The sequence below is a fragment of the Phalacrocorax carbo genome, chromosome 13 (genome assembly GCF_963921805.1).
Source record: "Phalacrocorax carbo chromosome 13, bPhaCar2.1, whole genome shotgun sequence".
In the NCBI taxonomy this organism is placed as follows: domain Eukaryota; kingdom Metazoa; phylum Chordata; class Aves; order Suliformes; family Phalacrocoracidae; genus Phalacrocorax; species Phalacrocorax carbo.
The window spans coordinates 13,498,841-13,623,476 of NC_087525.1; the positions used below are offsets into that span (position 1 = coordinate 13,498,841).

Below are 124,636 nucleotides of genomic sequence, written 5' to 3' on the forward strand. Positions count from 1 at the left end.
TCTTATCCTTCAGCTGTTACACAGGATGCATTTAATAGAGACGTGTGTTCCCTGCCCTGGTAATACAGTACATTTTCAGAAAATCAGAGCCAGGAGAAGGCCAGATGATGATTTCAGCAAGAGAAAACAAGAATGAGTCATTTTCTTTCTCAATCCAAAATTACTTTGTGGAACTCATCGTCACTCTTGTGTTCTGGAAGCTAAATTACAAACAAGTTCAAAATAAATACTTTCATGAGTTTAAGTGCAATTAAACAAGATGAAACTTCCAGCAAAGAAAATCCCTAAGGAGTCGATTACTAAAAGTTGAGGAAGTATACCAGGGAAAGGATACATGCTGGCTTCTTTTACTGTTCTTTAATCATCTGTTACCAGAGACATTACACCGACCTAAATGTACCTCTGCTGTAAACAATTACCACATCTTTATGTTCTGGGAAAATACATAAACTTATTTTCCAGCTTTGAATAATAACAAACATCAAAGTCCACGGAAGAATCTTCTAAAGTATGCTAAAGGTAAGTGGCAGAAGAATAAGTTTAATATGTGAAATTACTGAAGGAAGAGGCAGCAGTACAGTAGACACACAAGGCTAGGCATTCAACTGGAGTAAGTTGTCTCAAACCCTCAGACAAATTGGATCATACTGACTTCACACTGCTCAGTAGCATTTGGTATTGTTGCAAGACCAGGTCTATATTTCCTCTAGAAAAGAAAGAGAAGATAGTTTCTACGCATGTGAAAGGGTATAAAACGAGGAAAAAGGATCAGATAAGGCATTGTCATTTTATGGGGGGCATAATCAGTCACTGAAAAATATACAGATGTGTGGGATTCCTTCTTTCTCACTCCCCAAGGACTTTACAGGTCGAAACTTGTGCTGGGAATTAACACGGCAATGGTCCAAGGGACCCGAAAAGCTCACACTTCATGGCTCCTTCCCCACTGCAGAAGCCAGATGAAATCTCCGTGGCACAGCATGTTTTCCGCATTATTGTTTCTGCCCTCATTAGGATGATCAAAAACCAACTCCCACAGCAAAAGTCTGCTTCCTATGCCTCTACTCAGTAGCTTATGCATAGATTTATGCATGAATTAATAATCTAGTCCTTCAGCTCAGGAAAAAAGCCTTTTGTACTTCAATCTCCAGAGATTTCTAAATTCAGACCCTCCAGGTAACCAGTGAGAAAGTAAAATTAGAGCTTTCCAGACCAAAGCCCAGGCCCATTTCCCTACTTCTACAGTGAATTTTAAAGCCAATCAACCATATTCTAATAAAAACGCTGAATCAAGAGAATGAAAAATATTCCTTGAGAACATGTTTATTCTGCTAAAACCCTCCCCAGAAGCCTGGCAGGCAGGCACTCCCCGCCGCCCGACCAGCTGGCTCGCCTGGCTGGCTTCTTTCCAGCTTGCCTACCAGGCAGCAGGCCAGTGCGCCAGGCAGCCCCCGGCTGGGGAAGAACCACATTTGCAACAGAAACTGAAACAAATTGTTCTGTTTTGCCTGAAGTTTCACCACGTCAACATTCTGTTCCGACATGGGATGAAACAAAATGTCAACAACCCAGAATTTTCCACAAAACAGAAATACCCTTTTCTGGCCAATTTTATGTCACAATCTGTATGTGTGTTGTTATTATTGCCTCTCCACAAAGATAACTGTGCCTTGCAGTGTCTACTTCAATTCCACTTCAGAAGCATGGACTTCAAGACAATGACTATTGAGGAATCAGTCCTGTGTTGATTAAATTAATCAAATGTTTATAAATAACATACAACATAATAAAATTCTGAGTATTTGGAAAAAGGGTTCAGTATTTTAAGACTGTTACGCTTAAATATTGCCTTCTGCAAGACTTTTACAACAACAGCTCTTTAGCCGGCTACTTGGTTGATTCTGCTGCTCGTAGTACTAATTTCACAACACTACAGACTGCAACCAGAGGAATATTTTTCAAGGACTTTGTCATCATGCATATGGAGTTATTCTACTATCTATCCTCTGGAGAAATAACAAAGCACCTGGATCTCTAATTACCACTGTAACAACCTAACGAGTGACCACTAATGTAGAACGTTCCCTGCTATTTGTAAAACAACCTCCTCCAACTTGAGAGATCCAGTCACCTTTTCATCTTTCTATATATCTTAACTGTATTAGAAATGTAGCTGTGAATATCACTATTGCTCTAATTAGAGGATAGATTACTAGAAATTAAATGCATTATGTCATGCGAACACTTTTTGGATCTTGACAAGAATGAAGTCATAGAGTGCAGTAGATAGATAATTCATTCTCACAGGCTGCTAATTTATTTCATGTTGCTCTACCAGCAGTTGTAGCCTTCTGCCTACTCCCACTAGATCTAGTTTAAGATCAAACCTGATTCAGTTGTCAGGCTGCTTAGATGATATTTTTTTTTGGTAAGAAAATTGCATTCTACATGCACTTCATTTATGCAAAATCATTTATTCAGCAAATCATGGCAGAACTGGACAAAAATGGAAATCAGTGATTAATGTGAATTTTTTAAAGCAGGTCAAAGGAAGTCATCCTTGTTGTACATCCACCTATTCCTGCAGTTTTCAGTCTGCTTTCATTAATAAAAAAGGCAACAAATTTGAAGTAATCTATTCTTTTTAAAAAAAATCAATCTCCTATCAATCTTATGCTTGTGTTGCCCTTAGCACATGATTTTGAAGAGGCCAAAGACAAACACAGTTATTTTCAACTACAAAGGCTTTCCAAGAGACTTCAAGACAGCTTTAGTTTCTTACTCATAATAAAAAATATTGAGGTTTCCCTATATGGATTTAACCTGATGAATCCAGCCATTTTTCCAAAGATGGCATCTTGTTTAAAGCACAAAACCCAACTTGTCAATGTTCTTAAATAACTGCGTTTTATTTTTTTTTTAAACCAAAGAATTTTTCTTCTTAAAGGACAGTAACAGCCTTTAATGATGTTCTACTTCCTCTCCCTTTAATTCATCCTCTCTCCAAAAGAGCTCAAGACACTTCTGGTTCCTCTGAAGTCAATTGCTTTATGCATTAAATTCATGCATTCTAATTTAAAAAAAAAAACCTCACATTAACTAATGGACACATTAAGGAAAGAGAAGATAGTGAATCCATCAAACAACAAAAATAAACTATGAATAATTAATCCTGGGCTGAAGAATTTCTAGGGCAAGACTCATAATTCTTCTTTTTCAGTGAAATAGTATGTGAAGTAGAAATTCCATTTTACTACAATTTTGTTAACACCTTACATTATATTCTACTATAAGTTAACTACTTCAGCCATCGGTTTTCCAGCATTATTTCTTACACTTATTTCAACCACTTAAGGTCTTTTTGTTTTCAGGAAGTAGACGGATGAACCTTCAGATTGAAAGGGCAGAAGATTGATTTAGAACAAATCAATAAAATAAATGATAACCAATTGTCAGGACTGGATGTTATTCCCCAGAGTTTATAAGGAATTAAAACAATGAATCACCAGATCACTAACTGACATGCAGAATGCCATTTAAATCAACTATGGGATTAATAGCATGGAAGGCGGTGAGAGTGGCATGAGTTTACAAAAACAGTTGCAAGGAATGCAGGAAATCAAAGTACAGAAATCTGATCTCTGCATAGATAAATTGTAGCATTATAATAAAGCACAGAATTACTAAACACAGATAGGATTACAGAAAGGAAACAGTCTGAGACTTCTGTGGAGGCAAGCAACGCTAGCCTCTCTCTAAACATGTTTTTAAGGAGCTGGCAAGAAGGTGAATAAAGGAGATACTGTTAACAATGCATTTTGATTTCTATAAACTTTTCAATAAGGTTTATTATCTAGGCTATCTTGGGATATGTGAGGAGGTTATCTGATGAAGTCTGAAGGGCAGAATAAGGACTGCTTTCACAATAGACAGCCATAATTATTAGAGGTAACCTTTGCTAGAACCAGCGTCATTCAATATATTCATAAATGATCTAGAAATAGCAGAACAGTAAAGTGGATTTTAATTATTTGGAGTACTCAAAATTAAAACTGACTGTAGAGAGTTGCAGAAAAATCTTATCATCCTGTATGGCTTGGGATAAAGAGGCACATCAGGTTCAGTGTCTGTAAATGCAGAACACCACACACAGGGAAATGATGGCCTAATTACGAATAATGGTAGGGTCTAAATAAACTCCCTCTGCCCAGAAGAGATCGAGTCATTTTGAATAGCTGCACAAAACACATTCTCTAATAGACAAAGGATTAAAAGAGTAGAAAACAAAACATTACAATTTTTATCTTAGTCCCAGCTCCACCTATATCTTGAAAACACTTTCAAATGCTAGCTCCTCACTTGAAAAAAAAAGAATAAAAGTGAGCTGGAAAAAGATTGAGGCAAATTATCAAAGCTTCTGTAGAGGAAATATTAAATGAATTGACAGAAGAATTACAAAGGAGGGATATCATAAAAATCCAGCTAATCATGACAAGCATAGGAAAGGCAAATAGTGAAGGATTATTCTTTTCTCCTATTACAGAAACCCAAAGGCCATTAGCTTTGAGCTTTTTGGTAGATGTTTTAAAATGAAGGGAAGTACCTTCCTCTTACAACAATGAAACTGTGGAACAATGTCACAGTGTGCTGTGGAGATGAAGAGTATGAGTTATCTTAAATAAGTAATTAAACAAATTCATGGAATAAAAGTCCATCAAAACGTGTTAAATATATCAATGTAAATACTAGGTATGTTTGTAAAGGCCAAAGTTGCCAGAAACTAAGGTTTTATTACTGTATTAACAGACATTACTGTATCTGTTTCATTCTTGCATTCTTTCAGTGCCTGCTACTGGCCACTATCAGAGTGCCTATACAGCTAGTTGAACTGCAAGTACTATCGTTATGATAAGGAGGTATTTAGAAATGACAGGCTTGATCTGGGTTCTCTACATATTCCTCTCTCCTCCCAAACTCAAACTCTGCCACAGTTATTATATGTTAATTTCTTTTTCCAGATAGAATTTATGTCTGCATATTTATGCCTGCACAAGAGCTATGTGCTGTCTGGGAAGTGGACTAAGCCTTTGCCCTCATGCTCTTGGATTAAATGAGTTATTTAATGAACATATTTAGATCTGGACCCTTCAGGAGATGATCTTATGGTCAGCCATTGTCACTGAAAGGAAATACCAGAAAGAACTCAAACATTTCCCATACTGGCTCACCAAAGTTTTCCATCCCATTCTGTTTAGAAGCCCTGAGTCAGCACCTGGAGTACCTTGGGGTCTGTGGAGACGACACAGAAGCTGAAGATCAGATCCTTGAAAGTCTGAATGGGATTCTCCTGGCTCTTACTGAAGATAGCTAAGTATCACTCCAGATCACTGTTTAACCATTTGCACAATCCAAAAGCATTCACTGGAGGCTTTTGTCTATTGTGATAATCTGTATTATAAGAAGTGATTGCTGCTGGAACTATAACTGTCCTCAGCCCGTTTTGTTGTTTTCCTTTCTCCTTGTATACTCGCCAATCCACCTGTGACGAGATAAAGCTACTGCTCACTAAAACACCTGAAGCTACAGAGAAATTCCAGATTTAATATTCTATTTACTACAAAAGAAACTCCTTGGATTAAATTGGGGTGACCCTATCAGGTCGGGAATTTAAAGGGTAGTTCCTAGTCTCCTTATAAGAAAGTCTTTAAGGTCTCTGCACATTCTCCTGAATGGCATAACCCTGCATTTATCTGAATCTCCTGACAGATGGTGACTTACTACCTTAAGGACAATTAGTCATTTTTTTGACAAAAAAGAAAAAAAAAAAAAAAAGGCTAATGGAATTGACTGTTCTAACTGGCAGCTAAATACAAGATGTTGTGCCTACCTACAGAATTAATTGCTAGGCCAAACCTCAGGAATAGAACCTTAATCCTTGACTTCCCATGTCTTATGCAAGCATCCTTTTATAGTCAGAGAAGATGAGACCGCTTTCCTCTTTGCTTTGCCACCTGTGCTTCAGTTCAACATGAAGCAGAGTTATCAGCTGGAACTACACTCGCTGCAATTCAAGCAGATGAATGTTCCTATATATTTAAGCTGAGACAGCCTTTAAGCACCTTGTTAAATCAGAATCCTTGGATCTCAGATATCCACTCAGAACTCCAGGAAACAAAGCAACATGTAAATAAACAGTTGCAAGCCTACTGCACGTATTGTTAATGCTCTTATCATTACAGAGCAGAGATCCTTCAGCCTACTCAGAGACAGTGGGATCTTCCTAACTTTGGCAAAAATCCTGAAGGGCAATCCACGGTGTGCCGTGAAGGCGGCCCAGGTGCTTTCAGAGATAGCCAGGAATGGTATGTTGTACTAAAGTGTTACTACAAGGTATATTACAGCACATTAGCTGTGTGTTTCCACTCTTGAGTTTTGTTTCATGGCTACCAGCTATTGGTCTTGCAGTTGCCATTGTTTTATTTCAACATGGCAAAAAACCACAAGTCCCTCTCCTTTACCTACACAGAAGAAATGAAGAAGCCGTGCATAGAAGCAGATTTGGTTCTAACTTTGATACCTTTGCTGGAGAGCACAGACCAAGAAATGTTGCTCCATGCTGGGAGGGCTATTGGCCGTATCTGTTATGATAACCGTAAGTATCAACTTGAGAGAATCCTATTTTCCCTAGCTGCAAGGCATTATTTTATGAAGCATTGTAACCTGTAACTCATAATAATTTTTTTATGTGACCTGAGCACACAATGCACTTCAGCCTCCAGTTAGATATACAATTCACACAGCTCAAGACACCAGGCTGAATGCATCCCAAACACCTCCTAAACTCTGAATTTCCCCCTACGTTTTTGACTCCAAGGTGACACATCTTTGCCAGAACTGCTCTGCAGCTACAAGAGTAGCAGAGCCCCATGCATATCTTAATTTTGTAGAACTGCCTTGGGCCCAAATACTGAATAGCTTTGTCTTCTTCCAAAGTAATAACAGCACCTATAAGCAAAGCATTTATTTTAAAAACCGTGTCAATAAAAAAACATACTCTAAAAATACAAAAAATACGGAGATATCTATGCAAGGAATGGTCTTCTCTGAGGACCAATCCTTGCATACAGGAGATCTTTGTGCTCCAGATTTTTCCATAAAGCCAGTATGCTAGCTTGCCTGCTGGTCTCATGAATTAAACTCTCTTCATTTACTTGCCCCAACAGTTTAAGATTTTTCTTTTACCTTTAATTCCCAGACTGACCAAAAACATTTGTTGCATACTGGAGGCAATATGGAACCCAGTGTCTTCCACCCATTTCCCTCTGCCTTCAACTTACCTTATCTTTCCAATATGGACCTGTATAGCTTTATCTAGAAAGCTATGGGTTTGCCTCCCTGCATTGTTCCTATGAAATCCAAGCATGATAGGTACCTGGTATATATTCTACTAGCCCCCTGAAAATCAGATGTTATTTACGAAGGAATGCCACATAGTAGTTTGAAAAAACACTTCCCCATATGCAACTCATGCAACTATTGTACACCAGCGTTACTACAGCGTATGGCCATACTGCAAATCTGCTTCACTTGCATCACAACACAGGCCTAGCATAGATTTGACAAGATGACTCTTGACTATACGATACATGCTTTAATAATTTCTAAAACAGCAATAGATACATCATAGAAATATTAACTTCACTGATTCCCTGAACGAATTACAACTGTATATGCTACAAGAGCACCCAGGTGATTTCTGGTGTCTGCCATGCATGCCGCAATCCAAGGTGCAGTCTAGCTCTCAGCAAGACACTGCTGCAAAAGCAGTGTCGTTGTACTGTTAAGCAACCATCCCTTGTGTTTCATACTTCTTGGCATTCTCAAAATCATTTTAAATATTAAGATTTCACTCATTACATGGAAAACTACAAAACAAACAGTTACCAGTGTTTTCCTCAGCAATTCTGCATGTGGTTGAAGACAACTGTAATTAGTATACTAGAGCCAGGACCTAATTAATTTTTAATTACTGTACTTTGTTGACTTCCCTTAAGTCCCTGTTTGAGAACCTTACTCAGCCTATAAAAATTCCAAAGACAGTTTGAATTCAAGCACTCCAGCTCTCCCTACATGCTGAGCAACTAACACTCAAAAATGTGGAAGAGGCTGATTCCCGTAGACGAACTTCAAAGCAGGCTGTCTCTCAGTGGTATCTTATAATAGCCCAGGTATTGGTAAAGTGCCTTGTTTTACCAGAAGTTATTTAAGAAACAAAAAAAGAATCATTATTCTAACATGCAAAAAGCAGGTATGTGGGCATTTGCTATGAGTCAGAACACTGTTGATCCCTGAAAGCAGAGTCATCACCACACTGCTTTATCTTGGGTTTCTAGTCCCTTACATCTCCCTGCCCTTCAGAACAAAAGAAGCCATAGGATAATAAGGCTGAGATTCCCATTCCCTGAGAGAAAGAAATAAGCCAACTGTCTGCTCCTCACTCCATTTCCAGGTACATACCAAGAGATACAGTCCATCAGAACCTGCTTTAGAAGCTGCACTAGTAGTAGAGATGCTCATGCAATTACCCTTATATATTTGCACAGTGCTTAATTCCTCAAGTCAAAGTTGATCCAGGTTTAGCAAAACCCTGACCTGAACCTGTATTTCCCAAACACCCACATTAGCCTGAACCCACAGCCTAAGAGCTGTACAAATTCTAACAGTGTGAGAAAGAACCAGATTATCTTGCTGTAAAGCATCTCAGTTGGATGCTTTTTATTGATCTAATTGGTCCTTATTTAATCACCTTTAACCTCTATGCTTACTATTTCAGGGGATCTTCAGGAAGAGCTGGTGAAGGTAGGAGTAATCACATCGCTAGTCCGAATACTAACCGATTATGCAGAGAGTGAACCACTTGTCCATGTTGATCTATTGGCCTTATGCAATCTTGCCGACCTTGGTAAGTAAATGTTTTGGTATCTTGGAGCAAAATATCATCGTCACACTGTCACTGCCTTCCCATGTACATGCAGCATGCCCACAGGTTTGTGGGGGTTGTTTTGTTTTGGGTTTTGTGGGGGATTGGTTTTGTTGGGTTATTTTGGGTGGTTGGCTTGTTTGGGTTTTGGGGTTTTTTTTTGGTTTGTGGGTTTTTTGTTTGTTTTTTTGTTTTTTTAAACACTACTGATACCTAATCAGGGACTGGCAACAGTATCTGTACTGGAGAAATAACTACTCTTTCCTGGAGTACCAGCAACTGCTGGTACTACATGAAAACAATTAAGACTTAATACAGCTTTTTAGCCAGAAAAAAAAGCATAGGGGGCATAACTTCTTGTGGTAAATTGACAGTTTCAACTACTTCAGATATTGTATATTAAATACTCATTTATGAAAAATTTATTTCTATTTAATAATTAAGTTCACATACCTTCATGGAACAGCTTCCCTTTTCATTTACACAGTTCTCAAACCAAAGGCATCTCAACTGATTTAAAATACGTCTGCCCTACTTTACACAAGTTGTAAGTAGCGATGGAAGAAAGAGACCAATTAGGAAAATGTTACCACACTTTGTATATGGTCTGACTACAATTTGATCTACTGGTTCCTGCATCTAGGGGGAGAGGCAGGGAGGAGGGTATGCTATCAGCCTGTCACATCATCCTCTAGTGAGGTCTGGCCTTTATACATCTCTTATATTACTTAATACCATATTCCATTCAAATGTGTTCTATGTCAGACAGCAGCAGGCTTTTAAAAAAAAAAAGATCTTTTCTTTAACATAAATCTTGTAGATATTTAGGATCCCAGCAAGACTAGAACCATCTAATCAAGGCAGAAAACATACTACTACAACAAACTGGCATGTGCCAATTTGACATATTAAATAATCATAGTATAGATGAATTTATAAGAGTCAGTGGAATTAAGCCTGGCTTAATTTGGCAAATATTGTAAGGTCATGGCTACAGGAATTACACAAAAATAGTGTTAAAGAAAGAGGTGGAGAGAAGAAGGGGTGGAATGTAGTTTTGCTGTCTCAGTGCTGTCCAAAGGAACAGAAGCGTCTATATAAAAAGAAAAGCATTCAAAACCAAAGTAGTGTCTAATTACTTCCAATTATAGGGAGATATGCTTAATATTTAATCAGATAAAGGAGCATTCAAAATCCTGTCTTTATCATATACACAGATACAGCCAAGGAAGCTCTAAGCAAGACAAAGGTTGCTGAACAGCTGGTGAAACAACTGAGAAGAGCAGAGAACCATGAGAGGTTAGAAATTGTCTTTGAGGTCCTGCAAGCACTTGCAGAAAATGGTAAGGCTCCTTTCAGCTTGGAGGAATGAGGGCAGACAGGGTACTGGTACTTGGCTTACGATCTGGGTTCTGAGTTTGCCATGGGATGCTACTAATGGAACTAGCAATCCCTTCAGTGGAAATAAGCCACAAGAACATATGAAAACCTGGCCTGAGCAAGACTTTGAAGCTTAATAGGCGAGGCAACAAAGAAAGGAGGGAGAGAGTAGTATTCCACTATTTCAGTGGATCCATAAGATATCAGATTCAAATATATTCTCCATGGTGTGTAACAGGAAATCAGACTAGACAGATTGTTTTTTATAGAAAATGACAACCAAGTATCATAGAAGATGTCTTTTCTAAGCAGTGGTGTACCTGATACAGATTTTAAAGAAATGAAAACTCATGACTGGCAATATGAGAAATGTCAAAGATCAACGCAGAAGCTTTGCTCACTCTGCCTTGGTGTCATCCTAGCAGCAAACTGTTACAAACAAAGCCAAAAAAGTGGCTGCACCTGAAAATAGACTGGCTAAAATTCAAGGATTTAGCTTCCTAGTTTGAAACACTTCAAAGACCCAACAAGCTTTTAGTGTGCTTTTACTGTGGTCTCTGCAGATGCTCTGAAAGTGCAGTTGGTGGAGGCAGGCGTGCAAGAGGTGCTGTCCGAGATCCTGCTGAGGCTCCAGGGTAGTTCACAAGCTGAAGATACATGCACTGTGAAGGCTGCATCAGATCTCATTGTCTCTCTGCTTCTTGGAGGTAAAAAAAAGGGAATATTGACAGTCTAGATACACAGAGAAACAATATCAAAAAGCCCCTTTAGCAGAGGAGTTGCCATCTGCTCTCTTGCTTTCATTTCCTTAATAGGGACACATCTAACCTGTTTCATAATACTTAGGGGAATTCTTCTCAGACACCACACTTTTTCACTTTTTATAGGAGCCTAGTGCTCACATTGCCATGCTTCCCTTCAAGCATATACTTACGTTGCCTCAGGTCATCTAATACCACTGTGACTGCTCCTGTGCAGAATGCAGCCGCAAGCACAACAACTTCAGGCCACAGTAGCTGTACCCGTGGCTGTCAGGTCACATCCTGCTTCTACAACTTTACTTTCAAAGCTGGCTTAAGAGCCAGTTTTAATCTGATGATTAGCTTTGCATTTAAGTTTACATAGTATTGAACTACTCATGTTTCCTCATTCACTATTCCAGATCTGTGTACCTACTTTGAACATTTGGATTAACAAATGAAATGTAAGAACTTTCTTGTAATGCAAGTTCTGCATCTATTAGGAACAGACTACACATATTGCTGACCTATATTTTTGACTAAGTCTTTAAGCTGATTTTAGGAACATCAAAAAATGCTAACGACCTAACAGCAACTTAGTGTAGGGGGCCCTGCTATGATATATTTTGGGCAATACAGATTAAAGAATAAAACATCAAGAACTGAACAGTTATACTGCATCCCACCACCCCCAATCCCAAAGCAACCAACAATTTCAAGGTCTTAAATTGTTAACTATAACAACAGCCTTCAAGTCATCATTGATTCAAACCTCCCCAAAGATGGACAGAACAGTTCACTTGGGGGCTAACTGTAAACAGACATGAGATGTTCTCTACTTGTCATGCTACGGATAAGTATATGCAGAAGTTTTTTGCTAAGGGATGTGGCATCATCCCCAGAACGTTTGAACTTGCATCACATCCAAACACATGCAGCTACAGAGACAGGAGCAACACCTATTGCTAGTTTTACAAAAAATGGTAAGGTTGGTTATTCTCTGCCCTTCAAAGATGGAAAGCCATTGTTTGTGAGTGGAGAGAAAAGCAACGCTATTAGATTTCATTGCTCCCTAGCTCTGAAACAATAACACCCTTGCTCTCCTGCAGACTGGAGGCTTGCATACCTTTAAGTCACAGATGGTAATGATACTGAAGTAGTTTGAGGGGCACAACTGTGAAAAGTGTGGTGGTCAGGTATGGAAGGTTTTACACTTTTTTTTTGCCTAAATCACATGTTATTAGAGGGGAGGCTCTGGAAATGTTTCATGGCAAATACATTCGTTAGCAATATTAAAAATATAGAATTATTGACGATTTATGTTTTAAGTCACTTTTAGGAAGTTACTCAGACACATTGGGGGGAAAAATAAATCTCAGGAAAAGCCCTTTTATCTTTCACGCTGTCCTATTATAGAAAGCAATGAGCCTTTATACTATGCGGAGAGAAACATGGAGAGACTCTTATAAGCAGACTCCTGGAAGGCATGCTGGGCTGAATCAGTCAGCAGAAGATACCCCATCATGTTTTTTCTCCTTTCTCACTGATAGGTACTGTACTGGGTTCAAGAAGGAGCTTTTTTTGACATTGGTCAACTTTCTGCATTAATATGTGCTTAATTATCACAAAAGATTCCCTCACATCTGTCTGAGTGTTTAGCTCATCAGTCTCATCTGGGTTTGTTTTTTTTAAAGCAAGCTATCATACACACATCTCTCCACCTCCCCCTCAAATCCTTTCCAGATTCCCTTTCTTCCTTGTCCTATACCTCGTTCTGAATCAGCCATTGTGCATCATGATTCTACAAAGGCCACAGAAATGCCCTCAGTGCCTTTAAACTGGCTATCTTCAATTTATTCAGCTGAATGGCTTGCTTTGTCACTCACTCTTCTCCCTCCATCTCCCCCACAACCCCATTAGGATGTTTCATGTAGAAAAAGTGAATAATCCCTTTCAGGACCCAGTATGTGCCACTGATGTATGCACAGCCTTTAATCTAAGGGAGAAAAAAATCCTATGGAAATCTGATCTCAGCAAATGACTTCTGAGGCAGTGAAAAGATGACAAACAGCTTTTGCAGCTATGAAAGTGCCTGTTCCTATTAGACTTTAACTATAAGCCATTAAATTGAAGGTTATGCTGCTATCCAAGCAAAAATCCATAGGAGAACCAATTTAGAGCTCTGTGACAATCAAAGCAAGGCAACCACTAATGGGTTCTGCCTTTACTACAAGAGAAAAAATGCTCTGCCATTCTTTGGTTTCAAAGGTGGGAGCAGGAGAGAAATTAAGTTCAATTAAGGTCAGTCTATATGAAGATCAAAGTATTTTGCCTGTAGAATTTTGTCAGACCAGAAGAGATGGTCTGTTCCTAGAGAACCTGTTCCTAAAGAGGACTGGGCAATTTTCCTCATGTACTCTGATCTCCAAAGATTAGGACCAGCCAAGAGAACATCTGAAGAATCACAAGCAGAAAACATCAGCTTTAGAGAACGTATGCATGAACTGATATAAAAAATTTTTGCATGGATAGAATTCAAACTATTGCACAGACTGACTGACAGTTCTCTTATGAAAATATGCACTTCCATTTCATAAGCATTTGACAAATTCTTATTTAACATATGTAGTAACACAGGGGGAAAAGTATTCTACTAACTGAAATCCTAAGAGATTAAAGGAATGGTAGGCAGTGGTTCAAAAGACAACAGAGAGGAGTTTTTACTACTTTGGGGTGGAAATAACATTCAAACCAGCAAAGGTATTAAAATTACTGGAGCCATTTTTAAGTGGTAAACACACAAAACTTAGAAGTCTGTACATTTTAGGCATGCAGTTAGCACCATGAAGCACCTAACGCTATATTTGGCCAGGTTCTGTGTTTGTACGATATTTGTATCGTTCCATGGATAATCGTTTACCCCAGGTGAAGAAGTGGTCTTCCTATATAGCATTCACACTGTTTTGCCACGTCGTAACAAACGGCATTCACATGGTAACAGCACAGCTATACAGAAATGTTGACCAGTGTCGGGAATATGCTTCTCTTGAGGTACAATAAACTGCATAAAATACAGAAAAATGTTTGCCAAATGGCATCTTCAGAACACTTCCTTCAGGAAGGATGCAGACCATAATACGCAGGGTTTCCTTTTGTTCTTTAGGATAACACTTTCTCATTTCCTATCAAGGTGAGCTAAGTAGTTTCTCATCACAAAAGGGCTGTCACCTTTGCAGAGCAAGTTCTCAGAGAGAGGGAGACATACAGACATGCACTGACAAAATATCGTAGAGCACGTTCCGGGCAAAATGGTGGTTCTTTGGAATGTACAAATGTGCTCTTTCACCAGCATCAAACAGATCAGAACTCTCCAGGTTGACTCATTTTCCTAGCTTCATATGAGTGCAACACAATCAGACTTCTAATTTCAGAAAGCGGGTTTCTCAAAACATGCAAGAAAAAACTAGGCCTGATTCTTTCAATGATTAGTTAATGACAAATTATTTGACTGAATACAAGCAGTAACAGAGGTACAAAACTAGTAATCAGACTCACCGCTGCTGGATAAGATCCCTGGTCTCACAATAGTCTCTTAAACCAGTAGAATAGCAAAATTGCAGTATTAAAGCTACCCTGTGGAGAAATGGAAAATGCCACCAGTATTCCACTACGTATATCGTGGAAAATAAAGCAGTTTTGAGGAAGAAATTGACTGGAGAACCTATGGGTTTGAATTTGACAGTGACTGTCCCTAGAAAGCTCTCTCAAGTAAGCTTTAGTAGAGGGTGTCTCAGCATCAGTTCACAGGTGGCTGATGCCCATTTACCTCTAGAGAGTTGAAGGTTGAAACTGCATTGTTTTTTACAATGCACAGTCTCAATCTTATCAAGACATGAAAACAGCCAAAGACTCCCTGAATTCTCAATTTGCATCATTAATTTCTATCATTGTGTTTCTTATCTCCCTCACCTGCTTGGCTTTGCCTCTTTCCTCAGACGGCAACTGTGTACGAATGGTACAGTTAGGAGTTATACATCAGCTTCTGGATCTTTTGGAGAAACACGTAGAGAGTGGGGATGTCTCTGTTCAACATGCTGCGCTCAGTGCCCTTCGAAACCTTGCTATACCAGGTACAGAGTTTGAAGACAACTGACTTATTGTGATTCTTTGCAAAGATGAGTCATTTAATGGAGATCCATGCAGCACTGTCCAAGTCACCAGTTCCAGTCCCTGTATTTTGAGGGGCAATTGACCCTCTTTTCCCCCTGCAGAGACATATATATTTGAATAATTCATCAGGACTTCTCATCTACATAAAGGGTCTAAATATAACAGTGTGATCTCATTGCCAGCTGCTGAAATGGTTTCATATTAACAGCATACAGCAGTTCAAGACAAAAATACAGAACAGGGTTTATAGCTTAAAATACAGAGTATGGGGTAGAGCTATCACATCACCGTTGGTAGGGATTTGATAATCTGTTCCTTTTCCATAAAGCCAATAATCGTTGAAAATTTGGCCTCTGTAGCACACTTTAAAACAATTCTTAAAAGGGGCATATAAGAAAGATGGGGACAAGGTTTTTATTAGGTCCTGTTGCGATGAAACAAGGGGTAATGGTTTTAAACTAAAAGAGGGCAGATTTAGACTAAATATAAGAAAGAGATTTTTTTATGATGGGGGTGGTGAAACCCTGGCTCAGAGTTGCCCAGAGAGGTGGTAGATGCTCCATCCCTGGAAATATTCAAGGTCAGGCTGGACGGGGCTCTGAGCAACCTGATCCAGTTGAAGATGTCCCTGCTCACTGCGGGCGGGTTGGACTGGGTGGTCTCTGAAGGTCCCTTCCAGCCCAAACCATTCCAGGATTCTAAACTTGTGATCTTTTGTTAATACACATCAGAAAATTGTGCTGCTTCTCATCTCAGATTTACTGCTTCCATGTGAAAGTGCAATTCAGGCCAAGTGTTTTGCTAGAGACTTAACAGTACAGAACCCTGCGACGCAGTCCTTTTGCTGCTATACAGTACTGCACAGAAGAGCATGACACCAGCGCTATTTTCTGAAAACAAAAAACTTGAAGTTGTCTGCCAGTTTTAGTATGTAAGTCAGCCAGCATGCTTGGTTTAACAGTTTTATACATAATCATTGCTTTGAACAATTGAGAGCCCCAGAATATACTAGTTGCTACCTTGCCTCCACTACTTCCTCTTAAAGCCTGATACACCCTCATTTCTTCCTGCAGACAGCTCTCTTCAGAACTTCACCTATTTCTTTCAACTAATTTTTGATATGCTCTCAAGTAATTTATTTAGTTTGGCTTATAGTATTGTCACACTCTGGATCATAACAGCCAGCCATGCCTGCCTATTCAGTATTTTAATAAACATAACATTTCACACCATAAGCCCCTCAGTGCTTCTGTATGTATTTTATTTCTCTGTGAATAGATTTTCTACCACCATTCAGATCAGCAGAGAGAAGCCTGTGCAAATTGCTTTCTGGCGCTAATAGAGCATGCAGTATTTTGACCATGCATGCCAGCTACCTTACACCAGTTACAACTTAACACAGAGCTTGGAAGATAATCATACAATTATGAAAAACCGAGAGAACTATCTAGCTGAAATTAGGAGAGTAATTTAGTAGGCAAAATGTAACTATCTTAATTGGAATGAAAAGATGGGTTTCTTTTCTATAAGCCTAGGTGTGTCCCATGCTTAGTTCTCATTGACTTTGCTCCTGCAATATGTGCAATTGGATTTCACAGCTACAAGCAGCAAAGACACCGATTCACCTCATTTGAAAGACAGCAATTTTGATGCAGTTTCCCTTGACAACAAGCAGAGATGATCACATTCTAACTCACAGCAGAACCTGTTTCTCAACAGATACCAAGGCCCACATTTTGCAGTGCAGTCCCTGGGAGTTCCTTAACAAAGCAATGAACACAGTTGATCTTGCAAAGTTTGTAGGCTCTAAAACTCCAGAAAAATGTGGTTGTAACCAACAACTTCACCCCTATAGCACTGCCTTCTACACACAGTACCAGTAGATCTTAATGTTCTCTGCAGTTGTACTTTAAAAGCCTCAACTCTGAATTATCAAATATCAATGTATCAGCACAGTCTATTTTGGTTATTTGTTCTGTTCTAGTCTATTACTAACCATTTTAGACCTTTCCAAGCGTGTGGGCAATGCACAGCACTTAAAACGCTATTCCTACACTGTGCTTTTCCTCATCAATTTGTAAACATATCAGAATATGGAAGCTGTTAAGACATGCCCTCACAATAATACATTATTTCCAGAAATACACAAACGCTACTGCTTTCAAAAATAGAGTCTGTTACCTCGGAAAAAGAAAAGAACAGAAGCCTGAGTGCAAATCCAAATAAATCATAAAATAAAAATAAAATATGGGCCAACACTTGCAAATGGGCACAGGGGAGGTCTTTAATTCAGGTAGTGATCTTAAAAGAGAACAGGTGCTTATAGAAAAAATTGAAAAAAGTCATTATGTTCTAGTGAATGGAGTCAGTCTGTGCCACTGAAAACTAAGGACATTAACAGCAAGTTGCTTAACGCTGTCTGCTTCTCAATTTGGTCAATGGAAGGAGGAAGGAATAGAACGGTTATCTCCCTAATTTCACTGTCCCGTCACTCCCCCACCCCTCAATAAAAGGCACACAGAGGATGGAAAGAAAACTGCTCTGGAGGAAGCAACTTTTGGTAGCACAGTCAGGCAGCATTAGGACTCTTTCCAGACAAGCTTCTGATTATTACCAGGTATTACGGCACTAACAACAGGAGCAAAGACACAAGAATTAGGAGAAGAAAGCACAGAAACAAAGGCATGAACAACAGCGGATCAGCAAGCTCAAATACAAAAAGAAAATTCATTCACAAGAAATATGGCTATGTAAATCACTTCTGCCACCCAGTTCAGTTAAGATGAGCAAGCACAGGAAAGGCTTGCTCATGTGAGTGGGCGAGTAGACAGATAATCTATTGCAATTAGAAGAAAGAAGAGAAACAGAATGCTGTGTTTATCCTCTTTTATGTACTGCACTCTGGGCAGGGCTTAGATCAAAAGTAACCAAAATATCATAACAGCAGTTCCTAGGAAGTTTTTAGCTCAAAAGAGAATACTAAATCTAAAAGTTCGGGTAGTCCTGACTTAATTTCTGAACACTCTAACAAGTCGGACCTTTTGCTAAGAGCAAAACAGGGTGTGAAATTCAGAACAGCAGTTATGTCATATCTGTATTTTCAGATGCTTGTACAGTTACTGAGCTTCACATCAACATCTTTTTTTCCATTTACTAGTTGTCAACAAGGTTCAAATGCTGGAGGAAGGCGTGGCAGAACGGATTCAGGCACTTCTAAGGTCAGAGATGCCCCCTGTGCAGTTTAAACTTCTTGGAACACTACGGATGTTAGCAGATGGTCAAGGTAGGGAATTGCTAACGTTTACTGATGTCATCTATATACCCCCCTCCTCCCCTCCCCCTGCAAGACAACAGATCTGCAAGGAGTCTGCAGGCTAAGTGTCATGCTAACCTAATTCCACTCAGTTTGGAGAGGTTCCAACAGAGGTGATTGCCTGAGGCTGCGAGCCTTCCCTACTGACCCAGCCAGCCTCAGACCGAGAGGAATCCGCAGTAGTCAGTGAGAAATGGCAAAGCTCTGAAAGGAAGATCTTTTCCACCAGAGATATACCAGCAAGGCACAAGTATGATGGGAAAGAGTCAGGCTAAGGATTTACAGAGCCAAATCACAGGAAAGCAAATCATAGAAGAAGTGGAGAATATAAAAGGATCAAAGGGAGCTGGGGTGGAGAGAGGCAGGAGAAATTAGTTTCAACCAGTCACTCAGTCTCTCTATACACATATTGCCAGGTTTATCTTGCTGGTGTGGTTCAAACGTTGAATTTACTTTGCATGTTGAAATATGGCATTATCTACTTGCACTTCGTTCAGTTTTACACAGAGGCAACAATACTCACTCTGCATATAAAGCTGCATTTTGAGAAACATGCACAATGTCAGAACTGTGTTAAGGTCTACTACAATATCTTAATTTATCCTTAGACTTATCTAGCTTCTTACCAGAGTATAACACAAAAACAAGTGTTGTGGGGTTTGGATATTTAACGATAAGTGCTCTAATTCTTTCATATCACCAGAGCAGCCGCTCTAGAACACTAGTCAGTACGGGCCACCTTGAGGTGCAGGAATAACAAGGAATAGGTCAAAAACAGACGCAGAAAAGTTATGACCATTTTGTGATGGGAACTGACAGCTGGTACGGAACAATTACAATCACTAATTCATCAGTTATATGGAAGGGGAAAAAACCTCACTCTCCTACATTCCATGCTGCCCTCATTTACACCACTGCGGACACCACTTTCATATGGCAGCTACTTGTATCCTTTTTCAAATGACTATGCAAAGTATAAAATTTAGATTTTGCACTCATACTAATTTGCACTGATTCTAATTCAGTAAAAAGCTGCTTTCATTTATATTTCACCATGGTAGGAAATGGACATTGCAAGATGTACAGAAACTTAGCCTCTTCCTCTCAGGCTTTGAAAGAAGTCATTAAAAGGTCATTTCTCCAAAGTTATACCTGAATTGTGACAGGGGAGACCATTTAGCTCTTAAAATTGAGACATCATAATAACACCGATCTAAATTATCAAACACTAAATTATCTTTTTTTATTCAATGCTATTTCCAAGTCCTAGTATGAAGTTGGAATTTAGCAGAAAATGGTACAACTTCTGAATCCAAAACAATGCAGATACCAAACTGCAGAGTAGAAAAAATATGTAGATTAATCAGTGTTTACCCATTCCTGCCTATGAACACACAATTCTCCCACCTTTAATTACTTTCTATTCTGTTTACCATGAGCTGACATTGCCCTTAATTAACTCAGCCTGAAACTCTTATGACTACACATCTACTAAGAAGTCCACACTAAATGAGTTAATTGCATTATCTAGTATAAATTAATTACTCTAACAATCACTGGACATGCCTGCAGACTAGAAGAGGTAGGTTTCTAAGTACAGAAAACTGCAGTCAGGTCTGTCAGCAACATCTCACTAAAGAGATGTTAACATTAACTCCTGGTTTTTCCACTGTTTTGCTTCAGAAGAGGAGAACTTGTGCACTTCAACAGCCAAAGGACTTTCAGTGCAACTGGAAGTTTAGTCATACACACAGTTTATTAAAATTTGGCATTTTGTGAGTTAAAAGGTCCTCCTGTTCCTGTTACGAATAACTAATTGGGTTTTATCTCAAAGAGCTCTATTGCTGGTAGGCATCAGGAAGTGCCTGCCAAACCAGGTCAAGATGCCACCTTTGAACAAACCTCTTAGACTAGTTCCTTTCACCACCCTCTTACCACTTCCAGCTTTCTGTACTAAACTGGATTACCATGATCTCCTCAGGCTAACACGTAACACCTGACCTAGAAACAAAAGCCTTTCTGTTACAGGAGATAATATGCATCTGGCTGTGCAATGGCAAGTAACTCTTATCTCAAAACAAACACGTTCCACTAGGCTAGAAGCTCCCAGATTCCCTGTGGGATTTTGATCTGTGGATTGTTCCTTAGCGTACTGGACAAATAAAAAAAGGAAGTGCTGTCCTCCCTTATCTCTCTCCCCAAAGTAGAGAGAGTATAGGTTAACTTACAGCTTCTGCAGAGTAATCATGGTTTATTGACACTGACCTTCAGTGCACACTCTATTTGACCCTTTCCAGAATATCTCAAAACAAATGCAATGGCAGAAAGGGACAGGTAAAGAAACAGAAGCAGGGTCATGCCCCTCTCAGCCAAACAAATCTCTCCTGTTCCGGACGTTAATGTTGGTTCTGCCTCAAGTCTTTGCTTCAGCAAAGCTCCAAGAGGCAAACTTCACAGCATCTTAAAACTATGCAGACTTTTCCCCACATTTTTCCCCTTTCTGGATTTGTTTCCAAAGGAGCAGGGATCTCCCCGATCAGGCCTGGAACTATATTAAAAGACTAGAAAAGCAGAAAAACCTTGGCAAAAGCTCACAGAGTCTTAACAGCCCTTCTTTGGGAACGTACGCTTCCCATGAAGGCCTTTACCACATCCTTCCTTCTTCAGAGCACAACGCGCATTTCATGTTATCTGCTCTGGTCCACCAGCATCAAGGGGTGGGGGGTGGCCACAGGACATGACTCAAGATGGCCAAAATAGAATCAACAAGAAAAAAACCTTAATTGCAAATAACCAAGAGACTCCTAAAAGTTGAATTAAATCTTATAACCACGGTATATTTTTGCAAATAGAGTAATTCTACACCAAAAGCAAGCATCTGTCCTCTTGCCTCTCAGTTGCTACATCTGATGCCCAGCTGGAAGTGCTGTGCATTTATATCCTCAGTTCAAGATTCATGATCAACCAGAACACATACAAACGTGTTTCCATGTCTCCGTTTGGCAGTTTACAAAACAGCTCCTTTGCACACAAAGCCAAATGGGTGAGCACTCAATTCCTGCAAAAAGGCAGCTTAAGTTGTGCATATTACTACTTTCTTATCTTCCCCCCATCCCCACCCCCACCCCGGTACCCTTTGCTTGGAAGAAAATTCCAGTTGAATCAGGATGTACAATTTCAAAGTCTTAAGTATTGAAGAGAAACAACTAACTGAAATCACTGAAGCAATATTTATGAGGATGTTCTCAGGGCTGCACTCCTGCTTAACATATTCGGTTAAAACAGGGTATTTCACAGTCCTCAGCACCCTTATATCTGCATTTTTTCTTGGAAACCACTTTCCACAAGTCAGTCACTTCTGATCCATAGCACTTTAAAGTTGCATTATTAAGCTGCAAAACAGACTCATGTGGAACCATGTGTAAGACATACAATATTGAGAGAGCACAAGTAAAGTTCCGTTTGCTGCTGAACAACTAAGAGCTTTGGGAGTAGTCCCCTTAGTGGCAACAAGCCTTAAACAACAGCTTATCATTAAGAGTTCCACTTCTTAGAAAATGTCATCTAGTGAGGTTTTTCCCAAACGTCAGTCACACAGGCTAATACTTCTTGAAGTCTTCAGATAGGGTTCCTGAAACACGGGGGAAGGTCAATTAAAAGGCTCCTCCAAACTCTGAAGGAAGTTTTGACGATACCTAATACAGTTCAACACACAGTCTTAAGACATGCAATTACAGACATGTAATTCTGTAATTCTGACTTACATACAATACCAATTCTGTACTCAGACTTGGCTTCCCACATGCTACCAACAGTAATTATCACCATGACTGAGAGCACTAAAACAGCAAGAACCGACCCTGAAGAGCCCATGATTACATTTGTGCAGGGCTCAAAGAGCAAGTGCAAGCAACCAAACAGGAAAGGGACAGCCCTCATGAAGATTTCAGCACAGTAACAGAATATTTGCTTTCAAAGATACAAAGCTGCTCATTTTAAGGCCTTCTTCAGCAGCCTCTTAAAAAGGATAGGTCTATTGGAACAGCTTACTTTGTTCTTTACCTCCAAGAGTTGCCCTAACACAGCTGGCATCCTTCAGGTGAAGATTTCCAAGATCCATTAAAAGCCCAATGCCTTGGTTACAGCTTTTAAAGGATACCAAGGCCTGTGGTCCTGGCTACTTCTGCAGTCACATTTTTGTGACAGAAAGACTGAAAAGTTTGTTTTTGAATGTCTCCTGATGATGCTTTTCTCTTCAGCTGATGCGGCTGAAATCTTGGGCCAAGACCCCATGCTGCTCAACAGACTTGTGCGGTGGTGCAATGCTAACGACCACGCTGGCCTTCATGGAGAAGTGAATCGGCTGCTAGCATCGATCTTGCGTCACAACAGATCCCAAGTATGAGAGCTATTGGTCTGATATGTTTCTACTTTATCTTTCTCAAATAGTTTTTAAAGCTTCTCAATATAGCTAGGGCTTAGGTATTAAACAGCACATACAGCTTTATCATTAAAACCATGAAAGTTCACAGTACAAATCCCCCTAGGCTGCCTCAGTACCAATAAGGAGGTGAGCAGGACAGCACTGCTCTCCATAGCCACAGACACTGCACAGAAACGAGCAACATGGTTACTTACTGTCACTTGTCAACTTTTACCCTGCTTGAGTAGGGCTTGACAAATGGTTAGTAGGTAGAGCTTTTCTATTTCCATAAATATTCGTTTCAAATTTCAAGTTAAAATGGCAAAGATAACCCAGACCTGTCCCAAATCTCAGTCCTCCAGGAGCTCCAAAGAGCCCACTTACCCACCTAGTGATGGATGAATCTGGCTTGATCTGCATCTACTGGCATACTAGAACAGGCTTCTGTTTCTTGTAAATCATGCTATTATACACAAGCATCCTAACCATGCTTTACTTTGAGACAGCGATAAAACTAGATACTATCTGCACGGGCTTCGATAAATTAAAACTAATCTTTGCTAGTTTGAAGGCTTGGAATTAAAAAGTTGGAATAAGGTCAAACTCTTGACACAAAATATATCTATTTTTGTCTTACAGATATGCATATACATAATTGCCAGTATTAACATTGCAAGTAAATTAGACCAGCCGTAAGCAGACATGTATGATCAGTGCCAAAAGAAATGTTATCTCTAGTCTTCAAATATCATCAGTTTGCATTGCAGCAAGCAAATAACTTCCATCTATTCAGAGGCTGAAGAGTGCAATCTCATTTACTCCATTCTCAGGCCAGATTTTCATCTGTGATACTTTCCCTTTGCTTTAACAGGAAGTGGTCAAAGCCATCCAGGAGGCACAAGGAGTGAAACATCTGGTTTCCATGACAACAAGCAAACATGCTGCCATGCAGAATGAGGCGCTGAACGCCTTGGCAATCGCATCTGCAATCGATTTAGGTATTTTTCTCCTATAAGCATTTATCTGTGCAAGATCCCCAATTATTAAGAAACATTGTCATGCTGTTAAGTCTACATAAGATGTAAGAAAAATAATGCCTCTTGTCTAGATTTAGCTCTTCAGCCTGAAATAAATGAGGTCAGCCATCTAGAAAAGCACAAAAGCAACATGCTTCAGGAGTTGCCTGAAGATTATTTTTCGTTTAGGGTAGAGTCAAATGATCAGGTTGTGGGGAGAGGCACCATCTGTTGAGTAGCATGGTATGATGCTGGAAACCTACACAAAAAAAACCCAGAAGGAAAGTAAAGGTGATGAAGACTGGAGGAAAAAAAATGAGGAAGTCTAAATGAAGACAAAATTAAGGACAAATTACGGACTTGAATGGTCAATGAAGAGTATTGATGGAGGAAGTAATCTTCAGAAGACAGACATTTGAATGGAGGAGAGAATAAAGCAGAAGCATACACAAAAGGGCCTTGTAGAAGCTGCGAATGAAACAAGTGAGAAAACTATAAAGGTTTAACTACTTTTACTGAGCTAGTTTTCAGAGAGGGTATTTTTTCAGATTTTTCCTGTATGACTGATCACATTTGAAATGGGTCTCACTTTATTACAATAGAGTCACTACAGATATCTACACACATCAAAAGATAAATGGAAAAGAAATAGTCAACTTGAAATTTGGAAGAGCCCATTTTCCTGCCTGGCCCACCATTAAGGCTCTCAAGCTCTGCTGGGCAACTAATGCGAATCAAGATTTCTATCACTGGTCATTGTAAATTTTAATCTATTATTGTTATTTTATATTATCTATAGCATACAGGTTCTGTTTTCCAGAATGAGGCCAGTGTATAAACACTGTACAGAAAATAATACAGAATTTCTCCAGTACAGAAAACAGATGCCCAGGACATCCCTGTACAGCCAATTTGAAATTAAGCCAGTCAGGAACTTTAATTTTTAAAAAAAGCAAGCATGTTCACTTTCTGGCTCCTTTTCAGGTAACACCTTAGGTCTTAATTTCCTTATTTTTCAGAAACCCTTGAAGAATCTTTTAAGGAATCACAGCTAGTTCAAAGCTTACACAAACTTCTACGAGATGATAATACAAGTCCTGAGGTGAAATATAATTCATTGGGTCTTTTGTGCAGTCTTCTTAATTCAGGTAACTTCATTTTAAGCTGTCTGTGATGAAAGGAGGCATATTTGTGATGAAAACACAAGTGTTTTCTGTTACTGAAATGTGCTGCTTGCAATGTTGCAGTCAGTGAGTAGTAAAGGATATTAGAGAGGTTCATTCTTTACTGATCACCAAAAAACCCAGTCAAGTAGATTCTTTATGAAAAGTTGATGAAGCCATCAGTTGAATAAAAAAAGAAAGGCTTTATTCCAGCAAGTCAGTGGCATAATCAAGTCCTGAAATAGCAAAATTAGAGCCTGGAATAAAGGCATCTTTGTCCAAGTTCACCATGCACAAACATCTGGCAGTCCCAGGTCCGGTATGTACCACAGCATTTTTGTGTTCAAAGAAACGAAGAGTCTGTATCATCTTCCACAGGCAGGAATACATTTGTTCTGCCTGCACTGTAAGCAAACCAGAGGCTGAGATAAACAGCAATTTTAGCAACGCTGCCTTTGCACAGCAACTTTCGGTAGAACATATGAAGGATATGATTTCAGTTTCTCTCACTCCATGGTTAGGGAAGACTTAAAATGCTTCCAGCAAGATCAGACTCATCCTGCATGTGTGGCACTAACTGAAATCACCAAACTGAAAACAGGAGTCCAAAGATCTCGTGCCAGTTACTCACATCTTAATATGTAAATCATGTAAATTAAAAATAATGATTGGGCTCAGGCAAGGATCTGCCACAAGGCGAGCTACCTTTCAAATCCTGGAGCCACCCTGTATTAGCAGGCAAGCTGGACTTTGCAGTATGCTCTATTTTTTCCCTGTAGCCACACATATATTGGAATAGCGATAAGCATTTTCATCCTTCAGTGCTACTACAGAGTACTGACACAACAGATGTGATCTATAAGACTTTTTTCCAGAGGTGTATAACTGTAACACTAAGAGTTGAGTCCTACTAATATGAAAGGCTAACAAAAAGCTTACAGGCAAAAAAAGTGCTGGAACTTGTCCTGTATTAAATTTTCAAAGTGCTTTTTTTTCTGTTCAATTAGTTCTTGGAAGTCAAACAGGAAAAAAAATCTTACCCTGTTCAATACTTTCAATGGCTGAAAGGGTACCTATTGAGATAAATTTAAATTAAAGCAGCTCACTTTAAACAGCAAGTACTCCAAACTTTTATCTCACAACGATTGTTGGGAGCCACTACACCATGTCATGTCACTAAAAGTCAGCATTTCATCTCCCATTCAGGTGATCTGAGACAAGAAATAGAAGAGGACGAGATTAAAGAAACCCTCGAACAACTCTGCAGTCACAGCAATGCAAATGTGGTGAAGGAAGCTGTCACAACATTACAGATTTTGAGAGGAGAGACACCCCACTAGCCCTCCCTCTCCTCCATAGCAACCCTGCACCACTCCCAAGGTAAATGCAATAAAGCACCAGCTTTGCCAACCCTACCTCGCATTTGTCGTGCTGCCGCATAACCAACACTACTAAAGCCCAGGTACAGCTCCTGCTTTTAAAGCTGTACATACCAAAAACTACTCATTTGCTCATCCGTTTGCCCTACAGATACTCGCATCACTGCTGCTCTTCACTGAGCTGCTAACACTGCAGTAGGAATAAGGCCTGTCAAGCAAGTGATCTTAGAAAACATCACATGAGAAGCACTAGGCAATTCACGCCCCTGTAATACATTTTTTAAGCTGCTTGATTTTGTCAAATCAGGATATCAACTGCAGCTTTTTCTTACATCAATGAGACTTTAAAATCATTACAAAAAACCCTCAAGCTTGTATCATGCAACCTGAAACAATGGGGGTTTACATTAGAGCTGTGCCTTAAACAATGCAAAAGGGCTAACTGGCACCAGTTCAACCTCTGCACATTGTGAATCAACCTATGAGCCCAACTGTTAACTGAACACGTTAAAACCACCACAAAACTGCACCTTTAAACCAACTCCCCCTTCAATTTCCAATTTTAAAGCTCTTCTGAGTTTTCACCTGTTAGTGTCACAGGTTATATTCCTAACTATCTGAGGTCACGGGCTTGTCCTAATTTCAGAGTTGCAGTTGTTGTAACCTGAAATGAGACTCAGTAGAAGCAAAGTTTACAAGAAACTGCAGTCAATGTCCATACAGTGCTTGGACAAGATACAAATGAAAGCTAGTTAGAAATTACTAGCTTTCAGTGGGGCATGTGTGAAGATCTGGAGGCAGTTGGCACTTCATTAAATTAACTCCAGTAAGAGAACCTGGGTTTAACTTTAGATAATGAAAAATTATAGTAAAACAAATGTCTCTGGACACTTCTACAGAAACCTTTCGTATTTAATAATGATCACTTGACAAAAAAGGTAAGAGAACAGTATCTATTGCACAATGTGTTCTTATGGGAACTTTTTGCAGCGGTTACAAGTATGTCGCAGTGTCACATTGCCAAGACCTAAGAGATGAAATTCAAAACCCAGTAGTGGTAGATACTGAAGCGCTAGGGAACAGTGACTTTAAGCCAACAGTAAAAGTTACTGAGAAAAAATAGAAAAGTACTAACCTTTAGAAAAGGTTATAAAGAAGGGAACATTTAAAAGTCAGTAGGCCTCCTCAAACAATTATAACTGGCTTGTACCTGTGAACAAACATTATAACTTTGTTCCTGCAAGAGCTTTGTTTACACTAGTTAGCCCCCTGCATCTGCCACCAAATATCACTTTCAGGAGTACTCTTGAGAAAGGGAATCTCATAAAACCACCCCAGAGAAGTCGCTTGGTGGGTAACACATAAGCAGGCTTTGACCACATAGTAGGAGAAAACAAAAACAAGAGCTGAACCACAAGCAGTTTCCTCCAGCTTAAAGCACACAGTGATATAGGCATCCTACATATTTCCAACGTCAAGCTGAGAAATAACGTCGGACAGTCTCAACTTCAGAATAAGATCTAGGGTTGTGCCTAAACCAGGCATTAGTATATGTATCAGTTCTATATATACACACACCAAATAGCCACATTCAAGTCATTCTTACCAGAAACGATCCAGCCTTAACACCCTACAGTATCTTAATTCCAGATATTGTGCTGTTCTAATACAGCTGTTATCTATTGGTTAAATGTTTCTCCGACCTTGTTGACACTAAAATCAGGTTTTAATGCATTAAAGAAACCTTAGAATGGTCAAAGAAGCAGATGCAAACCTATTTCTGCAAGCCTCATCTTCAAACCTGGAGGTTACTTCCCTTCTGCACTCTTAAGAGTAGTTTCAGGAACATTGCTCAGACATGACAAACCATAGACTGTGCAAATCACAAGAGCGATAACTGTGGGTAACAACATTCAAAGTGCAAACAGCAGTTTTAACTTTTTGGGTGTCCAGAGATTTAATTCTTTCTCTACACCATTCTGCAGCTCTTCACTTGGTCATGGCTTTCCATAATGATGGAGAGAAAAGCATCAGTGTTATCTATTATTCAGCAGCCCAGGCTGAAAAAAACATCAAGAATTAGTTTCAGCAAAATATAGACATGAACATCAGCAGACCTTTGCCATTTCTGTAGTTATCCACAAGTTGCAGTTTCAGTAGACAGTCTAAAACTTAGGAAAATACTAGTGACCAGAAGCAACAAATCAAACTCCAGGAGTACAAAACATTAAATTTTATTTAATGAAATTTAAGGCTTCAGGAAAAAAAACCATAGTAAGAGTCAGAATAGGCTATTGGCTAAACAACGTTCAAGTTGCATGATAACCCACAGGCAGCAGGGGGAAGGAAGAGGAAAGGATGGAAGCGGGAGACAAAACCAGAGCAATTCTACATAGGAGACAACTGCCACACCAGCCTCAATGGACTGGAGGCACATGTCTGTCCACGTGGCACTGTAGGAGGGTCACCAAAACTAAAGACTCCTTGAGAAGAAGTATTCAGGTTTTCAGGGGGTGACCAAAGCTTCTTTGGTTGCTGCTCTTTTTTCCAATGCTTGTATTCATCCTCCTCTTCAGGTACAAAGAGACTGTCCAAACGCAGGCATGTTGATATCAACAAAAGGGCAGTTGCACCATGAAACATACAAATAAATACATTACTTCACAGAAATTGTGCTCATTTCTGAGCACAATTCTGAGCATCTCTATTCTAAGAGATAAAAGTGATGACACTGAAAGTTTCCTTCTCTCAGTCTAATTATTCAAGTCTGATCTCATACCTGAGATCTTCATTCAAAACCTTGTTTCCATTGTAGTGTTTGTAGAGTTGTTCCAAACGCAACCATTGCTTTTTTAAAACATAAGCCAAATCTTTAGCCGTGAAGTCACTGCAGGTCCACAGAGAAAGTGCTAAACATAAGTAGAAAATGGTAAGAAAGTTTTCCCATTCCAAATCTGAAATTACACTAGTCCGGTGTATCACCAATGGGGGTGCACTTCAAAACATCTAGGGGTAAACCAGCCTAGAGCCCAAGGTTTTAACAGTGATACTGAGTAAGCACAGAGAAGTTTATCCACAATGAACACAAACCACTCCAAAATTAAAGATCCTCCAAGAGGCTGATCTCTTGAATTCAGTTCCGAATAAATGGAGCACTGATACAAAGCTGATGTTAATATGACCAAAGCCAATAAGAAACTGTAGAAAGACAACAGTTGAATTAAACTCTGTTTTGCCTACAAACAGTACTGCAAAAAGAAACCAAGTATTCATGACTTCAGGCAACTTGGCAAGATCTGCAGGCACTGGAATCCTGATCCATGACACTGGCTCTTCTTGGCAGCTAATTTCAGTGCATGAACTCCGCAGACATCTTTGACACCATGACGATTTTCACCAACTGCTGAAGTTATTTCCCAGCACTAGGAGCTTTCTGTATCAAAAAGTGTCAAAGAGAAACGTCCTGCCTAGATGCAATTTTCAATGCAATGTTTTACAAATAAAAAGTTACAAATAGAAAGCATCCTTCTCCACTTTTACATACATCAGATTGTTACACATAACCTTAACAGAAGAAGTTGTTTCATGAGGTGGTGTAGAGTTTCAAGCACCAGAGTTTAAAGCTAAGGTTGCAGGGCACTACTTTGCTGCTTGCAAAGTAGCAGTGACAGCAACAAATTTTTGCCTGTTCCTGATGGATTCAACAAATAAGTAATACAGATCTCAAATTCAAGGCTCTACAGAAGGAACAGAAAAATGTCTCTTGCTCTCTCCTCAGTGATCTACTGCTATTGTTCCCTTGTTATATATCACATCTGAAAAAAAATAATATCACAGTGCACTTCGAGCGATTTTACTTTCAGGTTTTTCAGATGAGTAATAGCAAACTGTTCTCTGCTACTGTAAGGAAATCAGTCACCCCTTAGACAAGCTTCCTTTTCCTGTTGTGTCTCAATCACTGGCCAGAAAGAGAACTATGAAAGCTGAACCAAAGTACACATGAGAAGTACAGCACTGTCTGAAGTGCTTCACAGATTAAAAACTAGAAGGGTGTCTGAACAATCATTACAGACAAAGATTCTTACTATTGATCAGATTTTGCAAGTGAATTGTTTGTTAATACATGCATAGTATAAAAAACGACATTAGAGAGATATTTAAAAGTCTGGCTTCCTACGAAAGGCATACTTCAGAAATACAAGTATTAAATCCTTGTACATGTAGTAAATCATCATTATAAAAATATATACTTTTCTAAAATTTACACGATGTTAGGCACTGTAGATATATCAGCTCTCTCTGAAAAAACTGGTGTCTCCGGAAGCAATAAACTGTTGGTTATATGGCCCACAGTAAAACTGACAGCTACAGCTACTTCCAAGAACTTTTCAGTCACATACTTTTACCTTAAAGCTAAAATTACTATGCCAAAGTCTTTTAGAGACCACTAGAACTCTTACTGAATAACAGAACCATCTACTGAACCCCCAAGACGGGACAATAGGAAGAAGACAGTTTAGCTTTCTTCTGATAAAAATAAAAAATTGACTTCAGCAGTGTCATGGTTTTAGCTGGGATAGAGTTAATTTTCTTCACTGTAGCTGGCACAGGGCTGTGTTTTGCACTTAGCCTGAGAACAAGCTGATGGTTTAGTTGTTGCGGAGTAGTGCTTGTAGTAGTCAGGGACTTTTCCAGCCCCTCATGCTCTGCCAGGTGCACAAGAAGCCAGGAGGGGAGGGGGCACAGCCAAGAGAGCTGATCCAAAGTGCCCAAAGGGATATTCCATACCATATGACATCATGCCCAGTATATGAACTGGGGGGAGTCGGCCGGGAGAAGCAGCAATCACGGTTCTGGGACCAGTGGCATCGGTTGGCAGGTGGTGAGCAGTTGCATCACTTGTTGTCTGGGTTTTTTCCCTCCTCGCAAGGTTTCATCACTCTCTCTCTCTCTCTCGTTATTTTCTTTTTCACTGTATTACTATTATCATTATTGCTATTACTGTTTTAATTATTAAACTGTTCTTATCTCAACCCATGAGTTTTCTTACTTTGGCCCTTCCAATTCTCTCCCCATCCCACAGGGGTGTGGGGAACGAGCGAGTGGCTCCGTGATGTTGAGTTGCCGACTGGGGCTAAACCACAACAGTCCTTTTTGGCGCCCAGTGTGGGGCACGAAGGGTTTGAGATAATAACAGTTGCTGGTCGCAGCATTGATTCATCTGTTCTTAATATTCGTTTATCCAATCTACACCATGCTGATTTTGAAATACATGTTAAAGACTGGTGCTGGTTTTTGTAGTTTGCTGTGCTCTGCAGTGATTAGAGATGTTTTGCCTGGGAGATCTGTTATTAAAACACTGGTCTTGAGCTTTATCAGTTATTTGGGACTTGCATGGAAGCCCTTACTGTACTTCGGGTACCACCTCATGGAGACAATTAGCAATTATACCTCCTCCTCTGAGAGGTTTTCTACGGAGGAAACACAGAATGGCACCTTAGCTGTGAAAGGGCTGCCAAGGGCCAGTGAGGACCAGCAGTAGCTTGTAGAGATGGCAACTTTGGTGTTGGAGCGATCGTCACACCTTAGCTACCGTCTTCTGTAGTGCCTCCTCCTTCATTACAACTTTTCAGTATCTTGAACATCCTTGGGTAGCTCAGATACATCTGTTGGTATTTCTTTGGCAGACTGTTTCAGTTTTGTCTAAGGTTAATAAGCAATTTAAGAATACCATCCAGAGATCTGCCCCAAGGCCCGATAGCTATGCGTGGCAGGGTATGTGGGATAGTATGGGCAAACGCCTAAGACTGTGGGCACCCCCAGTGTTGTGGGACTTCATCCCTGAACAAGTGCAGAATTTGGAGGATGTTGTCACCCTGGCAATTCCAGAGAGATGCAAATCACTGCAATGTGCTGGGGCCCGGCCCGTGCCTACCAAGCCCTGTTTAACATTATTCCATGTCCCCAAGGGGAAGAGAAGGCCTCTGGATCTAAAAAGACAAAGACAAGAAAAGTGACAAGCACTGTGGCCACTCAAACCCCCTCGATAGATGCTGCGGCTACTCCAACCCTGGTGAAAAGCATTGCAGCTGAATCAGAGGATCAACCCGTGCCACGATCAGTCGCCCCTATACACAAGAAGAAATCAACTTGTTTAGAAAGAGATTATGAAAAAGCAGGGCCATCAAGAGGAAAGGAGGAAGAGGAAGAACTCATAAATGAGACGGAGAGCACCTGATCCCTGTCCTTGAGTGAGCTGCAAGATATGGGAAAAGATTTTGGCCATTGTTCAGGTGAGCACATTGTCACCTGGCTGCTCCGATGCTGTGATAATGGGGCCAGCAGTCTGGAATTAGAGGGGAAGGAAGCGAAACAACTGGGGTCCCTCTCCAGGGAAGGGGGCATTGACAAAGCAACTGGAAAAGGAACATAAGCCCTCAGCCTCTGGAGGCAACTCCTGTCCAGAGTGAGAGAAAGGTCTCCCTTCAAGGAAGATGTTATATATTGCCCAGGAAAATGGATGACCATGGAGAAAGGTATCCAGTACCCGAGGGAACTAGCCGTGCTTGAGGTGGTTTATAGCGGCCTAGACTATCAACAGTCATCCAAAGATCCAAATGAAGCCCAGTACACACAACCCATGTGGCGGAAGTTTGTATGGAGCGCACCATCGACGCATGGGAACTCATTGGCAGTGATGTCCTGGAGAGGGGACGAGGCACCAACAGTGGCGGAGGTGATTGATAAACTCTGGGATTACAAAGCAAATATTTCTTCTTCCCTCATCTCAGCTGTGGAGAAACTGGCCCGGGAGGTCCAGCAACTCAAAGAAGATAGGTCCTACTCCCCACCGGTATGGACCAGTATCTTGGCCATTAGGAGTAAGCGTCCCTCTGCTCAAGAGAAAGGACACACACCATGGGCCACTCTATGGTCTTACCTGCGTGACCACGGAGAGGACATGAAGAAGTGGGATGGAAAACCTACCTTGTCCCTAAACGCATGGGTACGTGAGCTGCAAGGGAAAACAATCACTCTGGGGGGTTCTTCCAGGAAAGTTGCTCCTCCAGGAGTATAAATCCTTAGGAGTATAAATCCTTAGTGGACACTGGCGCACAGTGCACCTTAATGCCATCAAACTATATGGGGCAGAACCCATCAGCATTGCTGGAGTGACAGGGGGATCCCACGAGCTAACTGTATTGGAGGCCGAAGTGAGCCTAACTGGGAATGAGTGGCAAAAGCACCCCATCGTGACTGGCCCAGAGGCTCTGTGCATCCTTGGCATAGACTACCTCCGGAGAGGGTATTTCAAGGACCCAAAAGGGTCCAAGTGGGCTTTTGGTGTAGCTGCCTTGGAGACGGAAAGAATTAAACAGCTGCCTACCTTCCCCAGTCTCTCGGAGGACCTTTTTATTGTGGGGTTGCTGAAGGTCAAAGAACAACAGGTGCCAATCACCACCAAAACAGTGCACCGGCAGCAATATCGCACCAACCAAGACTCCCTGACTCCCATCCATGAGATCATTCGTCGACTGGAGAGCCGAGGAGTCATCAGTAAGATCCACTCACCCTTTAACAGTCCCATATGGCCAGTACAGAAGTCTAATGGAGAGTGGAGGCTAACAGTAGACTATCATAGCCTGAACGAAGGCACTCCACCGCTGAGTGCTGCCGTGCCAGACATGCTAGAACTTCAATACGAACTGGAGTCAAAGGCAACCAAGTGGTATGCCACAACTGATATGGTTAATGCATTCTTCTCAATCCCTCTGGCAGCAGAGTGCAGGCCACAGTTTGCTTTCACTTGGAGGGGTGTCCAGTACACCCTGAATCGACTGCCCCACGGGTGGAAACACAGTCCTAACATTTGCCATGGACTGATTCAGACTGTACTGGAACAGGGAGAAGCTCCAGAATACCTAAAATACATTGATGACATCATCATGTGGGGCAACACAGCAGAATGTTTTTGAGAAATGGAAGAAAATAGTCCAAATCCTTCTGAAGGCTGGTTTTGCCATAAAACAAAGGTGAAGGGACCCATGCAAGAGATCCAGTTCTTAGGAATCAAATGGCAAGATGGACATCGTCAGATTCCAATGGATGTGATCAACAGAATAGCAGCCATGTCTCCACCAACTAGCAAAAAGGAAACACAAGCGTTCTTGGGTGTTGTGGGTTTTTGGAGAATGCATTTACCAAATTACAGTCTGATCGGAAGAAGAATGATTTCAAATGGGGCCCTGAGCAACGACAAGCCTTTGAACAGATTAAACAAGAGATAGTTCATGCAGTAGCCCTTGGGCCAGTCTGGGCAGGACAAGATGTAAAGAACATGCTTTCCACCGCAGCTGGGGAGAATGGCCCTACCTGGAGCCTCTGGCAGAAAGCACCGGGAGAGACCTGAGGCTGACCTCTAGGGTTTTGGAGTTGGGGATACAGAGGGTCCGAAGCCCGCTATACCCCAACTGAAAAAGAGATATTGGCAGCATACGAAGGGGTCCGAGCTGCTTCAGAAGTGGTTGGTACTGAGGCACAGTTGCTCCTGGCACCCCAACTGCCAGTGCTGGGCTGGATGTTCAAAGGAAACGTCCCCCTACACACCATGCAACTGATGCTACGTGGAGTAAATGGGATGATCACCCAGTGGGCTTGAGTAGGAAACCCCAGTCTCCCAGGAATCTTGGAAGTGCTTATGGACTGGCCAGAAGGCAAAGATTTTGGAATATCACCAGAGGAGGAGGTGACACCTGGGCAGAACTAAGGAAGGCTATAAAGCCCTGGGGAAGCAAGTGAAAAATATTGGTGCCCAAGTTATCCTCTCCTCCATATTACCTGTTGGCAAAAACTGGGCAAATAATGCAAATCAACTCCTGGTTATGTGGCTGGTGTTGAAGTGAGGGTTTTGGCTCTTATGACAATGGGGCATTCTTCAACAACCACAGGCTGCTAGGGAGGGGATTTGATTTTGGGTAAAAACAGCCAATGAACTTAATGGTATGCTGTTATTTGCTATATAATGTTGTATGTCATCACTACTATGGTTGCTATATGCCATATCAATGGTATCATAGTGGGAATCTCCCAAATTAATGAAAAAAAGAACTTTCATTGAACCAAGCAAAGTGCAGCAGTGATGGAACAAGGACTGACTACAGCATGCAACTATCCAACACCACACACACCATCTCTCCAGCCCTGAAAGACTCATACAATAGATGGAGCCCAAAGTCACAGACTAAATGAACTGAATGGACATTTTGTGGACCCTCTACAGCCATTTTACAGGGGTGGTCCATAGATTAAGGGGATGATAAATGAGATCTGTGTATTTTATCAAAGGATGGGAAGGGGAGACTTGTGGTTATTGAGGTTGTATTGGATATTATGGGAGCTGAGCATGACAAATGGTATGGAATAAGGGGTGGATACTGTCATGGTTTTAGCTGGGATAGAGTTAATTTTCCTCACTGTAGCTGGCACATATGACATCATGCCCAGTATATTAACTGGGGGGAGTTGGCCAGAGGAAGCAGCAATCGCAGCTCAGGGACCAGCAGAGTCAGTGAGCGGGTGGTGAGCAGTTGCATCACTTGTTGTCCAGGCTTTTTTCACTCCTCCCCAGGTTCCACATCTTTTTTTCATTATATTACTATTATTGCCATTACTGTTTTATTTTAATTATAAAACTGTTCTTATTTGAACACAGAAGTTTTCTTTCTTTGGCCCTTCCAATTCCCTCCCCAGCCCACAGGGGTGGGGGAGTGAGTGAGCAGCTACGTGGTATTCAGTTGCTGACTGGGGTTGAACCACAAGAAGGAATAGTTCAGTTTGAAGCAGAAAATTACTGTGAAGATATTCTGGTTCACCATATTGTGACTGGCATTTGGATGACACATGAGAATATGAGCAGAACTGCTGATGCAACAGCTTTACATAAGATTTAAAAATTCAACAACTTTCACTAAATGTGCATTTCCTCATTAAAAACAGATTTGAGTAGGGATCACCACTGAATTTCAAAATTTTTCATCAGTCCTGATATTATCGACCAGAACCCCCAGGTCCCTCTCTGCAGAGCAGCTTTCCAGCCTCTCATTCCCCAGTCTGGATGTACATCCAGGATTGCCATGCCCCAGGTACAAAAATCCAGCACTTGCCCTTGTTAAACTTCATATGGTTGGTGATTGCCCAGCTCTCTGCAGGGCCTCTCTGCCCTCCAGAGTATCAACAGCTCCTCCCAATTTTGTGTCATTAAACTGCAGTATTCCTTCCAGTCCTGTATCCAAGTCATTTACAAAGAAATTAAAGAGTACCAGCCCCAAGATGGATCCCTGCAGAACCCCACTAGTGACTGGCCACCAGCCCAATGTAAACCCTTTTACTATAACCTTCTGAGCCCAATCCATCAGCCAATTTATTGCTCACCCACTGCATTACATGTTTATCCAGGTGTATGGTGGACATTTTGTCTAGCAGGACACTGAGTGACAGCATTGAAAGCTTTACTGAAATCCTAAAAGATATCATCCACTGGCTTCCCTTGGTCAACCAGGTGCACAAACTTGTCAAAGGAAATCAAAGTTTGTTAGGCAGGACTTTCCCCCCTTGTGAACCCATGGTGGCTGGGACCAATGACTGTTGTCTTTCAGCTGTTTTTCCAATAACTCCCAGAATATTCTGCATAATTTTACCAGGTATAGAAGTGACACTGACAGGCCTGTAGTTACCAGGGTCATCCTTTCAAGACGGGACTGACCTTCTTCAAGACTGCTACAACGTTTTCCAGTTTCCAGGCAACTGGGGCCTCTCCACATTCCCAAGAGCATTGGAAAAAAAAGTCATGGAGAGAGGTCTCACTATGACATTAGCCAGCTCTTTAAGTACCCTTGGATGAATCCCATCAGGCCCCATCGACTTACAGGAATCTAGCTGGAGCAACAAGCCCTGTAGAAGTTCAGCATTGATTAAAAGTTTATTATTCCCACAGTCATGGTTCCTGAGCCCACCAGTGCTGAAGACCAAGGGAAGAAAGCATTACTCTCTCAGCCTTGTCTACATCCCTGTTTGTGAGGTGACCATTCTCATCGAGCAACAGGCCAATGTTATTTCTGGCCTGCCTTTTGCCATCAACATATTTATATAAGCCCTTCTTATTGTCCCTTGGTACTGGCCAGCTTCAACTCTAGTTGAGCTTTGCCTACAGATATTTCCTCCCTGCAGTGGCAAACAGCATCTCTGTAGTCCTCCCATGTCACCTGACCTTGCTTCCACTAGCCATATACTTTCTCCTTATTTCTAGACTACCCCTGCTCAGCCAAGCTGGCCTCTTGCCTTGCCTGCTTGACTTCCTACACTTTGGGGTTGCCTGCTCCTGTGCTTTTAGGAGGTACTACTTAAAAAGTGACCACCAGTGATGGAACCCAGCACCTTCAGAAGTTTTCCCAGGGGACCTTACTAAGCAGTTCTCTCTGCAACCTGAAGTCTGCTCTCCTCATGTCCAGAGTTGAGGTCTTGCTGGCAGCTTTCCTCCTGTCCCCACAGATTTTAAACTTGACTGCTTCATGGTCACTGTGGCCAAGGCAGCCACCAATCTCCACTTCACCCATGAAGCCCTCTGTTAGTAAGCAACAGATTGAGGAAGGCACCTTTCCTGGTTGGTTCCCTTAGTATCTGTACCATGAAGTTGTCCTCCAGGTGGTTTAGGAACCTTCTGGACGTGTTTGTCCCAGCTGCACGGTATTCCCAGTTGAAATCTGGCAAGTTCAAGTCCCCCATAAGGGCAAAGGACAATCTTTTCAGACAGGAAACAGCATGAGGGATTCACACCCCCTTGCCTGAAATGAAGATGTCTAACAATGCTACAGATAGTCAGATTTTTCCCCTCTTGAGAAAAGGCTTGCATTTTCAGAACAGCATGGGTTACTGCAGCTGTGATGCTGAGCACAAGTCCCTGCTCCTACCTACATTATTCCCAAACAGAAATATCCCTATTTCTGCACTACTGAAAATCAATTAAAGAACTAGACAATTTACAACTTTCTTCCTCCAATTTCCAATAGCATGATGATTATCTTTGCTGGGTATCTTGCCAAAAATGACTGCTTGAGTCTACTGGAAAGATTAAACTGATTTCAAGATTCTGAAGAAATCAGCATGCCTTCTGAAGGATTACATTTTGAGATTGACAGCTGGGAGTGAAAACAGAACAATCTTCACAGTAATCCTTCAAGGAAAGAAGTTACAGCAGTTTCACATCTCCTTGCTAATATCTTTAAAATCTGTTCTGCCAATGTCTTGAGAAATTCCATTTCTTCCTCGGAGATCAACGCTGGTGCACTAAGTTGTCGCATTAGAAAAAAGGTAGAGGGGGTTGCATGTGTTTGTTCCGAGATTTTTTTTTTTTGTACCAGCTTTAACAGAAAGCATGAGCAGGATAAAATCCACATCAGGCTTTTAACAACAGGAGTATCTCAGTCTCGTGCATTTCTTCAACCTTGATGTCCGACCAATTATAAAATATACTTTTATGCAACACGAGTCTGCTTTTATATTCAGAAGGCATTACCTGCCTTTACAGCTTCAATATCAGAAATCAATGTCCTTGCTAGGAAAATCCCAAAAATCTAAAAAGAAAAGAGACATTTGTGAGATGAAACACTTGTACAGTACCAGTCTGCAAGTTAGATCCTATTATCTGTAGTCATTATTGCAGAACAGAAACCCACATCTGATGTGTTCCTACTACACTGTACTGATGTCCGTGCAACTACTTTTGCGAATGAAGATAGGCATTCCTCAAGTGTGTGCAGGTTCAGATACCATTTCATAGCCAGGATCATCTGTCAAAGCACGGCTGTTACTAGAAAGAAGTAAAACCCTTAAGATGCTTTCATGTAACACTTCAGGAGCGTTCAAAATAAGCTTCTAGATGCCCTAGAGCTGGAAGAAATCCACTTAGCCAAGCCTGAGTTTTATAACACTCACCTACTGCTAAAGTTACAAATTGGGCATTTTTGTTTATTCCACAACTTTGGATAATCCAGCCAATTTTCTGATCAATTTTTCAAATACAGACAGAATGCACAATTACCAGTACTAAAATGACATTCTTGCCACAAACAATAGAGAGTAAAGTCCCAGATTATTCCAAGACATTTAAATTTGAAGTGTTAACATTTACTAAGATTTCCCCAGAACTTTCCTTTACAAATTGAAGATAAATTCATAACTCAGCACATTTCCAGAAACATTCTCAGAAAAGCAACAAAAGACTGGGGTGAAGTTTTGGAAAAGCCAAAAGGTTTGTTTCAGAAGTAGATGGGTTACATCTAACTAGTCCCACCATGAAATAGTTTAATGCACAAGACAGACCCGATTTGAAAATACAAGCAAGTGTGAAAGTGGTTTTACAGACACTCAGAACATAAGAACAACATCAAGTTATTGTCAGTCTGCACTTCCAGAAGATTAGAAGTCATATCTTGAACATCTTCCTAAATGAAGGCTTTGTTCTCAGGACAGCATCTCTCAAAGCCGTGAAAGCACTATCATTAGATGGTGATAAAACATCAAAAACCAGGCAAAGGGCAGTACTGCCATGGCTGGGACAAGGTACTTTGCCAGCGCTCTGTGCTCAACTACTTTCAGTCAAATGGTAAATCCACTACAGAATGTATTTTCAAGTTTTTTATTTCCCACTGAAGTGAAGCACCACCATAGCAAAGAAGTTTAGGTAAGCGTAAACAAGTGCCACCATGGAAGCAGGATCCACCTTGAAAGAAGTAGTCTGATATGTTTTACCAATAATTTTGGTTCTTTTTCTTTGATGTCCCAAGCATTGATTGAGAAGGTGCAGGAAGAAGTCACAGCAACTCCTTTCATCTGGTTCTGCTAATGTCACATTTGTTCACCAATTTCCCTGCTCTTTTATTCTCAACTTTTTTTTGAGCAGTATGCTACTTGTCACTTACAGCCAGCTGAGTGGTCATCTTAGCACAAATAACAGAATTGTTTTTCAGTGATTTCACATGTGTGATAGAAGGCTGTACTTCAGATTTACTGGAGTAGATGACCAGAGCTCCTCCCTCCCTCATTCCATATTGAAGTGTAAGAAATACGATTATTGTATCACAGTATTATGTAAAACGATCACACATTAGCATATTGCTATATTAACATGTAACACTAGACATCACAATCCTCATATATTGTATGTATTATAATAGTATAGTATTTTTATAGTGACCTTCATTGCTTTGAGGAATATAATTTCAGAGTTAAATTAGTTGATATCAGATATTTTCATTCTAAGTCCCCACCCCTAAATTTTTGTGTCATATATTCATAAGAAAATCCAGTGTCAAAATATTTACTGTACCTCTCTCCATAACTACTTTTACATTCAGCAGACATGTATCTGTAAACTTTAAACATTTTTCAGAGTAGCATAACAAAAGCAACTGACCTGGAGCAGTGAGATTGCTATGAAGACACCTGCAACAATGTAGATATTTCGGGGTAACCAAGCTTCAAGAGCAACGATACATCCTTTGACAAAAATCTGATCTTCCCATTGGCCCTTGCTCTGAACAGAGAGGAAGAACAAGAGTATTACTTTTCTGCTCAAGTTTATTATAAGATCATTCACATGATATAGCTAAACTAATGATTTGTCACTTATACAGTAATGTTTTTAACCAGACTCCGGAACTCATAATTGAAATGCACATTTGAAATGCAAATCCTGCTCCTTTTTGAAACACACCTTTCCTTTTACCTGTTCCATTACTCTTCTCCACCCTCCCACAGTGCAAGTTTACTTTAAACAAAGTAAAACCTCTACCATGTTCTACTTATACTATGATGTAGCACAGTCAATTAGCAGATTAATTCTAAACTGACATCTATCAGCAATTCCACCATTTTTATAGTTTTGCCTATGCAGGCAGAGAATGCAACAGACAGCAAGATCCCAGCACATTACCTTCTTTCTGATGTCATAGCCACACTGTGTATTCACAACTTTTTGCTGCAAATCAAGAGAGATTTAAAATGTATCAGTTGAAGTCTACTCACTTCTGTTCACAAACAAGTCAGGAATGTCAGAGCCAACTGTTCTAAGATGCATTTTTAGTAAAAATGAGCAAAGCACTAGCAGAACACAAGGAAAGTCATGACAAAGCAGAGGTGCATACTAACAGGAAAACATCCTCCACCAGAAATCCCAGCTTATTCTATTGCTTGCCTTTCAACTAGCAAGGACTTTTTAACATGAAGCACAGCAACTGTACTGTCGATGCCTCACCTGTATGCTGGCATTTCCAAGATCAGTTTCATGTTACCTATTTCATATTACACCAACAGTGAGATAACAATAAAGGTACCAGGCCAATTTGTTTACACCTACAGTGAAGAAACATGCCTTGCAACTCCATTGTAGCAAGTTGTATACAACTTGCTACACAAATCAGTTAAAAGTAGTAACAGCTGCAAGCTACTTGAGCCCCCTCAGTCAATAATTCAGTGTCTCACACAACTCGCTCCAAGACAAAACACTCCAGTTGCAGATCCCAAGCAGGAAGACCATAAACACCTTCCAGATCACCACCCCACATGACTCAATGACAGTATTTATCTCCAAAGGTGCAAAGACATTCCTTTGGAGACATTTTGTGTTTGTTTTTTTCCTGTATGAGACTTAAGAAAACACACTTATTGAACAGTTATAGCATAATTTACACAATGCATAGCAAGTTATATTGAGATACTAGGAGTAGAACCTCATATTAGGAAGATTTAAACATACCTATGTCTCCTTAAATACAGCACCAGCAACAGAAAAAGTTGCAGTAGAATAGTACTGCTCCAAATTAAAGTAGAAAATTACTGGGGAATCTGAACATGGAATATTCCCCTGACAGTCTTTCCTTGGCTGATTTCCAAGACAATAAAAGCCTTAGTATAACTTTCTGCTCTGCAGAAGGACTGCTGTACTGACTTTGAGCTGTAGCTATTCCCACTAATATTATGAAGCATGATGTGTTAGTTCCTACGTCCACATTTTGGCTTCCACCAAAAAGGTCAGATTCCTACAGTTTAGTAAACAGATCTAACCAAGAAGCACCTAAATATTGCCAAAAAACCATAGAATTGACTCAAACACTTTAAACTGAGTTTGTGCATGAGCACTTTACTGGTTGCTGATAAACAATCAGCAAGTGGGGTTACTCCTACTTGTCTGGCAGAGGGGTGGTATAACATTAATTCTAATGGGGGCAAACATGCTGCTTTGACAGTGCTCTCAGGTCCTTACAAGCTAGATAACAGAGGCCAGGAATTCAAGGAAACACATTGGGAACAAAAAATATCAGTCACCAATACTTGCAGACTCAAGCCATACAAAAATAGCTTGAATTCCTGGTGACAGTAAGTTTTCAGCTGTATGACAGGTCGCCACATTTGGACTCTAAAAGGATGGAACAGAAACAAAGAAGTTTGTCTGCGCAAGAGTAATTTTTGATCATTTAAAAGACCTTTTAGAGCCCTAGTCACCACACTGTATTCAGGAAGTACTTCCTTTCATAACTCTCCAACAACATCAGAGCAATACAAAGCCAGGAAACAACTTACGGCTGGATCAGGTATACAACAGGAAAAAGGAACTCCGCACTTCTCACGACTTTTGCTTTCACTGCTACAGTTAAAGTATATGTTAAAGTCCCAGTCATCTGGACCTTGGGCACCACAGCAATGGTTCTGCAACAGATAAACAAACACTTCACATTTAGGGGTGTTCCTGAGACAACTGAACGAACTCTGGAATGATATTTGTTCATCTTCACTTTCTCTAAGCCTGTGCAGAATCAATGGCAACATCACAGTAAAAAAATGAGTAATCAATACTGTGGCTCTGAGATCAAAGCAATACATTTGGCATACTGCTCCTGGAAACAGGTGTCATCGTGACAAGCAAAATCAAAAATTATCAGTTTACATTTAATAGCTAGATGCAAGCAGTGTACATCCATAAATGGTACAAAATAAGTTTATACAAAAGCTTTGTACCCCGTTATTTCCAAGTCAACCAAAACCAGAAAAACTATGGGAAACATGTCTTTAAATTTGTGGCTTTATCCTTAAAATCTTCATGAAACAAGTTTTTTTCCCTCCCTGTTTACTGCAAAAAGTGGATCCAAACATTTGTGAATATGCTTCCTTTCTTTTAAACTAGAAGGTTTCCATATCCAAATGAATTAACTGATAAAGTCTCACTAGCTCAGAGGTTAGTCAGCTCCAGAAGTATTTCACCTAAGTTTCTTGACCTAAACAGTGTAATGTAATTACCACAATTGCAGGTTGGGGAAATCCCAGCATTTCAAGGAATGTTCAATTCCTGAAACTAATGAAAGCTAGTTTCTTAAGTTACCTTTGCAGTATACAGGCCTTGATATTTAAAGGCACAAATCTCTAATTTGAGTACTTTTTCAAGTATGTTATAACATTACATAGATTTTCCTGGTACCTCATGAAGTTCCATCCTCTTGGGATACCTCTAGCACATGTAACATCTCTCTTCTCTGCCCACTGCCCATCTTCATAAAACTGGTATTAACCTAACTGTCTGCAAGACCACCAGAACTTGAAGTCAGTAAATGGATTCAGAAGTTATCAAGTTGTGACAGATGCGGATGTGAACAGAGAATTGTTTACAGAGTTTTCACAGGAAACATGACTAAGAGCTGAACAGAATGGTCAGAATAGGAAAAGCACCATGAAAAGATTAAGTCACTAATACATTTACCATGAAAAAAAAAGTTGCATTTTGTCTTTCTTTGCCTTTGTAAAAAGCCAGGCAACCGCTAAACGTGCTAATCTACCTTAGTAAGGTGCGGAGCATGAGCCCGCTTACAGGCCTGAAAGCAATATAATTAGCCAGAGCAAGGAGCTGCCTACAAAAAGATCTCTGCGTCCCAAGGCACACACTGAGAACAGAACAAGTCAGTCTAAGGAGCATGGCTTCTTAGAAGATGGGCTTCAGAGAGGCATTTGAACACATGGCTGCACCTTTTTCAATCCTTGCAGAACTCCACTTGCTCATGCACACTGCATGCTTCCCCTCCTTTCCCAGTACTTTCAGGTATGGATCAATGACAGGCCAGTTCAGAGATTTTTTTCTGGTCTTTCCTTTTTCAGGTTTATTGGCTAGTGAACTCCTTTTAGTAAGCTCAGCCTTTCATTTTCATTAAAAAGTATTCAACTGGCTTTCAGCTGCAAATCAGCTTAGCTTATTAGCCTGGCTGACTGCACTGAAACTAGATAACAGAAAAAGCAACAGAGTGGACAACACTGAGACAATTACTGGTGTTGCTCATGGCCAGGAGGAACCCCACCTTACAGAAAGGTGCCCTTAACAGCAAAAGCTAAAGCAAAGCAGCACTGAAATCCATCCAGGCAGCTTAGAGGATGCTTCCATATCAATGCACACAAGAGTGAACAGGATAGGCAAGCTGCTGGTAACATACAGCTGACCAAACCAGTATCCACTCTAAAACATGCTTTGCTATCAAACTGAGCTGTGAGCACAGTAAACATGATCTTCTAGAAGATGGAAGACAGACAAAACCAACCATCTTTCGTAAGGGGAATACCATATAAAGGAGACAGCCATTTTACCGCTTCATGAAGCACTCACACATGTACTCTGTTTCTCTCCATATTTATCTTTTTAACCATACACAAATAATCAAAAATCAGAAGACTCACCCTCACTGGTTGTTTCCTGAGCATGATTACTAGCACAGACCTTGTCATATCCTGGGTGCACCACTGTCTTATGGTAACTGAACATTCCAGGACCACAGGAGCGTAAAATTGTTTCCAACTTCCTTGGCAACTGCCTGACTAAAGACTAGCCTTTCCCAGTTAACAATAATCCTCTTTTGCTTCAAGATGAGGTGTGTCTCAGAAGAGAAAGGCCCTGTGCAAGACTGCAGTGCCTCCTAAAAGAAGAGTGCAGGCTACAAGTTCCATTGCACAATTTTTTTAGGATAATAAGTTGTTTGGTTGCTCACTTGTCACTTAACTGGTGCAACACTGATAAGAACAGGGGAGCAAGTCAAGAAGGTCAAAAAGTAGAGGATGCTTGGCAGAGCTTCCACATTCACAGTTAGAACAGCACTATCTCAGAATATCTTGCCTGCCTGCTTTCCATGCAGGAAGTACAATACAGCACATCTGTAACATAGCACTATTAGCTACAGAATACGATAAACCTGTAACAAAAAGGAAAAGTCCACATCTACATATTCTCCTAGAGCACATTAAAGAAGTGACAGGATATGAACTCACAATTTTCTGTAGTGAATCAATGAGGTTCTGGAGGTCAATATCATCTCGGTAGGATTTAATGTTATTCTCAAAGAATTCCTTCACCCTGTCCCTCACCCAGTCCTGGAACAGGAAAGCCAGAACTGCCACTGCCATCTCCAGCAGGAATATAAAGACAATTGCTCCACAGAACTGTAAAAAAAGAATCCTAAATTAGAAAATATCCATTCATTTTGAATGCATCCCTACTCCAACTCCACCAGAAACAGACACAGAATTTGGTTAAAATTCTCACTCAATACAGACACTGTGAGAACACAGCCTGTTAAATGAGAATACAATGTAAAGAAACCCCCAAGAGACAGAGTTATCTTTTTGTTTTGGTCAGCTGAGTTCAACAGTAAAATAAGCACCATACCAGAGTCACTGTACACAGCAGTGAAAGTATTAATAAATGAGAATCTGCAAAACACAGGGCTAAAGTAGTCTTGATGTTACTTTCTTGGATTGCTTCCAGTTTTATAGTTTTTTTTGTTAATAGTTCTTTTGTTCAGCTTAACTGTTCTCAGATCTAAAGCAAGGAAGCAGCCTCAGTATAAAAACAACCATTTAAGAGATTTCACATCAAAGTCCCCAAGTTTTGCCCACGAAACGTTTAGAAGACATTAAGTTTAAGGGCTTTTGTTCTCCCAAGCCACTATGACATCTCCTCTCAGTAATTCTCAGTAATTCTTAACTGACTAAATATGTTCCAAAACACCATATTTTGTGATATATGAATACACTCTGGTATACATACTACACCACCACCACTGTATAGCACAATGAATGAAAAAGGAAGACATTTTCCAGAAAGTGTATGTTTGAACCTACACAGCTTTTAGTACCATTACTCAGCAGCTCATCAGGGGAGTAAGTTTACCACATACATTGTGCCAAACCAAATTCTATCAATTTATTATCTGGGTTTGCTACTAGTTCTTCACCCATCATTCCCAGCTTTCACACGCATAATAATCCACTCATGATGATGATGTCACTTACGAACTTCAGAAGGCAGATGTTTTCTCTCAGTGCTCCCACACAACCAGCAAATCCCAAAGTAAACATCACTATTCCCACCATTAAGACAAGCACCACTGGGTCCAGACCATGAAGACCAGTCACCTTCGTCAGATCAGACAATACACCCTGAAAGAGAAAAACATGATAATAAAAGGTGACCACTATAAGCATGTTTTTCATTTAACATTCCTTCTGGATGTCCATGATTTCTACATCATTCCAAATGAACTGGATGCAAACCCTTGAGCTCGCCAACAGCAACCCACATGGAAAAGCCTTGTAAAATGGTTATGACAATACCAATTCTCTTAACCCTATCGGAGGAAGTACGAATGCAAAATTATAGCTATAATTCTTTTAATAAGCAAGTCCAGTGCAGTCAGCTTCTCAGATTACATTCTCCTAGGTCTATCTGCCAAACAAGCTTCCACAAGATGGTGCCAAAAGCTCAATACTATCACTAAATATTCATTTAGTTTCAAGGCAAAAGAATTAATGCTTTTTATTAACTTGAAATGTATCAATCAGAAGGGCACTCAGTTTCAAAGCCTCTTAAAAAAATTAAGAACTTAATTTTTCCAGTCCTAATATTTGATGGCAGAGAGACATTCTAACTACAAAGCAGGTTACGGGTGACATTTTAAGGGAGAGGAACGAGATCTTGGTTTGGTTTTCAAAGGAAGCAAATTCTTCCTCTCAATTTAGTTAGTGCTGAATATATTGTCTCAGGAATGCTCCTCCAAAATCATGCAGAAATACAGAATTATACTCTAAATATTCCCCTTTCACCCCAGATAAAATTCTTACTCCAAAAGAAGTTATCTAGTCTGTCTAAGATACTTGCAATTTACACAATTTAGCACCAATATTTTCTTAACTATCCAGAGACACCACTTATCTTGACAATAATCTTACCTATTAAGCCTGTCTGTCTAGATCTTAGGACAGAATTTTTAAGTCTATGTAAACGTAATACGAATACAGTGAAGCCCTTAACATTTCTAGATTAGGTTTTAAAGAAATTAAGTTTATATACTAGCTACCATCAAAATTCCATCAAATACATATAGCACAAGCTTCTCAATGTGCAAGAACAAGATGAAACATGAAGACAGAATAGACGAACAGCTGAAACAAAGTCAACAAGAATGATTTTTAGGGACATGCAGGTAGCCTTGCAACAGAGTGTTCATCAACTCATCAGCAACATAGAACATTTTAATACAGAAATATTTCTCTGTTTTAAAGGGAAAGTAACAAAAATCAGCACAGTACAACGTCCTATCATTACATGTTTACTACCTTTTGGTTTTTTTTTCTTCAGAAAGTATATTCAAGCTAACTACATTTAGTACAAGAGAAAGATATCAGAGAGACTCAAAACAATGCATAGAAGCAGTCTAATTCTGTCAAGGGAATGTAAATTCTCATCTTGCTACTCAGGTATTTGTGCTAGGGTTAAGTGCAAAGAATATACATCCTAAGAGAGCACCCTGGAAAAATCCGTATCGCTGTAATTAAGTGCTTACTTAACAAAAATAACATCTTCAAAACACAGCATTAGAAGAAGATGTGCACATGGAGAAACTTCATGAGCTGATGAAGACCCTGATTAACTATTCTACAGTGCTACACTGGAGCTCATCTTTCATGTTATGGTCCACACAAGATCTGTTAGAGCTGTTAATTTGGCAACAGCAAGACAGAGTTGTTTTTATCAAAACTTGAAGGGATGAAAAGAAAAAATAATTGAACTGCAGAATTCAGAATTGCCTTGCAATAGGTGGTGACTAACAGCTGAAATAGCCAACGAAAAAGTGGTCACAGTTTATAGCTTTTGCAGCATTCAGAAAGTCTTGGGAAGCAAAGACTCTTCTAGTTTGCATCACCAGTGACATTTCTATTCTTACAGACTGTAAGACCTTACAGCTAACTACCAAACTTGGTCTACTGGGTTAATTATGAGAGTCCCACCTAATCAAACCTTGGCTCAGACCCCACAATCAAGGAAGACATGCCAAGATTAGCTAGGCTAATTCAGTGTCTTTGTAGAACCAATACACTATGAAACCACACACTGTACAACCAGGATGTGGAAACTTTCACAACTATTTCCAGCCATCTCCTTCTCACGCCCAAACTCAAGTTTTTTTCAAGACAATCTCACTTGCTCAAGCAACATCTTTTGGAAGAAAACTTCCTCTGATCAAAGCAAGTTATGAAGAAAAGTTGACAGAAACTGGGCTCTATTATTCACCCTCAGATGTTGCTGGTTCACAACAGTTTCTTCATGTTCACTTTTGATGTTTACAACATTCTCTTTTGAAAAGAAAGTCGAGAGGTTTTTTTGCCTAACAAAATATGTTAAGTGAAAAATCCTGAAGGAAGTAAACAAAATAATTATCTCAGGGGACTACCTCATCCCACTTTACTCATTTGTCTAAGGATGCTTCTGCCTGTGCCATCTGCAGGATGGTAAAGGCTCTTTGAAGCACAGGCTGCCCTTCACAGCAGCACCTATATTTCGTAAAGGTATATAGATATCAAGTCTGATACCTGAAGTCAGCATCAAAAAATCGAAGAATAAACCTCAGCCTTTAAGTTCTCCTTTCAGTCACTTAGAACAGTGACTTCAGAGTTAAACTGTACATGCTTAACTTGTTTTCTACTTTCTTTTGATGTTTGTTGTAAGCATTATGCCACCATCTCAACTGAAGTGTGTTGGCAGAGGGCAAACATGGTTTGTCTCGGAAAAAAACCTCTAATACAGCCCATTAACAAATGCCAAACTAGTTACTGGTTTGATATAACTAGCATGGAAACTACAAAATACACCTGACAAGGGCAAAGTTGATTTCTTATAATGAAGCCCTGTAAACTGGATGTTGATTGTCACAATGTCACACTGTCACTGATGACAACAGAAGTTATACACACATACCTTCAAACGGTTTACATAGCTCTCTGTAGAAACACAAAGATCAGCAGACTAAAGAACAATTACACTTAATCATAGAATAGGTTACGGTTGGAAAAGATCTGCCTGACACAGGGAAGCCCGAAGATGGACATGCTACTCCAGATGCAGACTCAAGGGTGATGAATACTGTCATATGAAGCTCTTCTCAGCCACTGGCAACACTGGTGCTAATATAGCCCAGCACGCTGTTGGCCTTGACACAAGGGCACACCTGATATTCAACTTACCATCAAGGGTTTTCCTTGTTTTCCCCCCTCCCCACAAAGCTGCTTTCTATGCAGTTAACCTGCAGCCCATACTGATGCATGAGGTTACTCTACCTCAGGCACAGGATTTTGCATTTGTCTTTTTTTAAATAAGCTTTCACACGGCTCCAGTCAATTTCTCATGCTCTTGAAGTGCCTCTAAATAAGAGTCTCGCTTTGAAGTAGACTGAGTGCTCCCTCTTCATTTGTTATTAGCCATGAACTTGCTAGAATGAAGTTAGGCTCACTAGTCTCTGGTTTCCCAGATCATCTTTCTTGAAATTATTTTACCAATAAAAATAGTTTTCCTGATGAGAGGGATCAGTGTTATTCACCTTGCTTCTATTAACAATTTATTATAACTCATTTTCTCTTAGTGATTCCTGCAATATCTCTTGGGTGACAGATACTAACATCTGTCCAGTTTTTAATTGTGTAGATGTTTAAGTTTCAATTAAATTTGTTTAATACTTTAATATAAAAAAATTATATTAAACAATTTAATGTTTTTAAATTTTATGCAATTTAACTTTTACATGACTGTTCAGAATAGTAAAACCCAGTCACAAAATCATAAGGACAGGCCAATTAGAATCACAGAATCGTTAAAGGTTGGAAAAGACCCTTAAGATCCTTGAGTCCAACCGCTAACCTATCACTGCCCAGTCTACCACTAAACCATATCCTCAAGCACCATGTCTACCCTTTTTTTAAATACCTCCAGGGTTGGAGACTCAACCACCTCCCTGGGCAGCCTGTGCCAATGCTTGACAACCTTTTGGTGAAGAAGTTTTTTCTAATGTCCAACCTAAACCTCCCCGGCGCAGCTTCAGGCCATTTCCTCTCGTCCTATCACTTGTTACTAGGGAGAAGAGACCAACACCCCACCTTGCTACAACCTCCTTTCAGGTAGTTGTAAAGAGCGATAAGGTCTCCCCTCAGCCTCCTCTTCTCCAGACTAAACCACCCCAGCTCCCTCAGCCACTCCTCATAAGACTCATTCTCCAGACCCTTCACCAACTTTGTTGCCCTTTGAGGTGCTGGAGCGTGTCCAATGTCCTTGTACTGAGAGGCCCAACACTGAACACAGTACTCGAGGTGGGGCCTCACCAGTGCCAAGTACAGCGGCACCATCACCTCCCTGTTCCTGCTCACCACACTATTCTTGATACAAGCCAGGGTGCCATTGGCCTTCTTGGCCACCTCGGCACACTGTTGGTCATGCTCAGCCGGCTGTCAGCCAACAGCCCCAGGGCCTTTTCCTCCAGGCAGCTCTCCAGCCACTCCTCCCTTGCATGGGGTTGTTGTGACCCAAGTGCAGGACCCGGCACTTGGCCTTGTTGAATCTCATACCATTGGCTCTGGCCAAACGACCCAGCCTGTCCAGGTCCCTCTGTAGGGCCTTCCTGCCCTCCAGCAGATCGGCACTTCCACCCAGCTTGGTGCCATCTGCAAACTCACTGAGGGTGCGCTCAATACCCTCATCCAGATCATCAGTGAAGCTACTGAACAGGACCGGCCCCAACACTGAGCCCTGGGGAACACCACTCGTGACCAGCCGCCAACTGGATGTGACTCCATTCACCACCACCCTCTGGGCTCGGCCATCCAGCCAGTTTTTAACCCAGCGCAGAGTGCACTCGTCCAAGCCGTGAGCAGCCAGCTTCTCCAGGAGAATGCTGTGGGAGACAGCGTCAAAGGCCTTACTGAAGTCCAGGTAGGCAATGTCCACAGCCTCCCCCCCATCCACTACACGGGTCACCTTATCATAGAAGGAGACCAGGTTAGTGAGGCAGGACCTCCCTTTCATAAACACATGCTGGCTGAGCCCAGTCCCTGGCTGTCCCACATTTGCCACGTAATGGCATTCAAGATGAACTGCTCCATGATACGTCAGCTAAAGAGACTGGATTTGACTCAAACAGGTAATGCAAATCAGGGTAGGTAACATTTTTACATATAGTATTTTCTACATTTCTCACAAACCAGCATTCTCATTTCTATATATTATCTGCTGTAAAAGATGCACACTATCTATATCCAGGAAAAAAAAAAAACAGACTGCTGAGGAATCTATCTGAAGTGTAGTCCTAGTGGAAAAAGCAAAAGACAAAAACCAGAGAAGTTAAAAAGGACCCAGTGTACTTCATGTTGCATTAATGGACAGGATGTTCAAAACTCTGACCACCTGTAGTTTATATTTGGGTTTAGCACTGCAGCACATCTTCTGGAATGTTTTTCTCCTACTTCCCATCTATTGTTCACCAAGATGTTTACAGATAAACAGATGCATACAAGCACTATGGCTGATGAATGGTGCTAGTATGAAAGACTGTCCACATAGCACAGAACAACAGACATGGAAAATATGTGCAGATTTCATGAGCCATTCAGAAGTTCAAAACCACAGGAAAAGCTTTAAAGCACATATTTGCAAGATAGGACAGACAGCAGAGATAGTTCATGCAAAATTTAAGAAATAAAGGCAGAAAGAGTCTGTCTTTGCCTTTTAGTAACTTCAGTGTACCATAAAGTCCATTTGGCAAATAGAAGCGGTTGTGAGGAAGCAATTTCTGACCACAAAGATCCTATGTGCTTCTTTACAGAACAGAAGATAATGTCTGAACATGAGAGAATACAAATTCAACGCACGTTTACCACCCTCCCTAAGACGTTGGAAAGAAAATCCTTTTTAACAACAGAATAGGAGGTAAATGCATTTATGTGTGGAGACAGGCTGCTTACTATACAGGAATGATACCACTAATCTAGTTCCGAGAACATGTGTACACACACAGGGTGCAGGGAGGAGAATAAATACCTCAGTATTAAGATAATAAAACTTTCACTTCCAAGAAGTAGAGGAATCCCAGAACCTCTGAATGTGGGTAGCTGCTGCGTATAAACACTCTAAGGAAATGTTACACTGTGATGGTAATTAAAGTGTTCCTACTCAGCAGCACAACTGAACAGTGAGGGTACCTGCCCTCCACTGTTAATTAAGATGCAGATCAGTGACCCTGCTAGTAACTGTCACTTTTTCCTACGGCTTGCAGTCATATTAAAGCCATGCTTTTACAGTCATAACAAGGGGGTGAACTATTCATTTCTATACCTATACCAGCTCTTCTGGTATAGGTACAGGAGAACTCTGTAGGTACATGCTTGCACAGACTTCCCCCGACGAATTTGTTCAGCTGAAAGAAACCTTTGCCAAAATAAGTGTGTCATGCAGCTAGCTCATGTTCCCCAATTTTGTTCCTCTACATGTAGACACAATCACTTAAGCAACTCCATAGGGAGTAATGTGAAAGACAACAGATGGCCTTAAGATTGGAATAATACAGAAAGATGCTCCCAAAGAAACATGTTTTGGTTTGTGTGTGGGTTTTTAATATAAAAAGAGATATCTTTACATTCCTCCCAAATGCTTATTGTTTTTAATAAAAAGAGGTGGGTAGATAAGCATATTTTAGAAAACATGCTTTCAAGAGAACCAGTTCATAAAGACCATTGATAAAGATTAGATTCTCCCTAGCATCCTGCTCTTACGAGTTTGCAGAAGAGGCCTAAACATCCAGGGCCACAGCTTTAACAGGCCTAAACATCCAGGGCCACAGCTTTAACAGGCCTAAACATCCAGGGCCACAGCTTAACACCTGATCAGGGACAAGAATGAAACTCCAGCTAAACTCAGTTTAGACCATTTAAATACAGTCCTGAGCTCTCATGCTACATTGACTTTTGCTGCTTCCTGAGGAAGCAGTTTTACTGGGGCAGGATCAGCAGGGGGCAGTCATTTCTACCCTTACCTTTTCACTCCATGCCCACAGACCAGCCGCAAGGAAGGCCACCCCAGCTAGCTAAAACAAAAAGAAAAAAATGAATTAGATATACTAACAAACACATTCTCAAACACTTAGCCAGTAACCCTGTTACTCAAGTAAAACAAATATTGTCTGTAGTCTCAGACAATAGTAATGGGACATCCCTCCCCATAAGTCAATTTCTTGCAAAAAGGATTTAGAGGGCATTTATTCCATAGCATTCTTACTTTCTTAAAGTACTTTATAAAATAGATTTCCAGTTTTGATTTGTTCATTATTTGATTCTTCACCATTACTCAAGAAGCACCCAGTACTAAATTAACAATTCCACACAGTAGTGTGCAAGTGGGACTTATCCTTGTCCCCATGATTTGCTCTAAACCTTTTGCCTGCACACTAATGAAGATTTCAGAATGTTTATTGCATTTTGAGGTTATTCCTTATTTAGTCATTTTGTAGTACCACCCCCAGACAGTAGCCACATTTGACTCTTCACATCTTCTCCATGTCAAGGCTCATTATATTAGCCTCTTCTCTAATTAGATAGTTTGTCTTCTGAATCCTTACCTTGTTTAAGCCCTTTTGAATTAAGCTGAAGTAATGGTCCATCCACTTACTTTCAATTAGTGAATCTAACTGACAACATACAAACCCTACACCAATTCATACGTTCCTAGAAATAAATACTTCTGAATTATATTCATGCAAATGAAGCAGGAGATCCTTGTTCTAGTCTTTCATTCACTTCCTCTATTCTAGGGAAGTCTGTTTTTAATATCCAATTTCAATAATCAAACTAAAAGGTCCTAAATGAGGGCAGCTCCCCCTCACTACTTAAAATGGCATTCTACCCTGCTACATCCATGTAACCTTAAAAGAAAATGAGGTGCTGGAACAAAGAAGGGCAACAAAGCTGGGGCAGGGTCTGGAGCACAAGTCTTATGAGGAGCAGCTGAGGGAACTGGGATTGTTTAGCCTGGAGGAGACTGAGGGGAGACCTGATCCCCCTCTGCAACTGCCTGAAAGGAAGCTGTAGTGAGGGGGGGTTGGTCTCTTCTCCCAAGTAAGATGGGATAGAATGAGAGGAAACGGCCTCAAATTGTGCCAGGGGAGGTTTAGACTGGAGATTAGGAAGTATTTCTCTACCAAAAGGTTTGTCAAGCATTGGAACAGGCTACCCAGGGAAGCAGCTGGGTCACCATTCCTGGCGGTATTTGAAAGACAGCTAGACATGGTGTTTATGAACACGTTTTAATGGTGGGCTTGGCAGTGCTAGGTTTACGGTTGGACTCTATGATCTTAAAAGGTCTCTTCCAACCTAAGTGACTGATTCTATATAAAGAACCAAAGTTGCTTCCCTGCCCCCGCCAAGCCTTACACACATTGGTAAGTAAATCACGACGACTGAAAAAATGCCTTGAAAAGGTGGCCCCTTTCCTCCAGAAAATGCAGCACCTCCCATGAAGTAAACAGGCATTACAGGCAATTCCCCACAGCACAGGCAAGAAGCAAGAACAGGACCCTCTTACAGTCACACAAGAAAATGTATGTGTAGATTTTAAGTACCACTGGGTTCACTGCCTGCTGACCCTAAACTGCACTCAGGGCAAATTAAGCTGTTTTGGGTTTACTCTGCTGGGGGAAATGGGGGAAGGAAAGCCAAAAAGGCCTGCAAAAGCGTCATTCACATAATTCTGTAAAAATTACTCACATGATATTAGACACTTCTGTCCAGACATGAAATATATGCCATATTTTAGGCCTTAAGCACACAGATTAACCAACCAAATCCACTACTAACACACAGAAAGGGTTACAACTGGGCAAAGTGGTGCTAAGTTAGATTTCCAGATGTTGCTTAATAAGCAAAGCACAACTACTCATCTCAACCTCTGAATAAGCATTTGAAGTCATTATTTGGATTAAGGCACAACTTCATTCTGTTTATATCCATGGTTTTTTTAATAGTATTTTTATTGACCCAGATTACCCTTAAATCTTAAACCAGTGATTTTCAGATTTAAAAATAGGGAAAAAAATCAATAAACAAACTTATATGTCATTAAGTTACACAGTGCATGCCATTGATGCATCCTTCACACTCATTCCAAATGCTCCAGGAATGCTGGAAGACAGGTGAAGACCGCTGGTATAATTTGCAGTAATCAGGGTAAATTACACAGTAGAGACAGCTGGATCTTTGGGAGCTTCTAAAGATATGAGGGAAAAAGAAATGGGAAGACACATCTTCTGCCCTGTATACAAACTAATGTTAGTGTTACACTAATACTGTGCTATTGAATATACAAACAGGGTGTCCTCTTCAGACTGGCTGCCTTTCATTATTATTACAACTCAATTAAGATGGTAATTGATTCTTAATTATAGACTCCTATAAGACTCTAGGATCATCAAGTCCAACCACCAACCTAACACCACCAGGCCTCCTAAACCACGCCCTAAAGGGCCACAGCTACATGTTTTTTAAATACCTCCAGGGGTCATGACTCCACCACCTCTGGGCAGCCTGTCTGAAAGTAGATTTTTTTTTTTACTAGGATGTTTCATTCTCACCTCTGAACAAACACTGCACATATTTTTGAAGCATTCAGTTTCACAAAACTACACTTTTTGCAAAGTTATTTCCACAAAATAAGAAATGAGATTTCTTTGCTTTAAATACCATGTGCAAGATATTTTTAAGTATCTCATTGAAAACTACTGTAAAACACACCACGGTGATAAAACCACCTCAGAAGGTGGCATGATTGAGCATATCCAATACAGAGTTCTACACAGAATTAGCATCAGGAAAATACCTTCTCCCTACCACTCTTTCATAGAGGCATGAAGTGACTGCTATAAAGCAGACCAGGGAATTGATCCAGCCTAAACTGAAAGAAGTTTTAACCTTCAACAGCTCACTGAACTAACTGGCCACATGAATGGGAGAACAGGCAGCTGAGAAGCAGCAATGCTGAGTGTTTCCAGAGTGAGAGTAAGCAATCCAGCTACTTCAAGAGACATTTTGAAATTCACCTTTCACCAGAATCTGGTTGACATGTAAGCAAGAACAAACTGGACTATGCAACTCACTTCTGTGCCTCAGTCATTTAAGCCATATAGTGCATGAAAGGTTAGATGGAAACATACACAAAGCAGCTCAACTGTACCCCTTCGAACAGGAAACTAGTAACCAGCATTTGGTCATTTCCTGCTTCAGAATTGAAAAAAATCCACATTAACATACAGCATCAAGCTGTAAGCTCTGCTCGGGAGAGATGCAATACTGACACCAACTCACCTGCACAAGTCCACTTCGCTTAAGCATTATTCGTTCCCAACCACACTTCGAATTCCTTTGACTGTGCTATTAGAATCACCCTACTAACTGAGAAAACAAATCTAATTTGTTTCTCAAATCTAAGTTGAAGCTAAACATAATTCTGCAATACAACCCTCGGACACAAACTGATTTTGGGTCAGCCTGCCTCAAGGTCTGATTAGAAGCAATGGGAATGCATTCCTATTGCGCTCAGTTTTTCTAAGGACAAAATGTTACTGTCAGAGAACCTTTTTTCCACCCCCTGGAGAATCTTATTTTACATTGCAGCTCCACCCATGCTGCAGCAATCAGCAGCCTACAGCCCTTCCTTCCTACCCTTGTCTCTTTCCCAGACTTTTCCTCTCAGGGGCAGGAAACCACCTGGTGGTGGATTCTTTCCTCTTCCTGGCACAGCCTTGCTGTTTTAGATGTTCCTGAAAAACATACACTGCAACAGCCAAGACAATCTTATGCTACCTGGGTCTTCTCTTTTCAAAAATCATCTCAGAACTCTTTTCTAGGGTTTAAGAGAATTTTTGCCCTTCATCACATTCAGGGCAAAAATGCCACATCTCCTATAGCATAAGTGAGAATTTTTTTTTCCTCCAAAAACCCTTAAGAGCAACACAAACCTACCGAGCATTAGAAGATAAATCAAGATGACAGCAGTTAAAAGCTATTTTACCCTCTCCTCTCAATTCATCTGAGAGACAGTGAGCTCACACGCAACCTAAAAGGCTTTGACAGAGCACACATGCAATCCTTCACTTCACTGAAATAGCCATGTCCTGGCTGAGGTACAATTCTTGGACTACCAAAAAAGATTCCTTCAGCTGGAGACAACGCAGCAAGCACTAGAAACAAGTGACTGAGGCACCTCCTTTTATTCCCTGGGCCTTCCCAACTGCAGGCTGGAAGGCATAGAGCAGTGCTGCACCCCAAAACAGGGCACCCCTGCACTCCCCCTGGAGTCAGTTGTCTGCTCCCTGCCTCCTCCCTCCACTTTCACAGGAGGACTCTGTGAATTGCAAAATGACTCAGAACAGAAAGGTGCCAGAACCAAGCTCTTGTGTTACTGCAGTCTTTTAATTTCATTCTGACAAAGAACCTATTTGAAAAAAAAAAAAAACAAAACACTTTGAAACTCAAGAGGAGGTCCAGCCTTGCTGTAACAGGGTAATTTCACTTAAACTTCTGAGCACTCCCTGCAGGTCTATCTTAATGGCTGCAATACTGCCTCATCACTACTCATTAAAAACAAGTGTACTTGGAAAAGTTAAAACTTATTAGCGTGCTTAAAAAACAAGACAAAAATAAATTAATCCCACATTAAAATCATGCATGGGAAGACAGAGCCTTCCTATGACATCCATTGTCTTTCTTACAAGGGAAAGCCAAACACAAAGAATAGAGAAGTGATTTCGCAAACCAGTCGTACACAACTCAAAGCCAGCAGAACAGAACCTTCTACTGCCAAGATGCCCATCTCAAAAAAATTTCTTAAAGAATGAAGATTTACAGATTTCTGAAGGCTGATTAAACTATGAGCTTGCCATTATTAAAAGTCATAAGTCATTTGTCCTCTGAGTTCAATATTTTGTTCCACCCCAATCTATATGAACTGTATGCGAAACATGATGGGAACTGAAAAGTAACCACCCACTGAAAAGTTTAATACTCAGTAAACTACTTGCTAAGCCACCATATGATTTAATTTTAAAGTTTATATAGTCACTGATATTATCTTTAGGGCTATATCAGAGAAGTCAACATGCATCTTTAGTAACCATGACAGAACAAATGCAACTCTGTGCAAATTACCCGCCTTGTGAATAAACGGTGTCATGAGTTGAGACACAGGTGAGGTACCATCATACACCCAGCAACAGCTGAAATGGGCAAAAGGCTGTCTGCACACCTGTCTAAATACATACTGATACCTTTAACAAAAGCTAAAAGCTAGAATGTTGCACTGTGTTTTCTGTGATGGACAGGATGTGCTAAACTTACATCTGGCCAATGCATCAGAATTGTTGCCTCAAACATGTGTACGTATATATATTCTTTTTGGATGAAACAGAATAGCACGGGAGTTATTAGTAATTAAGAATCACAGGAGTAACACCTGAGAATTTTACTAATGCTTGGGCCAGATAGGAGGGTATTAGCAATGAATGCACCATTGACAAGAACCTCCCAAAAGAATACAAACCAGTAGAACTTCAAGGACTAACAGTGGAAACATCCTGCTACAAAGAAGGGTGTGAAGATAAGGGAACACCACAAATCATTCAGCAGTGATAAAAGGGAACAGCTTGGCCCAGAAGGCACCAAACCACAGAAACTGGGGGAAGGTAATTCCAGCAGAGGGAGATTGCGACCACCCACTCAACTGAGGGGCAAAAGGACTACCATCCCCCACTCTTCTTGAGCATGCAGAGTGAATAATAAAAAAAATATCACACTGTAGCTTTAAATATAACCAAAGAAGATACAGACCAATGGAAGAAGATACTCAGATCAATCATTATGTATGACATATGTACACCTGAAAGCTAACACACCATGCCTATCTAAAATGAACTCGAGTAGGTATGCACACCAGGAGGAATTACTGCCTGTGCATCCAGCGCTGTAATAATGCCTGCTTTCTAAAATTCCAAAATTGAGTCTCAAAGAGTTCTTTTAACTGGCCTTTACAGTATCAGTCCCTCATAACCATTATATAGTGGCCACCCTCACAAAACAGGCTCCCACAAGCACCTGTCCTGCAAGCCAAGAAAAGCAAATCAAGATGAACATTCCTTCCTTAAATGCTGCTTTTTCAAGTCATGGTTACATTTCCCTTCTGATTTTGTAGTCCTTCAGTTCTTTTAAGGCACAAAGTAAATTTACTTTGTTCGACACACGATGGATTTGTCCAATTAAAGAGATTGTTAGACTAGTCATCCCAGCCGGATATCATAGGCTCCTGAATCATTGTGTCAGCTAAATGATTCATGCATTGCCTATAGGGGTGTCTACACTCCCACTCAACATTTACATACCTTGTTCAACAACTAAAGGCACTGCACTCTCGGTGCTGCACTCTTATCAAAAGATCTGTAGTTACACGTAATTTACTACATCAGCCTCATAAAAACTTCTCAGCTGAAGCCTCAGACTGTTCATTGAACAAGCTACCAAGACTAATACCTGTTCAGAAAACTAATTCCTCCAGCCAACAGATCAGCCGAAACACACAAGCTGTAGTTCAAATTCAATTTTTCTGCATCTCTTAAAAAAATGATCTTTAAGAAAAATCCTTGAATCTTCATCATTAACTTCAAGAGAATACAGTAAAAAAAAATTGAAAAAAGTGAAACGTAATGACTCGGCAGGGAATAAAGAAAATAGGAAAAGATTAATTCTTGTGAAAAAGCAGAGGCAAATTCTTGATAGTCTTCCCAGTCAAGACTAAAAAAGTTTTAGATTTTCAATGGTTGTTTACCCAAAGCCAGTAACAGACTCCACTTCATGAGACACCCACTAGAAAGAAACCAAAGGTCTAAAACAATCCTAATATATTAACAAGCATAAGAGAGTGTCAGTTTCCCACACCTCCGCCACGCTATCTGCTCAAGAGCATCCACCCAGTTAAAGTGATTTCTCTGAAAACCAGAACAGCTTGACAAATATTACTTCTCTTTGCACCACACTCCACTACAGGTACATAGGAGTTGTACTACACAGAACAAAAATAACTACAGAGCTGGCGGCCTTTGAGCACGTCCTTTTTGACACATGAAGCCGTGATGGGAATCCTCAATCACTAGGGGAAAAAACTCATCGCTAAAGAACATTTGCACTACAGCATTGTGGCCAAGTAACCCTTACTGGAAAAAAGTTTCCACACAAGCCACACACGTTTTCTGTCCTGTTATTCACCCAAGGATAAATTCCCCTGTGGCTTAATGTTACAGTATCACATTAAAACATTGCACTAGTAAACAAGAGGTGGTGACAGTAGCAAAGTGTTCTGTGGTTTTCAACAGCAATACTCAGACATTGCAGTCTTGGTATTACCGGGCCTTCTAACATTTTTATTAGGCTGAAGACAGCAGAAAATTGATGAGCAAGAAGCTCACAAGACTCCCAGCTTTCCTCTTTGATTTCTGTCCCTACAGGTCTTGCTTTCAACAGAAAATTGGGTCAGATGACCTCCAGAATTTCTATCAAACCTAGACTTTTCTATGACTATAAATTAATTCAGAGTTCCGTCCATTAAAAAAGAGCTTATTTTCTACCTTAAGTACTGCAAAAGCAGCCAAGATATGCAGAAACACCAGCCTAGTTTACCAGAAGTTTGTGGGTTAATCAAGCAAAATACCAACTCATTATTGACAAGTACAAACAAGATTCTGTAGCCTGCAGTTTACATTCAGACACTAAACCCCTTTTTTACTGACGTTAAATACAGATTTGGATAATGATTCTGTACATCTTAAATTTTATGTAGTAAAAAGTTGACATGGTTTAAGGAATCATGGTAAACAAGTAGAACACAGTTTTCTCTAGCATGTCTATGGATCTCAGGTCAGGAGAATCCATTTTTACTCTTAACTTTAAAAAGTTATTTCAACCACATACCATACTTTCATTCTTACTATCTGATCCTTTCAGTTTCAAAAATAAATGTCTTTAGAAGCAACTATCCATGCTAAGAAACATTTCAACCCTGAATCAGAATATTAACCCAAGCTGCTCGCACGAGGCAAGTCACTGTCACTGCACTTCTCCATGACTACCCATGCCTTTCCATGACTGCAGTTTCCATGACTTCGGGTGTGAACTCCTGACATTTGACCTGCAAGTGCCAAAAAGAATTACCAAGTTTATCTGAACTGCATCCTTACCTTCACCTCCCCCTCAGACACCTTAACTCTTTCTACTGCATTGCTATGCACTAGCCTTTTGAATCACCTTCTTCCAAAGTAGTTTTGTGCTTCAGTGATCTTGGCCACCATACACATCTAAAAACCACACACCTGTTTTTGCACCCTTTTTGCATTCACAACACTAAACAAACATTATAAGCAGGCTAAACCCTAGCAAAGTATTTCAAGACAGTATCAATTTTGCTGCCCACAGAGTATGACATTTAAGATCTTGACTATGTTGCAATGCCAGCTGTTGCCACATCTCTGGAGCAGTTCCTTTAATCTCTTCTGCATAGTGTATTTACAGCTAAGCCACCACAACACAGAGATCAAAGACGACCTGAAAGGAGATATTATAAGAGGCTTCTCTTAACAGGGGGGCAACTTAACATACCACTTAAGTGCACTTAAGGTAGCTTTAACCTTTGCCCAAAACACAACCAGCATTTAATGGCCTCTGTCAAAGGCCTTGTCAGCAACAGAGACTCTATTTTCTTTTGACAAATCCTTTAAGCAGATCTTTCCTTTCTCCATTAAAAAACACAACAAGAAAGCTAGTTTTATCTGCTTCACTCAGATGGCAAGATAGGAGGAAAGGGAAAGGAGGTGAAAGATTGTGAGGAATCATTATCCATACCACTTTCAGTAATAATTTCTCACATGGGATATGCTTCTTCAATTCTAAAACACTCAGGACCCAGCAATTATCAGCTTCCTGCTTTCAGGTAAATATTTCAGCTTCTTCTCTTGAAGAAATATGCGGGAAGTTAAAAAAATGAGGTATGCCTCAGCTATTTCAGTCTCTGCATTTTGTACTCACCCAGAAGACAATATTGTAGCTGAAGAGCAAGTATTTGTACCAACAGCTGACTTCTGCAGTAGAATATCGGTAATAGTGCATCTTCTATAGCACAGCGTCTGCACAGAAGAGAAAGGATGAGAAGAATTAGGCAGTGAAATATTAAGAAAAGGATTTTTTTCCAGATGTCTTTTGCTCTGTTGAGAGATGACTGTAGTAACCTGCACCACATGCCAAAAAGTCAGCTCAGAAACTTCTGCTGACCCTAAACTCCCTCTAAGTATTTGTTGCTTAATAAACCTTTCTTCTTTAAGCACCCTTATGTGGTAACAGGGAAGGACACCCAAAAATGAAACTAGCTATATAGTTAGCCTAGTAAGATCTGCATCAGCAAGTTGACATTTACCTGCTTTCTCTCCCCTTCAAAACCATTTTACTTGCACAGATGGCTGTGTGGATTTACGCAGAAGTCTAAACACACACCCTGCTGATTGCACATCCAGTAACCCAGCTAGCAAGACATTAGAAGTGGTTACCTGGAAAACCTCGGTGTCTACAGATTGCTAAATACAACAAGGAATTGCATTCTGTCTTTTCCACACTTTAAGGTTTCTTTACCAAATCAGTATCCCATAAGATGTTTTATTATCAAGAACAAATGCCCCACCATTAGAGAGGTGACCTGCTCGGCAGAGTTCAGTTTTTTTTGCTTCCTTACATACACTAGAGATAAGGTTCAACTGCAACTGTTGCTCAAATATTTCAGAGAGCTACAGCTTTTCAGAGCATCATAACTAAACCACCTCTGCAGAAATACCACATATAGGAAAAAACAGAGGACAAGCTGTTAAATCAAGAGCTGGAGCAGGGAAGACAAAGTGCTCACACAGCCCTCACATTCTAGAGAGCTGACCACAGGAGTGCTGCCTGTGACAGACAAGAAGCAGTTCCACATTTCAACCCTCCATTTGCTCGAAGTAAATGTTTTACTCCCACAAGATATCAGTGAAAGGCTTGCAACGGGGAAGCAAGCACAGAGAATTTTCAAACACCTCGTAACTAAAAGACTTGAAGGACTATACTGACCTGGACATTCACAGACAGCATGCAAAAACCAAGCCTACCCGGCAAAGTCTGAAACCAAGCACCATGGAACAGAGGACTGAAGATCTCCACCACATCCACAGCTATGAGAAGGGAAAATAGGTTTGGTGGGGGGGTGGAGGGTTTGGTTTACTTTTCGGCTGTGTTGTTTTTTTTTTTTAACAAAGCAATCTGCACCTGGGTGTAAAAAACAATCCCACTGAAGGAGGGAACAGAACCGAATACCTGTCAGCTTTGAGACTCCTGTTCAATATAATAAACAGCTTGCATTAGCTTTTAAGTGAAATACATGATTTTCTGGGACAGCTATTGAGTGCTACCATCAGTGTCTTATTGGAGGAACTTACTTTTTGAACTCTCAACACAAATATTTCAAACTTTGCACACACAAACAGATCAGTGACACACAACAGACATCTCCAGCCCAAGACACTATGGACAGAGACCCCAAACAGACTTTGATTTTCCTTCCAGAGGTCTCCCAATGCCAGGCTCAGCTTCCATCTGGAAGCAACTGAGAGGGCCTCCCTTGGTACAGACACATCCCTCTTCGACTCAGCCAAGAAGTTTCTTTACTGCCCAATCAAATGGAAATAGTTTTCAGAAACGTAGAGACCATGTAGAAAATCTAAGGAGGGTACATTTTGGTACAATGCTTCATAGCTTTAAGTAGTTATGGAAAAAACAAATGGAAAATTATGTGACCTAGCACACAGAAGTAACATTGCAAGACTAGCAGACAGAATTTCTGCTTTCTTGAAGCTCAGATGCCCTGCGTCTGCATGAGAGGATATTTCAGATCCTACTGAAAGTTAGTAGTTATTACACAAGTCATTCTGATCCACTTAACATGAAGTAGATTGATTTGTGTAACAAAGCCAGACATCACCTCAGTAGCCTCCATGCATATGCAACCTATGCAAGGTTGCTCAGTATACATTACCCACAGCCGACTCTAGATCAGTGCATCTGGACCGACACAGCAGCGACAGAAAAATCATTAAAAGAAGGAATTACTCCTCATTCCATACAAGACAGTAAAACTGAGTTAAACCAGAACACACACGTTATTTCCTCAATAGCCCCAGTAAAGGAACTGAACACAGAATCAACTACTTAGCTGGTTTCAGAGAAATGGCAGAGTCTAGAGAATAATTAAAGGATATATTACACATTCTTACAGAAAAAATACCTGCAAAATTTGTTAGTGTGAATGTTCACCATTGACACCTGAGCTTGATATATCCACAGTTCAGATGGTGATTTCCATACAGTTTTAACCAAACACTGAAAACAAGGGGGTTTTTTGCCTTCTAAAACCTCATCTTAGAACTAGGTTCTAATGCTCACAGTTCATTTATAGAAAAAAACACACTTAACCTTTGTTAAAACAAGAAAAATTGTACTTTATGGTAGTACAGGCAGTGGCTGGAAAGGACTTTCCTAGATGTGATCTAGTCATATACGTAAGCTGAGTTTTGCAATATACGTTCCTAAGACATAGGCAGTTTTGTTTCCTCATGCCCTGGTTCAGCTTTAGATACTGAACTTTTCAACCCATCCACCTTCAGAGACAACATTTAGGAATCTTAGTATTAGGAGACTAAGAAAATTTGTTTAAATGCCACTCTCACGCACTTTTCTAAGCCTGCAGCGGAAAGAATACAAGAGAAGGAACAAACACTTGGTTTTCCCAGCTTCTTCATTTCAGTCTCTAGCTCCAAATGGCAATTCATACTTCAACAATCAATAGTCATACACTTGTCCAAGTCAGCAAGTCTGATGGGTCTGGGGAAGAGGGAAAAGAAGGAACATGAGGAGACAACAGCAGAACCCCATTGATCTGAGCAGAGTCCAAGACTCCATTTGTATCAGTGTAAACCTGTATTACAGGAATATACTGGCTGCCAATGCAAACATTCTCTGGATGCAGGCACACTGAGGCCTCTACCACTGTCCTGCCTCCCTCCCCATGAAAAAAAAAAAAATCAGGATCCTGGCAGAAGACAGGAGCAGCAACTGTAAAATGCACATACTACTATGACACATTGCTTTTACTGCTGCCACCACTCCAAAAGCAGCAGCAACAGGTGGCATTTAGCTAGCACATTAAATACCACAAAAAAATGGGGTTCTACTAGACAGAGAGGCTTAAAATATCTGAGACAGAAAGGCAAGCATAGCATTTCAGCACTTAACATACAAACATAACAAAAAGACTTCAGGCTGAGTTGCCGTCCCTGGCATTGGGACTTACATCCAACTGCTCAAGTCCCAACTTCAGTGAAGCTATTCACAGGAATGAGAACATCAGAAGTACTCTTGCTGATAAGCACCATTCCCCACCTTCTTCAACGTTTTGACCACCAGCTCATAAAACATTTCTCCTCACTTGCCCTTGCAACTGGCAAGACACCCCAGTCAATACCAATCCCAGTATTTTCACAGAATGAAAAAGCAAAAAGCCTTTTTTTAGATACTCTGCTTTTTTTAATGCTCTGACATGACAGGGGGCCTCGTACTTCCAGTACTGGTTCCCTGTTGCAAGCAGCTGTCCTGTAACAGCACACAGCTCCCCAGACAGATGCTGCCTTCTGAAACACCTGCCTATATTAACAGCAGATTTGACTTACTCTCCTTGCTGATCCTCAAGAGTCCTTTGGTTCTTCTTGAGAGATCAAACACCATATGGAGCAGTACAATCACTGCTGGTGTGGCAGTGACACTCTGTAGGGGTGTGACTTTTTCCCCCTAACCCTACAAATAAACATACCAAGCAATCCACTCAAGGCCACACAGCCACCTTCCCTCTGTTTATACTAAAAGCAGTCATGTTTCCTAACATAGGAGGCATCTGTTACCAGTCTAGAAATCTGCTTCATCAGTATTTCATTTAATTTACATAACTACAGGCTACATAACTATGGTTAGGCAATACTACAACACACTTGGAAGATTAAAGTAGTATGTGGGCAGCATAGAGCAGTAACTTTCTCTACTGTGTTTCAGACAAAGCAAGTCACATTATGTCAGCTGATAGTTCTCACCCACTCATGACTCATGTTCAGAGATTTTCTTTGAACCTTCTGAAAATGGAGCAACTAAGAGGCACATACAGACTGCTCTTTCCATATGCCAGAGAGAAGCTGACCACTAAGGGAGTCTTCACATATCAGCACAATATCTGGTGCTGGGCATCAAACCTTCACATGGAAGGACCGAGCTGGTGCAACACCAAGGCAAGAAAGACAGAGCTTTTGCAGGCTAATCTGTTCTGGAAACAGAGATAGCAGCCCTACGGATGATTCAGGAACTCCCTGCAAGCATGTGTCATCTTTAATTTTGTAATTTTGCCTCCAAGGAACTCCAACTGGGGCCTCACAAAGAAAATAGAAGCTTGTCTTAAGGAATACAAGTATAGTGATTTACTTCTGCTGCAGTCCAGAAGAGCAGGGAAGTATTTGCTCCTTCTTAGAGGAAACCTAAGGATTATTCAACAAAAGAGTATTTTTTTTAACCTGAAAGACTCATGATGCAAGACAAGATATTGCTAATAGGTTAATCCTGTCTTACTAGAAAAATGGCAGATAACAGATCTCTCAACTCCATGGAAAACATCAAAGCCAGAGAGTTTTCTCAAGACACCATCTTTTAGGGCTTTTTTGTAGTGCGCCAAAGACCATTCTTCAAATACTTTGAGGACTTCATTTCAAGTACAAGTTGCTCCAATACGAACTCTACAAAAAAATCCCTCAGAGCAGATCCAATCTTCTATACATGGGAAGAGTTTCAGGTTTCAGCGACCAGGCTTTATTCACTACAAATTGCAACTTAGGAAAACTTGTAAGGAAGATACACCAGTGTTCCCAGCCCAAAACAAGGAAGCAATGATTCAGAAGAGCTCCACTCAAGCTCTACAGACAACTCACACTGAAGTTATGCATGTGCTTTTAGCCAAGCCACTACTTTTATGGGGATGAGTTGCATCTGAAATACCATGTAAAAGTACCCTGAACTTAAGGCTAACATTCAGAGATTCAACACCTTAAATTCTGAAAAATCAGCTACATGGGCACCAAGAAGCATCACCTCTTATCCTCTCCTGAACTGCCCACCTGACTAACATCACCAATACTTAGACATAAAAGCTCTACCCTGCACAACTGTAATTTAAGGAGCTATTCGAGCTATCATTCATGGGATATTTTCAGCTCCACTTGACTTAAACTAACTGAAATACACTGAAGGAAGACTTGAAAGAGGCAAGCAGAATTAGGGACCACCCCCACACTAATTAAAAAGCAGCAACAGAGGACAATAGCAGTTGTAACAATTTTACTTTTCACCATTCTTCACACAGAAGCTACCAAAAGATATAGTTCGCTGGCCTTGCTTTCACATGCTGAAGTCTTTATGCTTACTTAGCTATCAAAGCTACTAGTAATATTAAAAAAAATCCACAAAACAAAAGTAGACCCAAAACCTCCATATTTTCATTTATACAAACTGGTCAGAATGAAAACCAACAACACTGCAGAATGCAAGTATTGACCATGTAGATTCAAACTGCAAATGATTTTAGTCATTCACAGCGTACCTCACTGAGGAGAGGTACAACTCTACTCAGCTATCCACCGAATTTTACTAGGTCTATGCTACTTCTGCTCCACTGACCTCAGCTTCACTGAAGTAATAAGTGAACAGACAGACTTTCCGCTCCAACAGTGGCACTTGACAAAGGCACCAACTAAAAGGCATGAATATCTTACGTAGTTCAAGGGAAATTTAGCTCAAAGAGGCTGACTGCAAATCAAGTGTACACTCCATATTCTGACTTAAGCAAGAAATAGCACAGGAAGCAGAAAAGGAAATGGCACAAATAAAACGAGTCTAAAAGCCAACGCTTTTCCAAACATAAGCAAATAAGACAGTAGAAGAGAAAAGGATCTTTGAGCTGTCAGGCTCTTTATTAATATTTAAGAATTGCAGGCAATAGCAGGAGTACAGGATGTAGAGCCTTCACTGACCTTATTCTCAAAAGCACTACGGGGTAACCCATGCTCATGCAAGTTAAAACTGAGATTACACCAGGATAAGGGAACACTAGCACTAGGCACTGTCACTACAATTCAATGGATGGCTCATTAACATCTTGGGAAGATTTGGAAAAAATCTTTCATGTCTATGAAAATCCTCTTTCACAAAGCTATCTACCATTTCCACCTGATTAAGAACTTGCCTGTGTTGTAACTTTAGTATACACAAACAACAAGCTGTGTTTTACTTCACAGAAAGTTCAAGTATTGCAAAGCACACAGAAGCATGTCAGTCATTCTGACCAGGCGCTTACTCACTCCAGGGAACAAAGCCTGTTAGAACAAGTAGCCAGAATAAATCTTAGCTGATCAGAACTCCTCAGCTGCTTTCTACTACCTCTCACGATGGCAGATACATACCCACTCCCTATAACATCAACAGTAGCAAGGCAAAACTCAAGGTCTCAAATTAAAGCAAGCATGTAATTTGACTTCCCACCTCCACCACCCCCCCTTTCCAACAGAAGGTTTTGGGACCCTTACAAAGTAAATATTTTGAGGAGCCAGAACTTCCAGTTTGGGGAACAATTATTTCTATTTAGTGATCCAACAGTAATAGAACCTATTCCATACAGATTGTCTACTCCCTCCCATACACAGACCAAAATGTTTCAAGAACAAAATGGGTCCTCCATTTCCTGTGCCACTTTATATCACAAAAATAACTCACAACTTAGAGGGGAAAAGACAGGAAGCCACCAACTTACTTTGCAGACAAATCCACTCTTTCTTCAGAAACATCCTAAACTTTTAGATATAAGTGGGGCTTTCCTCCATTTTCAGGAATGCCACTTGTTCAAGTCTCCAGTTACAGTTCAGCCAAAAAGGACATCCCTTCATTTTCTTTTTTCACCAGAGTGAGAAACAGGAGGCTAGTTATAGTAATATACACTAAAGAAATTATGAGTATAATTTGGTTTGGGTTTGTTGGCAGCTTTTTTGTGTTTTTTTTTCTTAAAAACATTCCTTGCTTTGGGTATAACATGCAGTCTGTCCACATCCACACCGTATTTCTTAGCCTTTACACTGCATGTTCCTATATAGGTATGATATATAAATAATCTATTTTACTATGCACAAGAGATATCATTTTAACAATTTAAACCAGATCAAGGTATCTAAGTTAAAAAAAAATTCCAGCATTGTCATCTGCTCTCCAGCAATGAGCACGCCAAGAAATGAATGCATGTATCTGTACAATACTAGTTACATTCATCACTTTTTCTAGTTAAACAATGCTGTCTCCATGTCATGCAGACACAATGTAGAGCTGAACCCACAAAAACTCGGGGGTTTTTTTCCTCCCCTCCCATCCCAGGTAACAGGACCCATGCTTTCAAACACCAGAGGAACACTCATTCCAAATGAGACACCCTCCCAGCACCAGGGGATGCTACTTATTGGGGGGGTTGGGTGTTAATGGGTGTTGGGTTTGGGGATGATGCTTACAAAGCTTGCTTTCTTTTGCTGCCCTCTGCATTCACAACACAGCCAGGAGAACCTTATATTATATGCTGACCAGGATGATCACCAGCTCACAGGCCACAAGAGAAAATCGCTCTTTATGGCCACATAGACAGCTTAACCACCGAGTAATTATTCAACCTACCAACTGACTTTCTGGTAAAGAAATGCACTCATGCAACTTTCAAAACCAACTAGCCGGTAAGCCTCTAACACAACACTGGAACACAGAGATATGACAAAATGGTAGTCAAACACCTTAAAATCCTAACCACTGCCAGCTCTTCAGCAAGCCATATGTCTCAGCTCAAAGACACAGAAATAATAAGCTAATGCTTTAGGAGACAGAGCAGGCAGGTTTTCAGAGCACTCTGCGCATGCTACCATAACATAAGGAAAAAGAATAAAAAGACAAATACCAAAGCTGCTCCAGGGCACCAAGCCCACACTTGAACAGCTCCAGGCCTTCCAAGAAGCAGTGTTCAGACAGGTCATAAGAAACCCTGTCTTGCTGGAATACTCTGCATCTGCCCCAGGGGAAGGAGGCAAAACAGGCTTTCTACCTCTTCCGAGCATGCGAAGAGCAACACTGGCACTAAGAGATCAGGGCCGCAAAGGCAGTGAAGTAACACCTGCACTGGAAGGAGTTCTGACAATGTTGTCTCTGCAACAGCTAACAGCAAATGCACCAGCAGAATTAGAAGGTGCAGAGGTTAGATACAAACACTTCCTAATCTGCACCTTTAATAAAAGGGAAAAATACACCTCCAGAGTAGAAGAAAAAGTGAGAACACAGGAAACTGCCATCTTAAGAGGCTAACAGCATGACTGGTTATACAAGCAGCACAGCCCAAAAGAGAGAGCTGAGCACCACCTTCCCTTCTCACTTGTCCCAGACAGATAAGGTCTTTCAGTTGAACTCCCTTCTGCTTTGCAGAAACAGACAACTGCTATGACCATTTTGTCCAAATACCCTTTGCAATTCCAGCATGCTATACACTTTTCAAAGAAGGCCACCTCGTTGTCTTCTAGGAGTCACCTAATTGCATACCCATTAGTTTCAGGTCACACAACTTTTCAGATGAGCCTTCCTCCTCCACAGGCTTGCCGTGCAGACACACTGAAGTAACTGAATACTCAGGGCAGGGTAGAAAGCTTTGCTATTTTGTACCTGTTATTATACATAGCTATACTACTGCATTCATATTCCACACAGCATTAAGTACTTCTGAGCACCAGTTAATGGCAAATTGCTGAGGGGAAAGAAACGTGCATCCAGAGAAACAGCTCCATATTCTGACAGTCAGAAGCCTGCTGTCACATAGAGACCGAAGTCCAACATCTCAGGTGTCTTCCTTCAGATGCAAGCTACTTGAGGCTACTCCCTTTGTTTTTTATTCCAGGAGTCTCTAGATGTCAGTATACATGTTTCAGCTCTGATTTTATACCCCAAAGCAAGAGTAGACAGCTCTTGCCAAGTAGAACAAATCACCCTCTTTTTGAAATATTAAAATTCACAGCATTCAGCTGCCTCTGAATACTGTGCTTCATACTGCTTTCTGTAGCTAAGACTGAGGCAACTGGAAGCTGCCTTGTTACCTTCAAGTCCATCAATTATTAAGTGATAACACCTTTCCAGAGAGGCTCAAGTATCAATTATTTAGTCTTTGAGCAGGAAACAAAAGCCTTTAGAACAGGAAAAAGACTTCTGGAAAGGGCTGTTGGGCCACAGGAACAAATTTTGTTTTGTACACTAGCTACCTGACTGAAATAGAATGAAAAGGCTAAAATAAAACAACACATAAAAAAGCCAAAAGCTCATATGCACACACAAGTTCAGCAAGTGCCTGAGCCTATTAGTGCCAAAGGAAAAGCCTCAACTACATTGGGGCTTTCAGCACAAGTCTTCACAGGGAAGACCTTTATCAAGTTGTTATAAATGCCTGCCCTCTAGAAAAGCTCCTTTGTAATACCAGGGGAGCATTCAACAACACTGCAAAGATCAAGAGGAAGCAAAGCCCTATGTTTATTACACCCTTGCCTTTCACATTCAGGTTCAGATTAAGGATGAAGACTGCCCTAAGATTTTCAGCTTTTGCAGAGACTTCTAAAGACAAGGACACAAATAGAGTTCTCAGAAGAAACACATGCAAGCAGGCACTCTGGATAAGTGTATGAATTTTTGCTCTTAAACACATCATGTACAAGCTTTACTCCAAGCAAAGGGATAAAACACTGTTGCTTTGCTCCCAAAAAGGAAGAGAGACAGGAAACACCAAAGGAAAACAAGTGCTGGTCCTCCCCTTCCAAACAAGGGCTGAGGCACACTTTGAACCAGAGGGGAAAATAAGCTTTAAAATCCTGCTGAGAGCACTGGATTTGGATACAGTTCCTCTTGTGGTCAGCATATTTTATTTTAATTTGTTAAAATTTTATGCATAAGTGATAGCAGAATTCAAGCGTGAATAATTGAGCCGAGTGATACTTTGCTCTCAAAGGGCTTCAATCCCAAGATTTGTTTCAGACTGGTAAAGAAGGTCAGCAAAAGACTGGCCATTTAAGTCAATGGTTTCCACTGCAAACATCACAATCCCTTATCTTGTCAATATTTGAGGATCACCATTTTCTGCAGGTTAAATCCTCTGCTGTAATCCTCACCTGTGACATGCCTAAAATAGAGGCATTTACCAAGCAATGATTTTTCAGCTCACTGACCATACTGAAAACAGCTTTTGTTCAGTCATCCAGAATAGAGAGAAGCTGCTTTACAATGCAAAAAATTCAAATGCAAGACATACAACTATATTTAAGTAATTAAATTGTAGCTGTTTTCAAGATGAAGTCATCATTCAGTTCTACACACACACACTTTTTCTCCCCCCCAATTGCTAGATTAAAAATGAGGTCTTCGCTTTTTTGGGGGGACCAAAACTATTGAACTTCAAAGCCCACAATCTAACCTTGATGAGCTTTTCCCCAATCACCTCCAACATTGTTCTTAACTTTTCCTTTATCAGATGCTTTTGGCTGAGCATGAGCAAAAGGGTCAAGGAGAAGGATCCCATCTCTGCCCGAGCTGCGCTAGGGGTTGGAAGGCTATGTATGTACCCTCACACAAGCTACCAACACTACAGCTCTATAAGAGCCATAGACTTTAGGACTGTAATACTAGTTAGGAAGACACGTGACCATCCTTTGGACATGCAATCAGAAACCACATGGAAAAAGACCATTTCTTAATTCCCCCTTAGCAACAGCCTGCAACATTCACTCCAAAGTAATGAAAAGTCTTGTTTGAGGGTTTGATTTACTTTATCTTAGGTATTTCAATAAAGGTGCTTAAAGCAACATGAAAGCCATAGCATGTTTATGGATTTTGTGAATTGCGGCCTGTTAGCCTTGGAAAGGCACGACAAATACCAAAGTCCAAGAGTCCTTTCTACCAGAAACAGGAAGTTTTGACCCAGGAAGCCACGGTGCAAAGCAGCATGGCACAAAGAGCCCACAGGTAAAAACATTCTTGATTCACATGTGAGTAAAGTTTAAGTGTCTCCTTTGTCTGGTGTCTGAAACATTTTAACACACCCCACCCAAGTGGAACTATTGTTTTTTTTAAAAACAGAAAATTACATAACAGGAGGATCTGTAGAAACAGTTTTGACAACAGCTTGATTAATTCCACTCCCCCCCCCACCTCAATGAGATTTCTAGTCTAATACAGCAAGACTAGAACAAGAGTTTTCATTTATTCATGCTCAGCAGTGCTCAAACTGTGCCATATCTAATACACAATGGGAAACTATATAGATGACTTAATTTTTGGAGTTTGTCAGCAGAAAAATACTACCCTGCCCTCTTTTTTTTTTTCCCCATTCATTTACAGGTAATGACCAACTGGTGGCCACGCACCAAAGCTTCATAAACTAAACAGAACTACTCTAAGAAAAACCAGAGGTCAGCCTCAAGACAAAGCAATCTATGAGGGATCAAAAAGCATGTTCCTCAGTTATGCATTAGAAGTTAGCTTACAGCTTAAACTTCTTCATCCAGATTATCTACACATTTGCATTCAGACATGACCAAATCCATAACACACCATGTCAACAATTTCCTTGTTACATTTAAGAGCAAAAGGTGACATCTTTAACACCAAAGAAAGTGCCCCAATTAGATAGCATTTCAGTGCTCAGAGCAAGGGCTTTTCATGATCCTTTCATTAAATATCAAAATGTCTAAATCTAGCAAAAGATAGCCGCAAACGTACCCTGTTTCAGTCCTGTCAGTTATGTTACATATAGAAAGACTCTTGCACAGACACAGCTCTGAACACAGTGCTCTCAAAAGGTAATACTTTTCTTTTTCTGACTCCCTCCCCTCAAAGGGGGCAGGGAGAAGAGGAAAGAGGCTTTAAACAGGAACACAGCGCAAGATTATTCCACAGCCTACTAAATGTCAGGCAAAGCCTATGCCCAGAGACAACAGTAAGGCTTAATTAAGACTGCAGTAAGGTTTCTTCTGATTTGGTCTTCTTGCCTGAGGACTAGAGATAATGCTTCAACACAAAGGAAGCTAACTGGATCAATTTACGCTAAACAAGTCACACAGAGCACACACCAGACAGAGAAGTGAAACTTTCAGTGATTTTTGATTTAGCTCTAGACCTCACCTTTAGGAAGGCTTTGTTCATCTATGAGCAAGATGAACAAAAATAAAGCAAAAGGCCAACCACATAAATTACTTGCACATTGTTTTTCAACACTGTTATAAATGCACTCCTAAAGTTCTGGGAAGCTGTTTCTAAAAGCTACTGTTTCAGTGGCATTATAATTTTTAAGATTAAAATCTTCTAAGGGCAGGCAACATCACTCTGTTCTTCCCACCCCACAAGTACAGAGCTAAAAGGACATACATTACACCCAAAAAGTAACTTCTTCCAGTCTCATTAGCCAGATGATAAAGAGCACCACTCCAACAACACAGGTGTCCTGGATTGGTTTAAAAATCTACATAGCAGTTTACCCCCACAGCTCATTCCTCCTTCACACGAATAGCTGGACTTGAATTCCCAGCTGACCCCTTCTCTCCTCACACAATTCCTCTGTCAAGCAGACAGTGGTAGGTTCTGAACCATCCACACCAAAGCATTTACAGTTTCACACATTTATTGTAAATATAAAGTAGCTTACAGAGGAGAATTAAGGAGAAAAAAAAAATACCTTTACAATGGAGGGAAAAAACCCTTTCCCCACAGTAACGGTGCATAATGCACGTTACTTCAACTCTCCTCACAGGGTCTGTACGGAGCAGCACCGGTCACAGACCAGAAATAAAACATTCACCTGAAGCTACAAAGACAACCTGGTAGAAGGTGAACGACCAAAAGGGGACTGGTGATGTGTTAATTATCCAGACGCCCACCCCGGGACCCCACAGGAACCGAAACCACCCCGCCGCTGAGCGCGGCGTCACCTCAGGTGTTCCGGCGGGAAGCCGAGAGGGTGTCAGAGAGGTCCCTCGCTAACACGGCTTACACGTAATTAGTGTTTAAACTGCGGGGAAGGGGGGAGTTTAGGCCTCAACCGTCGCACGCAGGGAGCAGCCGCTCCTGCCAACAGCGACGCCGGGGCCGAGGGCAGGGGCTGGCAGCCGCCGGTGCTACGGCGGAGTACGGAGCAGGCGAACGTCGCCCTGCGGCTGCAACACCCCGAAAGACTTTTTTTTTTTTCTAATTATTTTTCTCCCTTGTGGCACCTCACCCAACGAAACAACTTCGCGTGGACTCCCAGAGGAAGCCTCGCCCGGCCTCTCGGGCTTCCTTTAATGGACGAGGACAAAGGCTCGCCACGGCCCCGCGGCTTTGGGAAACAAACTTAGTCGGAGGGCAGCGGGGCAGCCCTTGCTCCCCGCCCGGCTCAATGGCTGCCAGCTCCCAGGGGACGCCGCAGGGGAGAGACGGGTCAAAAGGCCGGTACTTAAGGACGGGGGAAGAGGGAGAAAGTGGCATTCCGCAGGGAGTGGAGGCGGCGCAGCCCCCGGGTCAGACGGCCGGGCCGGGCAGGACTCACCGGGGCAGCAGCCTGCTCGCTAAGTTTCGCCGAGTTGGGAGGACAGTGAGGCGGCGGTCGCCGTACGCAGGGGGTCCCTCCACTGTCTCGACTAGTCCATGGGCACGGCGCGGCGGAGCTCCCGGACCTTCCCCGCCTCAGCCCGGCCGGCCACCAGCGTCCCCTCTCCGCCGAGCCGCCACCGTGCTGCCGCCGGGGGCCGAAACGCACGCCCACCCCCCGGCCACGCCCGCTGCCCCACGCAGCCGTGCTCCACACAAAGGGCCCAGCTCTCCCTCGGAAACCCTCAGGCTTCCGCCGGCCTCCGGGCGGCTCCGCCCGCTGCGACCCCCGCGGGCGACCCCCGGGCTGGCGGGGGAGCCCCGGCGCCCCGCGAAGACTCCTGAGGCCGGACCGGGGCTGCTAGCGCCAGCAGGCCCCCGCCCCGCCGGCGGGCACGGCCGCCCCTCACGCCCCCGCGGCCGAGCCCCCTCAGCTGGAGGGAGCCCGTGAACCCTCCGGCGAGCCTCTCAGTTTTTTTATTTCGGAGTAGTTCTATGGCCGCGTCCCCCCGCCCTGCGGAAGCGGCTCGGGAGGGCGGCGCGCCCCACCCCCGGGGCCGCGCTGAGGCGGCTCCGCCCCGGCCAGGCCGGTCCCTCAGCGGCGCCTCCTCAGCCCTGGGGGCTCTCGGAGCGGGAAGGAGCGCGCCAGGGACAGCGCTCCCGCAGTCGAGCTTTACCTTGGAAAGCCAGAAGCTGAAGGGAAAGAAAAGATAAAAATTAAACGACCGCGAAGAGTATTTTGAGCCTCCAGGGGTTTTAAATCTGTCTTTCGAGGTGCTGGGAAAAAGGGGCTGAGTCGAGGTTTTTAAACCCCTGTGGTGAGCAAGTGATAGCTCACACCTGCGGTAGTCACCGCCTGGCAGGTGGGGAAATGCCCTCCTCTCCCCTCCCCTTCCCTGGCTAGCTTAGCTCCAGCTTCCGTGCCTGGCTGCTGTTCCCTTCTGCTCCGCGCATTATGGTCTCCCGACACAGGGAAGCACTTCTGTCATCTTCATTCTATTCCTCATATATACAGCAAAAACTATTTTCTTCAGTGCCTCACTGTGAGAATACATTTGCGGGCAGGAAGGCAAGGCCCAGGAAGGTGGTTCAAACACCAGAGGCATGATTACAGGCCTAGTATTCCCTACGCTTCCTTCACCTGCTCCAGGGCTTGGACTTTGGAGACTTCCTTACTCCCCCTAGATCAGGAAAAAGCGCTCCTCACAAAGATAGCAGCAATCTTTTGTTTAAAAGATAGCAGCAATTTATTTTTTTTTTTAAAAAGGGGGGTTTTGTTTGTGCCTTCAAAACTCTTGAATGCAAGAGATTTTCTTAGGCACAGGTATTGTGACTGCTGGCTTAAGCCAAAGGCAGGGAAGGCTGAACATTTCAAGGGCCATAGCAAGGCTCAGCTCTCACCCTGGCCCCCCAGACAGCTACCATTTCAGGGCTCCACTCTGGGTCTGGAGACAGGCATCTCTAACTCTGCTGAGACAACTAAAGACTGTTGCGCGATAGCAGCTTCTCTACAGACTCCTCCATTAGCAGGCCTCCCTGAGCTTGCTCAAGGCTTCTTAGAAACCAAACTAAAATTGAATCGACTGGCGAAGCTGAAAGATGATGCTAGAAGAAGAATCACCTAAATTTTATGAAGGCTATAAGCGAGAAAGGGGAGCTAGGAAAGATCATTGGATTATGAGGTGGTAAAAAGAACTAGAAGAGACCCTTTCTCCATCTCAGAAGTACTTCAGTCATCTTACAGAGCACTGAGTCACATCTGCAGTAAAGTCCAGAGCCAAGGCAGGAAGCTTCAGTGTGCTGTGTCTGTAAGGGATTGGAAGACAGGGGATACAACTGTAACTGCTAAGATTCAGCAGGGGAAATGGGAAATTCAGCAGCTTTAGGATGTAAAGACTAGAATTAGAAAGGGCATTCATCAGTAGAATAAGGTTCTCTTGCAATTTAAAATAGGTTTGTCAAATGGTTAGTGTTAGCAGTTTGCAGAGTAGTTGAATTGGCTGTATTCACTGTTAGCATGGAGATAGTTTGAACAACCTTTCTGTGTCCCATTTACTTGCCTTTGACATTATCTCTGTTCTGTGTGCTTCACTGTGTCGCCAAGAAAATTCTCATCCATCACAGAAACATTAACTAAGTGCTAGGGCAAAATGGAAGACTTTTAAAAGACAGCCACCTCACAAGTAAAAGGGTGTAATGGCACTGCAGGAATGAAAATGGAAAATCTGATTTGTTAGTGAACTTGTTGTCATGGTTTAGCGTCAGTCAGCGACTCAGCGCCACGCAGCCGCTCACTCACTCTCCCCCAGTGGAATGGGGAGAGAATCGGAAGAGTAAAAGCGAGAAAACTCGTGGGTAGAGATAAAGACAGTTCACCAGGTAAAGCAAAAGCTGCGTGTGGAAGCAAAGCAAAACAAGGAATTTATTTGCTCCTTCCCATGGGCAGGCGGGTGCTCAGCCATCCCCAGGACAGCAGGGCTCCATCGAGCATAACTGTGACTTGGGAAGACAAACTGAATCATTCTGAAACATCCCCCCCTCCTTCTCCCCCCAGCTCTATATGCTGAGCATGACGCCTTGTGGTGTGGGACATCCCTGGGGTCAGCTGGGGTCACTGTCCCGGCTGAAAAAGTCCTTGACTAGTGTAAGCACTGCTTAGCAACAACTAAAACATCTCTGCGTTATCAACACTGATTTCAGCACAAATCCAAAACACAGCCCCTGTCCTGGCTACTACAAAGAAAATTATCGCAGCTGAAACCAGGACACTTGTGCAAGCCGATGTTCACGTGTGGTTTGTCAATGCTGTTTCCTCTGGCCACTGCAAAGCATTTCCTGAAATTAATGAATGATCCATTATGAGGAGTGGCTGGTGGACAATGGCATGGCCAGACCTGTTCACCAATTCCACTGTATCTGCTCAGTGCTGTCATTATCATCAAACACAACTTTTCAGTGAAAGAAATTTCTATTTATGCAGGGATGTTTCTGGAAATCAGAGTCAAAGTTGCAATTATAATGTGGTTTTGGGAATGATGAGGTTAAGAGAGACTGGGGTGTGCGGGGAAAAAAAGCCCACAGAAGCTACTAAAATATTTTAAACCTCAAATACCGAGAAAGGAGTAGCTGCACCTAAAAGAGAAAGTAGAAATATTTTAGGGAAAACCTTTGTAACGTTTTCGAGATCAGTTAGAAAAAGAATAATTTAGGATGGAACTATTCAGATCTCAAATAACGCTAGCGTGGATTAGGCTGCATCGGTGATCTAACTTCAGTCCTTTCCCCTCAGTGTTTTACGCATCTCCCCGGCTCCCTCTGCTGCTGCCAATGGCTATTGCACCTCTCCGCTCCCGCTCCACTACATCAGCCTCTGGTAGAAGTCTGTGGAATAAAGGAAGCCTCTCACGCACTGGCAGTATCTAAAATTAATATTACTAAAACATAAGACATTAGCAAGGATTACGGTGAGGTCTGTTAATAATTTATTCCCTCCACACTCATTTAGAAATTTCTATATTCCACAGACTGCCTCATTCAAGCCAGCATAACCTTCCTTTAAGTCTCTTTATTTTAAAAAGGAAAACATCCGCACAAGTAAAAAGATCTCAGGAGTAGATGTCATTTCTGAGAGCTTTCTTCTAGCCTAATCGGAATCTACAGCGGCCTGGTCCTGGCATCTTTGTTATGCAAATCTTTTACTGCAGAAAAGAACTGGGGTTTACTGCTGCCCTTCATTTCGGCTGGGGTAGCAGTGACATCCAGCGGTTCAGAGAGAAAAAGAAACTTGCCCATTCTTTCTGCCAAAGCGCATCACAGGAAACGCATCAGAAAATGGCAGGGATTCCTTGGCATTCTCTTCTCTTCGTGGAGATTTACAAATGGCACCAACTGCAGGCAGTCTGACAGCCGTGGGAATGGAAAACCCACCCGGGGAAACTGAAATGCAGAACAGGAAATAGACAGAAAACACCCTCTGAGGCAAGACCGTATTTCTAATGGCTTTAAAAGGACACCACAGATAGGAAATGCAATCGGTATTTTTAAATGTTCAAGTAGAAAGAACCTTCCTATATTACACTTGCCCCCTTGACTTCACAGCATTTTCCTTCTTAAAAATTTTGTTTACCCTGTATTTGTACTGAAAAAAATGAGCAGGCTTACAAAGAAGGGGAAGTTAATGGAAGATAAATTATTACAGGGGAGTTTTGTTTCTCAAGCCTGGAATAAACAAAGGTACAATTATTAGTTTCCAGTAACTAGCTGAGTGTTGAACTGTGATGGGATATTTGATGCCCTGAGAAATTATTTGGATTTTGCATACATATATAATTAAAAAAAAATCGAAACGTTAAATGCACCTAAGGAACTGGGCCAGCAGAGGTAGCTGTTGGTACAACAAAATCAACAACTATGAAAGATAATTCAGAAAAATTCAATTAACATTCCATGTTTAAAGAAGAAAACATTTTTTTAAACCAGATAGTTGGACGTTGCAGCCTCCAGCATTGGAAATTCACTTAGAGTTCATTTGTTCCTCCATTACTATTTTGCTGTCATTTTTATTTCTTCGCCTCATGCCCATTTCTAATTCCTGTTAACTGTTCCTAGCTCCTAGGCACTGCATATTTTCTGTCCTCTCCCTTTGTATTTTGTCCACATGGAATTCAGAAAAGATGAATCAACTCCAAGTAATCCCAAGGTTGGCTTAAAAAAAAGCAACAAACCCAACAGATTTATGAACAATATTTTTTCAGAACATTTTCAATTATCATTTGGACCTTTTGTGACTCCAAATTTTGACTTGATCTCTGAAAGACAGGGTTAGAACACTTTGAAATGTGGGTAAGCTTACGTAACTTTTGAACCAAGAAGTACGCTGTCCCGCGAGCTGTTTACGGGAACTATCACTGCTAAAAGTAGGAAAGGACACTGCCAGACGTAGGTCTGATGTGGTTACCACACATGCGCCTTTGTTGAAGCTGACATAGCGGAGAACTGTCCGTCTCCATGAGTATTTTAATAAACACCCTCAAAAGGACATCACGGGTCTTTCTAAAAATGTTTCTCCACTAAAGGCTCATTTCATTGTTGCGGCGTTAATGAGTCGTACGTTTAGCAGCCATTATACTTCAGCTAAACATTCTAAATGCTGGACATGATGGCTTCCTGCTTCTGCTTCCAAGATCACCAAGCACGGTCCAGTTGGGTGGGCTGCAACCCCGTGGCGTCCTCATCATCGAGGACTTTCTGCAGTCTGACAGAAAGAACCGGGGCCAGCTCTGTCGGAGTGGGTGGAATTCAACTGTGCGTACACAAAACTCTAAGTAGCTGCCCTCCAGTCTTAGCGGGTTCTAAAGGCACTTTATCTTAAATTTCCTGGAATTTGTCTGGCTTCCATCCCGTTCTCCAAGGACTGTTTATGCCTCTCACATTTCATGTTTATGTGAAATGCATAAACAGCCCTTGGAACAAGGGCTAAAATCCAGGTCTAAGATCAGTACCTTCTCTTTGTGCAAGATCTGTCCTCTGCCAGTGGCAAAGCTTTCCAGTTCCCACTGGAGCCATGATCCAGAATTCTCCTGTTGTAAGGCCTTTGTTATTAGCAGCACCTGGCAACTGTAAGAAACAGTCGCTCCCACCCATTTCTTTTAGCATCTCTTTTGTGTTTCCTACCACTTGCACTCCAAAGTAACAATACACCTACTGCAGACAAGTGGCCACTTACAGAGTGCTTTGAACTTTGTAGGTTTGTAGAGGAAGAGTTTTAGGTGCCTTGTGTCAGGCAAGCACTTATACGGTACTTCCTTTCAGTGCTGAAACCCAGGACAAAAAGCCCTCAGTCACAATTCCTTGTGTCACAGAGCAAACTCTTGGCAGCTGTCTGGCTGCCCTGGAGGCCATTCAGAGGAGCCCACCCTCCGGTCAGTCATTTGATGTCAAAAAGCTTTTGGGTGCTCAGAGACACCATCTTATGGGCATACTTACCCAGAAGCTCCCAACATGGACACAGACAACACACGGTTCTCTGCACCAGGCTCTGAATGCTAGGAGAGCCTTTATAAAGTCTGCATCATGTAATCAATTTGCTGTAGACTTTGCTGCCCTGCTCTCCAAACTCCTGTTCCTTCCTCCTTCCTCCGTCTCCCAAAACAAACACAGATTTCTGATGACAGTAGCATACACGAGTCCAATTTCCATTTAGTTTTGAAATGAAACTTCTTGGTGGATGTACGAATCACTCAAAATCCGCACTGCTAGTGTTGTTTCAGAGAAATGTGAAGAACGCTCTGAAGCGCACAAATATTTTTAGTTAAAATTAGTTCTGCCTGGACATAAAAAAACCCCAACCAGAAGTCAGGATTTCATCCATAATGATGTATTTTTAAAGCCTGCATTAACTGATTTAACCCAGACTAAAGCCAGGCCTCACTGTTTCTGAAGGTTTAGACATTTTGGCATATAGGTTTCATACGGTCAGCATCATGTATGACCATTCTTTGCACACAGCTCAACACCACCGGTGGATAGGCGCTGGCACCCAGAGCAAAAATAGCCATATTACTGAAGTTTCAGAGGTGCCAAGTATCCCTGCCCTCAGTACCAACGATAGATACATGAAGGTTTCATTAATTTTAGAGTCAGAAGAAAGCAGAATGACAGTTCAGATTGACCTGCTGCCAGGACAAAAGAATCCTTCCATTTTTGTGCTAGCTTTCTATGTTATAACCCGCACATTTTTTACATACACCAGCTAGTGAAGGATATGCAACACTTGATAATCCTTTCCAAGTGCAACATTAAAATTTGTTTAGACTTTGAAACATCAGCACATTTGGAAAATTCATGCTGTCCTGTTCATACTTCACTCTAGCTACGTATATTTGGCTATGTATGGTACTGGCTCTCAGGGATCATATTGTGCAACACTACATCTATTTTTAGGAGTAACAGCCCAGCCATTCTACTGCAGAACTCAAGCCAGGATGGAAACTCTACCTAATCTGCTGATATTGTTCCTTTTTGTTTTTTTTTTCTTTTTAAGAATCTTAAACACAAGAAGGAACTTGCCCTCCTGCCACAATTATCTTCTAAAGTGAACATCAGATGTCTTCAATCTTCATTGCAGGGAATCACACAAGAAGCTGGAAGATCTAGAGCCAGCAGTTAATTAACAAGAAACTCACTGGCTAGACGTAGTGGCATGTCTTGACCGCAGAATCTCAGAATAATCTAGACTGACTGGACTTAGACCTCTAGAAATACAAATGTGTTTACATGTTAATGAAAAAGCAAAAAACGAAGGCATTTCAATTACATGAAGTTTTATTATCCTTCAACCTCAGCTGGTGCTCCATTACTCCAGCCTTAGTGGACTTTTGCTCCCCTAGGTAGACAGGTTTTCAACTGACTGTCTCTGACTGAAAACATCTAGGCTAGGTCAGATTTTAGACCCAGCCTTTCATTAATACAGTCAGACACAAAAGAGCAGTTGAAATCCTGACCACCTGAACGCTGCAAAACAATAAAAAAAAGATCCAGGAGGATTTTCATCATTTTCTATGTTTGAGTAGAGAAGCTTTCCTCTGTGTTGATCACTAAATAGTTAAGAAGCAATTAGACTGCACGTTCAAGGAACAGATTCACTCTACGTTTCAAGCTGTGATCAGAATCACGTGCAACTATTTTTCTGCTTATGAAGGTTGCGGTTTTATCTTCTCAGCAGCTTCAAGGACAGATGGTAGGCTTACTTTGTCTCCAAATTCTTTCTCCCGATGCTCCAGCAAAACACCCTAGTCAAAGACACAAGAGAGAAATTCATACACTAGTCTCCCCACGGGAGATCCACTGACCAGCAACTGAACAATTCCAGAAAATAAACTTTTCATTTTACAGGAGACACAGAAGCCTCCGAGATGACCTGCAGTACCTGTCTTCCTGCCCCAATCACATATACTCCTCCCAGGGTGAATCCTTCTCCTTCCAGGTTACCACTATACCCACTTTTCCAAGCACGGAAGAAATTTTGCCAGACTCCAATGCGGAAGAAGCCCGACATCATCATTTTTCGTCTGCGTGGACCATAGAAGCCTTTCTGCAGGGAAACAGAAAATATCTCAGCAAACAGTGAAAAGGACTTTTCCTCCCAAATGACATTCAGGAAACCAGCCAACCCTGTATCCGAGAAGGGTCAAAACACACAAAAGCTAACCAGGCAGAGCTAAAAAGAAATTGCACCTGAACTAACCTCTTTAACACATCACCTGACCACCTACGTCCACACAGCCAACCAGAGGTACCGCCACCATTCCTGTGGATTTTAAGGGGATCTACAGGCATTTAAGCCCCATGTGCATCTACATCCCTACTGCCGACAACAAGGGTGTTTTGTGATAAACATCATCTTATTTTTGAAGTATGGCAATAAAACTGCTGGTAAAGAGATGGCAGTGGTGCCTAGTCCTGAAACTTTATCAAAGGGAAAACAAAGGTATCTTCTAGTTGATTTTGAGTATTACATACCCTTTTTCCATCAGAAGCCAAATGACTTCTAAATGCCTCTTCTGGGTTAAGGAGTAAGGAGGGCTGTGGTTTTGTAGGACATGACACTGGCAATAGAGCATGTGCCAGTGCACTGGGACAAGCTACATCACTGCAATTTAGCCTGTACGTCATAAATTAATTATGTCTGTCACCTTCAGACCTTGATTCACACATCATAAACATCAGCAAGTCACAGAGCCAGTGTAAGAAAGGAATAAATATTAATAGGCCATATTGTTTACCTGTTAAAGGAGAGAGGGGGAATAATCCTGCAACAGTGTGTTATCAGTGCATAGCTATAGAGCAGTTTGTAACCTGAGCAGGATATATATATAGAAAAGCAAAGCTAATTAACTTCTTAAATTACAATGCTACTAAAGCCTTTCTCATTCAGGCCACATTCTAACTATATTATTTATAGGATATTTGTGAGCTTGTTTTTAAACAAACGGAGAACACCGACTTCACTGTACCTTTTCATCCAGAAAGATTTCTCCTTTGAAGTAATGCTGAAAATCCTCCACTTCAGTCCCTATCTTCTCTTTCACAACAGCATAGAGAGGGACTCCCAGCTTGGACAGCTGAGGTTTCAGAGAGGAGAGCTCAGAAGCCTCCTAAGAAAGAAAAAAAACCCAAACGTTTCAGAGAGTAGATGGAGGTAGGAAAGCTTCACCTTGAATGTCAAGAGCATCAGAAACGTACATAAATCCTAGCCTGAGGCACAAAACAGAAACAGGCCCGTAAACCAGACATTTAAGCTAGCTCTACTCTTAGGCAGACCTTCATTAGATTTACTAAAATTTTCTTCATTAAACACAGAGGAAGGAGATATTTTGAGCATTTACTGGATAAAACATTAAAATCCTGGATAAATATTTTTAACTCAAAGCTGTAGTTATGCTTTGCCTGTGCTAGGGCTTCAACTATCTTTTAAAGTGTTTACAGAACAGCAAAAAGATAGTGCCCACACATCGCTTAACTTTCCCAGTGAAAATAATCAGGGAATTTCTTCATACACCTTCAGTATCCCAGAAGCAGTACTGTTTTTTCTGGTGTGCAAGAGTGTTGCCACTCATTTGCTGGGTTTTTTGTTCTGCCAAAGGAATCTCGGCTCCCACAGTTTGTACACAGGCTTCCGAGGTTTCCAACAAATGCACACTGCAAATATGTTTCTTCTCATCTCCAATGGAGAAAGGTAATTTTTACTGGACAAAATTCCCACAAAGAACTCCACACTTTAAAAACTAAACACAGTTTACATGAACACCCTCAGCCACCTAACCGAAATGCCTTAACTCAAAGGCTTGCGGGATGTCTGGCATTTACTGTGCATCAAGTAGCAGAAAGATGGAGTAAACAGACAGGAGAAAAGTCATTAGAGAAAGGTGAAAGGTTAAGGGCAGCTGTCCAGTTCACTACTCTCTGTCTTTTTCAGAGGAAATGAAAAAGGATGAATCAGCATCACAAGCAAACACTGAGTGGTGAGTGTGCAAGTTAAAGGATCATAGTGTACACTTGTTAGATCTTTCCCTGCTTTTCTCTTCTTAAAGATCTGGTAATTATTTTCTATATTTCCTCAACAAAATGCCTTATGATCTTTCTGAAAGGGGGGTTAATAGCAATTTTATCTGGGATTTTTTAGATAGTTCAAAACTCTCATAATCATCAAGACAAAAAGTTGTATTGTGACATAACACGTCTGAAAACAGACGTTCCAGACTAGTGCAGCGGGGTCCCCATAAGACCAGAAACTGTTGTTTCTGGAGACATAGTGATACCATCGAACCTTCACTAGCCTTTTGGAGAAAGGCGCTTCAGCAGTTTGGTGGGGTTTATTTTGTATCTCCTTGCTTGGCTTTTGGGAGGGGTAATGTAAAAGCATAGTTAAGTTTTAAAAATCTCAAGAGATTAGACTTCAAACAGTATCTTGGGACTAGACCTGACTTGTTTTTCTTTACTGCTATTTAAAAATGATACAATAAGAGAAAGCAAAGAAGTCTTATTTTTGTGGGAATATTATAGCACACAAGAGCTGCACAGCCTTACCACAGGGCTGTGGCCATTTCATCTAGTCTGTGAAACTGTTTAATGTTTTTGTAAAAAGCAGACAAGCACACCCAAGCAGAACACTTCCTATCTCCACCAAGGCAGAGGCAACCGAAAAGAACAACTCCCATTTCAGTCTGTCCCTCTGATAGTTCAGCTACCTTAGTACTAGGCAGGAGTACTGCTACTTTAGGCTGCTTTGGTTGATACCCACAATATTTAGCGAGTCCATGGTGCTTTGGCAGTGACTGGAGCACTGGATCACTACACGGCCAGATCCAGGCCATGAGATATAGAAGTGTAGTCCTGTTAAACATGGTCTATATTAAATAGCAAAAATGGAATCTGATGATTTAGGATGCAGATGACAAAGATAAAAGACTCCATATTTCTTAAGTCTACAGGCCTCAATTCTGAAGGATCCAAAGACATCACTCCAGTAGGGTTTGTGACATCCTCTGGAGTGGGTAATGGAAGCATGTTCTTACCACCAACATCAGGTTGGTGATCTATGAAGGAGAATGGCCACTTTTCAACCCCACCACTTTGTCCAGGGAAGTATATATTCCTTCTTGGTGCTGTCAACATGGACAAAGTTCAACATCCTTACCAAAGTGTAAGATAGTGGGAAGCCAGTGTATTTTTTCTCTTGTAAAAAAATAAAACCCCACTGCCTGCAGGTTAACATACACGGCAAGTCACTCTATTGAACCGTTCCACCAACTCAGGGTAAATGACAGTGGGGAAAGAAGCAGCTGTCATACTATGGAGAAACATTAATGGACAAAAAAAAGGGCAACTACACTGTTCTTAGGAGGACGGCAAGAGTCAGCTCACAAAAATGCTTTGAGTATTCAACAATCAAAAATAACTTCAAGGTTAGACAATTTAAAAGCTTTTCCATCCACCTCCACAGTTAAAATACAAAACAATTCTTTGCCCTAATTAGCTGATCAGTAGTATGACTGCCTCTGTTAAAAATTTGAAGTTTTGAACCAAAAATAAGAATTAGAAAATTAATTTTCTCTCTCCTCATTTTTTTTTCTTCAAAGAAAAAACCCCACAATTCTCTGAACTGGGCTCTTTATTTGTACTTAGGAAGTTAGCATTAAAAAAATTTTAAAAACCATTAATGAACTCCTGTCTGACTGTACGGGAAAGGCACGGAGTCAGGCACGTAGCGCGTTCCCCTCCTGCCTATGCTACACCTGTTCAAAGAGAAAAGTACTTTAATCTTTAACCTTCCATGACTTCTGCACATACTTAAGCAGTTACTACTGATGGGAACAGATCCTGCAATTAAGTGATTGCGATATTAATTACTCCATGCTATAAAGTAGTGAGTAACAACATAATAGCTATTTTCCCCCATAGCTATGAGAAAAATAATGGCCAAGGTGCAAGTTACGGCTGTTCCCAAGCACACAGTACATTCAAATCGTATTTTAAGTGTCTCCTCCCACCTCCGCCCACAGAGCCTAATGCCAACTTAAGGATCAAATTTTGTTTCCCAACCCACCTTGTTATGGAACAGTAACCCCTTGTCTTCAGGCTCCTTACCTTCCTGCCTCACATTCAGCATCCAGAACAGTGAAGGACTCCCCTTTATGGCCATCTCTTTTTTGCTGATTTTATCTCATGGCTTTCTGCCAGTCCAGTCTTGGGCTGCTTTTGACCAGAGACTACCTGGCTCACAGAGATTTATTTTGGACAGATGGAATACAACTAGCTCGTAAGACTCATTACCAATTGGATTTTGTGTAATCTCCCTTTCTAATTACTATGGGCTAGGTCACTGGCAGATGTAAAAATCATGTATCCATCGCCTTCAGAAGGAAAACGCTCAGGACCTAGGCTATACAAACGAGATGCAAAGAAAACTAAGTATGCTGTTAGCTGGCAACCAGTTCAGGCCAGGAAACACCACCTTTCAGATACTTCAGATGTATTTGATGACTCTCCCTTTCACCCCCCTCCCTTTATTCAAAGGAAACCTAGGCAAGTAGAGCTCAACTCTTCCTAATTAATTCCCAAGCCTAGCAAGTACCTCTCTGCACAAAAATCATCCAGGTCTTCGCACAGCCATGATCACTGCACCATTCTTCTTCCACAGCTCACCTGCTTTGAATGTTCTTTGTTCTGTTTATACAGGAGAAACAGCATCAACAATAATATCACCCATTCTTGTTTATAATGATTAACACTTCAACGACCAACACAAAGCACTGCAGAGAATTCCACATTCAAATACAGTTCTATCAAAGATTTCTATATGCATAACAGAGTATTATTGCTTTATTAATTTTTTAGAAGTGTGTTATGTTTCATCCAGAAATATAATCTTTGGTTGCTTTTCCTTCACCAGAATTATCTGCTATCAAGGACACCCAACTACATGTCATAACTAGGAAAGACTAAGAAAAACTCTTCCAACCCTTGCTGTACAAATGTTCTTATAAAAGCCCAATTATCAAAGAACGTGGGCTGAAACATCCAGAATCTTACCTGATCCCAAAGTTTTTAGCACTATCTCCTCTAAGAACTCCAGTGTAGCCTTTTCCGGCTTGGACAAAAATAAGTCAGTGTTAGCAAGGACAATCCCTGTCACAGCTGCACCAATGGCTCCAAGACCAACAGACCACATGCCCATGGTGAAGAACCCGAAGTCGGGCAGGAAGGACATTTCTAGAAAGAGAAAGAAGAAAGCAGCTTTAACACCGGACATCGATGATGCCAGACAAGGAGGAACTGAATTAAAACAACAACTAAAACCTCACATGGATAATTTTGGTTCGACTGGAAATGATCTGTATATTTATTAATGTACTGAACTGGGTTTTAGAAGATCTAGATTACATTCCAGTTCTGTGCCTGACCCACATCAAAACTATTAGAAAGATATTCTTACCTGATCCTGCTACCAGACTGACAAAACCATTCATTATTAAAGTGCTCAGATGTAATGGGGAGAACGATGACTGAAGTGTGCATGTAATAAAGAGCCTATGATAAGTTGACCTCTATGTTAGCCAGTAACTTACATTATTACACTAAGACAGTGGTTTCTTTCAAAAAAGAAGCATTTGTAGATTTAATGGGTTTTTCCCTCCCACTAATCTACATTAAACAGTGAATTTTACAAATATACCCCAGAACACTTAATAAAAAAAATAAATCTATTATCTGCTTCACCATAACTGGTAATGTTTCCTCCTCCTTACAGTTCCCCATTAGAACCAAGGGAGGCTCCAAGCCAAAGTAAGAGCTTATCAGTCATGCCTGCAGACAGAAATATGTAGACTTGCAACCATTTCATTAGGCACAGTGATCCAACATGACAAACATGCCCTGGACAGCACCTTCTACAGGCTAACCTACTTCCACTCTTGCTAAAGCAGAAACAACATCAGAAACAAACAACTTAAACCCACACCCGTCAGTTAGAACTGGTAACACTGCAATGGAAACCATTACATGTGTTTGCTCGAGCCCTACAGTACAAACACTGCTTGTTTTTACCAGCAACTCTAGATCGGTAACAATTTTATTTAACCACCGCCCATCCACAAACCCCCCACATCCCAATCCTGACCCCTGCGCATGTTTCACAAGCCCAGAAAGGGCCGACAGCCACCCTCCCGTGAGGCAGTGTCAGTTACGAGGATGCAGGAAAGCACGCTTAGCCCTGCCTCATCGGCAAAATTCAAGATCCAGCTCTGAGCAATAACTGGTACAAGAGTCACTGGAGTTTTGGCAGTATAAGAAGTCACATCACAACAGCTATGTGTTACAAAGGGCTGTAGATTTGCAGTCACCCAACTTTAGTGTTTCACAATACGGAGAATCAATTTTTTTCCAGAGCCATCTGCAAAACCCTATTGCCTGATAAACTGTTTCAGTAAATACTGCTGTGTGTATGGGAGAGGTTTTTTTTCCCCCCTCATAAATATAGGAAAATATCACTGTCTCACACTGTGACTGGCAATAAACCAGAGACACACATAATCTCTATCCTCACAGCTCGCTGTTGTCGTAATTCAGAAAGTTAAGAACTAGGAGTAGCTCCTCGCTTTGTGTCAGAACAACGGTGCCCAGAATTTTCCAGGAGAAAATTTCTTTCCATCCTTAAAACTAGCTGCAGACTACTACTGGCAAACAGATACACTCAACTGCCCGTCTGCAGAAATAACCAGAAAACATTTGGAAAAAAAGATGCCTTTGTTCTTTTAACAGCATCCTTGGTTCCAAGGAAGACAGTATTGCAGTATCTAGAAACGCGAGTAAGCCATGATCCCGAGCAGGACACAAGGCCAGTTCACACAAACAATGCAGATAAGGGAACAGATACCCCCCCGTTCCACCACTTATTTCTAACCAAGGGAAACCTTCCTTGACCATTATCTGCTTTTTCTACATACTTTTTTCAAACGTAAAATCATACTGTAATGACAACTTTTTGGTATCTCCCCCTGACTTCTATCAGAGACCATTCTGACCCCAGCCTTTGGAATGACCAAAATATAACTTAAAAAGTGTTGCTGTGGCGCAGCAACATCCTTGTATTAAGACTTAAAATCTCTGTGGCATACCCAAAAGGCTACAGCCCTGCTCCCTCCTAGCATTTGATTATCCAACTATTCTTTGGACTTGAATCTTGTCTGGTCAAGAACTGTTCTTCTCTTAATTCTTAGTTACAAGGTGGGGGGCAGGGGGGGTAGAAACCAAGTATTAATCCCTTGTGCAAGTCATTTGTGTACACAGATGTTGCCAAATTTGTGACAATTGATTCATGAGTAGTTCTCAAGTAGCTTTTTATTTTTATTAGCATTATTATTATTGTTAGCATTACTAGTATCGCTAGAAGCCAGCTTCCACTCACTGGTAGCTGACAGAGGGGGGATCATTAAGCTTAGTCAACACACCTCTGTAGTTTAATTGGACTCTTTGGTCTCCACTCAGTGACAAAAAAACCAACCCTATTCAAATACTTGAATCTTTTGCTCTTTAAATCAATAGGGGAATGGAAGAAGCAGCTCTACATGGTGATACTGAAATTTGTCACCTGGTAAGCAAACACCATAGCGAGCCACTTTCAAAAATGCATATGGGAAAGAGCTGCCAGGATTATTAAAACATTTGCTAACAAGACAGGCTGAGCCCCGACACATCTATGTCACTGAACCCCAAGCGAAGGCATTAAATGGAAAACAGCTGAACATTTGCACCTAGCAGCTTCATTTCTGTTTAACTGTTGTTTGTTAAGGAAATCTGAAGCTCAAATTAGCTTTACAACCCTCCCCCCCACCTTGAAATACAAACACTACTGCCTTGTGATCAAACCCTATGAGTTTTTAAACATCAAACGACCATCCACAGTAAGAAGATACAACAGGGCATCCCATAAGCCATAATCCAAGAGGAGAAGATACAACAGAGCATCCCGTAAGCCTTTAACATTGAGGCGCACGCACGCACTCACCGGACCCCGTGCAGCCTGCACCAGCATCAGCCACCACCAGCTCCCCCTGAATGCGCAGGCACGAGAGAAGACAAACTGTGCTGCCACGGGTGGCGAGTGGGCAGGACTAGGCAGGAGTCCAGCTCTGGAGCCTCTGCCTCGCGGCCAAGGCCTGGCTCTCAGCCTTTAAGCAATCTGCGCCACAGTCACCCTGTGGTGGTTATGAAAGACAGCTGTCCAGTCCACTGCAAGATTGCTTTAAAGGTAGCTTAATCATTCAACTTTTTTTTTCCTTAAACCGAACACATGGCTACCCTCACCCTGGGGTGGGTGGGTGAGTCCAGGGAACGGGAATTACAGAAAGCTTTTCTGAAGCTGGGAACACAGCATTAAACTTCAAGATCTGCCTGCTAAACTGTGCTCTTCTGCAGAGCTGTGCATTTTTACAACTAGTATTTTCCCTATGTTTCAGCCTATTCTACTTCTAACACCCACACACACGTGCACACCGCCTGCCAACAATACAAACAACCCTGGAAACAATTAAAAAGCCATCCCAATGCACAATGCTAGAAAAAAGCTTCAATATAGAGGCTGTATTGGTGACTTAACCCAGCATTTCCACGCTAGGCTACCTGCTTTAGTGGCAACACCCCTTTGCTAAAGAGCATTTTCTCTGGAACTATCAGATCTGCAAGTTTTCAACTCTGCCAAAACCTCCAGAAGCACTTCTCTTTATAGAGAGCAGAGGCCAAAGGAAAAAGGAAAAACATCTCTTTGTGTGTTTTTGTGGTGACCACAAGAGATCTCCAAGATAAGCGAGTTATTTTATGGTCTGTCAGTACTCAGCTAACCAGAATTTAAACAAGCTTAGTCTTAATCCTGCCCTAAGTGCCAGCTGATGGTCTTCACTTTGTGTCAAGAAGACCAGTCAAAACACGGGTTTCTAGATGTCTCATTTCCCTTCCTCCCACAACTGGACCTCAAACATTTATTTTACCAGTGTAAACAGGACCCACTGCAGCTGCGTCAAAAAAACCTGGAAAGTCTGTGCTTTCAAGTTGTCAATAAAACTCAGGGTAGCACACAGATTTACTTACATACTTTTCCTAAGAAGACAGATGAGGAAAAGTGGAAACACTCAGTGGGCACACTGACAAGCTGGACTGCACTAGTACACATACTCTTGTCTAAAACGGCTTTGACCATTGCTTATTCTTCCCCACTCTCCCACCCCCATCTTCCCCAAGACATTCCATATGGAGCCTAAAAATCCTTCCGAGCTTTGTCACAACTTGCATACCCCAAACGTAAGTTGAGCTGATTGTATTTTATGAGACATTCCCCCCAGAAATGAGTCATATAATTACAAATATCTTTGTAATCTAACTCCTATAAAGAAAATTTACAAGTCACAATAGCCTGGTAACATGCTCATCAAGATTTCATGAGCTTTTAAATACCATTAAGGATTACAAAATACAGCATCCTGACTGATCTTCAAAATTAGTCCTGCTTAAGTGGGGATTTGACTGGGGAAACTTCAAAGGTCCCTTTCAACCTAAACTGTCCTTTTAATGCCAAAATCAATGCACAAAGAAGCCTCCTGTTTCTGATGGCAGGAACGTAAGTAATTTTCACATCACAAGGGATTTTTTCTTTTCGCTGTTGTCAAGATCCTGTAACAAACCATTCCTTGTGTGGAGAATAACAAGCATCTTTTTAGGTTTATTCCCAGTCTGCACGTTTCATTATTGAATTCAGTGCAACACCACGCTTGGCTCTAGCTGAGGAGGTTGCTGTGTCAAGCAAGCAAACCATACTCCTTCCCTTGAAAGGGAGTTAGTTCTTAGACCAAATAATCTCCCCCATTCTGAGAATGTTTTAAAGAACCCAAACATCTCAACAACCCTTTTCTTCTGAGCAAAGGAGAGCAAAGAGCTCCAGCACAACGCTTTGGAAATCTTCCAGCTCTCTAGGTGCGTTCAGAGGGAACACATACTATGTATGGGAAAACTAAAATCCCTGCTCAATCAGCAAAACGCAGATACCACAGAGATGGGGGAAGTACTGGAGCACCAAACTGTACCAAAAAGTACTTATGTGAAGATCCTACAGACTGAACTGGCTGCTGGGTCTGCTGGGGATCCAGAGCAGGAAGGGTACGTGCTCTGACAGCCTGCTGAGGTGGGGGAGAAGGGGAACACCGACTGACCCACTAATAACGCAAATCAGCGTTCACCAAAACCACAGCGACCTGCCAGGCAGCAAGCGGTCCTGCCTGTTCCAACCCAGCTGCAACCCTTACAGATTCAAGCTTAAAATTAAGAATTATTTTGCCACCTTTTCGGATTCTTAGGCCTTGCTTGTAGTTGAACTTTCGCATTCCTCGTATTACCCAATTCTTAAGAGCAACGTTATTCGTCGCTAGAAGCAAATATACAACATAATCAATGTATGTTTTAACTCCAACCCATAGAGCAGGGGCGGCTCTACCCATAAACTGGGCTTTAGCGCATTAGTCTCAACAGATAAGCCCAGCTGAGAACAATTCCCCCATAACCGAGTTTGCCCTTTCTGTCCTCTGCTACGAACCGGGTCCGATGGGGAAACTCTCCCTGTGGCTCTAGAGAAGGCGGGAGGGCCCTGTGCCGGTCTCTCAAGCAGCCCCGAGGTGCGCTCAGCGCATTTCCTAAATTCGAGGAGTGCGACCGCACACGAGACCAAACCAAGGCGTTCGGGGTGACGCGAGGCACGGCGCCCCTTCGCCGTCCGCTGGCCGTCCTGCGCCCGCGTACGCCCGGGTTAAGCGACACGCTAAACCGCCGGGACGGGATCGCAGAGCCCCGCAGGCGGGGGGCGGCAGCCGGGCGCTGCCGGCGCGCGGAGCGGCGGGTCCAACGGCCGCCCGGCCGTGACGGGAGCGGCCCCTCACGCCGCCCTGCGCCGCCCGCGCCCCGGCCCCTGGCTCCGCAGCGGTCGCGCCCCCCTCTCCGGGGGCCGGCCACGCACCGCGCCCGGCGGGCGGGGACGGGGCGAGGGGCCGGGGCAGCGGGGCAGGCCGGCGGGAGGCGGCGCAGGCCCGGCGGCGCTGACAGGGACAGCCCGGCCCCCGCCCGCCGCTGCTTCCCGCGTCCTTCCCCGCCCGCCGCCCCCCGCGCCCGCACTCACACCGCGGCCCCGCACTGCACCGCGCGGCTCCCGGCCCCGCCGCAGGACACGGGGGGGGGACTCCCTGCCTGCCTCCCGCCTTCCCTCCCTCGGCTCAGGCACCGGCACCGCCCGCCGCGCCCGCGCCGCCACCGCACCGCCCTCCGCGCAGCCACCGCACCGCCCTCCGCGCAGCCACCGCGCCGCCCGCCCGCCCTCCGGAGGGGGATCGTCCCCGCCGTCAGGGGCTGGAATGAGTAAAAAACCTTCTCTTCCCTCCTGGGACCTGTTTTCTCCTCACGGGTTGGGTTTTTTTTTAGCTCCAGGCTAAGCAAAGAAACGAAATGCATTATAAGATACTGTGCTTAAACGAATTTAAGGCAGAACAAACATAATGACCGAAGGCCGGGGATGTAGCGAGCTTATCATTCAAGTAGTCTCATTAATGGGGCACTTAAAACACTTACATATATATTACTTTCAAGAATATACTTGCTCAGATAAGCCAGCCAGTAACATGTCACAACATCGTTCAACGAACGTGCGCTGGAGTTGCTTGTGGTCATTAGGCACTGCTCCAGGCGCGAACTCGGAGGACTCATCTTCGCTACCTTGGGACTATCTCCTGAGGTCTCCTCTTAACCTGGCACTTAAAATACCAAAACCAAACAAAAAAAAGGCGGTAGCAATGGCGGCACAGTCCAGTCGGTGACACAAGGTAACTGCAACAAGCAGCGCAGGAGAACGACTGTAACTTCTTTGACGGCACCGGAGAGTCGACATTCCAAATGGCTGAGCGCCACTCAGCATGCCCCGAGCTTATCTAGGCCAAACTAGGCCAAACGGCCTTTTCTTATCTCCCTCCTACCTGGGAGTCACCAGCCGCTCTGGTTAGACCTGCTCGGTTTACCCCTTCATTGCCGTTTCTGTTTAACCTTAGCGCAAAGCTTGGTATTTTGAGGAATCTCACCACAAAACAAGGTCTCTGCTAATCGGAAGCAAAGACAGCATCGCGGTTCTGACCCAGCACAGACCAAACCGGAGGCACCACGCCACGTGTGCTGGGATGCACCAGAAATCACCGCCTGGAAGCCTGCCCGAGCACGCCGGCAGAGCCCTCTGCGCACGAGGCCCCACCGCATCCCAGAGGCCGGCTGCTCCCCGGCCACGCTGCCCTGCTCCCACGGGAAAGCGGGGCGGCCCTGCGCTGCTGGACAGCCGCTTTGCAGGACAGAGCCCCGTTGCATCACGTCGCTTAGTACATGTCAGAATGGCACAGTCTCAGGCAGTTGCAGGGAAAATATTTGGGGTCTTTTTGCCCCAAACTGTGGTAGCTATGCTTTTAACTATACACATGCTTTTAAAAACCAAATGGATTACAAAAAGCCCCAGAGTCACTCAAATTTACCAGCAATTAAAAAACAACCTGAGGAAACTTCATGGCAGAAAGAGCATTACTGGACTACCTGAAAGAGCTGGGGAGTCTGGGAGGACTATAGGGTTTGGGGCTGCTTTTTTTCTCAGAAATATATGAAACCAAATAACTACTTTTTAACCAGTGTGGGAAGGTTCTCTGTCAACACCAAACATGATTTGCTCAAGCGGCTTTCTCACCGTTTCTGAAATGCAGTCAGCATTAGAATATGTGGATCTTTGCCACTGTGACACAGCAATCTTCAGAAAAACATTACGACAAAAAAAATGATTGATGAATTTGGTCGCCATCATCATATAATTAAACCCCTAGTTTCTGCAGGCTATCGACATTCCTTTCTTCTGAATTTTATCATGGTTGTGGCTCCAGCTGTCAACAATGGCAGTGGTAGAATTACAGCTCCATTATTTCTGTTGCCATGGTAAGCACACAAAACAAAACACCAAACTTTTGTCTTAACGATGCCTCTGCACATTACACCTCTAGCAGTCTGGCAGCCAGCCTTCACAATGCAAAGGTAGCCAGTATTCCTGAGGGGGATAAAAAACCACCTATCACAGGATGAAAACATCTTTTTATTTATTCTTTGCTCTGAGTAGGAGTCTGTGACAAGGTATCAGGCAAGAACAATAAGCAGTTAATCACAGAAGTGACACTGACTTAATTTGTCCCTATTGTTAACAAGAAAAAAAAAAAAAGCAGAAATATCTGAGCCTGCACATCTGGATTCCACCCAAGAACATCTTCCCGCTTTACACAGCAGTGAAGTCTCTTGAATGCATGCACACTTCTAGCAGACGCAGAACTCAAAGAAAAATGGTGTCGTGAAAATACTGGAATCCAACGTTCCCTGCCTACATCTCCAGAAAGGCTGGCTTTCCAAGAGAAGCTACTGTGTTGTGTAAGTGGAGCTGCAGCAACAACTCCTTTGTCCTTATTAGTCTTGTTAGACTATCCTTGCCTTCCGTGCTTTAGAAAGGTAGTGAGATTTTGGCAGGAAAGCTGAACAGGAATTTGATTACTTTGGTTTTCTGTTTTTCCCTCTTGAATAAAATCGTATTATGATTGATCTGTAATAGCTTAGCTTTTCCATCCAGCTATTCAGATGCTATTCACACATTTTTCCTGTTAAAGAGAATAACAAAGTCCCTAACACACATGAAAAGGACATTTCTAGTTCTCAGGTTTTGAATAGTGCTCTTAAGAAGCACATCGAGCCCTTCTCTTCCTGATTTCATAATTTTACAGCAGTTAAACTCAATGAAGAGTATCAGTCTGCAAACTGCTTGTATATCAGCTAATTAAATTCCCCTAGCATGCCTGTGCAGAAGTCCCCCAGCATGCACTCTGTCGGTATCTATGCTAAAACATGATCTAGCATTACGAAACTTTCAACTCACACACAAAATGACAAAGCTCTGTTATTTCAGAAGTTAATTATTTCTGTTTCTTGTTGGATCATGCTTCGATAGATCAGCTTTAGACCAAGGGTGGCATTAGACAACAGTTTGTTTAATACAAGCCAGTCTTTTCTATCAGGAAACGTGAAATCTCAAAAGCAATGAGGAAACAGACGGTGGTGGGCTAAGGCAGGATCTAGGCCCTATGTCTGCAGAAGGATTTCCAGACTCAATTAAGATTTTCTGTATCGAGCCAATAAGATTGGATGCAGATATACATAAATACAGCTTGAACTTCTCACCCATGGCCTTCTAAACGCATATCCACACAGATAGGTTTCAGCTAGACCAGGCAAAAGCCATCTCTTGTTTGGAGGCTGTACTCGGAGGTACTCATGTGGTGGTCTTTCCAACCTCATCCTGATTTGGAGGAAATAAAAGCACCAGTCTGTCTACGGACAGCCTGGAGGCAGGATCACAGATTTATCTTAACTAAGATCAGGGTGCAATAGTCACTGAAGAAACCGAAGGACCTAGAGGTCTTTTGAAATCAGTTTCACCTGCATAAGCGGTTCACAGTGGAACTCCAAGAAGAGATTGGTGCAACACCCTCCGCCTGGACAAGAGCAGGAAGAAAGGATTAAGAAGTCTTTTATAACGGGTATACAGACGCTTACACAAACCTCTCTTGGCAATGGCCTAATAAACACTGAATCACAGATGAAGCCTACCATTCACAACAACGCAACAGATAACCAAAGCCTTTGGAAAGAGCGGATGAGGTCATTAGTCCTTCTGTCTGTCCTTCAGTCTTTAGTATCTTTATGTCAGGTAAGTGTAACTAAAACAAAACTGAATCTCTGTGACTGATGTAGTTAGTAAAGGCAAGGCTGCTTGTGCTACTAATACAACTAAAGTGTCCTAGATTGTCCTTAGGACAGCTAGTTTCTATACTCAGTCAAGTAACGTATCTCACCAAGTTGGTTGTATGTAGCTAGAAAAACTGGTGTAAATGTTTAAGTATATAAAGCTTGGAAGTGACCAGTTTGTAAGATTTCAAATAACTTGCTGATTTACTGGTTGATTTAGCTGCTACTCAGAATTATTTGTTCAAGCACTAAGGAAGAAAACTGGGCTTTCTCTAATAAATTTATGCTTCTCCAGTAGTAGATGAGCTGCTGAGAAAAGAATTCCATGACCTCTTCTGCTAAAAGAACATCCAGGTCAAAAGACCAAAATAACCCTGCTACTAAAGGCGTTGATGCCAGTCTGGGTCATTTGGACAGAACTTGGCTAGGAATCAAATACACATGCCAGCAAACCTCAGTTGCAGCTTCTGGTGGTAAGGTGGTAAGGAGTAGCTGGGCGCAGTAAACTGCTAATGTAGCAGAGCTACAGCCACACTCTAACCATAGCCTTACAGTTAAGCTCTTAATCCTCTTATTACATTGACCTATTTGTGCAACTTTCTTCTGCTAGAGCAAAACACAAATGTTGTACTACCACACTTAAAGTTTCAACACTGCATCTCTGTACTTTCTGTTAGCAGCTGTTGTTGGTTTTTACATAACACATCAACCTAGGAAGGGCCACAAACGACACATTTCGTATTTTCCATGTATGGTTTCCATTTAATTCTTTGTGAACTTTCTTTTTAAGGAGCTGTGCTCATCTCTGGGGATACAGACTGCATCCATGTTGACATCTACAATCTTTACTTAACTTTCAACGTAACAGCTTGAAAGAAAAGCAATATAACAAAGCACCCAATGCACAATCACTGAGCACCTGAAATGAATGACTCAAATTATCACGCAGATAAGCCTAACAGACAGACGTTCTATCAAGCAAGGCACATTTCAAGTCCACAGCATCACTTCTGCAAGTTCCATTTCCTGACGTATGTGTTCATGTGCCCTTAACAGGAACATGAAGGATTTAGTGTAACATTTCCAGCAGAATACATCATGACCTCATGATCAGTCTTTCCTCCTAGAACCAAGTTATATTCTACATCACTGTTCTTGGCGATACTGGTTTAGTCACTGAGCCAGAACTAAAATTTCACAAAGACATCATACAGATTTCGCCTGAGTATTTTATTCATTAGATAAAGCTTGTCAAAACTAGTAATTGGTTTAAGGAATGTAGTTTTCTCCAAGTAAAACAAGACAAAACCAAAACATCAATATTGCCTTCTTTTAGTATTGTGTTTAAATGTATTTGCTTTCAAGTGTTTTTTTCCCCCACCCCCATTTTACTCACATCCAGTTATTTTTGCCACTGCATAAATTATCAAACAAACTTAAGTGTAGGACATACTTAAGTGTAGGGCGTAAAGCTCAAGTACCTTGTGCGTACACCATTTTGTTAAATTAAAAACAAGCGTAATTTTAATGCATTGTGTTTCCTGCTCTTGATTTAGCTGTGGTTATATTTGGGTGATAAGCAGTTGACAGTGGGACAGAATAACGGGTGGTGTGAAATAGGACACCGATAATGTTGAAAACTTTCAAGGTCACCATCTGCTATGCTGCACCACCCAAATAGCATTTTTAAATCGGGGATTGTTCACATATCTTGCAGGTTAGGCTTAAAACTCAGACTTTTAGGAGGGAAGGGAGGTTGCTTAGACAGGTAAAAGGGGGAGTGGTAAGGCTAATTGCATTTCAACACAACTGTTCAGGAAATGACCCATGTCATTCCCCATTCCTGTGATTTTACTATTATGATCCAAGAATATTCACAGAGAACAAAGCACCTGGGATGATCTGGCAAGCGATTTTCTGCTTATGCCAGCTATTGTTCTAATAACAGACAACCTGCAGGGGTTCTGCTTAGCTGAAGTTGAAAAAAAAAAAAAACTGGAGAAGAGCAGAGTTACTGAAATCCTTATTAAATTACAGCTCTTGATGTGTAGTAAGAGACAGATGTGGCCTAAAGGATTTTTGGGATGTGAATGAAAGTCACTTCAGCTGGGAGGAGACAGGTGAAAAAAAAGATGACTAAAGATTTACGAAGCCAGATCAGCGATACCCTAAATGCTAAATAAGGAGGCCAGTGAAACCAAGAAAGAACTCAGAATTATAGCCATTAGACTCACGGGAACCATTAGAGTTGCGGTTTTATTGAATCAGGGGAAGCCCCAGGTAAGTATATTAAAGGTGATGAGTCAGAGAAGTGGCTCTGAACTGAAGCAATTTCTAAGTGAGAGAGATACCAAAGAAAACCGTATCATCAAATACCACAGGCTGACCTTGGGACGAAATACAGAATAGATAGGAAGATTTTGCTTCCACGTGGAATTCAGATAGTATTCAGGCTTACTCTAATTAGTCCATATTTTCTCATTTCTATTAACTATTGCTATCAAACTATTCAGCCTGTTAAGAACCACAAAACATCATGGATCTAAATAACCACTTAAAATAGCTCCCATGCAGTACATTGGGTACATACAGTCAAACTTTTCTCCCACGGGAAGCAGGCATCAGTAATTCCCCTCCCGTGATGCCAGGGTTCTCCTCTCTCAAAAGAACAGTGGCAAACTATTTGCATATCAAAACAGACTGACAGCTTACCCTTCCTAGCACAGCATTTCTTCTAAATGCATGAGGACCTACTGCACAATAAAGCCTAACAGAGCTTTTTTCAGAAATGCTCATTTTGTTAAATTTGAAGCAAAGCAAAATGAAATCATCTTCATGCAGTAACTACAAATAAATAAAAAATACCTAGGATTGAGAAATACCTGGCTATTGCTGCAGCAGTCTTTACCTAATCTCTAGTGAAAAAGCACTTATGAACAAGTTGTGACTTCAAATAGCATTGCTGTTAAGTATATTTCTGACCTCCAGTAAGCCATCAAGCTTCCTGAATGTTCATATTGAAGTTACGTCCTAATCACTGCTTCCTTAAGACGACCTGCCAGTCACCTTTTAGGGAAAGTGGTACGGTCACTGTGATCGTATGTTGGGTCTGATCTGATCATTTGCCTTAACCACCCTACGATTATTTTTGCTATACCCTGTAATTATTTTCTGGTCTTCTCCACCTACATTTCTATTCCCAAATTTTGTAAAACATTAAATAATCACTTGTTGCTGCATAAACAGAGCACCTGACCGGAATGAATGATTTCCACTACCCCAAGTAAACATGTATTGTTTGAAGTTTTAATACGAATAATGGCTAGAAAAGCAAATACACGCAGTTTACAAATTTACTAGTTTTCTTACAGAAGACTTTAGTAGCTACACCTCAAAACTCACAGCTAATGGAAGCTTTTAAAGACTGTGGAGACACCCACACCAGTCAGAAAATTCATAAACAGGGTTTCATAATCACAAAAGTGTGTAAAAACAAAGTTCCTAAATAAGACAAAACAAGCTGAGTGGATAAAGAAGGGAACTGAAGAACAACCACAAAAGTCTAGTACTTAATTTAAAAAACAGCTTTTAATATAAATCTGAATACAAAAACAACCAAAACACCCTACAGTCACCTCAAATCCTCAAGGTTTTGCCATATCAATTCCCTGACAATTTGGCAAGCGCTTGTTTTCTCTGTTCTGCAGTCATATACTCACAGGCTTCCAAAATATTTACTATAATTAAAGTCTGTTGAACTGTTTTTGCTTTTACCCATATTCTTCCATTCATTCCCAGCACCAGCTCAAATGGGTACAATTGTGACAACTCCTGAATTATTTCGCATTTGGGAGCCAAGAGTCTGTAAACAAGATTAAAAAAAGTCAGGGGAGGAAGTAAGTGGTCACATTTCATAGACACCACATTATTATCAATCAGTAACGAAACTGCAGTACTGCTGTTACGGGAGCTACTAAAGCAACACCAAAAGCTAAGCTGAGCAAGTTGTACATGCATCCAAAATAGCAATACAGTATCAGATTTTTAATTCTCCTCTTACATAAAATATATGGGCCTAAAAAACTACAGCATTCGTTAATTTAGTTGTTTTTTCTAATTAGATTCAGAATACCTGACAAATTTAAGGTGAGTTGATACATTTATAATAATGCCATGATTTACTGAATTCTAGAAATACACTATTTGACAAAGTGACATTTTTGAAGTGCTGCTATTTATAAAATTTGACACCAGAGTTAAAGATGTGTCTTTCAAAACACAACTTCCCTTCTTCAGAAGGCAATATTAGCAGCAGTAAACAGAGTATTTTGCTTTAATTAGGTGACAGCATACTGAAAAACAAAACTGTCAAGAATATTGCAATTCACCTAGGATTAAACAAAGCTTCCAAAGGCTTTCTCAAAGAACAAACATAGCAGGATTCAGCAGTTTACTTGTAATATACTGTTATTTCTTTACTTGCATAGAGACAAGATTTGGAAAACAAGCAGAAAGGCTGCTAAAATATTTTTGCATCAGTTCACACCGACTTCTGATGGGATATATAAGCCACACAAATCATTACTTAAACAACCCAGGTATGAAATAGCTTCTCTGCATCTCCAGATTGCTTTTCTGAAGAACAACAAAAAAAAAACCAACATAAAAAAAGCCCACCCAAAAGCAACAACAAAGCCTGACTATTATTTATCCATATAAGCTGGTATTCTTTGATAGTCACAAAAACCGTGTGTTTACATCAGTGTAAGTAACTCCAAAGTTCATTATACGTTTAAAAGCTTATGAAATGGTTTCTGGATTAACATGTCAGTTTTAAATGAAAATCCCACATTTTTTCTTACCTGTATCCTCATTTCAATGCAATTTATTCTTCTTTGGTCACCAGAAATAATGTGTCTCGATGTGGAGAGACCCCTTTAATCAGCTCTTAGTCAAATTTACATCCCCCACTATCCCATTAAGCAGAAAAAGGATAGCAAGCATTTCCAATTTCTATACTCCAAAGTAGCAGGTACATACCTGAAACCCCAACTTGAATGTCTGATTTCCCTAGGTCAATGGTTTTGTTTTCCATACTGCCTTGGCAACCACATCACCTTTTTTTTTTTTAACAGGTCACACAACACCATATAGAAGAACATCTAAATCTCGTAAGGGGGAAAATACATGCTCCTTCTAGGTCAGTAAAAGCAGTATAAATGCACTAAATAATCACACACGCTGATTACCAACTTGTTCAGACTGTTCAGAGGAAAACAGTTGTGCACATCCTGCCCACCACATTACACGTTAGAGCAACCGCTTACTTTTCTTAGTACTTACTTTCTTATTAGACCTAAGGAAACTTTAAAAAGGAAGCCATCTTGTCCAATTATTCCCATTCCACTTGATCTTCCACTGCTGTCTATACAGACCATCTCTGGTTCCATGTCTTTATTTGCTACAAGGAACTGACCATAAATAAGATCTCCCACCTAAACAAAGCAGTGTAAAAAAGCAGAAGTATTAGAGAAGATCATCTGCATATTTGTAAGAAATACGCAGTTGATAAAGATCCTCCCACGAGGCCACAAAATAGTTTTAAAATATTGGTCACAGAAAAATATACTGGTATAATAATAGGAATTTTAATTTTCTCTTCTACTAAAGGAAACATCCACTAGGAACAATTATCTTGTATCACTACTGAAATTTGAAAGACACAGAAAAGAACAGAATTTTATTTCATGGAGCATTCCCCCTTTTTAATACCAAACATGAATTCCTCTTTCTTCAGACTTTAAGCATACTAAAAGTCTAAGCAACCTGCTCTTGTAACCATTTATCAGGACAACACAAAAAAAAAAAATCACACTGAGCTATTTTGTTTTTCTCTACAGTCCACTTTTAAATTCTGATGATATTTCAGTTCAGTGCAGCAGCTGTAGCACACATGTGCCACACAACTGTTTTTAACAGTGTTATTAAAAAAACATTTCTTACCAGTATCAGATGGTGTAAGAGCTTGTTTTAAAACCTTAATTTCAGAGCACCCCTGGGATGCACATTACTCACAAACTACATCTACTGCTAGCAGTATTATGGGAAAGTTAAAAGGTAAGGAGTAAAAATACTTGTCACCTGAACAGACACCAAACAGCACTAGTTACGTGTTCTCTTTAGAAACCTCAGAAAGCCCTAAACGTGCAAAAACGTCCAAGGAGGGCCTCAGCGAAACCACTGCAAATAAACCTGCACTCCTCGTCTCAGGAGCGACTTGCAGGGATACCTTTTACTCCGAAAAACTACTAAAACGTCACAGAAGCACCACCCAGCGACATGGCTAAAGCGTTGCCTCCAACGAACAAGCGTACTACCTGCACGTTTGGCCTGTTCCTCTTCGTGGCGCCCTCAAAGGCCAAGTAGGACAGAGACGCCTGCTCGCTCCCACCGACGTCCAGCTTGAACACGTCTCCCGCTTTGGCCGTCACTATTCCGATTACGTGGTCGCCCTTCACGGGCACGTACTGCGGAGGGGGTGGCGGACAAACAGGTCAGGTAAGTGCTGGCGAGGCGGGGGCTTTCCCCGCCCCCGGACCCCCCGTGCCCCTACCCGCTTCTGCTGCGAGTCCACCCAATAGGCGCCTCCTCCAGCCGCCGCCGCCCCGCCGCCGCCGGCCGGCCGGTGCCGCAGCAAGCCGCACTTCGTCACCAGCAGCCCGGCGGCGCAGCGCCGCAGGCCCGGCCCACAGAGCAGCCGTCCCCGGGGAGCCGCGGCGGTGCCCAGCCGCAACCGCTCTCCATCGTCCTCGGGGTGGCCGGGGAGGAGCAACACGTCCCCAGGCAGCACCACCCGCCCCACGCTGCCCTCCGCAGCCACCATCACCGCCATCTCGGCGCATGCGCCCTACCGTCAACGGACGCCGCGCATGCGCCCCACCATCCTGCGCATGCGCTCCGCCACTAACACACTCGGCGCATGCGTCCCGGCACCCGCGCATGCGCAGGAGCGCCGGAGCGGATAGCGCCGCGCCCCTCGGAGGGCAGGCGCAGCCTGGGGCGGGCTCCCCTCAGCCCGGGGTCAGGGCGGCTGCTCTCTTCCCGCCCCGTGAGATGCGTTCGCAGAGTGCCAGCGACATCCTCCGGCCGGGAGAGTAACTCCTCGCTCCCGGCCTGAACCCTGCGTTACATAGGAAACGCTGAAGGCAGCTTCTTGCTCTCCAGAAGCCGGCTTGCTCAGCTGCACGCTTCGCAACGCCGCCGCAGCCCTTCGTTCTGGAAAGAATTCATTCTGCGGGCTTCCATTTCTGCAGGGGAAAGGCCAAGGTAAAGTTAAGCTTCACAATTAACGCTGGCACCGAGTTAATCCTTTCAGCCGCGATTGTTTGCTAGGTTTTTTAATCCCTGGTTAAAAAATGCCAGCAACAAGCGCCGCTCGGCGCTGGTCCCCCGCGCTGCAGCACAGCGGCGGCCCCGGCCCCGCCCGGGGAGGTGGGATGGAGGGAAGGGGCGGTCTCAGGGGCTGGCTCCGCCCCGCCGGGCCTTTCCTCCAATCGCGTGCCGCCCGCCGGCTACGTAGAGGCGGCGGTGCGGGCGCAAGCGCTGTCGCTTAGCAACCTGGCGCGTCGCGGCCCCTCCGCGCGCCAGCCGTGGCCGTGAGGGCCCTGGGGCGGCGGCAGCACCGGACCCTTGCGACAGCCCGCGGGGCGCCGGGCGAGGCGGGGCAACGTGCCGGGCCCTCCCGGGGAGTCCCAGCAGCGCCCCGGGAGCGGGCTGGGGGCAGGGAGCGGGCCCGCCCGGCTCCGGGGAAGGGTAAAGGCCCCGCCGGTGCTTAAACGGAGCCCGGGCGGGCGGGTGGCAGCGCCGGGTGACAGCGGTCAGGGCGGTGAAGCGCCCTGAGGGCCCTGACGGCGAGCTGCGGAGCCGCCGCCTCCGGAGCCGCTGTGCGCGGGGAGGGTGGGGAGAGGTCGTGAAACGCCCCGGGCTCCCTTCTGCCGCTGGGCCGAGTGGTGCGGAGCTGGGCGGCGTGTGCGGGGGACCCGCCGCCTCCTCCGGGCCGGTGCTGCGCAGGACGGGTTCAGTCCCGTTGGCAGCAAAAGAAGGTGCTCCAGCATGGCAGAAATCGGGCTCCAGATGCGTTAGGCGCTTGCAGGCGCAGGGCCAGTAAAACCTTGTGTGTACACAGAGATTTGTTCCTTTCATAACTGTAGAGGGATTGCTTCAGGCCCAGGTCTTGCGTACCTATCCTAAAGATAGCTTTGTTAGTTCAAAATAAAATCTACCCTTAATCAGTCACCGAGCTCCTTCGCCATTCTTCAAATATCTGTATAGAAGTTTTCTGTGTCCTGTTGTGGTTTTGAGGGTTTTTTTGTTGCCATGCTGACCCAGAAGTACCAGCATATTCCCAAGCAGTTTCTGAATTATACCTGCCTAAACAGTAAGGGGGCAGGGTTTGAGCGCTTTTTCTGCAGTACTTGGTGTAACTGGAGCTATCACTGGAGCTTTTAAGAACTAAACCATTATTAAATTTAAATAACTTTATTCCATTAATTGCCAGGCTTATAAAAAGAGTAATGTCATATTCAATATTTGGTACCTGAGGTAATAATTCTTAAAACCCCGATTTAATTCTGATATTGGTGGCTGATGTCTGTCTGTTTGTTGTTAGTACGTGTCAATGGAGTCTCAGTATCTGAAGAGATGCCTGGGAAGTTGCTTGAAAAAGGGGCTGGCGGAGGTTGTAGAGCATCGTCCGGCAGATCCGATAGAGTATCTGGCACACTGGATTTACAATTACAGAAGAATCTTAGATGAAGAAAAAAAGGTGGACCCATCTTGAGCAAAAAAAATTCATGATGATATAATACATGCTATTTAATTTCTATTTTTTTAATTGAGTCTGTGTTATCTCTGAAATAGAGAATGTTGGAGAGGACTGAGCTGGAACAAGAGCGGGAGGCAGCCCTGGTAGAACTTGAAATGTTAAAAAAAATGAAGGAAGAAGAGCTAATGATCCAGCGGAAACTTGAAGAACAACGTCAGGTTAGTAATATTAATAATAGATAATAATAAATAGCACATGGTGCTGTGGCATCTTTTAGCACTCTGTATACTTCTAATCTCTGTGTAATGATTTTGATAGAAGGTAGCATAAGACAAGTATTTTAATCTCACTTTTCTAAATAATAACTGAAATGATTAGTCAGCACATGGGAAGGAAAACTTGCATACTACGTGGTAAAATGTAAAAAAAGAGTAATGAAGGAGGCAAAGGTAAAAAGCAAGCCATTTAAGATTTGCATGAGAAGTAACTTAAAATAAGTAGACTGTCTTCTCCACTTAATTATGAAAAAAAGCTGGTGCAAATAAAGCTAGAAATCATGGCAAAAATTTTTTGACGGGCCTGCTAGGAGGCCTGGGAATAATAACGGATCATTGTCTCAAGCTACTTCACTGTAATATCAGTAAGACAGAAAAAAAAAAGGTAATGATAATGCATACACAATTATAGAGTCTTGAAAATGGTTGGGAATCAGTGAATGAAGATTATCTATTCAAGCAGTATTTATAGCCTGATCCAGTGAGGTGCCTTTTTCTTTCCTTGCCTACCTGAGCATTCTGTTGGCATAAAGCAATTTGAATCCTACACTATGTGGACTTGAAATATGAGCAATAACGATAACATCTGTGTTTCTAGCTATGTTTTATAAAGGAGTCACGTGAATTTGACCACGTGTCTAACAGCCTCCGTTGCTGTGGTAACGTTGACATTGTCTAACTGGATTTTTTTTTAATGTAGCTGACTTTCATGATACTAAAATCAAAAGTTTAATTAAAAGTTTAAAATCACAGACTTTAAATCTGGGCTGATCTTGTTAAGCCTGGTTCTAGCGTAAGGTACATTCATTCTATTTCACTTGCACTTTTTAACTTTGGAATTTGCTAACCAAAAGAACATAACCAAACATTATGTGCTCAAGGATTTAATGAATCATTTAAAATAGTAAATGGAATCAAGAATATGAGATTGTGTTTAGAGATAATTCACAGAGAATTAAATAAATTTCAAGTAAACTAAGGAAAAGATGTTGACCAATACTCACATTAGACATGTTTTTTAACCTAACTCACAATTCTGGCTATAGTCACGTACTCAGGCACATTTTGATGAAAAGGTATGTAAAAACGAGTTACTATGATACGGCAATGTTTGCAGTAACTGCTCACAAAACACTACAGCAAATGGTATTCTCTAGGCCCTCGTGGTGTTGAATGTGAACGCTTAGATTATGCGGTTTCTGAAGTTTTGATGCAATAGGACTTAAGCTCACAAATCAATAAACACATTGTATTAGATATTTTCCATTGGAAATTTTGAAGGTTGATGATAAAGGTGATTAATGTACGTGGCATTGCTTACCAATCTTTTCTACAGGTTTGATTCCATGTGGATTCATCTGTCTGTGCTAGAAACTATAGGAAGTATCAAAGAGCTTAAGCCAAAGCGTAGGAGATAATTAATATAGACTGATAAAAAGCATGAGGAATAAGACGGTATCTTAAATGTATACACTAACTTCAGTTGTCTATTTCTTCTTCCTCTTGGTAATAAAGCATTTCTATCCATGCGAGTCTAAAACCTATGAAATTGTTGACTCAGATGACACTGAAAGGGCTTTACGTTGTTAACATTGCAATTATGTTTTATACTTCCTTCTTTTAATTTTAATTAAGATTTCAATGAAGAAGTACATTGTAAGCAATGGGGTGGGGAAGATGAGTGTGGGTTTTTTGTTTTTCTTCTAATTTGTCCTTTCTTAAACCGACTGCAGGGTCAGCTGCAACAAGAACATGAGGAGTTGGAACCACAGAATGAAGACGACGAAATGCTGTTACAGGAGAAGGATCAAGAGGTTTAAGCCAAAGCTTAGTCAGTGGTTTGAAAATGCTGTTCATCAGCTGTCTTTTCCAGATGCAGGCACTAAATACAGAACACAAGGCAGAAGCCCCTGGGTGTTGAAGTAACAGATAGTTTAAAATTTAAAAAATTGTGAAGATGAGGGAAAATGCCTAACACCTCGCTTCCAGTCTGGGTTTTATACTTGGCCCATTCTATTAAGTTTGTTTAGTTTATATTCAGAACGGAGCATAAATTTATTGCAAAATGTAGCATAAGGTCAGCTAGGTTGATGCTTTCACATTCCTTGACGGTACTTATGAGAAAGTATCATAACCAAAGCGCGTCTAATTTAAGTGTCTGGACAGTCATGTTTTACTGTGTGTCAGCACAAAGTCCGTTTGCTGTACCTGGAAAAGAACTGTGGTGTGGAACTGGGATCCTCTTGATTCTGAAATCCTCCTGGTGCACAGGAATTCATACTAACAGAAGAATGCGTATGCAGATGTCTGTGTAAATGTATGGTCTTTTAATGCTACTTCAGTAAAAACATACACTGAAAATTGGCGTGTTTATCTCAACAAAGCTTTTATATGTGCATGTCTCTTAAATTTATGTGGAGCACTTAATATTTTAGAGATACGTATGTTTTTAGAGCACTCTTAAAATACTGACAGAACATAATTGTAGAAAGGTAACAGTATGAAAGTGACAGGAAAAATGAATATGTAGGAATTTCAACCAAAACTCCTGTTTAAAAAAACTTTATAAAAATCATCTTAGCAAACATACAAAGACCATATTCGCATACTAACACATTTCTATAGCATGCATCTGAAACGTTACCTTTATATTAACACATAATATCATTTCAACACATCTGAAATACTCTCTATAGATAATTATTCATGACATGGAATATGTTTCACTGAAAACTGGTTTTCATTACTATAGGAAAATGAAAAGACGATAGCTGAACTTACAGATAGACCTGGAGCGCCTAATTTGACCAGAGTTGAGGAGCTAGATGAGAACGGACAGTTTGAGGTAAGTGTTTAGAAAGAACAGAAAGATTATAAATTATTGATTCTTAGAGATTTGCTTTTCTGTGCTGACCCATAAAAGGTTAATGCTGTTGCAGTTAAGACAGTGCTGGTTCTCTCCCATGGTTTTAAGGGATGATATTTTGGCCACAACCTCCAACCTGCCCTTAGCCTGTTCTCTGGTACCAGTTAAGCTATCCTAAAAAACCTGCGTGTTGTTGGCTGACCAGATCCTCCAGGCTGAAAATGCCCTCTTGTATTTAGGTATGTTAAAAATGAAAGTATGAATATTCTCAGACAGGAGGCAACCTGCCTTTGCCATGTGAGCAGATAGGCATATACGACAGGTACTGAATTACAAAAGATGACTCATTTTTGAGTGATTGAAGTTGCTTGTATTTTTCTGGCTGATGTGAAGTATATTCTTTTAATGCAGCAGAATGTGCTCTTGTGCACAGATATCTGAGTAAACTTTTAACATAAAAGACCAGGTACTAAGGACACACAGTGCTCACTAAGGCTAGGACCTACTGAGAATCAGGTTATCTGAGCCCTGCGCCAACATGAATGTACTGCTTTCCGTACTACAACAGTGGCTCTATGTTCTGATCCTCAGACATCCATGCCCAGCTTTTTTGGTTTGGTTTTGTTTCTTCCCCCGTGTCCCCTTCCCCTTCCCCCCGCCCCATTTCTTTGGCACTTTGCAGTTCAGGGAACTGAGAGGCCATGGATCAGCCGTTGGTTATTATAATGCATGGCAGTACATTTAACAGATACTGCCAACTCCTGTGAAATCACTTAGCTTTACGAGTATTCACTGGTCATAAAGATACTGATATCTGTCCGACTTTTTCCAGTTAGAGTACTCCAAGTGGTATGACTTGAGGTTTTGATATACTAATTTTAGTACATCATTATCACAACCCTTTTTCCTTTATTGCTTAATAATTCCTATTATTCCTTAATAATTTGCTCACCTAATTTCTGGTATCAGTAGTGTAATTCTAGCTCAGAATTTATATTGTGATATTAATATGCTTTATGCTTAAGGTTACTTTAATAACAGCCTGTTTTATAAGTGTTCTTTAAATATATTTATGAACATACTTATGACTATTCTTAGGGTCTGGTTTTCACAAGTGTCTTTTTCACTAGGGTAAATCGATGAGTTCTCAGTTCTCATATAGTCCCAGTTTTCTGATTATTACATATTAAAAAGTATTCTTGAGGCCTCAGGCATATTTTATGTGCTTTTAAATAAGTGAATTGCAAAACCAGAAGTGAAAATGAGCAGTAAACTTACCTGCTTCTCTTTATAAGTGCCATCTTCCAAGTTTTCATGCCAAAAGTCATTTAAAGTTGGATTACATTGACCTTTAGTGATGTTATTTCAGGTTTTACAGTAATATGCTTGTTGAATTAAACTACAAATTAAGAACAGATCAACAAAATATATAGTCTTGTACTGTTGAAATTATTCTGTTCTCAGAATCATAATACTTCATCCAGACTCTCTGGATTTTATCATGAAAGCCTGGGATTTCACGCAATGGAAGAATACATAATTATATTGATGAATACCGACTTGTCTGTCATCTGGGCTTTCTCTTTTTTTTTTTTCTTCTTTTTTTCTTGTTACAAAGTCCAGTTTATGCTGGTAACTGATAGAATTTCTTTTTTTGTTTGTGTTTAGAGTATACCAGATCTCATGGCAGAATCAGAACAAGAAAGTTCCCAACTGATCTGAAAGCAGTAAATATATTTTCTACTCATTACTTGCTGATCCTGAAGTGTAATGTCTTAATTTATATATTTTATAAACTGAACTGATTTACATACCTGTTGTTTCTCTTTCTGTGCTTTCTTGGTGTTTGTATAGTCTGTTAATCCTGGCATGTGACACTTCCTTTTTGTACTTAAACCATTGCAGCTAGCACAGCTGACTCTGAGCAATAAAACTGCAATTGAAATGAAAGTCATAAATATATTTTCTACTTATTGCCCATTGATTCTTGAAGTGTATCAAGATTATTTTGGAGTAGAGGCTGCAGTATGATAATTTGGATCAATACTAAAAGAATGAAAGATTATTGAAAACAATTTTTCCAAGAATTTGAATGGTTTCTGCTAGAAAGAGGGAATGCTGTATAGATTAGAAGATGGAGAGTTCTGCATATCAAACTAGATGCAAAAATCAAATCAGAAGATTTTCCAATTTTTCTGGAAGAGATAAATTAAACTCTATGTGACTCAGTAGACAGATGTACTAAAAGGTCTTGTCTGCCTTAGAAATCATGAGGTGCTCTTTGTAACGCTAGATGTTTGCTGTAGGCTTTATAATAACCTGATATTAGGAGAGCTGCAAGTGTCTGCATATCAGTTTTGATTAGTCAAGTCTTAAAATAATCTTTCCTGCATGTGTCTTGAATTTGCAAATCAATAAATTACATCTGCGTTGTCTTTACTAAATGCCATTATTAGTTCTCAAAGCTTTACTTAAAAAATTTGAAGAATATTTAGCTTGATCCATAAAAAGAAATTTTATAATCCTTAAAGATTGCATTAATTTTTATAAGAACAAATTTCTGTAATCACTGGTGTCTTGGTACAGGTTGTCAAGAATGTTCAGTGTCTGTTCACTGTAAATGGAAAAGACACCAGCATTAAGAAATCCTACGCTTCTTGGCTAAACTGTGCCCTTGCATCTCAGTGCCTTCTAATAATTCAGGTTAGTTGGGCAGTTAACATTAAGTCATTGCCAATACAGTGTAATGAAAATACTCTTCATTACCAATATAGGGCATAGTTGGAGCATTCACTGCATTCTTCAGTTTTTGGATGAAAGAGATTTGGGGGGTAATTTCACTTTAATTTTTTTATATTATAGCTAGCTTTAAGGGTTTTGCTATCTTTGGCAAACTGTTAAAAACATCTATATACCCAATAGGCAAAGGTCAATCATGTAACAAATATTTTTCTGCTCTGAAGAACTTGTTCTGTTCATGTAGCTCATACTAATCATAATCCTGTCAATTTTTTAAAAGGTAAACACTATTGATTTCTAGCATAGTAATATCTGATTTTTCCCTTAAAAATATCCTGTTGCCCTCTTTATTGCCTAATTGCTTTTTTGGACAGTGTTAATTGGCAAGCCTTATATAAGCATCTTTAAAATAAAAAGAGGAAGGTGTCGCTTTCCAGGTATAAATAATTAGAAATGTTTGTGTAACTTTTTAAGTAATGAAAAATGGACCTACTTCTGTGACTGGGGGGTCAGGCTTTGCTATCTGCATTTATTCTGAATCAATATAGGTTTGCAATTTCTATGACAGTCAGGAACCTTTTCTGTGGAAGGAATATGCCCTTACAGTTGATATTCCAGTAAACAGATTTTAAAATAGTATCATTTTAAGACACGACAGTTCTAATTACACCTATTAACACTGCGTGCACAGCAGCTTCTTGTTCCAGTCTCAAAGGGATGGAGTAACTGGATAAATAGATGGAGTTTCTCCTTTGAGCCAGTATGTATAACTGAATCTTGTTATTTAGATTAAAATGTTCAAAAATAAACTTATGTCCATTTATATTTTATGTCCAGTCGTGTTGACTATGAAAATTTCAGCCTTCATACAGCCTCCATATATAATCAGGAAATATGTTCAAGTTATAAGACAGAATTTTAAATCATGCTAGTAAGTAACTGTAATTACTACTTCCAACATGTGGCTTTTATTTTCCATTTTCTCCTAACATTTTTATCTTTCTTTGATTTTTGTTATATGTATGTCCACTAGAGTGCATCCTAAATAAACACACTGCTGGCTCTGTCAGTTATAACCCATGACAACTTTTGTTTGTCATTTTGTTTCGGCTTATTTTTAACTGTGACTTCTCCTTTGTGGTCCTGCAGTTCATATTCCCCATTGTCTTTCTAGAGAGGAATTGAATTCTTAGAGGGAAACTTGTATCAGAAAATGGCTTAGCAAGGGTCAAAATAAAATGGTAGATTCCAATTTACCTATTCCTTTGCTGTTATATTATGTACAAAAGAAATAAGTTGTTTAAGTGTTATTTATAGGAATTCCCATTTTTTCAGGATCTGATGTGCAAAGACCTAGTGCAGTGGTCGCCTTCTAGAGCTTTATAGAGTTCTTACGCTGGATGTGGGACCAGAGGGTGAACAGTTCTTGGCTCAGTGCTTTCTTAAGGTGCAAAGCAGCCTGTAGGTAACTTGGAAATGTAGTTCAAAACAAAGATGACTTCTGCTTGGGTGTCTAAGCCTGGAGGGGAATTAAGGCAGATGAAAATAATCTTTGCCTTCTTCTTCTGAACTTTAACCTTTTTTTGGAGTATAGCAAGCTAGAGCCTGGAATAGGAAGAGAACAGAGGGGAAGATACCATTTGTTTTTTACTGCGCGTGATGCAATTCCAGAAGTCTTAATACAACTTAACCTTTGCATAAAATCTAAAGTCATATATTGAAAAAAATAATATGCAGTTACCTAATTTAATTTAAGCTACAGCTTGAATTCCCTTGTGAATACATCTTTGGAATGAAGAAGATGGAATTCAGAGGCAGATGATGGAAAATGTTGCTGAAAATAAGATGCTAAATACTGACAGAAGATTTATGAAATTGTCATTTTTCCTTTCTTCAGAATGGGAGCAGACTTATTCAGGCTGCTATCAGATGCCATGTACAGATCCTCCCAAGAACGTGCTGATAGTAACGTGCCCATTCACAGCTGTTCTCATTCCAGCAATACTGAAGCATAAGGATGAAAACAGATATGAAGCCCAGAATAGGACAAAATGAATCAGATTAACTATCGGTCTGCTCACAAGGATAGAAACTCAGCTCTGCAATATGGGAAGCTTTTCTCCTAGAAGGAAATATACATGTTGCAGCAAGCACATTTTAATATTATCTTTTAACAAAATAGGCTTTATTAAGTCTGCAGTCCCCTTTCTTATGATGGATGATTTTCCTTTGTAGTCTAAAGGAAATAACTTATCTTTTTGTAAGCGAAAGCTTTATACAGTAATTTGCTAATGGTAATGAGTTAGATCAATTAGTCTGGATTAAACATAAAATTGAATTCCTCTGAACTTTGCTAATACAGTCTACTCATATTTGAAGTCAGCTATTCATTGCTTTACTTTTGTGAAGTTTTTCCCATACTTAGGTTAGATGAATAACAGTGTTGTCTGTTGGCCATAGCTAGAAAAGAGAGAAAAGAGAGTCTAATCCTGTTATTTGCTGATAAGGACCGATTCACTTTTTAAAATATCTTGTCAGTAGACTTGTTTGATTTCCCCCCCCCCCCCCCCCCGTTTTGTTTGTTTGTTTGTTTTCTGACATTACCATTATAAACCTTCATACAGTCTTTGTGCTTTATACTTATGTATTTGTTTCAATTCATATGATGGGATAAGCTATTCTATTATAAACATTTATATAAGTATTATTGGGCTAATAGTAGTAGAAGAAAGGCAAGGTAGAGGAACATGTTGTTTAATTGAGCTGTCACAGCACAGCAAACTTTTTAAGAAGCAGAGGACTGAGCCACAGAATTTGAGAGCTCTCAGATGTCCATCCAACTTAAATGCTGTGGGTCTTCCCTGTTAACCTGCACCTTGTAGAATCATTATCATAAATGAAAATCAGTGTTTAACTTCAGCCAGAGGTTAGAATTGTTGTAGTTTATACTATTTTTTATTTGAAATAAGTTACTCTAGAAGATGCTGTGTCATGAGAAATTACATTTACTGGGGCCTGTGAGGAGATGCCGAGTGCTTCCATGTTATCTTTAGTCATAGGGCACCCACAGCCAATGGCCAGCTTGGAAATGGTCATCTCAGTTTTTTTTCCTTAGGTTAATCCTTTGGTTATATGGGCATGAGTTAATCGAGGGGGAGGTAAAAAGAAAAGTGATTATGTTAAACCATTTTATTATTAATACCAAGCTGTTGCTATTATCACCTGAAAGTAAATCCACAGGCAAAGGATCAAGTAATATTATAATGAGTAGAGAAGGTTGCCATTTGCTTCTTGTTGGTTGATCTTATTTGAGTTGTTATCTATTACAAAGGCTGTATTGATGTCTCTACTGACACAGAAGCACATACTTCACTAAAAATCTAATCTCTTCCACATCATTTTGCATCTGGCATATTTTAAAATTTCAGTGTACTTTAAACAGTGATATGAATCTTGGGTCTGAGTTAGAAAAAAACCCATTAATATTAGGAATATCATACCAAAGTTATCTGAATATGCTTTACCCTCTCTAAGGAGTGTTTAGGAGGTTTAGGTATCTTTTAACAAACTCTCCAAAGAGATTTTGCCACTTTCTGTCTGTAGTAATTCATGGATCTCAACAGAAGTTGCTATTATAAAGGATTTCCCCCCCCCCCCATAATCTTGGGAAGGTAAGCAGGAAAAATATGTGATTTTTAGTTTGGTGCAAGAACCCATTGGTGTTTGAGTTCAGCAAATTGTATTTTGGACAAAATAAATTATTGTGCTCAGTGGTTCCTCTATAATTTAGATAAATTAGTTTTTTCTGGGGCAGGAAGGAGGAAGTATGTCTGAACTTGATCAGTATCTTGGTTAGTCTGTTTTTCTTAATGAATTGAATCATATTTTCAGCTCTATAATGGAACTGACTGCTGTTATTGTTTTGTTTCTAAAAAACCTTTGAAGCAAAGCATTTTTTGGTGCAGAGGAAGTAGTCTTCCAAGGATCTCAATCTCACTGAAGTTGCTGAAAAAGCTGTCGTTGAAATCATGAGAGGATTGAGCTCTACTAACGTGAGCATGGGTTCTGCCTCTGAGAAGCCATCTCCTATTTATTAAACTTCTAATATACTTAATATTAAACCATGGTAGAATTGATTGACTCAAACTACATGTAGGAAAAGATACTGCAGAAGAAAACAGACATTAATTGTTGCTGGTAGGGTGGGAGAGAGGAAATATGCAGCTAATAAATAATTCCCATTGCAGCAAAGGGGCACTGCAACTCCCCTTTGCTCAGTTTCAAGTCACATTCCTGGGAGTGTGTTGGGCTTCTCCAATCATTCTGCTTCATTTCTACTCCACCTCCTGAATGTACTTTCTTCCAGAAATGACTGGCTGCATGCAGACACACCTGTATTTGGTTCATTATTATCTTAAGCAATTGCGGTTTTGCCGCTGATGTGTTTAGTAGATAAGTTTAAAAAATGCTATTTATTTAGCCAATAATTGTAACCCTGGAAACAGGATCTGTTGTTTGTTTCATTGTAAACCTGGCTGCACTGAAAATTTACCCTTAGGCACTGACAGCTGAAAATTTCTAGGGCTAGGACTGCTCTGAAGTTCTGAGGCAGCTGCTGTTCAACATTTTTGCAGTGGGCATATGTATCTAAGTGAAGCCTATAGAAACAACGCACCACTATTTTGTTTCTCGCTTGAGTTAAGTGTTATTGTATTTGCTTGAATTCAGAACTATTTAGTCAAGTTTCTTGGCAAGAATTATCAGTCACCCCTCTGAAACACTAACTATTCTCTTATCTCAATAGATCATGTTTTTATAGATGCTGAGCTCTTTATGTGTTTAGGATGAATGTTTTCACCACTACGCAGATGTAGGCCACTGTTAATTCAAACAAGTATTCCCCTTATCCTTCTTATATGACTTTTCTAGCATATGTTTTTTTTTTAACTATCACTTGGAAACTCAGCACAGTTACATAATGTATGAATCTGTCTTAGAATTTGCCCAGGCTTTGCTTGGCACAAGAAATCAGGAGAATAGCCGGGCCTATATATGTCTATGTACTTGGCCTGACTCTTGACATAGAATACAATAAAGGCAGGTTTCCCTTTTGGTTTTTTTGTGCAGTTTCTTCAAATGTCTCTCCAGCAGCTACAAGTGTCTCACTATTCTGTGACTACAAGAAAGTTGCCACTTGTATGTTTGGTGAGCTCACGTAGCTGGAGCAATACACCAATATTCTTTTTCACACTTTAAATCAAAGGACCATCTAATATTTTAAAAAAAGAGACATTGACTATTCTGTATCTTGCTTTGTTTGGTAGGATAAGTAAGTTCCTTGCGTTAAATAAAATAAAACATTACTGCTTACACTATTTCAATGTTATAAACGCTGTAAAAATGAAACTGCAGCTTTGAATAGGTTCAAATATTTGTGAATTCAAAATCTGGAAATGAATTTTGTATTCTAGTTTTCTGTCTGGGTAGAGAATATTTTAGTTTCTAGGGACATCTGGTCTGTGCTTACTGAACTTACTGGCAGGACTCCCACTTTAGTCCTGGCAAAACATTCATGCCAGCTGCGTGGGAATGTCTGTATGTGTCTTAAAAATAATTACACATTGCAATCACTTTGCTGACCTTGCTTCTAAAGACTTACTGAATCCCAGTTGCATATTTTATGGTACTGCAGAGGTGGAGAGGTAACAAAATAGAACTGGTCATCCAAAACCTCCAAATGCCTTGTTCTCTGACCATCGCTGTCAGGATGCTAAGCCATTGGTAGCAATTGGGAAGTGGTTAATAATAAACTAGTGTAGACTTACCACTAGTTTTCTTGTTAGCCAAGATTTCTAAAGACACAGAAAAGAGGATTTCTTAGAGGAGTTCGTTTATGGTGGGTGCCAGTTTCAGTACTACTTTTCAAAAGCAGAAAATGTGATCTTTCACTTCACTGTCTATACCTTCTAATATGTATAGGTCAAATGCTTTTTCTTCTGAGAGTTGAGAGGAATAGTTGATAGGTTTTGGTTATGGCAGGTCTGCTCTGTTCTCTATTTTCTGGTTGACTTCTTAGCTAACTCTTGAGAGGCCAAAGGCAATGCTGGTGTTTAATTATAAGCAATGTGGATTGTGAACATAAGAAAGGAGCAGTAGCAGGAACCCCGTAAGCCGTCAACCGCAGAAACAGGAAACAGTCCTCTGCCTAGGAAATGGAATCAATGATTGGTATGAACTTAGGAAATTAAGGCGCTCCTTAAATCCATTAGTGGGAAAAGCTGGAAGAAGAAAAAGAAAAAGAACCAAGGGATGAGAATATATTGGAGTGGAAGAAGAAAGAGATATTGCCTAAGAGCAGCTCCTGCGCATGTTTAGCTACGAGCTACTGCCCGTGGGTACCCTGTGTGCCCATGTAGGGTAGGGCTTAGGATGATAAAAAGAATAGCTGGTAGTTCTGTCCTTCTCCTTCCCTGCCTAGTGGAGCTGCAGGCTTCAGTTTCCCTTTACAGGACTAAAACTGGATCTGCTTCCTTAAGAAGATCTAGTGTTGCTGGTCTTTTTCCTGGAGTACTGTGATTTCTGTGATGAGCATAACTTGAGTACTTTGCATTGCAGAAATGAAAAAAATTATTGATCTTAATCCTTAAGAACCAAATTTTTAGGTTTATAATCTTAATTCACATTGCAAACACTGACACCAGATCATATTCAGGAGGGTTTTTTATTAGTTTTAGTACTTTTTGCATGTTTCAGTATAACAGGTAAGGCGTGACGTTCTTAGTCCTGACATTTCTCTTTGCTAAAAGTGTTCTTGTTGCCAAGGGTCAAAATGAGATTATTTCCCCTCACAAGCCCAACTTTAGTTCTTAGCTAGACCTACTGCCATGTGGCAGAAGGGTAGAAATTTGCTCTCGCAGAAAAGAATAAGTTGTTACACATCAACATCTAGCAGAAGCGCCTGGGTCGCTTTAGCATTCTTTGGTGGTTCTTCTGTATTTTCCAATAGAGTGAGTAGGCTGTCAGTCGCAAAGAACATGGGGAATAAGAAACCACTAGGTGCATATGTTTTTATTACTAATTATTTTGGTAGGTTCATTAATAGATTCTCTTTTTTTCCATTTTTAAACTTTGATAATCCTGCATGTGACTTTTAAAAATTGCTTTTTAAAAGGATATTGCTTGCATTTCACTCTTATAATAAGTATTCTGTTGCAAAAACAGTGGCATAGATAACATGCCTCAATTGTGCGCTTAGCCCAGTGTATATGAAAGTTTATAACAATAACAGGCTCCACAATGCTATCTTGAAAATTTTGAGCCTAATTATTCTGAGCACCTTCAACTCATGTATCTTATTTCAAGGTATCATCATGATTAGGTGCTTTCAAGCATCCTGTGATGTCAAAATACTTGTTTAGAGATGGAGAAAGTAATAGGAAAAATTCCTTATGCTGTAGAGAAAGTATGTGGACAAATATATGTATACATTTATGCATATGAAAAAAAATGTTTGCAGAGACCTCTTAACCCTTATTGTTCCTGTCTAGTAGGTTATTAATCAATTCTTAGCCTAATAATGTTAATGATTTTTGAGAAATAAAGCCAAAATGGGGGGAGTGGGGAGGGGAGGGGAGGCGGTGGCATAGTGATACCCTGTACTGCACATCTTGTGAGTGTTTGCTGTCATTCTCCAGAGTTTCCTGAACACAAAGTTTCTAAACTAATTCAAAAAATTGCAAGGCAGCATTTTTGAAATGCTATTTACATTGTTAGTAGCACACAGCAATAGATGGTGGACTTTTATTTGCTTTGTCTTAAGAAACCAAATTTATTTATTTACGAATCTGGAAAAAATCCTGAGACTTTTAGTTTGTTTCAGGGCAAAGGACTTGGGGAAAAAACTGAGTATCATAATGCAACTGTGAGATTGTGACTATGTCTATAAGCCTGAAGATCTTTTGGTGAGATTGAAATTTTCTGTTCCATATTCCATCTGTGAATGGGAGTCTGTAGAAATGTTTGTTCTCTGGTTACTGTATGCATGTTTGTCTAGTACCATTTATACATTTGTGTTGCTTGATGCTATATACCCGTCATCCATTATCTAACATCCCCCATTTAGGCAGATATCTAAGAATATTTTTGGCTGTGTTTTATTTCAGACTTCTTTATCTGAAACTGCTAAATGACTAGTTGCAGTGAAATCTTTCAGACATAGATGAAAGATAATGATGTTTGCTGTTTGCTAATATATTTGCCCAGGTGAAGTATGTGAAATTGCTACTTGACTGGCAGCCTTCCCTGGCTGCACCAGCTGTGGTAGCAAGGTCAGGTTGGGGGGTTTCTGAAAGATATGACCAATCAGATTATTTAGTTAGCAGTATCCTGCAGACCTCTGAGCACCGGTAGTGTATTTGAGCTCTGTAGCAATGATGGCGGGAGCATTTCTGAAAAGGCTATGAATAACCCATGGGCAGGAATCATGGCTAAAAAAGTGGCTGGATGTATGTTGTATCTTTTTCTACAGATAGCCATACAAGCCTAATTCCAGAGCTTACAGCATTGTGCAGCCATTTTCAGGCATGCAAAACGAATGTAAAATTCTGCTATCCGTTATTTACTAGATTAGTACTGAGTGTGTAAGTAGATGTGTTTGCCTGTATCAAGTATGTAAATATTTTCATTGCAAGCATAAAGGAGGTAGGTCTGCAAATATTGGTTATTGTTTCACATACACTATGCATATAGAGTAGACTTATATGAAGGTTTTTAATCACTAGGTGTTTCAGAAAAGGAACTACAGTCCTATACTGCATGAAAGAGAGGTCTCTTCTGGCGTTATATATCTAAGAAAAGTCAAAAGTGTCTGAGTTTAACCTAATGTTCCTTGTCAGGAAGCCAGAATTTACGAATTCCACAACTGTTCTTGCAGATAGGTTCCTGAAACCTGACTTCATGTACTAGAGTCAATATTTGTTTCAAAGTCCAAAGACCACCTGTACTGTAAACATCTATGAAACACCGCAGCAAAAGCTCTTGGGTAATGGCTGTCTAAATGCATCAGTCTGTTTCCTAAGGTACTGAGGAAATCCTAATGGTTTACATATATACACTAGTAATGTCACAAGACACGTGAAAGCAGAAGATTATATGGATCCCAAGCTGCTGGAGGACAGTTGAAGTTCCCTAGCCAAATTGTTTTTGAGATCTAGGTCTATGGCTGAAATGGGGTTTAGTCTGGAGAGGTGATCAGAGCTGTCATTAACAGCAAGGAGTCCTAACTATTCCCCCAGAAAGGAACTGTGGCTGTGTGTGTATCTGATGCGTGGTCACACCCCATGCAACTGAAATTAAGGGTTGTGCTTTGCTACATGTCAGATGATGATCTTTCCCTAGCCAAACAGCTGACCGTATCAACTGGGAAAAGCATCCAGGGAAAACACATAGATGGCTTTCTGTAAGGTTAAAGGGAGACCATTTCTAATTGAAGCCTTCTCCATTCCTGTCCAAGGCATAACTTTAACAATGAGTGGGTTAATCTATTAAATTTAGCAAAATAGCCTATGAGCAAAATGCTGAATCTGTAAGTTGTACACTGTTAGTGAAAGTTTTTTTTCAGTTTGTAAACCTATGTGAGGCAAAGATGGAATAGATCTCCATTTTTTCTCATCTACCCCCTCATCATTTATGGAGGAACCAGAGAATTTGTGATTCTGTTGTAATAGGGCTCCACATAAGGAGGTAACACAAACAAATGCTTGTACGTTGCTCCGTAGAGCTTATAACTGAAACAGGAAAAACTGCCAAAGACTAAAGGCAGAACTAATTATATACCAATATGGCTGAATGCTGTTTAAAGGAAGCACTAAAACCAATTAGTGTAAGGGAAACCTTAAACTTTAAGTGATCTTGCTATTTTTTCCACCATTTCTGGTACAACAATGCTAATTTTTGAAGACTGATTAGGAAACAAAGACTTTGTTACTTCTCATTATTATGCAGGAGACTGAGGTGCCTGTCTATGAGGTGCTAAAGATGCCTGTGTTTGTAAACAGGGGCTTAGTTTACAGAGCCTTGAGGAATGATCTCAGGGTTGAGACATAAACAGCTAGGACTTCTATTAAGGGAATAAACAGAAAATTCAGTTGTAGTCAATTCCACCTAGTGTCCCGGTTCTGAGGAAATAATGCTCCCAGTGAAATTAGTA

The 124,636-nt window shown here is 41.2% G+C and overlaps 5 protein-coding genes across 9 annotated transcripts; 2 read left to right on the top strand and 3 right to left on the bottom strand.

Moving 5' to 3' along the window:
• The first annotated feature begins 6,531 nt into the window (after nucleotides 1-6,531).
• Nucleotides 6,532-26,525, top strand: LOC104049330 (rap1 GTPase-GDP dissociation stimulator 1). The gene is made up of 10 exons (XM_064464853.1): nucleotides 6,532-6,652; nucleotides 8,834-8,962; nucleotides 10,198-10,323; nucleotides 10,924-11,067; nucleotides 15,096-15,230; nucleotides 18,428-18,553; nucleotides 22,843-22,982; nucleotides 23,878-24,004; nucleotides 25,042-25,170; nucleotides 26,392-26,525. Exons 1-10 carry the CDS (start codon nucleotides 6,532-6,534, stop codon nucleotides 26,523-26,525), a joined length of 1,311 nt encoding a protein of 436 aa, XP_064320923.1.
• Nucleotides 26,526-28,782: 2,257 nt separating this feature from the next.
• Nucleotides 28,783-77,336, bottom strand: TSPAN14 (tetraspanin 14). 3 transcript variants are annotated; one of them, XR_010375099.1, is made up of 10 exons: nucleotides 76,786-77,334; nucleotides 63,078-63,175; nucleotides 53,999-54,049; nucleotides 46,941-47,087; nucleotides 45,918-46,088; nucleotides 43,200-43,325; nucleotides 41,554-41,598; nucleotides 41,035-41,154; nucleotides 29,344-39,193; nucleotides 28,783-29,151 (listed from the first exon to the last, which is right to left on the bottom strand). XR_010375099.1 is itself a non-coding variant. In XM_064464854.1 (9 exons), the coding sequence occupies exons 2-9, from the start codon at nucleotides 63,156-63,158 to the stop codon at nucleotides 39,122-39,124; spliced, it is 813 nt and encodes a 270-aa protein (XP_064320924.1). In that variant the 5' UTR covers nucleotides 63,159-63,175; nucleotides 76,786-77,334; the 3' UTR covers nucleotides 28,783-39,121. The 3 variants fall into 3 exon arrangements, 2 of the variants coding, with proteins under 2 accessions (XP_064320924.1, XP_064320925.1); XM_064464854.1 differs by having other exon boundaries at nucleotides 28,783-39,193; XM_064464855.1 differs by lacking the exon at nucleotides 53,999-54,049 and having other exon boundaries at nucleotides 28,783-39,193; nucleotides 76,786-77,336.
• Nucleotides 77,337-84,131: 6,795 nt separating this feature from the next.
• On the bottom strand, nucleotides 84,132-90,098 carry PRXL2A (peroxiredoxin like 2A). Its single transcript, XM_009505630.2, has 5 exons — nucleotides 89,919-90,098; nucleotides 89,461-89,552; nucleotides 85,841-85,981; nucleotides 84,754-84,918; nucleotides 84,132-84,616 (listed from the first exon to the last, which is right to left on the bottom strand). Exons 1-5 carry the CDS (start codon nucleotides 90,094-90,096, stop codon nucleotides 84,518-84,520), a joined length of 675 nt encoding a protein of 224 aa, XP_009503925.2. The 5' UTR covers nucleotides 90,097-90,098; the 3' UTR covers nucleotides 84,132-84,517.
• Nucleotides 90,099-103,294: 13,196 nt separating this feature from the next.
• EXOSC3 (exosome component 3) lies at nucleotides 103,295-106,729 on the bottom strand. Its single transcript, XM_064464856.1, has 4 exons — nucleotides 106,339-106,729; nucleotides 106,103-106,252; nucleotides 105,069-105,220; nucleotides 103,295-103,587 (listed from the first exon to the last, which is right to left on the bottom strand). Exons 1-4 carry the CDS (start codon nucleotides 106,615-106,617, stop codon nucleotides 103,386-103,388), a joined length of 783 nt encoding a protein of 260 aa, XP_064320926.1. The 5' UTR covers nucleotides 106,618-106,729; the 3' UTR covers nucleotides 103,295-103,385.
• Nucleotides 106,730-106,777: 48 nt separating this feature from the next.
• DYDC1 (DPY30 domain containing 1) lies at nucleotides 106,778-115,509 on the top strand. 3 transcript variants are annotated; one of them, XM_064464861.1, is made up of 7 exons: nucleotides 107,326-107,537; nucleotides 108,394-108,549; nucleotides 108,645-108,767; nucleotides 110,558-110,638; nucleotides 111,577-111,669; nucleotides 113,359-113,417; nucleotides 114,277-115,509. In XM_064464861.1, the coding sequence occupies exons 2-6, from the start codon at nucleotides 108,403-108,405 to the stop codon at nucleotides 113,410-113,412; spliced, it is 498 nt and encodes a 165-aa protein (XP_064320931.1). In that variant the 5' UTR covers nucleotides 107,326-107,537; nucleotides 108,394-108,402; the 3' UTR covers nucleotides 113,413-113,417; nucleotides 114,277-115,509. The 3 variants fall into 3 exon arrangements, with proteins under 3 accessions (XP_064320930.1, XP_064320931.1, XP_064320929.1); XM_064464860.1 differs by lacking the exon at nucleotides 107,326-107,537 and adding an exon at nucleotides 106,778-107,051 and having other exon boundaries at nucleotides 113,359-115,509; XM_064464859.1 differs by having other exon boundaries at nucleotides 107,327-107,537; nucleotides 113,359-115,509.
• Nucleotides 115,510-124,636: the final 9,127 nt, after the last annotated feature.

Bases quoted from the DNA above. Each gene is read 5' to 3' on its own strand.
- TSPAN14 (XM_064464854.1), bottom strand. From the start codon at position 63,158: ATGCACTATTACCGATATTCTACTGCAGAAGTCAGCTGTTGGTACAAA. The intron at 43,326-45,917 runs GTGAGTTCATAT...TATCTGTTGCAG, and splicing joins TTGATTCACTACAGAAAATT to AACCATTGCTGTGGTGCCCA. The intron at 41,599-43,199 runs GTAAGTTGTTTC...CTTGATTTGCAG, and splicing joins GTTGTATACCTGATCCAGCC to CAAAAAGTTGTGAATACACA.
- LOC104049330 (XM_064464853.1), top strand. From the start codon at position 6,532: ATGAAGAAGCCGTGCATAGAAGCAGATTTGGTTCTAACTTTGATACCT. The intron at 10,324-10,923 runs GTAAGGCTCCTT...TGGTCTCTGCAG, and splicing joins GCAAGCACTTGCAGAAAATG to ATGCTCTGAAAGTGCAGTTG. The intron at 22,983-23,877 runs GTATGAGAGCTA...TTGCTTTAACAG, and splicing joins TGCGTCACAACAGATCCCAA to GAAGTGGTCAAAGCCATCCA.
- EXOSC3 (XM_064464856.1), bottom strand. From the start codon at position 106,617: ATGGCGGTGATGGTGGCTGCGGAGGGCAGCGTGGGGCGGGTGGTGCTG. The intron at 106,253-106,338 runs GTAGGGGCACGG...CCCCCTCCGCAG, and splicing joins TGGACTCGCAGCAGAAGCGG to TACGTGCCCGTGAAGGGCGA. The intron at 103,588-105,068 runs GTAAGTACTAAG...TCTTGTTTACAG, and splicing joins TCCTTAGGTCTAATAAGAAA to ACTCTTGGCTCCCAAATGCG.
- DYDC1 (XM_064464860.1), top strand. From the start codon at position 108,403: ATGGAGTCTCAGTATCTGAAGAGATGCCTGGGAAGTTGCTTGAAAAAG. The intron at 108,550-108,644 runs GTGGACCCATCT...TCTCTGAAATAG, and splicing joins TCTTAGATGAAGAAAAAAAG to AGAATGTTGGAGAGGACTGA. The intron at 111,670-113,358 runs GTAAGTGTTTAG...GTTTGTGTTTAG, and splicing joins ATGAGAACGGACAGTTTGAG to AGTATACCAGATCTCATGGC.